General features: G+C 45.1%; 49 non-coding genes and 8 pseudogenes across 49 annotated transcripts; 34 read left to right on the top strand and 23 right to left on the bottom strand.

Moving 5' to 3' along the window:
* Positions 1–6,397: 6,397 nt before the first annotated feature.
* Positions 6,398–6,471, bottom strand: TRNAN-AUU (transfer RNA asparagine (anticodon AUU)). The gene has a single exon. It is a non-coding gene; the product is annotated as a tRNA-Asn (tRNA).
* Positions 6,472–29,019: 22,548 nt separating this feature from the next.
* Positions 29,020–29,182, bottom strand: LOC135014752 (U1 spliceosomal RNA). The gene has a single exon (XR_010213153.1). It is a non-coding gene; the product is annotated as a U1 spliceosomal RNA (small nuclear RNA).
* Positions 29,183–29,333: 151 nt separating this feature from the next.
* LOC135014780 (U1 spliceosomal RNA) lies at positions 29,334–29,497 on the bottom strand. Its single transcript, XR_010213177.1, has one exon. It is a non-coding gene; the product is annotated as a U1 spliceosomal RNA (small nuclear RNA).
* A 671-nt stretch (positions 29,498–30,168) lies between these two features.
* On the bottom strand, positions 30,169–30,331 carry LOC135014722 (U1 spliceosomal RNA). The gene has a single exon (XR_010213131.1). It is a non-coding gene; the product is annotated as a U1 spliceosomal RNA (small nuclear RNA).
* A 152-nt stretch (positions 30,332–30,483) lies between these two features.
* On the bottom strand, positions 30,484–30,647 carry LOC135014789 (U1 spliceosomal RNA). The gene has a single exon (XR_010213184.1). It is a non-coding gene; the product is annotated as a U1 spliceosomal RNA (small nuclear RNA).
* A 671-nt stretch (positions 30,648–31,318) lies between these two features.
* Positions 31,319–31,481, bottom strand: LOC135014727 (U1 spliceosomal RNA). The gene has a single exon (XR_010213136.1). It is a non-coding gene; the product is annotated as a U1 spliceosomal RNA (small nuclear RNA).
* A 152-nt stretch (positions 31,482–31,633) lies between these two features.
* Positions 31,634–31,797, bottom strand: LOC135014791 (U1 spliceosomal RNA). The gene has a single exon (XR_010213186.1). It is a non-coding gene; the product is annotated as a U1 spliceosomal RNA (small nuclear RNA).
* Positions 31,798–32,468: 671 nt separating this feature from the next.
* Positions 32,469–32,631, bottom strand: LOC135014746 (U1 spliceosomal RNA). Its single transcript, XR_010213150.1, has one exon. It is a non-coding gene; the product is annotated as a U1 spliceosomal RNA (small nuclear RNA).
* A 152-nt stretch (positions 32,632–32,783) lies between these two features.
* Positions 32,784–32,947, bottom strand: LOC135014773 (U1 spliceosomal RNA). The gene has a single exon (XR_010213170.1). It is a non-coding gene; the product is annotated as a U1 spliceosomal RNA (small nuclear RNA).
* Positions 32,948–33,618: 671 nt separating this feature from the next.
* On the bottom strand, positions 33,619–33,781 carry LOC135014733 (U1 spliceosomal RNA). Its single transcript, XR_010213142.1, has one exon. It is a non-coding gene; the product is annotated as a U1 spliceosomal RNA (small nuclear RNA).
* A 152-nt stretch (positions 33,782–33,933) lies between these two features.
* LOC135014784 (U1 spliceosomal RNA) lies at positions 33,934–34,097 on the bottom strand. The gene has a single exon (XR_010213180.1). It is a non-coding gene; the product is annotated as a U1 spliceosomal RNA (small nuclear RNA).
* Positions 34,098–34,778: 681 nt separating this feature from the next.
* On the bottom strand, positions 34,779–34,930 carry LOC135014742 (U1 spliceosomal RNA; annotated as a pseudogene).
* Positions 34,931–35,082: 152 nt separating this feature from the next.
* LOC135014779 (U1 spliceosomal RNA) lies at positions 35,083–35,246 on the bottom strand. Its single transcript, XR_010213176.1, has one exon. It is a non-coding gene; the product is annotated as a U1 spliceosomal RNA (small nuclear RNA).
* A 639-nt stretch (positions 35,247–35,885) lies between these two features.
* On the bottom strand, positions 35,886–36,048 carry LOC135014723 (U1 spliceosomal RNA). The gene has a single exon (XR_010213132.1). It is a non-coding gene; the product is annotated as a U1 spliceosomal RNA (small nuclear RNA).
* Positions 36,049–36,200: 152 nt separating this feature from the next.
* On the bottom strand, positions 36,201–36,364 carry LOC135014720 (U1 spliceosomal RNA). Its single transcript, XR_010213129.1, has one exon. It is a non-coding gene; the product is annotated as a U1 spliceosomal RNA (small nuclear RNA).
* Positions 36,365–37,056: 692 nt separating this feature from the next.
* On the bottom strand, positions 37,057–37,198 carry LOC135014735 (U1 spliceosomal RNA; annotated as a pseudogene).
* A 152-nt stretch (positions 37,199–37,350) lies between these two features.
* LOC135014790 (U1 spliceosomal RNA) lies at positions 37,351–37,514 on the bottom strand. The gene has a single exon (XR_010213185.1). It is a non-coding gene; the product is annotated as a U1 spliceosomal RNA (small nuclear RNA).
* Positions 37,515–38,185: 671 nt separating this feature from the next.
* On the bottom strand, positions 38,186–38,349 carry LOC135014758 (U1 spliceosomal RNA). The gene has a single exon (XR_010213156.1). It is a non-coding gene; the product is annotated as a U1 spliceosomal RNA (small nuclear RNA).
* A 152-nt stretch (positions 38,350–38,501) lies between these two features.
* LOC135014775 (U1 spliceosomal RNA) lies at positions 38,502–38,665 on the bottom strand. Its single transcript, XR_010213172.1, has one exon. It is a non-coding gene; the product is annotated as a U1 spliceosomal RNA (small nuclear RNA).
* Positions 38,666–45,831: 7,166 nt separating this feature from the next.
* Positions 45,832–45,996, bottom strand: LOC135014760 (U1 spliceosomal RNA). The gene has a single exon (XR_010213158.1). It is a non-coding gene; the product is annotated as a U1 spliceosomal RNA (small nuclear RNA).
* A 2,887-nt stretch (positions 45,997–48,883) lies between these two features.
* On the top strand, positions 48,884–49,047 carry LOC135014766 (U1 spliceosomal RNA). Its single transcript, XR_010213163.1, has one exon. It is a non-coding gene; the product is annotated as a U1 spliceosomal RNA (small nuclear RNA).
* Positions 49,048–49,199: 152 nt separating this feature from the next.
* LOC135014753 (U1 spliceosomal RNA) lies at positions 49,200–49,341 on the top strand (annotated as a pseudogene).
* Positions 49,342–50,033: 692 nt separating this feature from the next.
* LOC135014787 (U1 spliceosomal RNA) lies at positions 50,034–50,197 on the top strand. The gene has a single exon (XR_010213183.1). It is a non-coding gene; the product is annotated as a U1 spliceosomal RNA (small nuclear RNA).
* Positions 50,198–50,349: 152 nt separating this feature from the next.
* Positions 50,350–50,512, top strand: LOC135014724 (U1 spliceosomal RNA). Its single transcript, XR_010213133.1, has one exon. It is a non-coding gene; the product is annotated as a U1 spliceosomal RNA (small nuclear RNA).
* Positions 50,513–51,184: 672 nt separating this feature from the next.
* LOC135014801 (U1 spliceosomal RNA) lies at positions 51,185–51,348 on the top strand. The gene has a single exon (XR_010213196.1). It is a non-coding gene; the product is annotated as a U1 spliceosomal RNA (small nuclear RNA).
* Positions 51,349–51,500: 152 nt separating this feature from the next.
* Positions 51,501–51,663, top strand: LOC135014738 (U1 spliceosomal RNA). Its single transcript, XR_010213145.1, has one exon. It is a non-coding gene; the product is annotated as a U1 spliceosomal RNA (small nuclear RNA).
* A 671-nt stretch (positions 51,664–52,334) lies between these two features.
* On the top strand, positions 52,335–52,498 carry LOC135014798 (U1 spliceosomal RNA). Its single transcript, XR_010213193.1, has one exon. It is a non-coding gene; the product is annotated as a U1 spliceosomal RNA (small nuclear RNA).
* Positions 52,499–52,650: 152 nt separating this feature from the next.
* LOC135014725 (U1 spliceosomal RNA) lies at positions 52,651–52,813 on the top strand. Its single transcript, XR_010213134.1, has one exon. It is a non-coding gene; the product is annotated as a U1 spliceosomal RNA (small nuclear RNA).
* Positions 52,814–53,486: 673 nt separating this feature from the next.
* LOC135014799 (U1 spliceosomal RNA) lies at positions 53,487–53,650 on the top strand. The gene has a single exon (XR_010213194.1). It is a non-coding gene; the product is annotated as a U1 spliceosomal RNA (small nuclear RNA).
* Positions 53,651–53,803: 153 nt separating this feature from the next.
* LOC135014739 (U1 spliceosomal RNA) lies at positions 53,804–53,966 on the top strand. The gene has a single exon (XR_010213147.1). It is a non-coding gene; the product is annotated as a U1 spliceosomal RNA (small nuclear RNA).
* A 671-nt stretch (positions 53,967–54,637) lies between these two features.
* Positions 54,638–54,801, top strand: LOC135014793 (U1 spliceosomal RNA). Its single transcript, XR_010213188.1, has one exon. It is a non-coding gene; the product is annotated as a U1 spliceosomal RNA (small nuclear RNA).
* Positions 54,802–54,953: 152 nt separating this feature from the next.
* On the top strand, positions 54,954–55,116 carry LOC135014756 (U1 spliceosomal RNA). Its single transcript, XR_010213154.1, has one exon. It is a non-coding gene; the product is annotated as a U1 spliceosomal RNA (small nuclear RNA).
* Positions 55,117–55,790: 674 nt separating this feature from the next.
* LOC135014794 (U1 spliceosomal RNA) lies at positions 55,791–55,954 on the top strand. The gene has a single exon (XR_010213189.1). It is a non-coding gene; the product is annotated as a U1 spliceosomal RNA (small nuclear RNA).
* Positions 55,955–56,106: 152 nt separating this feature from the next.
* LOC135014734 (U1 spliceosomal RNA) lies at positions 56,107–56,241 on the top strand (annotated as a pseudogene).
* A 702-nt stretch (positions 56,242–56,943) lies between these two features.
* Positions 56,944–57,107, top strand: LOC135014796 (U1 spliceosomal RNA). Its single transcript, XR_010213191.1, has one exon. It is a non-coding gene; the product is annotated as a U1 spliceosomal RNA (small nuclear RNA).
* A 152-nt stretch (positions 57,108–57,259) lies between these two features.
* Positions 57,260–57,422, top strand: LOC135014740 (U1 spliceosomal RNA). Its single transcript, XR_010213148.1, has one exon. It is a non-coding gene; the product is annotated as a U1 spliceosomal RNA (small nuclear RNA).
* Positions 57,423–58,093: 671 nt separating this feature from the next.
* Positions 58,094–58,257, top strand: LOC135014785 (U1 spliceosomal RNA). The gene has a single exon (XR_010213181.1). It is a non-coding gene; the product is annotated as a U1 spliceosomal RNA (small nuclear RNA).
* A 152-nt stretch (positions 58,258–58,409) lies between these two features.
* LOC135014750 (U1 spliceosomal RNA) lies at positions 58,410–58,572 on the top strand. The gene has a single exon (XR_010213152.1). It is a non-coding gene; the product is annotated as a U1 spliceosomal RNA (small nuclear RNA).
* Positions 58,573–59,241: 669 nt separating this feature from the next.
* LOC135014786 (U1 spliceosomal RNA) lies at positions 59,242–59,405 on the top strand. Its single transcript, XR_010213182.1, has one exon. It is a non-coding gene; the product is annotated as a U1 spliceosomal RNA (small nuclear RNA).
* A 152-nt stretch (positions 59,406–59,557) lies between these two features.
* On the top strand, positions 59,558–59,699 carry LOC135014741 (U1 spliceosomal RNA; annotated as a pseudogene).
* Positions 59,700–67,179: 7,480 nt separating this feature from the next.
* LOC135014748 (U1 spliceosomal RNA) lies at positions 67,180–67,342 on the top strand. The gene has a single exon (XR_010213151.1). It is a non-coding gene; the product is annotated as a U1 spliceosomal RNA (small nuclear RNA).
* A 671-nt stretch (positions 67,343–68,013) lies between these two features.
* LOC135014767 (U1 spliceosomal RNA) lies at positions 68,014–68,177 on the top strand. Its single transcript, XR_010213164.1, has one exon. It is a non-coding gene; the product is annotated as a U1 spliceosomal RNA (small nuclear RNA).
* Positions 68,178–68,329: 152 nt separating this feature from the next.
* Positions 68,330–68,492, top strand: LOC135014728 (U1 spliceosomal RNA). The gene has a single exon (XR_010213137.1). It is a non-coding gene; the product is annotated as a U1 spliceosomal RNA (small nuclear RNA).
* Positions 68,493–69,164: 672 nt separating this feature from the next.
* LOC135014774 (U1 spliceosomal RNA) lies at positions 69,165–69,328 on the top strand. The gene has a single exon (XR_010213171.1). It is a non-coding gene; the product is annotated as a U1 spliceosomal RNA (small nuclear RNA).
* A 152-nt stretch (positions 69,329–69,480) lies between these two features.
* Positions 69,481–69,622, top strand: LOC135014754 (U1 spliceosomal RNA; annotated as a pseudogene).
* Positions 69,623–70,314: 692 nt separating this feature from the next.
* LOC135014768 (U1 spliceosomal RNA) lies at positions 70,315–70,478 on the top strand. The gene has a single exon (XR_010213165.1). It is a non-coding gene; the product is annotated as a U1 spliceosomal RNA (small nuclear RNA).
* Positions 70,479–70,630: 152 nt separating this feature from the next.
* Positions 70,631–70,793, top strand: LOC135014743 (U1 spliceosomal RNA). The gene has a single exon (XR_010213149.1). It is a non-coding gene; the product is annotated as a U1 spliceosomal RNA (small nuclear RNA).
* A 6,912-nt stretch (positions 70,794–77,705) lies between these two features.
* On the top strand, positions 77,706–77,869 carry LOC135014763 (U1 spliceosomal RNA). Its single transcript, XR_010213160.1, has one exon. It is a non-coding gene; the product is annotated as a U1 spliceosomal RNA (small nuclear RNA).
* A 152-nt stretch (positions 77,870–78,021) lies between these two features.
* On the top strand, positions 78,022–78,163 carry LOC135014755 (U1 spliceosomal RNA; annotated as a pseudogene).
* A 692-nt stretch (positions 78,164–78,855) lies between these two features.
* LOC135014781 (U1 spliceosomal RNA) lies at positions 78,856–79,019 on the top strand. The gene has a single exon (XR_010213178.1). It is a non-coding gene; the product is annotated as a U1 spliceosomal RNA (small nuclear RNA).
* A 1,782-nt stretch (positions 79,020–80,801) lies between these two features.
* On the top strand, positions 80,802–80,875 carry TRNAS-ACU (transfer RNA serine (anticodon ACU)). Its single transcript has one exon. It is a non-coding gene; the product is annotated as a tRNA-Ser (tRNA).
* A 2,267-nt stretch (positions 80,876–83,142) lies between these two features.
* TRNAN-AUU (transfer RNA asparagine (anticodon AUU)) lies at positions 83,143–83,216 on the top strand. The gene has a single exon. It is a non-coding gene; the product is annotated as a tRNA-Asn (tRNA).
* A 2,288-nt stretch (positions 83,217–85,504) lies between these two features.
* TRNAS-ACU (transfer RNA serine (anticodon ACU)) lies at positions 85,505–85,578 on the top strand. Its single transcript has one exon. It is a non-coding gene; the product is annotated as a tRNA-Ser (tRNA).
* A 2,265-nt stretch (positions 85,579–87,843) lies between these two features.
* Positions 87,844–87,917, top strand: TRNAN-AUU (transfer RNA asparagine (anticodon AUU)). Its single transcript has one exon. It is a non-coding gene; the product is annotated as a tRNA-Asn (tRNA).
* A 31,819-nt stretch (positions 87,918–119,736) lies between these two features.
* On the bottom strand, positions 119,737–119,901 carry LOC135014762 (U1 spliceosomal RNA). The gene has a single exon (XR_010213159.1). It is a non-coding gene; the product is annotated as a U1 spliceosomal RNA (small nuclear RNA).
* Positions 119,902–124,698: 4,797 nt separating this feature from the next.
* On the bottom strand, positions 124,699–124,852 carry LOC135014749 (U1 spliceosomal RNA; annotated as a pseudogene).
* Positions 124,853–129,595: 4,743 nt separating this feature from the next.
* LOC135014777 (U1 spliceosomal RNA) lies at positions 129,596–129,759 on the bottom strand. Its single transcript, XR_010213174.1, has one exon. It is a non-coding gene; the product is annotated as a U1 spliceosomal RNA (small nuclear RNA).
* Between the last annotated feature and the right edge of the window lie 9,316 nt (positions 129,760–139,075).

Raw genomic sequence — 139,075 nt, forward strand, 5'->3', positions numbered from 1 at the left:
AACGATTTTGTGAGAAACATCTTCACCCTTAAATAAAGATTTTCTTAATTCCTTACCTGTGTGCTAATTAGATATCACCTTGTTTTCACATTAAACAGACTTCCACATGAGAAAGCAGCAAGGATGCAGTGGCGTTAATGTTTCCTGGTGTCAACCTGTATTATTTCAGTAGACATTGAAATGAGGATGCATCTTGCTGCCTTTCCAATGAAGCAAGTTTAATTTAGTAATAGGTGAAAAACCATCCCTACAAAGGTGTTAATCAGAGACTTGGCTTTGTGGACACTTTTCAGAGAACAAATTTGTTAGCATAAAAATAAAGCCAGAAAATGAAGAGCTGTTTAATCACTCAATTGGATTTTTCTGCCAGCATATTTTTTTTCTCTGCAAACCACTGCTAAATTGTGCTTCCTAGCTGTTTTTATAAAATCAATGAATCAAATCTAACTCTGATTACATCAGAGAAGGCCAGGTACCCTACACCATAAGAGGGGATTTGAAATTTTGACTTGTCTACTTAAAGATCACCAAAATCTGATAACAAGATCAATTACATCCCTGGGTGGGATTGAACCACCAACCTTTTAATTAATAGCCGTACACACTAACTGATTGCGCCACAGAGACACTTTGCGAAAGTGCATACTGACAAAGGCTAATAAGCATTCATCTAAAACGTTTCCTAGAAAAACTTTAAAAAGTCAATAATCTGGAGAGTTTTTGTAAGATGTTTCTTCCATCAACCAACGAAGAAACACATTGGTACTTTCCCATGATGAGTGAGTGCTTCAGGATCTCTTGCACTTACATGTGCAGCAGAGTACTGCAATGGAAGCATGCTGGACCCATAACCCAGAGGTTGCAGATTGAAACTATCCTCTGCTGTATGCTTTTTTTTTTAATTAAAGTAATCCAAAACTGGGATTGATATTTTGGCTCTTTTATTTTTACTTAAAGTACAATAACTTTTACCATTTTAATTTGTTTTAATAGTATATTGACAGTATTGTTTTCTTTCAAAAATCCACTTAATTTTCTTTACCCTATTATTAAAATGGTAATTGACAAAAACAAACTACATTGTCACCAGAAGAGCAATACAAAATGTACAAGTGATATATTAAAATCATCTTTCCAGCTTGAATTTCAATGATGCATTGGGGCAACGATTTTGTGAGAAACATCTTCACCCTTAAATAAAGATTTTCTTAATTCCTTACCTGTGTGCTAATTAGATATCACCTTGTTTTCGCATTAAACAGACTTCCACATGAGAAAGCAGCAAGGATGCAGTGGCGTTAATGTTTCCTGGTGTCAACTTGTATTATTTCAGTAGACATTGAAATGAGGATGCATCTTGCTGCCTTTCCAATGAAGCAAGTTTAATTTAGTAATAGGTGAAAAACCATCCCTACAAAGGTGTTAATCAGAGACTTGGCTTTGTGGACACTTTTCAGAGAACAAATTTGTTAGCATAAAAATAAAGCCAGAAAATGAAGAGCTGTTTAATCACTCAATTGGATTTTTTTTGCCAGCATATTTTTTTTCTCTGCAACCCACTGCTAAATTGTGCTTCCTAGCTGTTTTTTATAAAATCACTGAATCAAATCTGACTCTGATTACATCAGAGAAGGCCAGGTACCCTACACAATAAGAGGGGGTTTGAAATTTTGACTTGTCTACTTAAATATCACCAAAATCTGATCACAAGGTCAATTACGCTCCTGGGTGGGATTGAACCACCAACCTTTTGGTTAATAGCCTTACACACTAACCAATTGCACCACAGAGACACTTTGCAAAAAGTGCATACTGACAAAGGCTAATAAGCATTCATCAAGAACGTTTCCTAGAAAAACTTTAAAAAGTCAATAATCTGGAGAGTTTTTGTAAGATGTTTCTTCCATCAACCAATGAAGAAACACATTGGTACTTTCCCATGATGAGTGAGTGCTTCAGGATCTCTTGCACTTACATGTGCAGCAGAGTACTGCAATGGAAGCATGCTGGGCCCATAACCCAGAGATAGGCAGATTGAAACTATCCTTTGCTATATGCATTTTTTTTGTTAATTAAAGTAATCCAAAACTGGGATTGATATTTTTGCTCTTTTATTTTTACTTAAAGTACAATAACTTTTACCATTTTAATTTGTTTTAATAGTATATTGACAGTATTGTTTTCTTTCAAAAATCCACTTAATTTTCTTTACCCTATTATTAAAATGGTAATTGACAAAAACAAACTACATTGTCACCAGAAGAGCAATACAAAATGTACAAGTGATATATTAAAATCATCTTTCCAGCTTGAATTTCAATGATGCATTGGGGCAACGATTTTGTGAGAAAACATCTTCACCCTTAAATAAAGATTTTCTTAATTCCTTACCTGTGTGCTAATTAGATATCACCTTGTTTTCACATTAAACAGACTTCCACATGAGAAAGCAGCAAGGATGCAGTGGCGTTAATGTTTCCTGGTGTCAACCTGTATTATTTCAGTAGACATTGAAATGAGGATACATCTTGCTGCCTTTCCAATGAAGCAAGTTTAATTTAGTAATAGGTGAAAAACCATCCCTACAAAGGTGTTAATCAGAGACTTGACTTTGTGGACACTTTTCAGAGAACAAATTTGTTAGCATAAAAATAAAGCCAGAAAATGAAGAGCTGTTTAATCACGCAATTTGATTTTTTTGCCAGCATATTTCTTTTTCTCTGCAACCCACTGCTAAATTGTGCTTCCTAGATGTTTTTATAAAATCACTGAATCAAATCTAACTCTGATTACATCAGAGAAGGCCAGGTACCCTACACCATAACAGGGGGTATGAAATTTGACTTGTCTACTTAAAGATCACCAAAATCTGATAACAAGGTCAATTACGTCCCTGGGTGGGATTGAACCACCAACCTTTTGGTTAATAGACGTACACACTAACTGATTGCGCCACAGAGACACTTTGCAAAAATACATACTGACAAATGCTAATAAGCATTCATCTAAAACGTTTCCTAGAAAAACTTAAAAAAGTCAATAATCTGGAGAGTTTTTGTAAGATGTTTCTTCTATCAACCAACGAAGAAACACATTGGTACTTTCCCATGATGAGTGAGTGCTTCAGGATCTCTTGCACTTACATGTGCAGCAGAGTACAGCAATGGAAGCATGCTGGGCCCATAACCCAGAGGTAGGCAGATTGAAACTATCCTCTGCTATATGCATTTTTTTGTTTGTTAATTAAAGTAATCCAAAACTGGGATTGATATTTTGGCTCTTTTATTTTTACTTAAAGTACAATAACTTTTACCATTTTAATTTGTTTTAATAGTATATTGACAGTATTGTTTTCTTTCAAAAATCCACTTAATTTTCTTTACCCTATTATTAAAATGGTAATTGACAAAAACAAACTACATTGTCACCAGAAGAGCAATACAAAATGTACAAGTGATATATTAAAATCATCTTTCCAGCTTGAATTTCAATGATGCATTGGGGCAACGATTTTGTGAGAAACATCTTCACCCTTAAATAAAGATTTTCTTAATTCCTTACCTGTGTGCTAATTAGATATCACCTTGTTTTCATATTAAACAGACTTCCACATGAGAAAGCAGCAAGGATGCAGTGGCGTTAATGTTTCCTGGTGTCAACTTGTATTATTTCAGTAGACATTGAAATGAGGATGCATCTTGCTGCCTTTCCAATGAAGCAAGTTTAATTTAGTAATAGGTGAAAAACCATCCTTACAAAGGTGTTAATCAGAGACTTGGCTTTGTGGACACTTTTCAGAGAACAAATTTGTTAGCATAAAAATAAAGCCAGAAAATGAAGAGCTGTTTAATCACTCAATTGGATTTTTCTGCCAGCATATTTTTTTTCTCTGCAACCCACTGCTAAATTGTGCTTCCTAGCTGTTTTTATAAAATCACTGAATCAAATCTAACTCTGATTACATCAGAGAAGGCCAGTTACCCTACACCGTAACAGGGGGTTTGAAATTTTGACTTGTCTACTTAAAGATCACCAAAATCTGATAACAAGGGAAATTAGGTCCCTGGGTGGGATTGAACCACCAACCTTATGGTTAATAGCCATACATACTAACTGATTGCGCCACAGAGACACTTTGCAAAAGTCCATACTGACAAAGGCTAATAAGCATTCATCTAAAACGTTTCCTAGAAAAACTTTAAAAAGTCAATAATCTGGAGAGTTTTTGTAAGATGTTTCTTCCATCAACCAATGAAGAAACACATTGGTACTTTCCCATGATGAGTGAGTGCTTCAGGATCTCTTGCACTTACATGTGCAGCAGAGTACTGCAATGGAGGCATGCTGGGCCCATAACCCAGAGGTAGGCAGATTGAAACTATCCTCTGCTATATGCATTTTTTTTTGTTAATTAAAGTAATCCAAAACTGGGATTGATATTTTGTCTCTTTTATTTTTACTTAAAGTACAATAACTTTTACCATTTTAATTTGTTTTAATAGTATATTGACAGTATTGTTTTCTTTCAAAAATCCACTTCATTTTCTTTACCCTATTATTAAAATGGTAATTGACAAAAACAAACTACATTGTCACCAGAAGAGCAATACAAAATGTACAAGTGATATATTAAAATCATCTTTCCAGCTTGAATTTCAATGATGCATTGGGGCAACGATTTTGTGAGAAAACATCTTCACCCTTAAATAAAGATTTTCTTAATTCCTTACCTGTGTGCTAATTAGATATCACCTTGTTTTCACATTAAACAGACTTCCACATGAGAAAGCAGCAAGGATGCAGTGGCGTTAATGTTTCCTGGTGTCAACCTGTATTATTTCAGTAGACATTGAAATGAGGATACATCTTGCTGCCTTTCCAATGAAGCAAGTTTAATTTAGTAATAGGTGAAAAACCATCCCTACAAAGGTGTTAATCAGAGACTTGGCTTTGTGGACACTTTTCAGAGAACAAATTTGTTAGCATAAAAATAAAGCCAGAAAATGAAGAGCTGTTTAATCACGCAATTTGATTTTTTTGCCAGCATATTTCTTTTTCTCTGCAACCCACTGCTAAATTGTGCTTCCTAGATGTTTTTATAAAATCACTGAATCAAATCTAACTCTGATTACATCAGAGAAGGCCAGGTACCCTACACCATAACAGGGGGTATGAAATTTGACTTGTCTACTTAAAGATCACCAAAATCTGATAACAAGGTCAATTGCGTCCCTGGGTGGGATTGAACCACCAACCTTTTGGTTAATAGACGTACACACTAACTGATTGCGCCACAGAGACACTTTGCAAAAATACTTACTGACAAATGCTAATAAGCATTCATCTAAAACGTTTCCTAGAAAAACTTAAAAAAGTCAATAATCTGGAGCGTTTTTGTAAGATGTTTCTTCTATCAACCAACGAAGAAACACATTGGTACTTTCCCATGATGAGTGAGTGCTTCAGGATCTCTTGCACTTACATGTGCAGCAGAGTACAGCAATGGAAGCATGCTGGGCCCATAACCCAGAGGTAGGCAGATTGAAACTATCCTCTGCTATATGCATTTTTTTTTGTTAATTAAAGTAATCCAAAACTGGGATTGATATTTTGGCTCTTTTATTTTTACTTAAAGTACAATAACTTTTACCATTTTAATTTGTTTTAATAGTATATTGACAGTATTGTTTTCTTTCAAAAATCCACTTCATTTTCTTTACCCTATTATTAAAATGGTAATTGACAAAAACAAACTACATTGTCACCAGAAGAGCAATACAAAATGTACAAGTGATATATTAAAATCATCTTTCCAGCTTGAATTTCAATGATGCATTGGGTCAACAAATTTGTGAGAAACATCTTCACCCTTAAATAAAGATTTTCTTAATTCCTTACCTGTGTGCTAATTAGATATCACCTTGTTTTCACATTAAACAGACTTCCACATGAGAAAGCAGCAAGGAAGCAGTGGCGTTAATGTTTCCTGGTGTCAACTTGTATTATTTCAGTAGACATTGAAATGAGGATGCATCTTGCTGCCTTTCCAATGAAGCAAGTTTAATTTAGTAATAGGTGAAAAACCATCCTTACAAAGGTGTTAATCAGAGACTTGGCTTTGTGGACACTTTTCAGAGAACAAATTTGTTAGCATAAAAATAAAGCCAGAAAATGAAGAGCTGTTTAATCACTCGATTGGATTTTTCTGCCAGCATATTTTTTTTCTCTGCAACCCACTGCTAAATTGTGCTTCCTAGCTGTTTTTTTATAAAATCACTGAATCAAATCTAACTCTGATTACATCAGAGAAGGCCATGTACCCTACACCATAAGAGGGGGTTTGAAATTTTGACTTGTCTACTTAAATATCACCAAAATCTGATCACAAGTTTAATTACGTCCCTGGGTGGGATTGAACCACCAACCTTTCGGTTAATAGCCGAACACACTAACCGATTGCGCCACAGAGACACTTTGCAAAAAGTGCATACTGACAAAGGCTAATAAGCATACATCTAGAACGTTTCCTAGAAAAACATTAAAAAATCAATAATCTGGAGAGTTTTTGTAAGATGTTTCTTCCATCAACCAACGAATAAACACATTGGTACTTTCCCATGATGAGTGAGTGCTTCAGGATCTCTTGCACTTACATGTGCAGCAGAGTACTGCAATGGAAGCATGCTGGACCCATAACCCAGAGGTAGGCAGATTGAAACTATACTTTGCTATATGCATTTTTTTTGTTAATTTAAGTAATCAAAACTGGGATTGATATTTTTGCTCTTTTATTTTTACTTAAAGTACAATAACTTTTACCATTTTAATTTGTTTTAATAGTATATTGACAGTATAGTTTTCTTTCAAAAATCCACTTAATTTTCTTTACCCTGTTATTAAAATGGTAATTGACAAAAAAAACTACATTGTCACCAGAAGAGCAATACAAAATGTACAAGTGATATATTAAAATCATCTTTCCAGCTTGAATTTCAATGATGCATTGGGGCAACAATTTTGTGAGAAACATCTTCACCCTTAAATAAAGATTTTCGTAATTCCTTACCTGTGTGCTAATTAGATATCACCTTGTTTTCACATTAAACAGACTTCCACATGAGAAAGCAGCAAGGATGCAGTGGCGTTAATGTTTCCTGGTGTCAACCTGTATTATTTCAGTATACATTGAAATGAGGATGCATCTTGCTGCCTTTCCAATGAAGCAAGTTTAATTTAGTAATAGGTGAAAAACCATCCCTACAAAGGTGTTAATCAGAGACTTGGCTTTGTGGACACTTTTCAGAGAACAAATTTGTTAGCATAAAAATAAAGCAAGAAAATTAAGAGCTGTTAAATCAAGCAATTTGATTTTTTTGCAAACATATTTCTTTTTCTCTGCAACCCACTGCTAAATTGTGCTTCCTAGATGTTTTTATAAAATCACTGAATCAAATCTAACTCTGATTACATCAGAGAAGGCCAGGTACCCTACACAATAAGAGGGGGTTTGAAATTTTGACTTGTCTACTTAAATATCACCAAAATCTGATGACAAGGTCAATTACGTCCCTGGGTGGGATTGAACCACCAACCTTTTGGTTAATAGCCGTACACACTAACTGATTGCGCCACAGAGACACTTTGCAAAAGTACATACTGACAAAGGCTAATAAGCATTCATCTAAAACGTTTCCTAGAAAAACTTAATAAAGTCAATAATCTGGAGAGTTTTTGTAAGATGTTTCTTCTATCAACCAACGAAGAAACACATTGGTACTTTCCCATGATGAGTGAGTGCTTCAGGATCTCTTGCACTTACATGTGCAGCAGAGTACAGCAATGGAAGCATGCTGGGCCCATAACCCAGAGGTAGGCAGATTGAAACTATCCTCTGCTATATGCATTTTTTTGTTTGTTAATTAAAGTAATCCAAAACTGGGATTGATATTTTGGCTCTTTTATTTTTACTTAAAGTACAATAACTTTTACCGTTTTAATAGTATATTGACAGTATTGTTTTCTTTCAAAAATCCACTTCATTTTCTTTACCCTATTATTAAAATGGTAATTGACAAAAACAAACTACATTGTCACCAGAAGAGCAATACAAAATGTACAAGTGATATATTAAAATCATCTTTCCAGCTTGAATTTCAATGATGCATTGGGGCAACGATTTTGTGAGAAACATCTTCACCCTTAAATAAAGATTTTCTTAATTCCTTACCTGTGTGCTAATTAGATATCACCTTGTTTTCACATTAAACAGACTTCCACATGAGAAAGCAGCAAGGATGCAGTGGCGTTAATGTTTCCTGGTGTCAACCTGTATTATTTCAGTAGACATTGAAATGAGGATGCATCTTGCTGCCTTTCCAATGAAGCAAGTTTAATTTAGTAATAGGTGAAAAACCATCCCTACAAAGGTGTTAATCAGAGACTTTGCTTTGTGGACACTTTTCAGAGAACAAATTTGTTAGCATAAAAATAAAGCCAGAAAATGAAGAGCTGTTTAATCACTCAATTGGATTTTTCTGCCAGCATATTTCTTTTTCTCTGCAACCCACTGCTAAATTGTGCTTCCTAGCTGTTTTTATAAATTCACTGAATCAAATCTAACTCTGATTACATCAGAGAAGGCCAGGTACCCTACACCATAACAGGGGGTTTGAAATTTTGACTTGTCTACTTAAAGATTACCAAAATCTGATAACAAGGTCAATTATGTACCTGGGTGGGATTTAACCACCAACCTTTTGGTTAATAGCCGTACACACTAACTGATTGCGCCACAGAGACACATTGCAAAAGTATATACTGACAAGCGCTAATAAGCATTCATCTAAAACGTTTCCTAGAAAAACTTTAAAAAGTCAATAATCTGGAGAGTTTTTGTAAGATGTTTCTTCCATCAACCAACGAAGAAACACATTGGTACTTTCCCATGATGAGTGAGTGCTTCAGGATCTCTTGCACTTACATGTGCAGCAGAGTACAGCAATGGAAGCATGCTGGGCCCATAACCCAGAGGTAGGCAGATTGAATCTATCCTCTGCTATATGCTTTTTTTTTGTTAATTAAAGTAATCCAAAACTGGGATTGATATTTTGGCTCTTTTATTTTTACTTAAAGTACAATAACTTTTACCATTTTAATTTGTTTTAATAGTATATTGACAGTATTGTTTTCTTTCAAAAATCCACTTAATTTTCTTTACCCTATTATTAAAATGGTAATTGACAAAAACAAACTACATTGTCACCAGAAGAGCAATACAAAATGTACAAGTGATATATTAAAATCATCTTTCCAGCTTGAATTTCAATGATGCATTGGGGCAACGATTTTGTGAGAAACATCTTCACCCTTAAATAAAGATTTTCTTAATTCCTTAACTGTGTGATAATTAGATATCACCTTGTTTTCGCATAAAACAGACTTCCACATGAGAAAGCAGCAAGGATGCAGTGGCGTTAATGTTTCCTGGTGTCAACTTGTATTATTTCAGTAGACATTGAAATGAGGATGCATCTTGCTGCCTTTCCAATGAAGCAAGTTTAATTTAGTAATAGGTGAAAAACCATCCTTACAAAGGTGTTAATCAGAGACTTGGCTTTGTGGACACTTTTCAGAGAACAAATTTGTTAGCATAAAAATAAAGCCAGAAAATGAAGAGCTGTTTAATCACTCAATTGGATTTTTCTGCCAGCATATTTTTTTTCTCTGCAAACCACTGCTAAATTGTGCTTCCTAGATGTTTTTATAAAATCAATGAATCAAATCTAACTCTGATTACATCAGAGAAGGCCAGGTACCCTACACCATAAGAGGGGGTTTGAAATTTTGACTTGTCAACTTAAAGATCACCAAAATCTGATAACAAGATCAATTACATCCCTGGGTGGGATTGAACCACCAACCTTTTAGTTAATAGCCGTACACACTAACTGATTGCGCCACAGAGACACTTTGCAAAAGTGCATACTGACAAAGGCTAATAAGCATTCATCTAAAACGTTTCCTAGAAAAACTTTAAAAAGTCAATAATCTGGAGAGTTTTTGTAAGATGTTTCTTCCATCAACCAACGAAGAAACACATTGGTACTTTCCCATGATGAGTGAGTGCTTCAGGATCTCTTGCACTTACATGTGCAGCAGAGTACAGCAATGGAAGCATGCTGGGCTCATAACCCAGAGGTAGGCAGATTGAAACTATCCTCTGCTGTATGCTTTTTTTTTAATTAAAGTAATCCAAAACTGGGATTGATATTTTGGCTCTTTTATTTTTACTTAAAGTACAATAACTTTTACCATTTTAATTTGTTTTAATAGTATATTGACAGTATTGTTTTCTTTCAAAAATCCACTTAATTTTCTTTACCCTATTATTAAAATGGTAATTGACAAAAACAAACTACATTGTCACCAGAAGAGCAATACAAAATGTACAAGTGATATATTAAAATCATCTTTCCAGCTTGAATTTCAATGATGCATTGGGGCAACGATTTTGTGAGAAACATCTTCACCCTTAAATAAAGATTTTCTTAATTCCTTACCTGTGTGCTAATTAGATATCACCTTGTTTTCGCATTAAACAGACTTCCACATGAGAAAGCAGCAAGGATGCAGTGGCGTTAATGTTTCCTGGTGTCAACTTGTATTATTTCAGTAGACATTGAAATGAGGATGCATCTTGCTGCCTTTCCAATGAAGCAAGTTTAATTTAGTAATAGGTGAAAAACCATCCCTACAAAGGTGTTAATCAGAGACTTGGCTTTGTGGACACTTTTCAGAGAACAAATTTGTTAGCATAAAAATAAAGCCAGAAAATGAAGAGCTGTTTAATCACTCAATTGGATTTTTTTTGCCAGCATATTTTTTTTCTCTGCAACCCACTGCTAAATTGTGCTTCCTAGCTGTTTTTTATAAAATCACTGAATCAAATCTAACTCTGATTACATCAGAGAAGGCCAGGTACCCTACACAATAAGAGGAGGTTTGAAATTTTGACTTGTCTACTTAAATATCACCAAAATCTGATCACAAGGTCAATTACATTCCTGGGCGGGATTGAACCACCAACCTTTTGGTTAATAGCCTTACACACTAACCAATTGCACCACAGAGACACATTGCAAAAAGTACATACTGACAAAGGCTAATAAGCATTCATCAAGAACGTTTCCTAGAAAAACTTTAAAAAGTCAATAATTTGGAGAGTTTTTGTAAGATGTTTCTTCCATCAACCAATGAAGAAACACATTGGTACTTTCCCATGATGAGTGAGTGCTTCAGGATCTCTTGCACTTACATGTGCAGCAGAGTACTGCAATGGAAGCATGCTGGGCCCATAACCCAGAGATAGGCAGATTGAAACTATCCTTTGCTATATGCATTTTTTTTGTTAATTAAAGTAATCCAAAACTGGGATTGTTATTTTTGCTCTTTTATTTTTACTTAAAGTACAATAACTTTTACCATTTTAATTTGTTTTAATAGTATATTGACAGTATTGTTTTCTTTCAAAAATCCACTTAATTTTCTTTACCCTATTATTAAAATGGTAATTGACAAAAACAAACTACATTGTCACCAGAAGAGCAATACAAAATGTACAAGTGATATATTAAAATCATCTTTCCAGCTTGAATTTCAATGATGCATTGGGGCAACGATTTTGTGAGAAACATCTTCACCCTTAAATAAAGATTTTCTTAATTCCTTACCTGTGTGCTAATTAGATATCACCTTGTTTTCACATTAAACAGACTTCCACATGAGAAAGCAGCAAGGATGCAGTGGCGTTAATGTTTACTGGTGTCAACCTGTATTATTTCAGTAGACATTGAAATGAGGATGCATCTTGCTGCCTTTCCAATGAAGCAAGTTTAATTTAGTAATAGGTGAAAAACCATCCCTACAAAGGTGTTAATCAGAGACTTGGCTTTGTGGACACTTTTCAGAGAACAAATTTGTTAGCATAAAAATAAACCAGAAAATGAAGAGCTGTTTAATCACTCAATTGGATTTTTTTGCCAGCATATTTTTTTTCTCTGCAACCAACTGCTAAATTGTGCTTCCTAGCTGTTTTTTATAAAATCACTGAATCAAATCTAACTCTGATAACATCAGAGAAGGCCAGGTACCCTACACAATAAGAGGGGGTTTGAAATTTTGACTTGTCTACTTAAAGATCACCAAAATCTGAACACAAGGTCAATTACGTCCCTGGGTGGGATTGAACCACCAACCTTTTGGTTAATAGCCTTACACACTAACCAATTGCGCCACAGAGACACTTTGCAAAAGTACATACTGACAAAATCTAATAAGCATTCATCTAGAACGTTTCCTAGAAAAACTTTAAAAAGTCAATAATCTGGAGAGTTTTTGTAAGATGTTTCTTCCATCAACCAATAAAGAAACACATTGGTACTTTCCCATGATGAGTGAGTGCTTCAGGATCTTTTGCACTTACATGTGCAGCAGAGTACTGCAATGGAAGCATGCTGGGCCCATAACCCAGAGGTAGGCAGATTGAAACTATCCTTTGCTATATGCATTTTTTTTGTTAATTAAAGTAATCCAAAACTGGGATTGATATTTTGGCTCTTTTATTTTTACTTAAAGTACAATAACTTTTACCATTTTAATTTGTTTTGATAGTATATTGACAGTATTGTTTTCTTTCAAAAATCCACTTAATTTTCTTTACCCTATTATTAAAATGGTAATTGACAAAAACAAACTACATTGTCACCAGAAGAGCAATACAAAATGTACAAGTGATATATTAAAATCATCTTTCCAGCTTGAATTTCAATGATGCATTGGGGCAACGATTTTGTGAGAAACATCTTCACCCTTAAATAAAGATTTTCTTAATTCCTTACCTGTGTGCTAATTAGATATCACCTTGTTTTCACATTAAACAGACTTCCACATGAGAAAGCAGCAAGGATGCAGTGGCGTTAATGTTTCCTGGTGTCAACCTGTATTATTTCAGTAGACATTGAAATGAGGATGCATCTTGCTGCCTTTCCAATGAAGCAAGTTTAATTTAGTAATAGGTGAAAAACCATCCCTACAAAGGTGTTAATCAGAGACTTGGCTTTGTGGACACTTTTCAGAGAACAAATTTGTTAGCATAAAAATAAAGCCAGAAAATGAAGAGCTGTTTAATCACTCAATTGGATTTTTCTGCCAGCATATTTTTTTTCTCTGCAAACCACTGCTAAATTGTGCTTCCTAGCTGTTTTTATAAAATCAATGAATCAAATCTAACTCTGATTACATCAGAGAAGGCCAGGTACCCTACACCATAAGAGGGGATTTGAAATTTTGACTTGTCTACTTAAAGATCACCAAAATCTGATAACAAGATCAATTACATCCCTGGGTGGGATTGAACCACCAACCTTTTAATTAATAGCCGTACACACTAACTGATTGCGCCACAGAGACACTTTGCGAAAGTGCATACTGACAAAGGCTAATAAGCATTCATCTAAAACGTTTCCTAGAAAAACTTTAAAAAGTCAATAATCTGGAGAGTTTTTGTAAGATGTTTCTTCCATCAACCAACGAAGAAACACATTGGTACTTTCCCATGATGAGTGAGTGCTTCAGGATCTCTTGCACTTACATGTGCAGCAGAGTACTGCAATGGAAGCATGCTGGACCCATAACCCAGAGGTTGCAGATTGAAACTATCCTCTGCTGTATGCTTTTTTTTTTAATTAAAGTAATCCAAAACTGGGATTGATATTTTGGCTCTTTTATTTTTACTTAAAGTACAATAACTTTTACCATTTTAATTTGTTTTAATAGTATATTGACAGTATTGTTTTCTTTCAAAAATCCACTTAATTTTCTTTACCCTATTATTAAAATGGTAATTGACAAAAACAAACTACATTGTCACCAGAAGAGCAATACAAAATGTACAAGTGATATATTAAAATCATCTTTCCAGCTTGAATTTCAATGATGCATTGGGGCAACGATTTTGTGAGAAACATCTTCACCCTTAAATAAAGATTTTCTTAATTCCTTACCTGTGTGCTAATTAGATATCACCTTGTTTTCGCATTAAACAGACTTCCACATGAGAAAGCAGCAAGGATGCAGTGGCGTTAATGTTTCCTGGTGTCAACTTGTATTATTTCAGTAGACATTGAAATGAGGATGCATCTTGCTGCCTTTCCAATGAAGCAAGTTTAATTTAGTAATAGGTGAAAAACCATCCCTACAAAGGTGTTAATCAGAGACTTGGCTTTGTGGACACTTTTCAGAGAACAAATTTGTTAGCATAAAAATAAAGCCAGAAAATGAAGAGCTGTTTAATCACTCAATTGGATTTTTTTTGCCAGCATATTTTTTTTCTCTGCAACCCACTGCTAAATTGTGCTTCCTAGCTGTTTTTTATAAAATCACTGAATCAAATCTGACTCTGATTACATCAGAGAAGGCCAGGTACCCTACACAATAAGAGGGGGTTTGAAATTTTGACTTGTCTACTTAAATATCACCAAAATCTGATCACAAGGTCAATTACGCTCCTGGGTGGGATTGAACCACCAACCTTTTGGTTAATAGCCTTACACACTAACCAATTGCACCACAGAGACACTTTGCAAAAAGTGCATACTGACAAAGGCTAATAAGCATTCATCAAGAACGTTTCCTAGAAAAACTTTAAAAAGTCAATAATCTGGAGAGTTTTTGTAAGATGTTTCTTCCATCAACCAATGAAGAAACACATTGGTACTTTCCCATGATGAGTGAGTGCTTCAGGATCTCTTGCACTTACATGTGCAGCAGAGTACTGCAATGGAAGCATGCTGGGCCCATAACCCAGAGATAGGCAGATTGAAACTATCCTTTGCTATATGCATTTTTTTTGTTAATTAAAGTAATCCAAAACTGGGATTGATATTTTTGCTCTTTTATTTTTACTTAAAGTACAATAACTTTTACCATTTTAATTTGTTTTAATAGTATATTGACAGTATTGTTTTCTTTCAAAAATCCACTTAATTTTCTTTACCCTATTATTAAAATGGTAATTGACAAAAACAAACTACATTGTCACCAGAAGAGCAATACAAAATGTACAAGTGATATATTAAAATCATCTTTCCAGCTTGAATTTCAATGATGCATTGGGGCAACGATTTTGTGAGAAACATCTTCACCCTTAAATAAAGATTGTCTTAATTCCTTACCTGTGTGCTAATTAGATATCACCTTGTTTTCACATTAAACAGACTTCCACATGAGAAAGCAGCAAGGATGCAGTGGTGTTAATGTTTCCTGGTGTCAACCTGTATTATTTCAGTAGACATTGAAATGAGGATGCATCTTGCTGCCTTTCCAATGAAGCAAGTTTAATTTAGTAATAGGTGAAAAACCATCCCTACAAAGGTGTTAATCAGAGACTTGGCTTTGTGGACACTTTTCAGAGAACAAATTTGTTAGCATAAAAATAAACCAGAAAATGAAGAGCTGTTTAATCACTCAATTGGATTTTTTTGCCAGCATATTTTTTTTCTCTGCAACCCACTGCTAAATTGTGCTTCCTAGCTGTTTTTTATAAAACCACTGAATCAAATCTAACTCTGATAACATCAGAGAAGGCCAGGTACCCTACACAATAAAATGGGGTTTGAAATTTTGACTTGTCTACTTAAATATCACCAAAATCTGATCACAAGGTCAATTACGTCCCTGGGTGGGATTGAACCACCAACCTTATAGTTAATAGCCTTACACACTAACCAATTGCGCCACAGAGACACTTTGCAAAAGTACATACTGACAAAGGCTAATAAGCATTCATCTAGAACGTTTCCTAGAAAAACTTTAAAAAGTCAATAATCTGGAGAGTTTTTGTAAGATGTTTCTTCCATCAACCAATTAAGAAACACATTGGTACTTTCCCATGATGAGTGAGTGCTTCAGGATCTCTTGCACTTACATGTGCAGCAGAGTACTGCAATGGAAGCATGCTGGGCCCATAACCCAGAGGTAGGCAGATTGAAACTATCCTTTGCTATATGCATTTTTTTTGTTAATTAAAGTAATCCAAAACTGGGATTGATATTTTGGCTCTTTTATTTTTACTTAAAGTACAATAACTTTTACCATTTTAATTTGTTTTGATAGTATATTGACAGTATTGTTTTCTTTCAAAAATCCACTTAATTTTCTTTACCCTATTATTAAAATGGTAATTGACAAAAACAAACTACATTGTCACCAGAAGAGCAATACAAAATGTACAAGTGATATATTAAAATCATCTTTCCAGCTTGAATTTCAATGATGCATTGGGGCAACGATTTTGTGAGAAACATCTTCACCCTTAAATAAAGATTTTCTTAATTCCTTACCTGTGTGCTAATTAGATATCACCTTGTTTTCACATTAAACAGACTTCCACATGAGAAAGCAGCAAGGATGCAGTGGCGTTAATGTTTCCTGGTGTCAACCTGTATTATTTCAGTAGACATTGAAATGAGGATGCATCTTGCTGCCTTTCCAATGAAGCAAGTTTAATTTAGTAATAGGTGAAAAACCATCCCTACAAAGGTGTTAATCAGAGACTTGGCTTTGTGGACACTTTTCAGAGAACAAATTTGTTAGCATAAAAATAAAGCCAGAAAATGAAGAGCTGTTTAATCACTCAATTGTGTTTTTTTGCCAGCATATTTTTTTTCTCTGCAACCCACTGCTAAATTGTGCTTCCTAGCTGTTTTTTATAAAATCACTGAATCAAATCTAACTCTGATTACATCAGAGAAGGCCAGGTACCCTACACAATAAGAGGGGGTTTGAAATTTTGAATTGTCTACTTAAATATCACCAAAATCTGATCACAAGGTCAATTACATTCCTGGGTGGGATTGAACCACCAACCTTTTGTTAATAGCTTTACACACTAACCAATTGCGCCACAGAGACACTTTGCAAAAGTACATACTGACAAAGGCTAATAAGCATTCATCAAGAACGTTTCCTAGAAAAACTTTAAAAAGTCAATAATCTGGAGAGTTTTTGTAAGATGTTTCTTCCATCAACCAACGAAGAAACACATTGGTACTTTCCCATGATGAGTGAGTGCTTCAGGATCTCTTGCACTTACATGTGCAGCAGAGTACTGCAATGGAAGCATGCTGGGCCCATAACCCAGAGGTAGGCAGATTGAAATTATCCTTTGCTATATGCATTTTTTTTTGTTAATTAAAGTAATCCAAAACTGGGATTGATATTTTTGCTCTTTTATTTTTACTTAAAGTACAATAACTTTTACCATTTTAATTTGTTTTAATAGTATATTGACAGTATTGTTTTCTTTCAAAAATCCACTTAATTTTCTTTACCCTATTATTAAAATGGTAATTGACAAAAACAAACTACATTGTCACCAGAAGAGCAATACAAAATGTACAAGTGATATATTAAAATCATCTTTCCAGCTTGAATTTCAATGATGCATTGGGGCAACGATTTTGTGAGAAACATCTTCACCCTTAAATAAAGATTTTCTTAATTCCTTACCTGTGTGCTAATTAGATATCACCTTGTTTTCACATTAAACAGACTTCCACATGAGAAAGCAGCAAGGATGCAGTGGCGTTAATGTTTCCTGGTGTCAACCTGTATTATTTCAGTAGACATTGAAATGAGGATGCATCTTGCTGCCTTTCCAATGAAGCAAGTTTAATTTAGTAATAGGTGAAAAACCATCCCTACAAAGGTGTTAATCAGAGACTTGGCTTTGTGGACACTTTTCAGAGAACAAATTTGTTAGCATAAAAATAAAGCCAGAAAATGAAGAGCTGTTTAATCACTCAATTGGATTTTTTTTGCCAGCATATTTTTTTTCTCTGCAACCCACTGCTAAATTGTGCTTCCTAGCTGTTTTTTATAAAATCACTGAATCAAATCTAACTCTGATTACATCAGAGAAGGCCAGGTACCCTACACAATAAGAGGGGGTTTGAAATTTTGACTTGTCTACTTAAATATCACCAAAATCTGATCACAAAGTCAATTACGCTCCTGGGTGGGATTGAACCACCAACCTTTTGGTTAATAGCCTTACACACTAACCAATTGCACCATAGACACACTTTGCAAAAAGTACATACTGACAAAGGCTAATAAGCATTCATCAAGAACGTTTCCTAGAAAAACTTTAAAAAGTCAATAATCTGGAGAGTTTTTGTAAGATGTTTCTTCCATCAACCAACGAAGAAACACATTGGTACTTTCCCATGATGAGTGAGTGCTTCAGGATCTCTTGCACTTACATGTGCAGCAGAGTACTGCAATGGAAGCATGCTGGGCCCATAACCCAGAGGTAGGCAGATTGAAATTATCCTTTGCTATATGCATTTTTTTTGTTAATTAAAGTAATCCAAAACTGGGATTGATATTTTTGCTCTTTTATTTTTACTTAAAGTACAATAACTTTTACCATTTTAATTTGTTTTAATAGTATATTGACAGTATTGTTTTCTTTCAAAAATCCACTTAATTTTCTTTACCCTATTATTAAAATGGTAATTGACAAAAACAAACTACATTGTCACCAGAAGAGCAATACAAAATGTACAAGTGATATATTAAAATCATCTTTCCAGCTTGAATTTCAATGATGCATTGGGGCAACGATTTTGTGAGAAACATCTTCACCCTTAAATAAAGATTTTCTTAATTCCTTACCTGTGTGCTAATTAGATATCACCTTGTTTTCACATTAAACAGACTTCCACATGAGAAAGCAGCAAGGATGCAGTGGCGTTAATGTTTCCTGGTGTCAACCTGTATTATTTCAGTAGACATTGAAATGAGGATGCATCTTGCTGCCTTTCCAATGAAGCAAGTTTAATTTAGTAATAGGTGAAAAACCATCCCTACAAAGGTGTTAATCAGAGACTTGGCTTTGTGGACACTTTTCAGAGAACAAATTTGTTAGCATAAAAATAAAGCCAGAAAATGAAGAGCTGTTTAATCACTCAATTGGATTTTTTTTGCCAGCATATTTTTTTTCTCTGCAACCCACTGCTAAATTGTGCTTCCTAGCTGTTTTTTATAAAATCACTGAATCAAATCTAACTCTGATTACATCAGAGAAGGCCAGGTACCCTACACAATAAGAGGGGGTTTGAAATTTTGACTTGTCTACTTAAATATCACCAAAATCTGATCACAAGGTCAATTACGCTCCTGGGTGGGATTGAACCACCAACCTTTTGGTTAATAGCCTTACACACTAACCAATTGCACCACAGAGACACTTTGCAAAAAGTACATACTGACAAAGGCTAATAAGCATTCATCAAGAACGTTTCCTAGAAAAACTTTAAAAAGTCAATAATCTGGAGAGTTTTTGTAAGATGTTTCTTCCATCAACCAATGAAGAAACACATTGGTACTTTCCCATGATGAGTGAGTGCTTCAGGATCTCTTGCACTTACATGTGCAGCAGAGTACTGCAATGGAAGCATGCTGGGCCCATAACCCAGAGATAGGCAGATTGAAACTATCCTTTGCTATATGCATTTTTTTTGTTAATTAAAGTAATCCAAAACTGGGATTGATATTTTTGCTCTTTTATTTTTACTTAAAGTACAATAACTTTTACCATTTTAATTTGTTTTAATAGTATATTGACAGTATTGTTTTCTTTCAAAAATCCACTTAATTTTCTTTACCCTATTATTAAAATGGTAATTGACAAAAACAAACTACATTGTCACCAGAAGAGCAATACAAAATGTACAAGTGATATATTAAAATCATCTTTCCAGCTTGAATTTCAATGATGCATTGGGGCAACGATTTTGTGAGAAACATCTTCACCCTTAAATAAAGATTTTCTTAATTCCTTACCTGTGTGCTAATTAGATATCACCTTGTTTTCACATTAAACAGACTTCCACATGAGAAAGCAGCAAGGATGCAGTGGCGTTAATGTTTCCTGGTGTCAACCTGTATTATTTCAGTAGACATTGAAATGAGGATGCATCTTGCTGCCTTTCCAATGAAGCAATTTTAATTTAGTAATAGGTGAAAAACCATCCCTACAAAGGTGTTAATCAGAGACTTGGCTTTGTGGACACTTTTCAGAGAACAAATTTGTTAGCATAAAAATAAACCAGAAAATGAAGAGCTGTTTAATCACTCAATTGGATTTTTTTGCCAGCATATTTTTTTTCTCTGCAACCCACTGCTAAATTGTGCTTCCTAGCTGTTTTTTATAAAACCACTGAATCAAATCTAACTCTGATAACATCAGAGAAGGCCAGGTACCCTACACAATAAAATGGGGTTTGAAATTTTGACTTGTCTACTTAAATATCACCAAAATCTGATCACAAGGTCAATTACGTCCCTGGGTGGGATTGAACCACCAACCTTTTGGTTAATAGCCTTACACACTAACCAATTGCGTCACAGAGACACTTTGCAAAAGTACATACTGACAAAGGCTAATAAGCATTCATCTAGAACGTTTCCTAGAAAAACTTTAAAAAGTCAATAATCTGGAGAGTTTTTGTAAGATGTTTCTTCCATCAACCAATAAAGAAACACATTGGTACTTTCCCATGATGAGTGAGTGCTTCAGGATCTCTTGCACTTACATGTGCAGCAGAGTACTGCAATGGAAGCATGCTGGGCCCATAACCCAGAGGTAGGCAGATTGAAACTATCCTTTGCTATATGCATTTTTTTTGTTAATTAAAGTAATCCAAAACTGGGATTGATATTTTGGCTCTTTTATTTTTACTTAAAGTACAATAACTTTTACCATTTTAATTTGTTTTGATAGTATATTGACAGTATTGTTTTCTTTCAAAAATCCACTTAATTTTCTTTACCCTATTATTAAAATGGTAATTGACAAAAACAAACTACATTGTCACCAGAAGAGCAATACAAAATGTACAAGTGATATATTAAAATCATCTTTCCAGCTTGAATTTCAATGATGCATTGGGGCAACGATTTTGTGAGAAACATCTTCACCCTTAAATAAAGATTTTCTTAATTCCTTACCTGTGTGCTAATTAGATATCACCTTGTTTTCACATTAAACAGACTTCCACATGAGAAAGCAGCAAGGATGCAGTGGCGTTAATGTTTCCTGGTGTCAACCTGTATTATTTCAGTAGACATTGAAATGAGGATGCATCTTGCTGCCTTTCCAATGAAGCAAGTTTAATTTAGTAATAGGTGAAAAACCATCCCTACAAAGGTGTTAATCAGAGACTTGGCTTTGTGGACACTTTTCAGAGAACAAATTTGTTAGCATAAAAATAAAGCCAGAAAATGAAGAGCTGTTTAATCACTCAATTGTGTTTTTTTGCCAGCATATTTTTTTTATCTGCAACCCACTGCTAAATTGTGCTTCCTAGCTGTTTTTTATAAAATCACTGAATCAAATCTAACTCTGATTACATCAGAGAAGGCCAGGTACCCTACACAATAAGAGGGGGTTTGAAATTTTGACTTGTCTACTTAAATATCACCAAAATCTGATCACAGGGTCAATTACATTCCTGGGTGGGATTGAACCACCAACCTTTTGTTAATAGCTTTACACACTAACCAATTGCGCCACAGAGACACTTTGCAAAAGGGCATACTGACAAAGGCTAATAAGCATTCATCAAGAACGTTTCCTAGAAAAACTTTAAAAAGTCAATAATCTGGAGAGTTTTTGTAAGATGTTTCTTCCATCAACCAACGAAGAAACACATTGGTACTTTCCCATGATGAGTGAGTGCTTCAGGATCTCTTGCACTTACATGTGCAGCAGAGTACTGCAATGGAAGCATGCTGGGCCCATAACCCAGAGGTAGGCAGATTGAAATTATCCTTTGCTATATGCATTTTTTTTTGTTAATTAAAGTAATCCAAAACTGGGATTGATATTTTTGCTCTTTTATTTTTACTTAAAGTACAATAACTTTTACCATTTTAATTTGTTTTAATAGTATATTGACAGTATTGTTTTCTTTCAAAAATCCACTTAATTTTCTTTACCCTATTATTAAAATGGTAATTGACAAAAACAAACTACATTGTCACCAGAAGAGCAATACAAAATGTACAAGTGATTTATTAAAATCATCTTTCCAGCTTGAATTTCAATGATGCATTGGGGCAACGATTTTGTGAGAAACATCTTCACCCTTAAATAAAGATTTTCTTAATTCCTTACCTGTGTGCTAATTAGATATCACCTTGTTTTCACATTAAACAGACTTCCACATGAGAAAGCAGCAAGGATGCAGTGGCGTTAATGTTTCCTGGTGTCAACCTGTATTATTTCAGTAGACATTGAAATGAGGATGCATCTTGCTGCCTTTCCAATGAAGCAAGTTTAATTTAGTAATAGGTGAAAAACCATCCCTACAAAGGTGTTAATCAGAGACTTGGCTTTGTGGACACTTTTCAGAGAACAAATTTGTTAGCATAAAAATAAAGCCAGAAAATGAAGAGCTGTTTAATCACTCAATTGGATTTTTTTTGCCAGCATATTTTTTTTCTCTGCAACCCACTGCTAAATTGTGCTTCCTAGCTGTTTTTTATAAAATCACTGAATCAAATCTAACTCTGATTACATCAGAGAAGGCCAGGTACCCTACACAATAAGAGGGGGTTTGAAATTTTGACTTGTCTACTTAAAGATCACCAAAATCTGATCACAAGGTCAATTACGCTCCTGGGTGGGATTGAACCACCAACCTTTTGGTTAATAGCCTTACACACTAACCAATTGCACCACAGAGACACTTTGCGAAAAGTACATACTGACAAAGGCTAATAAGCATTCATCAAGAACGTTTCCTAGAAAAACTTTAAAAAGTCAATAATCTGGAGAGTTTTTGTAAGATGTTTCTTCCATCAACCAATGAAGAAACACATTGGTACTTTCCCATGATGAGTGAGTGCTTCAGGATCTCTTGCACTTACATGTGCAGCAGAGTACTGCAATGGAAGCATGCTGGGCCCATAACCCAGAGATAGGCAGATTGAAACTATCCTTTGCTATATGCATTTTTTTTGTTAATTAAAGTAATCCAAAACTGGGATTGATATTTTTGCTCTTTTATTTTTACTTAAAGTACAATAACTTTTACCATTTTAATTTGTTTTAATAGTATATTGACAGTATTGTTTTCTTTCAAAAATCCACTTAATTTTCTTTACCCTATTATTAAAATGGTAATTGACAAAAACAAACTACATTGTCACCAGAAGAGCAATACAAAATGTACAAGTGATATATTAAAATCATCTTTCCAGCTTGAATTTCAATGATGCATTGGGGCAACGATTTTGTGAGAAACATCTTCACCCTTAAATAAAGATTTTCTTAATTCCTTACCTGTGTGCTAATTAGATATCACCTTGTTTTCACATTAAACAGACTTCCACATGAGAAAGCAGCAAGGATGCAGTGGCGTTAATGTTTCCTGGTGTCAACCTGTATTATTTCAGTAGACATTGAAATGAGGATGCATCTTGCTGCCTTTCCAATGAAGCAAGTTTAATTTAGTAATAGGTGAAAAACCATCCCTACAAAGGTGTTAATCAGAGACTTGGCTTTGTGGACACTTTTCAGAGAACAAATTTGTTAGCATAAAAATAAACCAGAAAATGAAGAGCTGTTTAATCACTCAATTGGATTTTTTTGCCAGCATATTTTTTTTCTCTGCAACCCACTGCTAAATTGTGCTTCCTAGCTGTTTTTTATAAAACCACTGAATCAAATCTAACTCTGATTACATCAGAGAAGGCCAGGTACCCTACACAATAAAATGGGGTTTGAAATTTTGACTTGTCTACTTAAATATCACCAAAATCTGATCACAAGGTCAATTACGTCCCTGGGTGGGATTGAACCACCAACCTTTTGGTTAATAGCCTTACACACTAACCAATTGCGTCACAGAGACACTTTGCAAAAGTACATACTGACAAAGGCTAATAAGCATTCATCTAGAACGTTTCCTAGAAAAACTTTAAAAAGTCAATAATCTGGAGAGTTTTTGTAAGATGTTTCTTCCATCAACCAATGAAGAAACACATTGGTACTTTCCCATGATGAGTGAGTGCTTCAGGATCTCTTGCACTTACATGTGCAGCAGAGTACTGCAATGGAAGCATGCTGGGCCCATAACCCAGAGGTAGGCAGATTGAAACTATCCTTTGCTATATGCATTTTTTTTGTTAATTAAAGTAATCCAAAACTGGGATTGATATTTTGGCTCTTTTATTTTTACTTAAAGTACAATAACTTTTACCATTTTAATTTGTTTTGATAGTATATTGACAGTATTGTTTTCTTTCAAAAATCCACTTAATTTTCTTTACCCTATTATTAAAATGGTAATTGACAAAAACAAACTACATTGTCACCAGAAGAGCAATACAAAATGTACAAGTGATATATTAAAATCATCTTTCCAGCTTGAATTTCAATGATGCATTGGGGCAACGATTTTGTGAGAAACATCTTCACCCTTAAATAAAGATTTTCTTAATTCCTTACCTGTGTGCTAATTAGATATCACCTTGTTTTCACATTAAACAGACTTCCACATGAGAAAGCAGCAAGGATGCAGTGGCGTTAATGTTTCCTGGTGTCAACCTGTATTATTTCAGTAGACATTGAAATGAGGATGCATCTTGCTGCCTTTCCAATGAAGCAAGTTTAATTTAGTAATAGGTGAAAAACCATCCCTACAAAGGTGTTAATCAGAGACTTGGCTTTGTGGACACTTTTCAGAGAACAAATTTGTTAGCATAAAAATAAAGCCAGAAAATGAAGAGCTGTTTAATCACTCAATTGTGTTTTTTTGCCAGCATATTTTTTTATCTGCAACCCACTGCTAAATTGTGCTTCCTAGCTGTTTTTTATAAAATCACTGAATCAAATCTAACTCTGATTACATCAGAGAAGGCCAGGTACCCTACACAATAAGAGGGGGTTTGAAATTTTGACTTGTCTACTTAAATATCACCAAAATCTGATCACAAGGTCAATTATATTCCTGGGTGGGATTGAACCACCAACCTTTTGTTAATAGCTTTACACACTAACCAATTGCGCCACAGAGACACTTTGCAAAAGTACATACTGACAAAGGCTAATAAGCATTCATCAAGAAGGTTTCCTAGAAAAACTTTAAAAAGTCAATAATCTGGAGAGTTTTTGTAAGATGTTTCTTCCATCAACCAACGAAGAAACACATTGGTACTTTCCCATGATGAGTGAGTGCTTCAGGATCTCTTGCACTTACATGTGCAGCAGAGTACTGCAATGGAAGCATGCTGGGCCCATAACCCAGAGGTAGGCAGATTGAAATTATCCTTTGCTATATGCATTTTTTTTTGTTAATTAAAGTAATCCAAAACTGGGATTGATATTTTTGCTCTTTTATTTTTACTTAAAGTACAATAACTTTTACCATTTTAATTTGTTTTAATAGTATATTGACAGTATTGTTTTCTTTCAAAAATCCACTTAATTTTCTTTACCCTATTATTAAAATGGTAATTGACAAAAACAAACTACATTGTCACCAGAAGAGCAATACAAAATGTACAAGTGATATATTAAAATCATCTTTCCAGCTTGAATTTCAATGATGCATTGGGGCAACGATTTTGTGAGAAACATCTTCACCCTTAAATAAAGATTTTCTTAATTCCTTACCTGTGTGCTAATTAGATATCACCTTGTTTTCACATTAAACAGACTTCCACATGAGAAAGCAGCAAGGATGCAGTGGCGTTAATGTTTCCTGGTGTCAACCTGTATTATTTCAGTAGACATTGAAATGAGGATGCATCTTGCTGCCTTTCCAATGAAGCAAGTTTAATTTAGTAATAGGTGAAAAACCATCCCTACAAAGGTGTTAATCAGAGACTTGGCTTTGTGGACACTTTTCAGAGAACAAATTTGTTAGCATAAAAATAAACCAGAAAATGAAGAGCTGTTTAATCACTCAATTGGATTTTTTTGCCAGCATATTTTTTTTCTCTGCAACCCACTGCTAAATTGTGCTTCCTAGCTGTTTTTTATAAAACCACTGAATCAAATCTAACTCTGATAACATCAGAGAAGGCCAGGTACCCTACACAATAAGATGGGGTTTGAAATTTTGACTTGTCTACTTAAACATCACCAAAATCTGATCACAAGGTCAATTACATCCCTGGGTGGGATTGAACCACCAACCTTTTGGTTAATAGCCTTACACACTAACCAATTGCACCACAGAGACACTTTGCAAAAGTACATACTGACAAAGGCTAATAAGCATTCATCTAGAACGTTTCCTAGAAAAACTTTAAAAAGTCAATAATCTGGAGAGTTTTTGTAAGATGTTTCTTCCATCAACCAACAAAGAAACACATTGGTACTTTCCCATGATGAGTGAGTGCTTCAGGATCTCTTGCACTTACATGTGCAGCAGAGTACTGCAATGGAAGCATGCTGGGCCCATAACCCAGAGGTAGGCAGATTGAAACTATCCTTTGCTATATGCATTTTTTTTGTTAATTAAAGTAATCCAAAACTGGGATGGATATTTTTGCTCTTTTATTTTTACTTAAAGTACAATAACTTTTACCATTTTAATTTGTTTTAATAGTATATTGACAGTATTGTTTTCTTTCAAAAATCCACTTAATTTTCTTTACCCTATTATTAAAATGGTAATTGACAAAAACAAACTACATTGTCACCAGAAGAGCAATACAAAATGTACAAGTGATATATTAAAATCATCTTTCCAGCTTGAATTTCAATGATGCATTGGGGCAACGATTTTGTGAGAAACATCTTCACCCTTAAATAAAGATTTTCTTAATTCCTTACCTGTGTGCTAATTAGATATCACCTTGTTTTCACATTAAACAGACTTCCACATGAGAAAGCAGCAAGGATGCAGTGGCGTTAATGTTTCCTGGTGTCAACCTGTATTATTTCAGTAGACATTGAAATGAGGATGCATCTTGCTGCCTTTCCAATGAAGCAAGTTTAATTTAGTAATAGGTGATAAACCATCCTTACAAAGGTGTTAATCAGAGACTTGGCTTTGTGGACACTTTTCAGAGAACAAATTTGTTAGCATAAAAATAAAGCCAGAAAATGAAGAGCTGTTTATTCACTCAATTGGATTTTTCTGCCAGCATATTTTTTTTCTCTGCAACCTACTGCTAAATTGTGCTTCCTAGCTGTTTTTATAAAATCACTGAATCAAATCAAACTCTGATTACATCAGGGAAGGCCAGGTACCCACACCATAACAGGGGGTTTGAAATTTTGACTTGTCTACTTAAATATCACCAAAATCTGATCACAAGGTCAATTACATCCCTGGGTGGGATTGAACCACCAACCTTTTGGTTAATAGCCGAACACACTAACCGATTGCACCACAGAGACACTTTGCAAAAAGTACATACTGACAAAGGCTAATAAGCATTCATCTAGAACGTTTCCTAGAAAAAATTTAAAAAGTCAATAATCTGGAGAGTTTTTGTAAGATGTTTCTTCCATCAACCAACGAAGAAACACATTGGTACTTTCCCATGATGAGTGAGTGCTTCAGGATCTCTTGCACTTACATGTGCAGCAGAGTACTGCAATGGAAGCATGCTGGGCCGATAACCCAGAGGCAGGCAGATTGAAACTATCCTCTGCTATATGCATTTTTTTTTAATTAAAGTAATCCAAAATTGGGATTGATATTTTGGCTTTTTTATTTTTACTTAAAGTACAATAACTTTTACCATTTTAATTTGTTTAATAGTATATTGACAGTATTGTTTTCTTTCAAAAATCCACTTAATTTTCTTTACCCTATTATTAAAATGGTAATTGACAAAAACAAACTACATTGTCACCAGAAGAGCAATACAAAATGTACAAGTGATATATTAAAATCATCTTTCCAGCTTGAATTTCAATGATGCATTGGGGCAACGATTTTGTGAGAAACATCTTCACCCTTAAATAAAGATTTTCTTAATTCCTTACCTGTGTGCTAATTAGATATCACCTTGTTTTCACATTAAACAGACTTCCACATGAGAAAGCAGCAAGGATGCAGTGGCGTTAATGTTTCCTGGTGTCAACCTGTATTATTTCAGTAGATATTTAAATGACGATGCATCTTGCTGCCTTTCCAATGAAGCAAGTTTAATTTAGTAATAGGTGAAAAACCATCCCTACAAAGGTGTTAATCAGATACTTGGCTTTGTGGACACTTTTCAGAGAACAAATTTGTTAGCATAAAAATAAAGCCAGAAAATGAAGAGCTGTTTAATCACTCAATTGGATTTTTTTGCCAGCATATTTCTTTTTCTCTGCAACCCACTGCTAAATTGTGCTTCCTAGCTGTTTTTTTTATAAAATCACTTAATCAAATCTAACTCTGATTACATCAGAGAAGGCCTGGTACCCTACACCACAAGAGGGGGTTTGAAATTTTGACTTGTCTACTTAAAGATCACCAAAATCTGATAACAAGGTAAATTACGTCCCTGGGTGGGATTGAACCACCAACCATTTGGATAATAACCGAACACGCTAACTGATTGCGCCACAGAGACACTTTGCAAACGTACATTCTGACAAACGCTAATAAGCATTCATCTAGAACGTTTCCTAGAAAAACTTTAAAAAGTCAATAATCTGGAGAGTTTTTGTAAGATGTTTCTTCCATCAATCAACGAAGAACATTCAAGCTGATTTCTTGCAGCAGCTGGGCACTGTAACAGCTCCAGAGCTGCTCTGTAAGGCAACTAAAAGGGTGTGGGCCCTGCAGCACTACCTGTAGTTCGCATTGTGCGTTGGAAGGCACAAAGTAAGCAGACGGGAGAAGTCAGGATAGTGCGCAAGGGCATAGAAGGGAGCGGCTCAAGAAAAGAGAAGTGGAAACAGACAGCAAACTAGGCTGGAGAGAGACCTGAGACAAAGAGATCTGAATTATACGAGAGCCGACCAGGGGAAACACAAATTATGCAGTCAAGTTTCCCACATTTGGGGAAATAGCTGGAGCAGCACACACAGAGTGCAATGGGTGAGCCTTGCCCTGGGAGAAGCACCTTCATGATCATAGTATCTCACCTGGCAGGTAAGTAGGAGTTGGGCAAGAGCTGAGGAGGGTCGCTGCTCGGGCACCCCCTGTCAAGTGAAGGAGATCCAACTGAGGCAGCACAAGAGAACTCTCGAAAGAAGAACAAGGCTAGAGGAAGATCTGAGACACAGAAATCTGGCTTTTACCAGAGCTGACCAGAGGAAAGCACAAACACAGTCCCCCACTACCACAAATAATGCAGTCGAGTTTCCCACATTTGGGGAAATCACAGGGGTCAGCATACCCAGAATGCAATGAATGAACCTCACCCTGGGAGAACAATCTACATGACCATGGTATCTCCTATGCAAAATAAGTATGATTTGGGATAGGGCTGGGGAGGGCCGCTGCTCAGGCACATCTCTGTCAAGTAAAGGAGATTCAACTGAGGCAGCACAAGGGAACTCTCATCTGGGGACAACAACTGCAGGGAGAACACATATTTTCAGATGAACATGGGAGGGCAGAAGGCTGCCTAATACTGAAGCACCCCCAAACAACAAACCAAATGCAACAACTAGTACAAGCATTCCTGGGGGAAGTCCTGCAGCAGATGGATTTGCATATGGTGATGTCATCCAAGCAGTGGGTCAAAGTTGGCTTCAACCCTCGTCTGCATATGAAAAGAGAAAAGGGGCGTGCAGGGCATGGCGGCCTTTTGCGGCGCTTGGATGACCCCTAGTTCGCATTAAACACCTCCACCCTACTTCGGTGTGGGGCTCATGTTGGCTATGCCCCAGCCCCTGAAGCATTCAAGCTGATTACTTGCAGCAGCTGGGCACTGTAATAGCTCCAGAGCTGCTCTGTAAGGCAAGTAAAAGGGTGTGGGCCCTGCAGCACTACCTGTAGTTTGCATTGTGCGTTGGAAGGCACAAAGTAAGCAGATGGGAGAAGTCAAGATAGTGCGCAAGGGCATAGAAGGGAGCGGCTCAAGAAAAGAGAAGTTGAAACAGACAGCAAACTAGGCTGGAGAGAGACCTGAGACAAAGAGATCTGAATTATACGAGAACTGACCAGGGGAAACACAAATTATGCAGTCAAGTTTCCCACATTTGGGGAAATCGCAGGAGCAGCACACCCAGAGTGCAATGGGTGAGCCTTGCCCTGGGAGAAGCACCTTCATGATCATAGTATCTCACCTGGCAGGTAAGTAGGAGTTGGGCTTGAGCTGGGGAGGGTCGATGCTCGGGCACCCCCCTGTCAAGTGAAGGAGATCCAACTGAGGCAGCACAAGGGAACTCTCGAAAGAAGAACAAGGCTAGAGGAAGATCTGAGACAAATAAATCTGACTTTTACCAGAGCTGACCAGAGGAAAGCACAAACACAGTCCCCCACTACCACAAATAATGCAGTCGAGTTTCCCACATTTGGGGAAATCATAGGAGTCAGCATACCCAGAATGCAATGAATGAACCTCACCCTGGGAGAACAATCTTCATGACCATGGTATCTCCTATGCAAAATAAGTATGATTTGGGATAGAGCTGGGGAGGGCCGCTGCTCAGGCACATCTCTGTCAAGTAAAGGAGATTCAACTGAGGCAGCACAAGGGAACTCTCATCTGGGGACAACAACTGCTGGGAGAACACATATTTTCAGATGAACATGGGAGGGCAGAAGGCTGCCTAATACTGAAGCACCCCCAAACAACAAACCAAATGCAACAACTAGTGCAAGCATTCCTGGGGGAAGGCCTACAGCAGATGGATTTGCATATGGTGATGTCATCCAAGCAGTGGGTCAAAGTTGGCTTCAACCCTCGTCTGCATATGAAAAGAAAAAAGGGATGTGCAGGGCATGGCGTCCTTTTGTGGCGCTTGGATGACCCCTAATTCACATTAAACATCTCCACCCTCCTTCGGTGTGGGGCTCATGTTGGCTATGCCCCAGCCCCTGAAGCATTCAAGATGATTTCTTGCAGCAGCTGGGCACTGTAACAGCTCCAGAGCTGTTCTGTAAAGCATGTAAAAGGGTGTGGGCCCTGCAGCACTACCTGTAGTATGCATTGTGCGTTGGAAGGCACAAAGTAAGCAGACGGGAGAGGTCAGGATAGTGCGCAAGGGCATAGAAGGGAGCGGCTCAAGAAAAGAGAAGTGGAAACAGACAGCAAACTAGGCTGGAGAAAGACCTGAGACAAAGAGATCTGAATTATACGAGAGCCGACCAGAGGAAACACAAATTATGCAGTCAAGTTTCCCACATTTGGGGAAATCGCAGGAGCAGCACACCCAGAGTGCAATGGGTGAGCCTTGCCCTGGGAGCAGCACCTTCCTGATCATAGTATCTCACCTGGCAGGTAAGTAGGAGTTGGGCTAGAGCTGGGGAGGGTTGCTGCTCGGGCACCCCCCTGTCAAGTGAAGGAGATCCAACTGAGGCAGCACAAGGGAACTCTCGAAAGAAGAACAAGGCTAGAGGAAGATCTGAGACAAAGAAATCTGACTTTTACCAGAGCTGAGCAGAGGAAAGCACAAACACAGTCCCCCACTACCACAAATAATGCAGTCGAGTTTCCCACATTTGGGGAAATCACAGGGGTCAGCATACCCAGAATGCAATGAATGAACCTCAACCTGGGAGAACAATCTTCATGACCATGGTATCTCCTATGCAAAATAAGTATGATTTGGGATAGGGCTGGGGAGGGCCGCTGCTCAGGCACATCTCTGTCAAGTAAAGGAGATTCAACTGAGGCAGCACAAGGGAACTCTCATCTGGGGACAACAACTGCAGGGAGAACACATATTTTCAGATGAACATGGGAGGGCAGAATTCTGCCTAATACTGAAGCACCCCCAAACAACAAACCAAATGCAACAACTAGTGCAAGCATTCCTGGGGGAAGGCCTGCAGCAGATTGATTTGCATATGGTAATGCCATCCAAGCAGTGGGTCAAAGTTGGCTTCAACCCTCGTCTGCATATGAAAAGAGAAAAGGGGCGTGCAGGGCATGGCGGCCTTTTGCGGCGCTTGGGTGACCCTTAGTTCGCATTAAACACCCCCACCCTCCTTCGGTGTGGGGCTCATGTTGGCAATGCCCCAGCCCCTGAAGCATTCAAGCTGATTTCTTGCAGCAGCTGGGCACTGTAACAGCTCCAGAGCTGCTCTGTGAGGCAAGTAAAAGGGTGTGGGCCCTGCAGCACTACCTGTAGTTTGCATTGTGTGTTGGAAGGCACAAAGTAAGCAGACGGGAGAAGTCAGGATAGTGCGCAAGGGCATAGAAGGGAGCGGCTCAAGAAAAGAGAAGTGGAAACAGACAGCAAACTAGGCTGGAGAGAGACCTGAGACAAAGAGATCTGAATTATACGAGAGCCGACCAGGGGAAACACAAATTATGCAGTCAAGTTTCCCAAATTTGGGGAAATCACAGGGGCAGCACACCCAGAGTGCAATGGGTGAGCCTTGCCCTGGGAGAAGCACCTACATGATCATAGTATCTCACCTGGCAGGTAAGTAGGAGTTGGGCTAGAGCTGCGAAGGGTCGCTGCTCGGGTACCCCCCTGTCAAGTGAAGGAGATCCAACTGAGGCAGCACAAGGGAACTCTCGAAAGAGGAACAAGGCTAGAGGAAGATCTGAGACAAAGAAATCTGATTTTTACCAGAGTTGACCAGAAGAAAGCACAAACACAGTCCCCCACTACCACAAATAATGCAGTTGAGTTTCCCACATTTGGGGAAATCACAGGGGTCAGCATACCCAGAATGCAATGAATGAACCTCACCCTGGGAGAACAATCTTCATGACCATGGTATCTCCTATGCAAAATAAGTATGATTTGGGATAGGGCTGGGGAGGGCCGCTGCTCAGGCACATCTCTGTCAAGTAAAGGAGATTCAACTGAGGCAGCACAAGGGAACTCTCATCTGGGGACAACAACTGCAGGGAGAACACATATTTTCAGATGAACATGGGAGGGCAGAAGGCTGCCTAATACTGAAGCACCCCCAAACAACAAACCAAATGCAACAACTAGTGCAAGCATTCCTGGGGGAAGGCCTGCAGCAGATGGATTTGCATATGGTGATGTCATCCAAGCAGTGGGTCAAAGTTGGCTTCAACCCTCGTCTGCATATGAAAAGAAAAAAGGGATGTGCAGGGCATGGCGTCCTTTTGTGGCGCTTGGATGACCCCTAATTCACATTAAACATCTCCACCCTCCTTCGGTGTGGGGCTCATGTTGGCTATGCCCCAGCCCCTGAAGCATTCAAGATGATTTCTTGCAGCAGCTGGGCACTGTAACAGCTCCAGAGCTGCTCTGTAAAGCATGTAAAAGGGTGTGGGCCCTGCAGCACTACCTGTAGTATGCATTGTGCGTTGGAAGGCACAAAGTAAGCAGACGGGAGAGGTCAGGATAGTGCGCAAGGGCATAGAAGGGAGCGGCTCAAGAAAAGAGAAGTGGAAACAGACAGCAAACTAGGCTGGAGAAAGACCTGAGACAAAGAGATCTGAATTATACGAGAGCCGACCAGAGGAAACACAAATTATGCAGTCAAGTGTCCCACATTTGGGGAAATCGCAGGAGCAGCACACCCAGAGTGCAATGGGTGAGCCTTGCCCTGGGAGAAGCACCTTCCTGATCATAGTATCTCACCTGGCAGGAAAGTAGGAGTTGGGCTAGAGCTGGGGGGGGTCGCTGCTCGGGCACCCCCCTGTCAAGTGAAGGAGATCCAACTGAGGCAGCACAAGGGAACTCTCGAAAGAGGAACAAGGCTAGAGGAAGATCTGAGACAAAGAAATCTGATTTTTACAAGAGTTGACCAAAAGAAAGCACAAACACAGTCCCCCACTACCACAAATAATGCAGTCGAGTTTTCCACATTTGGGGAAATCACAGGGGTCAGCATACCCAGAATGCAATGAATAAACCTCACCCTGGGAGAACAATCTTCATGACCATGGAATCTCCTATGCAAAATAAGTATGATTTGGGATAGGGCTGGGGAGGGCCGCTGCTCAGGCACATCTCTGTCAAGTAAAGGAGATTCAACTGAGGCAGCACAAGGGAACTCTCATCTGGGGACAACAACTGCAGGAGAACACATATTTTCAGATGAACATGGGAGGGCAGAAGGCTGCCTAATACTGAAGCACCCCCAAACAACAAACCAAATGCAACAACTAGTGCAAGCATTACTGGGGGAAGGCCTGCAGCAGATTGATTTGCATATGTTAATGCCATCCAAGCAGTGGGTCAAAGTTGGCTTCAACCCTCGTCTGCATATGAAAAGAGAAAAGGGGCGTGCAGGGCATGGCGGCCTTTTGCGGCGCTTGGATGATCCCTAGTTCGCATTAAACACCTCCACCCTCCTTCAGTGTGGGGCTCATGTTGGCTATGCCCCAGCCCCTGAAGCATTCAAGCTGATTTCTTGCAGCAGCTGGGCACTGTAACAGCTCCAGAGCTGCTCTGTAAGGCAAGTAAAAGGGTGTGGGCCCTGCAGCACTACCTGTAGTTCGCATTGTGCGTTGGAAGGCACAAAGTAAGCAGACGGGAGAAGTCAGGACAGTGCGCAAGGGCATAGAAGGGAGCGGCTCAAGAAAAGAGAAGTGGAAACAGACAGCAAACTAGGCTGGAGAGAGACCTGAGACAAAGAGATCTGAATTATACGAGAGCCGACCACTGGAAACACAAATTATGCAGTCAAGTTTCCCACATTTGGGGAAATCACAGGGGCAGCACACCCAGAGTGCAATGGGTGAGCCTTGCCCTGGGAGAAGCACCTACATGATCATAGTATCTCACCTGGCAGGTAAGTAGGAGTTGGGCTAGAGCTGGGGAGGGTCGCTGCTCGGGCACCCCCCTGTCAAGTGAAGGAGATCCAACTGAGGCAGCACAATGGAACTCTCGAAAGAGGAACAAGGCTAGAGGAAGATCTGAGACAAAGAAATCTGACTTTTACCAGAGCTGACCAGAGAAAAGCACAAACACAGTCCCCCACTACCACAAATAATGCAGTCGAGTTTCCCACATTTGGGGAAATCACAGGGGTCAGCATACCCAGAATGCAATGAATGAACCTCACCCTGGGAGAACAATCTTCATGACCATGGTATCTCCTATGCAAAATAAGTATGATTTGGGATAGGGCTGGGGAGGGCCGCTGCTCAGGCACATCTCTGTCAAGTAAAGGAGATTCAACTGAGGCAGCACAAGGGAACTCTCATCTGGGGACAACAACTGCAGGGAGAACACATATTTTCAGATGAACATGGGAGGGCAGAAGGCTGCCTAATACTGAAGCACCCCCAAACAACAAACCAAATGCAACAACTAGTGCAAGCATTCCTGGGGGAAGGCCTACAGCAGATGGATTTGCATATGGTGATGTCATCCAAGCAGTGGGTCAAAGTTGGCTTCAACCCTCGTCTGCATATGAAAAGAAAAAAGGGATGTGCAGGGCATGGCGTCCTTTTGTGGCGCTTGGATGACCCCTAATTCGCATTAAACATCTCCACCCTCCTTCGGTGTGGGGCTCATGTTGATTTCTTGCAGCAGCTGGGCACTGTAACAGCTCCAGAGCTGCTCTGTGAGGCAAGTAAAAGGGTGTGGGCCCTGCAGCACTACCTGTAGTTCGCATTGTGCGTTGGAAGGCACAAAGTAAGCAGACGGGAGAAGTCAGGATAGTGCGCAAGGGCATAGAAGGGAGCAGCTCAAGAAAAGAGAAGTGGAAACAGACAGCAAACTAGGCTGGAGAAAGACCTGAGACAAAGAGATCTGAATTATACGAGTTCCGACCAGAGGAAACACAAATTATGCAGTCAAGTGTCCCACATTTGGGGAAATCGCAGGAGCAGCACACCCAGAGTGCAATGGGTGAGCCTTGCCCTGGGAGAAGCACCTTCCTGATCATAGTATCTCACCTGGCAGGTAAGTAGGAGTGGGGCTAGAGCTGGGGAGGGTCGCTGCTCGGGCACCCCCCTGTCAAGTGAAGGAGATCCAACTGAGGAAGCACAAGGGAACTCTCGAAAGAAGCACAATGCTAGAGGAAGATCTGAGACAAAGAAATCTGACTTATACCAGAGCTGACCAGAAGAAATCACAAACACAGTCCCCCACTACCACAAATAATGCAGTCGAGTTTCCCACATTTGGGGAAATCACAGGCATCAGCATACCCAGAATGCAATGAATGAACCTCACCCTGGGAGAACAATCTTCATGACCATGGTATCTCCTATGCAAAATAAGTATGATTTGGGATAGGGCTGGGGAGGGCCGCTGCTCAGGCACATCTCTGTCAAGTAAAGGAGATTCAACTGAGGCAGCACAAGGGAACTCTCATCTGGGGACAACAACTGCAGGGAGAACACATATTTTCAGATGAACATGGGAGGGCAGAAGGCTGCCTAATACTGAAGCACCCCCAAACAACAAACCAAATGCAACAACTAGTGCAAGCATTCCTGGGGGAAGGCCTGCAGCAGATGGATTTGCATATGATAATGCCATCCAAGCAGTGGGTCAAAGTTGGCTTCAACCCTCGTCTGCATATGAAAAGAGAAAAGGGGCGTGCAGGGCATGGCGGCCTTTTCCGGCGCTTGGATGACCCCTAGTTCGCATTAAACACCTCCACCCTCCTTCGGTGTGGGGCTCGTGTTGGCTATGCCCCAGCCCCTGAAGCATTCAAGCTGATTTCTTGCAGCAGCTGGGCACTGTAACAGCTCCAGAGCTGCTCTGTAAGGCAAGTAAAAGGGTGTGGGCCCTGCAGCACTACCTGTAGTTTGCATTGTGCATTGGAAGGCACAAAGTAAGCAGACGGGAGAAGTCAGGATAGTGCGCAAGGGCATTGAAGGGAGGGGCTCAAGAAAAGAGAAGTGGAAACAGACAGCAAACTAGGCTGGAGAGAGACCTGAGACAAAGAGATCTGAATTATATGAGAGCCGACCAGGGGAAACACAAATTATGCAGTCAAGTGTCCCACATTTGGGGAAATCGCAGGAGCAGCACACCCAGAGTGCAATGGGTGAGCCTTGCCCTGGGAGAAGCACCTTCCTGATCATAGTGTCTCACCTGGCAGGTAAGTAGGAGTTGGGCTAGAGCTGGGGAGGGTCGCTGCTCGGGTACCCCCCTGTCAAGTGAAGGAGATCCAACTGAGGCAGCGCAAGGGAACTCTCAAAAGAAGAACAAGGCTAGAGGAATATCTGAGACAAAGAAATCTGACTTTTACCAGATCTGACCAGAGGAAAGCACAAACACAGTCCCCCACTACCACAAATAATGCAGTCGAGTTTCCCACATTTGGGGAAATCACAGGGGTCAGCATACCCAGAATACAATGAATGAACCTCACCCTGGGAGAACAATCTTCAAGACCATGGTATCTCCTATGCAAAATAAGTATGATTTGGGATAGGGCTGGGGAGGGCCGCTGCTCAGGCACATCTCTGTCAAGTAAAGGAGATTCTACTGAGGCAGCACAAGGGAACTCTCATCTGGGGACAACAACTGCAGGGAGAACACATATTTTCAGATGAACATGGGAGGGCAGAAGGCTGCCTAATACTGAAGCACCCCCAAACAACAAACCAAATGCAACAACTAGTGCAAGCATTCCTGGGGGAAGGCCTGCAGCAGATGGATTTGCATATGGTTATGTCATCCAAGCAGTGGGTCAAAGTTGGCTTCAACCCTCGTATGCATATGAAAAAAGAAAAGGGGCGTGCAGGGCATGGCGGCCTTTTGCGGCATTTGGATGACCCCTAGTTCGCATTAAACACCTCCACCCTCCTTCGGTGTGGGGCTCATGTTGGCTATGCCCCAACCCCTTAAGCATTCAAGCTGTTTTCTTTCAGCAGCTGGGCACTGTAACAGCTCCAGAGCTGCTCTGTAAGGCAAGTAAAAGGGTGTGGGCCCTGCAGCACTACCTGTAGTTCGCATTGTGCGTTGGAAGGCACAAAGTAAGCAGACGGGAGAAGTCAGAATAGTGCGCAAGGGCATAGAAGGGAGCGGTTCAAGAAAAGAGAAGTGGAAACAGACAGCAAACTAGGCTGGAGAGAGACCTGAGACAAAGAGATCTGAATTATACGAGAGCCGACCAGGGGAAACACAAATTATGCAGTCAAGTGTCCCACATTTTGGGGAAAGCGCAGGAGCAGCACACCCAGAGTGCAATGGGTGAGCCTTGCCCTGGGAGAAGCACCTTCATAATCATAGTATCTCACCTGGCAGGTAAGTAGGAGTTGGGCTAGAGCTGGGGAGGGTCGCTGCTCAAGCACCCCCCTGTCAAGTGAATGAGATCCAACTGAGGCAGCACCAGGGAACTCTCGAAAGAAGAATAAAGCTAGAGGAAGAAATGAGACAAAGAAATCTGACTTTTACCAGAGCTGACCAGAGGAAAGCACAAACACAGCCCCCCACTACCACAAATAATGCAGTCGAGTTTCCCACATTTGGGGAAATCACAGGGGTCAGCATACCCAGAATGCAATGAATGAACCTCACCCTGGGAGAACAATCTTCATGACCATGGTATCTCCTATGCAAAATAAGTATGATTTGGGATAGGGCTGGGGAGGGCCGCTGCTCAGGCATATCTCTGTCAAGTAAAGGAGATTCAACTGAGGCAGCACAAGGGAACTCTCATCTGGGGACAACAACTGCAGGGAGAACACATATTTTCAAATGAACATGGGAGGGCAGAAGGCTGCCTAATACTGAAGCACCCCCAAACAACAAACCAAATGCAATAACTAGTACAAGCATTCCTGGGGGAAGTTCTGAGGAAGACGGATTTGCATACAATGATGTCATCCAAGCAGTGGGCCAAAGTTGGCTGGAACCCTCATCTGCATATGAAAAGAGAAAAGGGGTATGCAGGTCATGGCGGCCTTTTGCGGCGCTGAATATGCAGCACTCCTTTTACAAAAGTCTGAACTTCTGGAAGAGAAACCAATTCTTTTTGAAAGAAAATGGATAAGGCCGAAATCTGGACCTTAATAGAGCCTAATTTTAGGCCCAAATTCACTCCAGTTTGTAGGAAGTGAAGGAAACGGCCCAGATGGAATTCTTCCATAGGAGCATTCCTTGCCTCACACCAAGAAACATAATTTCGCCATATACGGTGTAATGTTTTGACGTTACATCCTTCCTAGCCTTTATCAGCGTAGGGATGACCTCAACCGGAATGCCTTTCACTGCTAGGATCCGGCATTCAACCGCCATGCCGTCAAACGCAGCCGCGGTAAGTCTTGGAACAGACAGGGCCCCTGATGCAACAGGTCCTGTCTTAGAGGAAGAGGCCACGGATCTTCTGTGAGCATTTCCTGCAGATCCGGATACCAGGTCCTCCGTGGCCAATCTGGAACAATGAGGATTGTTCTCACTCCTCTTTGTCTTATTATCCTCAACACCTTGGGTATGAGAGGAAGAGGAGGAAATACATAGACCGTCCGGAACACCCACGGTGTCACTAGGGCGTCTACAGCTACTGCCTGAGGGTCTCTTGACCTTGCGCAATACCTCTGTAGCTTTTTGTTGAGCCGGGACGCCATCATGTCTATCTGTGGCAGTTCCCACCAACTTGTAATCTGTGCAAAGACTTCCTGATGAAGTCCCCACTCTCCCGGATGTAGGTTGTGTCTGCTGAGGAAGTCTGCTTCCCAGTTGTCCACTCCCGGAATGAACACTGCTGACAGTGCGCTTGCGTGATTCTCCACCCAGCGAAGAATTCTGGTGGCTTGTGCCATCGCCACTCTGCTCCTTGTGCCGCCTTGGCGGTTTACATGAGCCACTGCGGTGTTGTTGTCTGACTGGATCAGAACCGGTTGGTCGCAAAGTAAGGTCTCCGCTTGACGTAGGGCATTGTATATGGCCCCTAGTTTCAGGATGTTGATGTGAAGACAAGTCTCTTGACTTGACCAAAGACCTTGGAAATTTCTTCCCTGTGTGACTGCTCCCCAACCTTGGAGGCTTGCATCTGTGGTCACCAGGATCCAGTCCTGAATGCCGAATCTGCGTCACTCGAGACGGTGAGCACTCTGCAGCCACCACAGGAGTGATACCCTGACCCTGGGGGACAGGGTGATCAACCAATGCATCTGTAAATGTGACCCAGACCACTTGTCTAGTAGGTCCCATTGGAAAGTCCTCGCATGGAACCTGCCGAATGGAATGGCTTCGTATGATGCCACCATCTTTCCCAGGACTCGAGTGCAGTGATGCACTGACACAAGTTTTGGTTTCAATAGGTTCCTGACAAGAGTCATGAGTTCCTGGGCCTTTTCTATCGGGAGATAAACCCTCTTCTGGTCTGTGTCCAGAATCATGCCCAAGAAAGACAGACGAGTCGTAGGAACCAACTGCGACTTTGGGATATTGAAAATCCAGCCGAAAATCCAGTGAAAGTGATACGCTGTTCAGCAACTGCTCTCTTGATCTCGCTTTTATGAGATCGCTCAAGTACGGGATAACTGTGACACCTTGCTTGCGCAGGAGAACCATCATTTCCGCCATTACCTTGGTGAAAATTCTCTGGGCCGTGGAGAGACCAAACAGCAACGTCTGAAATTGGCAATGACAGTCCTGTACCGCAAATCTGAGGTACGCCTGATGAGATGGATAAATGGGAACATGAAGGTATGCATCCTGTACACAAATGCAGACAACAGGTGTCAAGCCGTGTGTTGCCTTTGTCAAGCTGTAATAAGTAGGGGTAAGGACGTTAACCACCTCAGAACATCCTCCCTTATACATCACCTGCAGCGCATTAATCATAAGTCAGTGACAAGTTCAAAAACTTTGGATGACAGCGGAAGCAGTCCACTGACCTCTAAATCCCTTCCTCTTGTAACCAAGCTCCTGCAAACCACACCACCAACTCCCTCAGTGTCAATTTCCTCCTTAGACAGGAAAGCCAATAGTCCTGCAGGCCATGTCACTGGCACGTCTGACGAGTCCTCTCCTGCCTGGGATTCCTCCGATGCATCCTTGAGTGTAACGCATACTGCTGCTGGCGCTGCTGTTGTTGCTGCTGGGAGTCGATCGTCATCCCAGAGGGGAAGTCGGAAGACCACTTGTACTACTTCCAGTAGGCAATTGACAGTCCAACAGTCCTTTGCGAGGAAGATGAAATATCACAGCAGTCATCCTGCTGCAAAGCGGATAACTCAGGTCTTGTCAGCCTGGGTGGTGAGAAACGTGGTTCCGGTATCCATCGTTAATTCAGAGGCAACTAGAGACTTGATTGAGGTACTGTGTCCCCGGTACCAAATGCCATCTAGGTTCCATTTCTCTAGGCAGGCGATACCGAAAATGTACACAGACCTCAAAAAAGAGTCACCAGTGTCCTAAAAAATGCAGTTGTACCCAATGTCCACTAGTCCACATGTCCGTGGTTAAGTGGAGCAGGGCAGACTCAGGGCTATATGACTGTGACAGCCCACTGGGTAGATGTATTGCCTCCCGCAGCAAGAACAGCAGCGGCGGCACCAGTAGCAGCATCTCGCAAATGCCAACTCGTTCCTAGGCAGGCTACGCTTTGTATCACCGCTTTCCATAAGAGGCACACAGCTGACAACCTCTTACGGAAACTGAGGAACATCATCACAGAATGGCTTACCCCAATTGGACTCTCCTGGGGATTCGTGACATCGGACAACGCCACCAATATTGTGCGTACATTACATCTGGGCAAATTCCAGCACGTCCCATGTTTTGCACATACATTGAATTTGGTGGTGCAGAATTATTTAAAAAATGACAGGGGCGTGCAAGAGATGCTGTCGGTGGCCCGAAGAATTGCGGGCCACTTTCTGCATTCAGCCACCGCGTGCCGAAGACTGGAGCACCACCAAACATTCCTGAACCTGCCCTGCCATCCTCTGAAGCAAGAGGTGGTAACGAGGTGGAATTCAACCCTCTATATGCTTCAGAGGATGGAGGAGCAGCAAAAGGCCATTCAAGCCTATACATCTACTCACGATATAGGCAAAGTAGGGGGAATGCACCTGACTCAAGCGCAGTGGAGAATGATTTCAACGTTGTGCAAGGTTCTGCAACCCTTTGAACTTGCCACACGTGAAGTCAGTTCAGACACTGCCAGCCTGAGTCAGGTCATTCCCCTCATCAGGCTTTTGCAGAAGAAGCTGGAGACATTGAAGGAGGAGCTAAAACAGAGCGATTCCGCTAGGCATGTGGGACTTGTGGATGGAGCCCTTAATTCGCTTAACCAGGATTCAATCTGTTGAAATCAGAGCAATACATTTTGGCCACCGTACTCGATCCTAGATTTAAAACCTACATTGTATCTCTCTTTCCGGCAGACACAAGTCTGCAGAGGTTCAAAGACCTGCTGGTGAGAAAATTGTCAAGTCAAGCGGAACGTGACCCGTCAACAGCTCCTCCTTCACATTCTCCCGCAACTGGGGGTGCGAGGAAAAGGCTAAGAATTCCGAGCCCACCCGCTGGCGGTGATGCAGGGCAGTCTGGAGTGAGTGCTGACATCTGGTCCGGACTGAAGGACCTGGCAACGATTACTGACATGTCGTCTACTGTCACTGCATATGATTCTGTCACCTTTGAAAGAATGGTGGAGGATTATATGAGTGACCGCATCCAGGTAGGCACGTCAGACAGTCCGTATGTATACTGGCAGGAAAAAGAGGCAATTTGGAGGCCCTTGCACAAACTGGCTTTATTCTACCTAAGTTGCCCTCCCTCCAGTGTGTACTCCAAAAGAGTGTTTAGTGCAGCCGCTCACTTTGTCAGCAATCGGTGTACGAGGTTACTTCCAGAAAATGTGGAGAAGATGATGATCATCAAAATGAATTATAATCAATTCCTCCGTGGAGACATTCACCAGCAATTGCCTCCAGAAAGTACACAGGGATCTGAGATGGTGGATTCCAGTGGGGACGAATTAATAATCTGTGAGGAGGGCGATGTACACAGTGAAAGGGGTGAGGAATCGGAGGATGATGAGGTGGACATCTTGCCTCTGTAGAGCCAGTTTGTGCAAGGAGAGATTGATTGCTTCTTTTTTGGTGGGGGCCCAAACCAACCAGTCATTTCAGTCAGCCGTGTGGCAGACCCTGTTGCTGAAATGATGGGTTCGTCAATGTTTTTCTTTTCAATCTAAGCCCCTGCAGTTTTCTGTAAGAATCTGCTTCGCTATGATGATCAACAAGTCACAAGGGCAAACACTCAGGGCTGGAGGCGTAGATCTTAGGACCAGCTGCTACAAGCATGGCAAAGGTGTCACTATCATTGGTGACACCCAGAGAGGCAGCGAGGGAGATTGTAATGCAGTGCGCGCAGATAAGCAGCGCAATGGTAAAAAGGAGTCATGGTCTCATAGGTAGGGGTGTGGCCTGTTGGCCTGAATCTCCATTTTGTTGCTCCGGGTATCCCGGGGGTTGGGGGCTGCACCCGGGGACTAGTGTGTGAGTGGTGCTGGCTCCTGCACAGTGACAGAAACCGGGTGTTGCACGTAATGTCACAGTGAAACACCCATATTCTGTCATTGAAGAGGAGCCGGCACTTTGGTGTCACCCCCCTTGGCGGGTGACACTCGGGTGTGGGCCGCAACCCCATTGTGATGCCACTGACCCATGGGAAGCTTTACGTGGCTTACCCATGTGTTAGTAGCCCCAAGCATCTTTTGTGTTAGTCCCTGAAGAAAAACTTCAAATATTTACAAATACATTTTGTAATCAATGGGCCTAATTCAGTAAGGATTGCAAATTCCGCTAAGTAACAGAATTTGCAATCCTTTGGTTCACATGCTGGGGCCACCCAGCATGCCGCCTCCCTTCTTGACCACGCTGAAATTGCAGTCGCAGTGCAGTTCAGCGTGATCATAAAAAATGGGTTAGCCTCCAGTTGGTGCAGACTGTATGTGTGCGCAGGAAGCCGCCACCATTCTTGTGATCGCAGCTGCTGCATGTGATGTCATGCAGCCGCTCTGACCACGCCTCCTGTTTCTCCGTTGCCGACCCCATTTTGAAGCCCTGCCCATGCACCGCTCCATCTCCGACTTAGAAATGGAGTGTTGCTGACCCCCCCCCCCCCAGCACCGATTGACAGTCAGAGGCGATCGCATTATCTGCGGGGTGCCGCAGAAAATGCAGGTGCATGCGTATGCTCTTAGCAATTTTTGCAGTTGGATTGCTTATTGCGATTGCAATCCAACCTGAATCAGGCTCTATTACCTATCACAATGCACTGCGGGTAGTACAAAATGGGGTTAATATAAGAGAAAACCCCCCAGATCTGTGCTCCTTAACTGTCCCTGGTGGCTAGTGTAGCGGCTGCCCAGTAATCAGTGTCCACGCCAGTGCGCACATGGCCCGCCCCCTACAGCCACGCTGGATCACGGTATAGTGCGGGCACAGAAGTACCTTACCTCCCTTTCATCAGCGGCCTCGTGATCCCGGAGGGCGGTGTGTGTGTGACTGACCTTAGGAAGAAACCGGAGCCTCCGCTGCAGTGACCCAGCAACCAGGGCACGGGAGTATACTGTGCCGCTGGGAGTGATGGAGCTGCAGTAAAGATGTCTATCAGACCTAGCCTGCTGCAGCCCTTGTAGATTCTTATAAAAAAAAGTTCTTCTTTTCTTGTCAAAATTAATAGCTAAGAATAGGCTGCCTGAGGCAGCCCCCTGTTAAGTGGCCTGCTACTGAAGGCACCAACTACAAACTAGGCTCATGGAAGCGAGGTTATAGAGGAGGGGGCGCTGAGCATCTTGGGAACAGTCAAAAGCTTTGAGCCTGTTGGTGCCTCAGATCAAGATCCTACTCTACACCCCAATGTGAATCCTTGTGGAGTCCAGTGTACCCCACAGAAGAAATGAATGTGTCACACCCATTAGCAGCAACATTAGAATAGCTGCTGATGGGCACAATTGAGAAAGGAAGGGGGGAAAACATTTGAATCCAGCACATATATGTAATTTGAATATGTAATTTGTACCTTCCTACTTTAAAATGTAATGGATGAACCTCACCCTATGAGAACTATCTTCATGATCAAGAGATCTCATACGCAAGAAAAGCATGTGTTGAGATAGGGCTGTGGAGGGCGGCTGCTCGGGCACACCCCCGTCAAGTTAAGGAGATTCAACTGAGGAAGCACAAGAAAACTCTTGTCTGGGGACAACAACTGCAGGGAGACCACATATTTTCAGATAAACATGAGAGGGCGGAAGGCTGCCTAATACTGAAGCACCCACAAACATCAAACCATATGCAACAACTAGTGCAAGCATTCCTGGGGAAAGGTCTGCAGCAGACGGATTTGCATACGGTGATGTCATCCAAGCAGTGGGCCAAAGTTGGCTGGAACCCTCATCTGCATATGAAAAGAGAAAAGGGGCGCTTGGATGACCCCTAGTTCGCATTGAACACCCCCACCCTCCTTCGGTGTGGGGCTCATGTTGGCCATGCCCCTGCCCCTGAAGCATTCAAGCTGATTTCTTGCAGCAGCTGGGCACTGTAACAGCTCCAGAGCTGCTCTGTAAGGCAAGTAAAAGGGCGTGGGCCCTGCAGCACTACCTGTAGTTCGCATTGTGCGTTGGAAGGCACAAAGTAAGCAGACGGGAGAAGTCAGGATAGTGCGCAAGGGCATAGAAGGGAGGGGCTCAAGAAAAGAGAAGTGGAAACAGACAGCAAACTAGGCTGGAGAGAGACCTGAGACAAAGAGATCTGAATTATACCAGAGCCAACCAGGGGAAAGCACAAATGCAGTCCCCCCCCTACCACAAATTATGCAGTCGAGTTTCCCACATTTGGGGAAATCACAGAGGTCAGCATACCCAGAATGCAATGAATGAACCTCACCCTGGGAAAACAATCTTCATGACCATGGTATCACCTATGCAAAATAAGTATGATTTGAGATAGGGCTGGGGAGGGCCGCTGCTCAGGCACACCTCCGTCAAGTAAAGGAGATTCAACTGAGGCAGCACAAGGGAACTCTCATCTGGGGACAACAACTGCAGGGAGAACACATTTTCAGACGAATGTGGGAGGGCAGAAGGCTGCCTAATACTGAAGCACCCCCCAAACAACAAACCAAATGCAACAACTAGTGCAAGCATTCCTGGGGGAAGGCCTGCAGCAGATGGATTCGCATATGGTGATGTCATCCAAGCAATGGGCATAGTTGGCTGCAACCCTCGTCTGCATATGAAAAGAGAAAATGGTCACGCAGGGCATGGCGGCCTTTGTGGGGTTGCGCTTGGATGACCCCTAGATCGCTTTATACACCCCCATCAGTGTGGGGCTCATGTTGGCCATGCCCAAGCCCCTGAAGCATTCAAGCTGATTTCTTGCAGCAGCTGGACCCAGTAACAGCTCCAGAGTTGCTCTACAAGACAAGTAAAAGGGTGTGAGCCCTGCAGCACCACCTGTAGTTTGCATACACACATATATAGGACAGCATCTCTTATATGCCCCAGGGGCAATAAAATAGTAGCCTTATCTAGGGTATCCGTCCATGCCGCTACAGCACTACACACCCAGGCCGACGCAATTGCCGGTCTGAGTAAGGTACCTGAATGTGTATAAATGGACTTCAGGGTAATCTCCTGTTTGCGGTCAGCAGACTCTTTGAGGGAAGCCGTATCCTGGGACGGGAGGGCTACCTTCTTGGATAAGCGTGTTAATGCTTTGTCCACCCAAGGGGAGGATTCCCATCGTAACCTATCCGTTGATGGGAAAGGATACGCCATAAGAATCCTTTTGGAAATCTGCAGGGGATTCCCAAGCTTTTTCACATAACTCGTTCAGCTCGTGTGAGGGTAGAAAGGTTACCTCAGGCTTCTTTACCTTGTACATATGTACCCTCTTGTCAGGGATAGGGGGCTCCTCTGTGATGTGCAAAACATTTTTTATTGCCATAATCATATATCAAATGTATTTTGCCAATTTTGGCTGTAACTTTGCATCATCGTAATCGACACTGGAGTCAGAATCCGTGTCGGTATTTGTGTCAACAATCTGGATAGTGGGCGCTTATGAGACCCTGACAGTCCCTGCGACATAGGATCAGGCATGGGTTGAGACCCTGACTGTCGCAAAGCTTCAGCCTTGTCTAATCTTTTGTGCAATGAGTTTACACTAGCATTTAAAACATTCCACATATCCATCAAATCAGGTGTCGGCGGAGACACCACATTCATTTGCTCCCGCTCCTCTCTAATATAGCCTTCTTCCTCAGACATGTCGACACACGCGTACCGACACACCACACACACAGGGAATACTTTTACTGAAGACATTTCCCCCCCAAGGCCCTTTGGAGAGACAGAGAGAGAGTATGCCAGCACATACCCCAGCGCTATATAACCCAGGAATAGCACAGTAACTTAATGTTTGTACAGTAGCGCTGCTGTATGTAATTTGCGCCAAATTATGTGCCCCCCCCCTCTCTTTTCAACCCTCTTGTCTACCGTGGTATAAGCAGGGGAGAGTCCGGGGAGCTTCCTCTCAGCGGTGCTGTGGAGAAAAAATGGCGCTGGTGAGTGCTGAGGGAGAAGCCCCGCCCCCTCGGCGGCGGGCTTCTGTCCCGTTTAAACTGTACAATTGGCGGGGGCTCATACATATATACAGTGCCCAGCTGTATATATGTTATATTTTTGCCAAAAAGACGTTTATATTGCAGCCCAGGGCGCCCCCCCTGCGCCCTGCACCCTTACAGTGACCGGAGTATGTGAGGTGTATGGGAGCAATGGCGCACAGCTGCAGTGCTGTGCGTTACCTCAATGAAGATCATGAAGTCCTCTGCCGCCTCTGAAGTCTTCTTTTCTTCCTATACTCACCCGGCTTCTATCTTCCGGCTCTGCGAGGGGGACGGACGGCGATGGTGAGATCCTGCGTACCAATCCCTTTGGAGCTAATCCCTTTGGAGCTAATGGTGTCCAGTAGCTTAAGAAGCAGGACCTTGCAACTCGGAGAGTAGGGCTGCTTCTCCCCCCTCAGTCCCTCGATGCAGGGAGTCTGTTGCCAGCAGTGCTCCCTGAAAATTAAAAACCTAACAAAATACTTTCTGTCAGAAAGCTCAGGAGAGCTCCTGAAAAGCACCCAGTCTCCACTGGGCACAGTATCAAACTGAGGTATGGAGGAGGGGCATAGAGGGAGGAGACAGTGCACACCCAGAACTAAAGTCTTTCTTAAAGTGCCCATGTCTCCTGCGGAGCCTGTCTATCCCCATGGTCCTTACGGAGTCCCCAGCTTCCTCTAGGACGTTAGAGAAAATAGGATTTTAATACCTACCGGTAAATCCTTTTCTCTTAGTCCGTAGAGGATGCTGGGCACCCGTCCCAGTGCGTACTGTGTCTGCAGTTATTAAATGGCCCTTAACTCCAGAACATTTATGTGGAGACAACTTTCCCGACTTGACCATCTTCCTTGGACGTTTTCCCCCTGTGTGACTGCTCCCCAGCCTCGGAGGGTTGCATCCATGGTCCCTAGGATCCAGTCCTGGATCCCGAACCTTCGCCCCTCTAGGAGGTGAGAACTGTGCAGCCACCAATGGAGTGAGATTCTGGTCTTGGAAGACAGGATTATCCTCCGGTGCGTGTGTAGGTGGGATCCGGACCACTTGTCCAACAGGTCCCACTGGAACAGTAAAGACACGCCCATCCCGACGAAGCCACACCCCCTATTTTGCGGCGCGCGCACATTTATCCCTTTAATAGTGCCAATTGTGGGGAGCGCCAACGAATTTTTTGGCTTGGGGGAGAAAAATTTCTAGTTACGCCACTGATCCCAAATCATACTTATTTTGCATAGGAGATACCATGGTCATGAAGATTGTTCTCCCAGGGTGAGGTTCATTCATTGCATTCTGGGTATGCTGACCCCTGTGATTTCCCCAAATGTGGGAAACTCGACTGCATTATTTGTGGTAGTGGGGGACTGTGTTTGTGCTTTCCTCTGGTCAGCTCTGGTAAAAGTCAGATTTCTTTGTCTCAGATCTTCCTCTAGCCTTGTTCTTCTTTCGAGAGTTCCCTTGTGCTGCCTCAGTTGGATCTCCTTCACTTGACAGGGGGGTGCCCGAGCAGCGACCCTCCCCAGCTCTAGCCCAACTCCTACTTACCTGCCAGGTGAGATACTATGATCATGAAGTTGCTTCTCCCAGGGCAAGGCTCACCCATTGCACTCTGGGTGTGCTGCCCCTGCGATTTCCGCAAATGTGGGAAACTTGACTGCATAATTTGTGTTTCCCCTGGTCGGCTCTCATATGATTCAGATCTCTTTGTCTCAGGTCTCTCTCCAGCCTAGTTTGCTGTCTGTTTCCACTTCTTTTTTCTTGAGCCCCTCCCTTCTATACCCTTGTGCACTATCCTGACTTCTCCCATCTGCTTACTTTGTGCCTTCCAATGCACAATGCAAACTACAGGTAGTGCTGCAGGGCCCACACCTTTTTACTTGCCTTACAGAGCAGCTCTGGAGCTGTTACAGTGCCCAGCTGCTGCAAGAAATCAGCTTGAATGCTTCAGGGGCTGGGGCATGGCCAACATGAGCCCCACACCGAAGGAGGGTGGGGGTGTTTAATGCGAACTAGGGGTCATCCAAGCGCCGCAAAAGGCCGCCATGCCCTGCATACCCCTTTTCTCTTTTCATATGTAGATGAGGGTTCCAGCCAACTTTGGCCCACTGCTTGGATGACATCACCGTATGCAAATCCGTCTTCTGCAGACCTTCCCCCAGGAATGCTTGTACTAGTTGTTGCATTTGGTTTGTTGTTTGGGGGTGCTTCAGTATTAGGCAGCCTTCTGCCCTCCCATGTTCATCTGAAAATATGTGTTCTCCCTGCAGTTGTTGTCCCCAGATGAGAGTTCCCTTGTGCTGCCTCAGTTGAATCTCCTTTACTTGACAGAGATGTGCCTGAGCAGCGGCCCTCCCCAGCCCTATCCCAAATCATACTTATTTTGCATAGGAGATACCATGGTCATGAAGATTGATCTCCCAGGGTGAGGTTCATTCATTGCATTCTGGGTATGCTGACCCCTATGATTTCCCCAAATGTGGGAAACTCGACTGCATTATTTGTGGTAGTGGAGGACTGTGTTTGTGCTTTCCTCTGGTCAGCTCTGGTAAAAGTCAGATTTCTTTGTCTCAGATCTTCCTCTAGCCTTGTTCTTCTTTCGAGAGTTCCCTTGTGCTGCCTCAGTTGGATCTCCTTCACTTGACAGGGGGGTGCCCGAGCAGCGACCCTCCCCAGCTCTAGCCCATCTCATACTTACCTGCCAGGTGAGATACTATGATCAGGAAGGTGCTTCTCCCAGGGCAAGGCTCACCCATTGCACTCTGGGTGTGCTGCTCCTGTGATTTCCCCAAATGTGGGACACTTGACTGCATAATTTGTGTTTCCTCTGGTCGGCTCTCGTATAATTCAGATCTCTTTGTCTCAGGTCTATCTCCAGCCTAGTTTGCTGTCTGTTTCCACTTCTTTTTTCTTGAGCCCCTCCCTTCTATACCCTTGTGCACTATCCTGACTTCTCCTCCCGTCTGCTTACTTTGTGCCTTACAATGCACAATACGAACTACAGGTAGTGCTGCAGGGCCCACACCCTTTTACTTGCCTTACAGAGCAGCTCTGGAGCTGTTACAGTGCCCAGCTGCTGCAAGAAATCAGCTTGAATGCTTCAGGGGCTGGGGCATAGCCAACATGAGCCCCACACCGAAGGAGGGTGGGGGTGTTTAATGCGAACTAGGGGTCATCCAAGCGCCGCAAAAGGCCGCCATGCCCTGCATACCCCTTTTCTCTTTTCATATGCAGATGAGGGTTCCAGACAACTTTGGCCCACTGCTTGGATGACATCACCGTATGCAAATCCGTCTTCTGCAGACCTTCCCCAAGGAATGCTTGTACTAGTTGTTGCATTTGGTTTGTTGTTTGGGGGTGCTTCAATATGGCAGCCTTCTGCCCTCCCATGTTCATCTGAAAATATGTGTTCTCCCTGCAGTTGTTGTCCCCAGATGAGAGTTCCCTTGTGCTGCCTCAGTTGAATCTCCTTTACTTGACAGAGATGTGCCTGAGCAGCGGCCCTCCCCAGCCCTATCCCAAATCATACTTATTTTGCATAGGAGATGTCATGGTCATGAAGATTGTTCTCCCAGGGTGAGTTTCATTCATAGCATTCTGGGTATGCTGACCCCTGTGATTTCCCCAATTGTGGGAAACTCGACTGCATTATTTGTGGTAGTGGGGGACTGTGTTTGTGCTTTCCTCTGGTCAGCTCTGGTAAAAGTCATATTTCTTTGTCTCAGATCTTCCTCTAGCCTTGTTCTTCTTTCGCGAGTTCCCTTGTGCTGCCTCAGTTGGATCTCCTTCACTTGTCAGGGGGGTGCCCGAGCAGCGACCCTCCCCAGCTCTAGCCCAACTCCTACTTACCTGCCAGGTGAGATACTATGATCAGGAAGGTGCTTCTCCCAGGGCAAGGCTCACCCATTGCACTCTGGGTGTGCTGCTCCTGTGATTTCCCAAAATGTGGGACACTTGACTGCATAATTTGTGTTTCCTCTGGTCGGCTCTCGTATAATTCAGATCTCTTTGCATCAGGTCTCTCTCCAGCATAGTTTGCTGTCTGTTTCCACTTCTCTTTTCTTGAGCCGTTCCCTTTTATGCCCTTGCGCACTATCCTGACTTCTCCCGTCTGCTTACTTTGTGCCTTCCAACGCACAATGCGAACTACAGGTAGTGCTGCAGGTCCCACAACCTTTTATTTGCCTTACAGAGCAGCTCTGGAGCTGTTACAGAGCCCAGCTTCTGCAAGAAATCAGCTTGAATGCTTCAGGGGCTGGGGCATAGCCAACATGAGCCCTACACCGAAGGAGGGTGGAGGTGTTTAATGTGAACTAGGGGTCATCCAAGCGCCGCAAAAGGCCGCCATGCCCTGCACGCCCCTTTTCTCTTTTCATATGCAGACGAGGGTTTAAGCCAACTTTGACCCACTGCTTGGATGACATCACCATATGCAAATCCATCTGCTGCAGGCCTTCCCCCAGGAATGCTTGCACTAGTTGTTGCATTTGGTTTGTTGTTTGGGGGTGCTTCAGTATTAGGCAGCCTTCTGCCCTCCCATGTTCATCTGAAAATATGTGTTCTCCCTGCAGTTGTTGTCCCCAGATGAGAGTTCCCTTGTGCTGCCTCAGTTGAATCTCCTTTACTTGACAGAGATGTGCCTGAGCAGCGGCCCTCCCCAGCCCTATCCCAAATCATACTTATTTTGCATAGGAGATGCCATGGTCATGAAGATTGTTCTCCCAGGGTGAGTTTCATTCATTGCATTCTGGGTATGCTGACCCCTGTGATTTCCCCAATTGTGGGAAACTCGACTGCATTATTTGTGGTAGTGGGGGACTGTGTTTGTGCTTTCCTCTGGTCAGCTCTGGTAAAAGTCAGATTTCTTTGTCTCAGATCTTCCTCTAGCCTTGTTCTTCTTTCGAGAGTTCCCTTGTGCTGCCTCAGTTGGATCTCCTTCACTTGACAGGGGGGTGCCCGAGCAGCGACCCTCCCCAGCTCTAGCCCATCTCATACTTACCTGCCAGGTGAGATACTATGATCAGGAAGGTGCTTCTCCCAGGGCAAGGCTCACCCATTGCACTCTGGGTGTGCTGCTCCTGTGATTTCCCCAAATGTGGGACACTTGACTGCATAATTTGTGTTTCCTCTGGTCGGCTCTCGTATAATTCAGATCTCTTTGTCTCAGGTCTATCTCCAGCCTAGTTTGCTGTCTGTTTCCACTACTTTTTTCTTGAGCCCCTCCCTTCTATACCCTTGTGCACTATCCTGACTTCTCCTCCCGTCTGCTTACTTTGTGCCTTACAATGCACAATACGAACTACAGGTAGTGCTGCAGGGCCCACACCCTTTTACTTGCCTTACAGAGCAGCTCTGGAGCTGTTACAGTGCCCAGCTGCTGCAGAAATCAGCTTGAATGCTTCAGGGGCTGGGGCATAGCCAACATGAGCCCCACACCGAAGGAGGGTGGGGGTGTTTAATGCGAACTAGGGGTCATCCAAGCGCCGCAAAAGGCCGCCATGCCCTGCATACCCCTTTTCTCTTTTCATATGCAGATGAGGGTTCCAGACAACTTTGGCCCACTGCTTGGATGACATCACCGTATGCAAATCCGTCTTCTGCAGACCTTCCCCCAGGAATGCTTGTACTAGTTGTTGCATTTGGTTTGTTGTTTGGGGGTGCTTCAATATTAGGCAGCCTTCTGCCCTCCCATGTTCATCTGAAAATATGTGTTCTCCCTGCAGTTGTTGTCCCCAGATGAGAGTTCCCTTGTGCTGCCTCAGTTGAATCTCCTTTACTTGACAGAGATGTGCCTGAGCAGCGGCCCTCCCCAGCCCTATCCCAAATCATACTTATTTTGCATAGGAGATGCCATGGTCATGAAGATTGTTCTCCCAGGGTGAGTTTCATTCATTGCATTCTGGGTATGCTGACCCCTGTGATTTCCCCAATTGTGGGAAACTCGACTGCATTATTTGTGGTAGTGGGGGACTGTGTTTGTGCTTTCCTCTGGTCAGCTCTGGTAAAAAGTCAGATTTCTTTGTCTCAGATCTTCCTCTAGCCTTGTTCTTCTTTCGAGAGTTCCCTTGTGCTGCCTCAGTTGGATCTCCTTCACTTGACAGGGGGGTGCCCGAGCAGCGACCCTCCCCAGCTCTAGCCCAACTCCTACTTACCTGCCAGGTGAGATACTATGATCAGGAAGGTGCTTCTCCCAGGGCAAGGCTCACCCATTGCACTCTGGGTGTGCTGCTCCTGTGATTTCCCAAAATGTGGGACACTTGACTGCATAATTTGTGTTTCCTCTGGTCGGCTCTCGTATAATTCAGATCTCTTTGCATCAGGTCTCTCTCCAGCCTAGTTTGCTGTCTGTTTCCACTTCTCTTTTCTTGAGCCGTTCCCTTTTATGCCCTTGCGCACTATCCTGACTTCTCCCGTCTGCTTACTTTGTGCCTTCCAACGCACAATGCGAACTACAGGTAGTGCTGCAGGTCCCACAACCTTTTATTTGCCTTACAGAGCAGCTCTGGAGCTGTTACAGAGCCCAGCTTCTGCAAGAAATCAGCTTGAATGCTTCAGGGGCTGGGGCATAGCCAACATGAGCCCCACACCGAAGGAGGGTGGAGGTGTTCAATGTGAACTAGGGGTCATCCAAGCGCCGCAAAAGGCCGCCATGCCCTGCACGCCCCTTTTCTCTTTTCATATGCAGACGAGGGTTTAAGCCAACTTTGACCCACTGCTTGGATGACATCACCATATGCAAATCCATCTGCTGCAGGCCTTCACCCAGGAATGCTTGCACTAGTTGTTGCATTTGGTTTGTTGTTTGGGGGTGCTTCAGTATTAGGCAGCCTTCTGCCCTCCCATGTTCATCTGAAAATATGTGTTCTCCCTGCAGTTGTTGTCCCCAGATGAGAGTTCCCTTGTGCTGCCTCAGTTGAATCTCCTTTACTTGACAGAGATGTGCCTGAGCAGCGGCCCTCCCCAGCCCTATCCCAAATCATATTTATTTTGCATAGGAGATACCATGGTCATGAAGATTGTTCTCCCAGGGTGAGGTTCATTCATTGCATTCTGGGTATGCTGACCCCTATGATTTCCCCAAATGTGGGAAACTCGACTGCATTATTTGTGGTAGTGGGGGACTGTGTTTGTTCTTTCCTCTGGTCAGCTCTGGTAAAAGTCAGATTTATTTGTCTCAGATCTTCCTCTAGCCTTGTTCTTCTTTCGAGAGTTTCCTTGTGCTGCCTCTGTTGTATCTCCTTCACTTGACAGGGGGGTGCCCGAGCAGCGACCCTCCCCAGCTCTAGCCCAACTCCTACTTACCTGCTAGGTGAGATACTATGATCATGAAGGTGCTTCTCCCAGGGCAAGGCTCACCCATTTCACTCTGGGTGTGCTGCTCCTGCGATTTCTCCAAATGTGGGAAACTTGACTGCATAATTTGTGTTTCCCCTGGTCGGCTCTCGTATAATTCAGATCTCTTTGTCTCAGGTCTCTCTCCAGCCTAGTTTGCTGTCTGTTTCCACTTCTCTTTTCTTGAGCTGCTCCCTTCTATGCCCTTGCGCACTATCCTGACTTCTCCTCCCGTCTGCTTACTTTGTGCCTTCCAATGCACAATGCAAACTACAGGTAGTGCTGCAGGGCCCACACCTTTTTACTTGCCTTACAGAGCAGCTCTGGAGCTGTTACAGTGCCCAGCTGCTGCAAGAAATCAGCTTGAATGCTTCAGGGGCTGGGGCATGGCCAACATGAGCCCCACACCGAAGGAGGGTGGGGGTGTTTAATGCAAACTAGGGGTCATCCAAGCGCCGCAAAAGGCCGCCATGCCCTGCATACCCCTTTTCTCTTTTCATATGTAGATGAGGGTTCCAGCCAACTTTGGCCCACTGCTTGGATGACATCACCATATGCAAATCCGTCTTCTGCAGACCTTCCCCCAGGAATGCTTGTACTAGTTGTTGCATTTGGTTTGTTGTTTGGGGGTGCTTCAGTATTAGGCAGCCTTCTGCCCTCCCATGTTCATCTGAAAATATGTGTTCTCCCTGGAGTTGTTGTCCTCAGATGAGAGTTCCCTTGTGCTGCCTCAGTTGAATCTCCTTTACTTGACAGAGATGTGCCTGAGCAGCGGCCCTCCCCAGCCCTATCCCAAATCATACTTATTTTGCATAGGAGATACCATGGTCATGAAGATTGATCTCCCAGGGTGAGGTTCATTCATTGCATTCTGGGTATGCTGACCCCAATGATTTCCCCAAATGTGGGAAACTCGACTGCATTATTTGTGGTAGTGGAGGACTGTGTTTGTGCTTTCCTCTGGTCTGCTCTGGTAAAAGTCAGATTTCTTTGTCTCAGATCTTCCTCTAGCCTTGTTCTTCTTTCGAGAGTTCCCTTGTGCTGCCTCAGTTGGATCTCCTTCACTTGACAGGGGGGTGCCCGAGCAGCGACCCTCCCCAGCTCTAGCCCATCTCATACTTACCTGCCAGGTGAGATACTATGATCAGGAAGGTGCTTCTCCCAGGGCAAGGCTCACCCATTGCACTCTGGGTGTGCTGCTCCTGTGATTTCCCCAAATGTGGGACACTTGACTGCATAATTTGTGTTTCCTCTAGTCGGCTCTCGTATAATTCAGATCTCTTTGTCTCAGGTCTATCTCCAGCCTAGTTTGCTGTCTGTTTCCACTTCTTTTTTCTTGAGCCCCTCCCTTCTATACCCTTGCGCACTATCCTGACTTCTCCTCCCGTCTGCTTACTTTGTGCCTTACAATGCACAATGCGAACTACAGGTAGTGCTGCAGGGCCCACACCCTTTTACTTGCCTTACAGAGCAGCTCTGGAGCTGTTACAGTGCCCAGCTGCTGCAAGAAATCAGCTTGAATGCTTCAGGGGCTGGGGCATAGCCAACATGAGCCCCACACCGAAGGAGGGTGGGGGTGTTTAATGCGAACTAGGGGTCATCCAAGCGCCTCAAAAGGCCGCCATGCCCTGCATACCCCTTTTCTCTTTTCATATGCAGATGAGGGTTCCAGACAACTTTGGCCCACTGCTTGGATGACATCACCGTATGCAAATCCGTCTTCTGCAGACCTTCCCCCAGGAATGCTTGCACTAGTTGTTGAATTTGGTTTGTTGTTTGGGGGTGCTTCAATATTAGGCAGCCTTCTGCCCTCCCATGTTCATCTGAAAATATGTGTTCTCCCTGCAGTTGTTGTCCCCAGATGAGAGTTCCCTTGTGCTGCCTCAGTTGAATCTCCTTTACTTGACAGAGATGTGCCTGAGCAGCGGCCCTCCCCAGCCCTATCCCAAATCATACTTATTTTGCATAGGAGATGCCATGGTCATGAAGATTGTTCTCCCAGGGTGAGGTTCATTCATTGCATTCTGGGTATGCTGACCCCTGTGATTTCCCCAATTGTGGGAAACTTGACTGCATTATTTGTGGTAGTGGGGGACTGTGTTTGTGCTTTCCTCTGGTCAGCTCTGGTAAAAGTCAGATTTCTTTGTCTCAGATCTTCCTCTAGCCTTGTTCTTCTTTCGAGAGTTCCCTTGTGCTGCCTCAGTTGGATCTCCTTCACTTGACAGGGGGGTGCCCGAGCAGCGACCCTCCCCAGCTCTAGCCCAACTTCTACTTACCTGCCAGGTGAGATACTATGATCAGGAAGGTGCTTCTCCCAGGGCAAGGCTCACCCATTGCACTCTGGGTGTGCTGCTCCTGTGATTTCCCAAAATGTGGGACACTTGACTGCATAATTTGTGTTTCCTCTGGTCGGCTCTCGTATAATTCAGATCTCTTTGCATCAGGTCTCTCTCCAGCCTAGTTTGCTGTCTGTTTCCACTTCTCTTTTCTTGAGCCGTTCCCTTTTATGCCCTTGCGCACTATACTGACTTCTCCCGTCTGCTTACTTTGTGCCTTGCAACGCACAATGCGAACTACAGGTAGTGCTGCAGGTCCCACAACCTTTTATTTGCCTTACAGAGCAGCTCTGGAGCTGTTATAGAGCCCAGCTTCTGCAAGAAATCAGCTTGAATGCTTCAGGGGCTGGGGCATAGCCAACATGAGCCCTACACCGAAGGAGGGTGGAGGTGTTTAATGTGAACTAGGGGTCATCCAAGCGCCGCAAAAGGCCGCCATGCCCTGCACGCCCCTTTTCTCTTTTCATATGCAGACGAGGGTTTAAGCCAACTTTGACCCACTGCTTGGATGACATCACCATATGCAAATCCATCTGCTGCAGGCCTTCCCCCAGGAATGCTTGCACTAGTTGTTGCATTTGGTTTGTTGTTTGGGGGTGCTTCAGTATTAGGCAGCCTTCTGCCCTCCCATGTTCATCTGAAAATATGTGTTCTCCCTGCAGTTGTTGTCCCCAGATGAGAGTTCCCTTGTGCTGCCTCAGTTGAATCTCCTTTACTTGACAGAGATGTGCCTGAGCAGCGGCCCTCCCTAGCCCTATCCCAAATCATACTTATTTTGCATAGGAGATACCATGGTCATGAAGATTGTTCTCCCAGGGTGAGGTTCATTCATTGCATTCTGGGTATGCTGACCCCTATGATTTCCCCAAATGTGGGAAACTCGACTGCATTATTTGTGGTAGTGGGGGACTGTGTTTGTTCTTTCCTCTGGTCAGCTCTGGTAAAAGTCAGATTTATTTGTCTCAGATCTTCCTCTAGCCTTGTTCTTCTTTCGAGAGTTTCCTTGTGCTGCCTCAGTTGTATCTCCTTCACTTGACAGGGATGTGCCCGAGCAGCGACCCTCCCCAGCTCTAGCCCAACTCCTACTTACCTGCTAGGTGAGATACTATGATCATGAAGGTGCTTCTCCCAGGGCAAGGCTCACCCATTTCACTCTGGGTGTGCTGCTCCTGCGATTTCCCCAAATGTGGGAAACTTGACTGCATAATTTGTGTTTCCCCTGGTCGGCTCTCGTATAATTCAGATCTCTTTGTCTCAGGTCTCTCTCCAGCCTAGTTTGCTGTCTGTTTCCACTTCTCTTTTCTTGAGCCGCTCCCTTCTATGCCCTTGCGCACTATCCTGACTTCTCCCGTCTGCTTAATTTGTGCCTTCCAACGCACAATGCAAACTACAGGTAGTGCTGCAGGGCCCACACCCTTTTACTTGCCTTACAGAGCAGCTCTGGAGCTGTTACAGTGCCCAGCTGCTGCAAGAAATCAGCTTGAATGCTTCAGGGGCTGGGGCATAGCCAACATGAGCCCCACACCGAAGGAGGGTGGAGGTGTTTAATGCGAACTAGGGGTCATCCAAGCGCCGCAAAAGGCCGCCATGCCCTGCATGCCCCTTTTCTCTTTTCATATGCAGACGAGGGTTGAAGCCAACTTTGACTCACTGCTTGGATGACATCACCATATGCAAATCCATCTGCTGCAGGCCTTCCCCCAGGAATGCTTGCACTAGTTGTTGCATTTGGTTTGTTGTTTGGGGGTGCTTCAGTATTAGGCAGCCTTCTGCCCTCCCATGTTCATCTGAAAATGTGTTCTCCCTGCAGTTGTTGTCCCCAGATGAGAGTTCCCTTGTGCTGCCTCAGTTGAATCTCCTTTACTTGACAGAGATGTGCCTGAGCAGCGGCCCTCCCCAGCCCTATCCCAAATCATACTTATTTTGCATAGGAGATACCATGGTCATGAAGATTGTTCTCCCAGGGTGAGGTTCATTCATTGCATTCTGGGTATGCTGACCCCTGTGATTTCCCCAAATGTGGGAAACTCTACTGCATTATTTGTGGTAGTGGGGGACTGTGCTTGTGCTTTCCTCTGGTCAGCTCTGGTAAAAGTCAGATTTCTTTGTCTCAGATTTTCCTCTAGACTTGTTCTTCTTTCGAGAGTTACCTTGTGCTGTCTCAGTTGGATCTCCTTCACTTGACAGGGGGGTGCCCGAGCAGCGACCCTCCCCAGCTCTAGGCCAACTCCTACTTACCTGCCAGGTGAGATACTATGATCATGAAGTTGCTTCTCCCAGGGCAAGGCTCACCCATTGCACTCTGGGTGTGCTGCCCCTACGATTTCCCCAAATGTGGAAAACTTGACTGCATAATTTGTGTTTCCCCTGGTCGGCTCTCATATAATTCAGATCTCTTTGTCTCAGGTCTCTCTCCAGCCTAGTTTGCTGTCTGTTTCCACTTCTTTTTTCTTGAGCCCCTCCCTTCAATACCCTTGTGCACTATCCTGACTTCTCCTCCCGTCTGCTTACTTTGTGCCTTACAATGCACAATGCAAACTACAGGTAGTGCTGCAGGGCCCACACCCTTTTACTTGCCTTACAGAGCAGCTCTGGAGCTGTTACAGTGCCCAGCTGCTGCAAGAAATCAGCTTGAATGCTTCAGGGGCTGGGGCATGGCCAACATGAGCCCCACACCGAAGGAGGGTGGGGGTGTTTAATGCGAACTAGGGATCATCCAAGCGCCGCAAAAGGCCGCCATGCCCTGCATACCCCTTTTCTCTTTTCATATGCAGATGAGGGTTCCAGCCAATTTAGGCCCACTGCTTGGATGACATCACCGTATGCAAATCCGTCTTCTGCAGACCTTCCCCCAGGAATGCTTGTACTAGTTGTTGCTTTTGGTTTGTTGTTTGGGGGTGCTTCAGTATTAGGCAGCCTTCTGCCCTCCCATGTTCATCTGAAAATATGTGTTCTCCCTGCAGTTGTTGTCCCCAGATGAGAGTTCCCTTGTGCTGCCTCAATTGAATCTCCTTTACTTGACTGAGATGTGCCTGAGCAGCGGCCCTCCCCAGCCCTATCCAAAAACATACTTATTTTGCATAGGAGATACCATGGTCATGAAGATTGCTCTCCCAGGGTGAGGTTCATTCATTGCTGTCAGGTCCGGGTGTTTTTGTGAATCCGTTAACCTGGAACCAACCACAGGTGTAGGTGCTGGGGTATGAAGAAAACAGGGAGGACGAAGGAAGTTCCGTTTCATATATTTATTAAAGTAACAATTCAGTAAGGAGTTAAATGACTAGTTGTTAATCATCATTATACTGAAGTATTGCAGGAATGGCAGAAATAATATGCAAGAGAAAACTCAGAAATAAATAAAAGAAATGTTCATGGAAACATATGCAAAAACAAGCTGAAGAATAAATGTTGAATTGTCCAAATATAAACAAGCTTTGATGCTGAGCTGCAGATTGAGTTTAACTGGTTAATGCAGACATGGAGAATTAACTGTAAGAATTTGCAATGGAGTTTTAAGAGTTAACTGAGAGACTGTGAAGAATTATCCTTGTAATGACAACATAGAAAATAAAAGTACTGAATTGGGTTACTTGCGGGTTCCGGAGATCACTGTGAAACTGTAGTAGATGGCAGGGTGATGAATGGGTTAAATGCAGAGTTGAACAAACGAACAGCTGAGGGGATTGGAATCCTCCAGACTTTGTATGAAAGGCAGACAGACAAGGTAACCTCATGCAGGACACTGGGAATCCAAGTATTTCCAATAGGTGTGCAATTGACTGATAGCACAATGGAGAGCCGGTGAATCTTTGGCAGTGAAGGCTGCAAACGGACCTCTGGGAACGGAGGCGATATCTGAACCACGGGAATCACACAGGAATGCACGGAGAGAGTTCAGAGCTAGAGCACAGCTTTGATACAACAAAGCACTGGCCCAGAGTGACATAATCCCAGCCTACTTAAAGGCAGCACAAGCACGGGATTGGCTTACACCTGCTCACAGGTGTTTTCACAAGTGCTCAGTATTAGCTATTTGGTCTCCAACATGGCCACCTCCTATACAGCAGACACACCGCAGTGCCTAAGGCCATTTGGTCCCCGCACTCACAGTTCCCAGACTCTGCATTACCTGTGCCATTGATCACGCCGTGTCCCCACACGGGCACACAGCACCGCGAGCAACCGCACTGGCAACGGATGAACCCCAGAACCCGCAAAGGTGAGAGACCGGTTCGTGACAGTACCCCCTCTTCTACGGGTGGTCTCCGAACACCTTTGAACCTTGTCAGGATTTTTGGAGAAGTATTTCTGTACCAGTCTTGGAGCATGAACATCTTCAGAGAAAACCCAGGATCTCTCCTCCGGACCGTAACCCTTCCAGTCGACCAGAAACTGTAAACGTCCATATCGGGAACGTGAGTCCACAATCTCTTTAACTTCAAATTCCTCATTCTGCAAAGAGTGAACTTTAGGAGATTTGGACTGGGTAGTACGGAACTTATTGAGAATCAAAGGCTTCAGTAAAGATGTATGAAAGGCGTTAGGAATTCTCAAAGACGGTGGCAGCTTGACTTTGTATGACACAGGGTTGAGTACCTTTACAATGGAAAATGGACCAATAAACCTGGGAGCAAATTTCTTAGAAGGAACTTTGAACTTGAGATTGCGCGTAGAAATCCAAACTTGGTCTCCCACTTTGTAATTCGGTACAGCTTTACGTTTTCTATCTGCAAAAGATTTATAACGAGCGGAAGTTTTGACCAAGGACTTACGTACACAACTCCAGATGCTAGATAGACGTTGAAGCTCTTGATCTGCCGCTGGGACCTCTAGGGCTGGCAATGGATGAAACTCTGGCACACGAGGATGAAAGCCGAAGTTAATATAAAAGGGCGTAGATTCTGAAGATGAATGGAAGAGATTATTATGAGCAAATTCTGCCAATGGAAGGTAGTCAAGCCAGTCATCCTGTGAGGACGATATATATAGCCGGAGAAATGTTTCAAGGTCTTGGTTGACTCTCTCAGTTTGTCCATCTGTCTGAGGATGATATGCAGAAGAAAAGTTCAACTTGACATTTAAAGATGAACAAAGCGACCTCCAAAACTTGGCCACAAACTGTGTTCCCCGATCAGAGATAAATTCTCGAGGAAGGCCATGCAACTTGAAGATTTCAGAGATGAACAATCTGGCTAGTAAAGGGGCTGATGGTAACCCAGTTAATGAAATGAAATGTGCCATTTTCGAAAATCGATCCACTATCACCCAAATGGTATTTCGCCCTTTTGATGGAGGTAGATCGGTCACGAAATCCATTGAGATATGAGTCCATGGTTGTTTGGGTATGGATAGTGGATGTAGTAGACCTGGTGGAGAACTTCTTAGACTCTTATGTTGGGCACATTTAGGACATGCTGCTATAAACTCTTGAACATCGGCTTTGAGACGTGGCCACCAATAAGATTGTTAAATAAATTTGAGAGTCTTTAGAACCCCAGGATGACCCATGAAGGAAAAGGAGTGAGCCCAGGTAAGCAGCCGTTTTCGAAGACTTGTGGCGACAAAGGTCTTGCCAAGCGGAGGAACTGGAGAGGTTCGAGTCATTAAAAAGGACGTAGGATTCACAATGGCTTGATTCGTGGTAGCATCATTTAATTCAGAAGAAGCAAAGGACCGGGAAAGGGCATCTGCCTTTTTGTTCTGAGACCCTGGACGATAGGTGAGTTTGAAATCAAATCGTGAGAAGAAAAGCGCCCATCGAGCTTGTCGTGGATTCAGACACTGAGCTGACTGCAGATACAGAAGATTCTTATGATCAGTATAAACTGTAATGCGATGTTGAGCTCCTTCTAGAAGGTATCTCCACTCCTCAAATGCCAACTTGATGGCAAGTAACTCTTGCTCACCGATTGCATAATTACGTTCTGCCGGGAGGAACTTACGGGAGAAATATCCACAGGGATGGACCTTTTTATCTTCAAAGACTTGTGACAACACAGCTCCTACTGCTTCTGTAGATGCATCCACCTCTAGTAGAAAGGGACGATTCAAATCAGGCTGTCGAAGAATGGGGGCTGACACAAAGGCTTGCTTTAAATCAGAGAAGGCTTTGATTGCTTCAGAAGACCAGTTCGTAGGATTTGCTCCCTTGCGAGTTAGGGCTGTGATGGGAGCAGCTAACGTAGAATAATTCTTGATGAATCTCCTATAGAAATTCGCAAAGCCAAGAAATCGCTGAATCCCCTTGAGAGTTGAAGGAGTGGACCAATCTCGGATAGCTTGTACCTTACCTGGATCCATACATAGCTCTGATCCAGAAATGATGTAACCAAGGAACGGTATGGAAGATACTTCAAAAGTGCACTTCTCTAACTTACAATAAAGTTGATTTTTCCTCAGACGTGTCAGTACCTCTTTAACTTGGTGACGGTGAGACTTTAGATCCTTAGAGAATATTAGGATATCATCCAGGTACACTACTAGACACTTGTAGAGAAGATCACGAAAAAGTTCATTCACATAGCTTTGAAAAACTGCAGGTGCATTACAAAGACCAAAGGGCATTACGAGGTATTCGTAATGCCCATCCCGGGTATTAAAAGCAGTTTTCCACTCGTCCCCTGCACGGATGCGGATTAAATTGTAGGCCCCTCGGAGATCCAGTTTTGTAAACACAGTAGCTCCCTTTACCCGGTCAAATAATTCTGGAATTAAGGGTAATGGATACTTGTTTTTCACAGTGATCTCATTGAGTCCACGGTAATCTATGCATGGTCGTAACCCACCGTCCTTCTTCTTAACGAAAAAGAATCCGGCTCCTGCAGGTGAAGAAGATGGTCTGATAAATCCTTTGATTAGATTTTCCTGTATATAGTCAGACATAGCTTGCGTCTCTGGGATGGATAGCGGATAAATTCGTCCCCTAGGAGGGGTTTTGCCTGGAACCAGGACGATTGGGCAGTCCCATTCGCGGTGAGGAGGTAGAGAGTCTGCTGCTTGTTTACTGAAAACATCTGCAAAAGATTGATACACCGGAGGTAGGTCGGGAAGGCTAATTGACCGGAGAGGTACAATTGAGGCTAAACAGTCCTTGGTACAAGATTTACCCCACGAAAGGACTTCCATGGTTTGCCAATTGAGTTGAGGATTATGTTTCTGCAGCCAAGGTAAACCAAGTATCACATCTTGAGAGGCTTTGGGAATCACGTAGAAGGAGAGGTATTCGGAATGGAGCACACCAACTTTCATCTTGAGACATACGGTTCGATGAGTAATTATACCATCTGGAATTCGACTTCCATCCACTGCTGTAACCGCAACTGCTGCTTCCAGAGGCATGGTTTGAACTTTGGACCGTAAGACAAAGGCTGAGGAGATGAAGTTCTCGGCTGCCCCGGAATCTAGGAGGGCTGAAACTTTCACTGTAGAACTTGAAACTTCTAATTGAATAGACAAGGTCGGCTCTTTCCCAGAACGTGGTTCTAAAGTAACTCCTAGCTTAAGCTCCCTTGAATAAGCTAGGAGCGAAAGTTTTCCTGGCCGGAGTTTGCAGGATTTAACTAAATGTTCGGAGGACCCACAGTACATGCAGAGGTTACCCTGTCGACGATGAAGTCGTTCCTCCTCTGTGAGGCGAGAGCGCCTAATCTGCATAGGTTCTTCTGTTGTTACCGGCGACTGTGATGAAGAATGTTGTCGAGGCCTAGGATGATAACGTGGACTAGATCGCTCTGTCCTGGATTTCTCTAAACATCGCTCTCTGTAGCGTAGGTCAAGTTTGTTACAGAGAGAAATCAATTCATCCAGTGTAGTAGGCACATCCCGGATGGTTAAATCATCCTTGATTTTCTCTGAAAGTCCATTCCAAAACGCGGCGATCAGGGCCTCCTCATTCCAATTTAACTCTGAAGACAACGTACGAAACTGAATAATATATTGACTGACAGGACGTAAACCTTGACGCAGACGGAGAATCTCTAAAGATGCTGAGGTGGTTCTGCCTGGTTCGTCAAAGATTCTCCGGAAGGATGATACGAACTCCTTGTAATTAGAGAGGATAGGATCACCTCTTTCCCATAATGGAGATGCCCACTCCAGAGCCTGACCGGAGAGGAGGGCAATAATATATGCAACCTTAGAACGAGCTGATGGGAAACTGGCGGACAACAGTTCAAACTGGATCTCGCATTGATTCAGGAATCCTCTGCAAAGTTTTGGGGTTCCATCAAACTTACTTGGAGAGGGTAACTGCAAACAGGACGTAGGTAGCGTCTCAGGAGAAACTGTAGTGGTAACTGGGACAACTGGAGTTGGAATCTGGACTAGAGACGTTTTAATTGCTGTTTGAAGAATCTCTAAACGGTCTGCCATAGTTTGCATAAACTGCACTATTTGTGTCTGTATAGACTCCTGGTTTTCCAGACGGGAAAGGATATCTGATGTAGCACCGCCTCCTGCGAATTGGTCACTTGACGGATCCATGGGGCCAGTGCTTACTGTCAGGTCCGGGTGTTTTTGTGAATCCGTTAACCTGGAACCAACCACAGGTGTAGGTGCTGGGGTATGAAGAAAACAGGGAGGACGAAGGAAGTTCCGTTTCATATATTTATTAAAGTAACAATTCAGTAAGGAGTTAAATGACTAGTTGTTAATCATCATTATACTGAAGTATTGCAGGAATGGCAGAAATAATATGCAAGAGAAAACTCAGAAATAAATAAAAGAAATGTTCATGGAAACATATGCAAAAACAAGCTGAAGAATAAATGTTGAATTGTCCAAATATAAACAAGCTTTGATGCTGAGCTGCAGATTGAATTTAACTGGTTAATGCAGACATGGAGAATTAACTGTAAGAATTTGCAATGGAGTTTTAAGAGTTAACTGAGAGACTGTGAAGAATTATCCTTGTAATGACAACATAGAAAATAAAAGTACTGAATTGGGTTACTTGCGGGTTCCGGAGATCACTGTGAAACTGTAGTAGATGGCAGGGTGATGAATGGGTTAAATGCAGAGTTGAACAAACGAACAGCTGAGGGGATTGGAATCCTCCAGACTTTGTATGAAAGGCAGACAGACAAGGTAACCTCATGCAGGACACTGGGAATCCAAGTATTTCCAATAGGTGTGCAATTGACTGATAGCACAATGGAGAGCCGGTGAATCTTTGGCAGTGAAGGCTGCAAACGGACCTCTGGGAACGGAGGCGATATCTGAACCACGGGAATCACACAGGAATGCACTGAGAGAGTTCAGAGCTAGAGCACAGCTTTGATACAACAAAGCACTGGCCCAGAGTGACATAATCCCAGCCTACTTAAAGGCAGCACAAGCACGGGATTGGCTTACACCTGCTCACAGGTGTTTTCACAAGTGCTCAGTATTAGCTATTTGGTCTCCAACATGGCCACCTCCTATACAGCAGACACACCGCAGTGCCTAAGGCCATTTGGTCCCCGCACTCACAGTTCCCAGACTCTGCATTACCTGTGCCATTGATCACGCCGTGTCCCCACACGGGCACACAGCACCGCGAGCAACCGCACTGGCAACGGATGAACCCCAGAACCCGCAAAGGTGAGAGACCGGTTCGTGACAATTGCATTCTGGGAATGCTGACCCCTGTGATTTCCCCAATTGTGGGAAACTCGACTGCATTATTTGTGGTAGTGGGGGACTGTGTTTGTTCTATCCTCTGGTCAGCTCTGGTAAAAGTCAGATTTCTTTGTCTCAGATCTTCCTCTAGCCTTGTTCTTCATTCGAGAGTTCCCTTGTGCTGCCTCAGTTGGATCTCCTTCACTTGACAGGGGGGTGCCCGAGCAGCGACCCTCCCCAGCTCTAGCCCATCTCCTACTTACCTGCCAGGTGAGATACTATGATCAGGAAGGTGCTTCTCCCAGGGCAAGGCTCACCCATTGCACTCTGGGTGTGCTGCTCCTGCGATTTCCCCAAATGTGGGACACTTGACTGCATAATGTGTGTTTCCCCTGGTCGGCTCTCGTATAATTCAGACCTCTTTGTCTCAGGTCTCTCTCCAGACTAGTTTGCTGTCTGTTTCCACTTCTCTTTTCTTGAGCCGCTCCCTTCTATGCCCTTGCGCACTATCCTGACTTCTCCCGTCTGCTTAATTTGTGCCTTCCAACGCACAATGCGAACTACAGGTAGTGCTGCAGGGCCCACACCCTTTTACTCGCCTTACAGAGCAGCTCTGGAGCTGTTACAGTGCCCAGCTGCTGCAAGAAATCAGCTTGAATGCTTCAGGGGCTGGGGCATAGCCAACATGAGCCCCACACCGAAGGAGGGTGGAGATGTTTAATGCAAACTAGGGGTCATCCAAGCGCCGCAAAAGGCCGCCATGCCCTGCATGCCCCTTTTCTCTTTTCATATGCAGACGAGGGTTGAAGCCAACTTTGACCCACTGCTTGGATGACATCACCATATGCAAATCCATCTGCTGCAGGCCTTCCCCCAGGAATGCTTGCACTAGTTGTTGCATTTGGTTTGTTGTTTGGGGGTGCTTCAGTATTAGGCAGCCTTCTGCCCTCCCATGTTCATCTGAAAATATGTGTTCTCCCTGCAGTTGTTGTCCCCAGATGAGAGTTCCCTTGTGCTGCCTCAGTTGAATCTCCTTTACTTGACAGAGATGTGCCTGAGCAGCGGCCCTCCCCAGCCCTATCCCAAATCATACTTATTTTGCATAGGAGATACCATGGTCATGAAGATTGTTCTCCCAGGGTGAGGTTCATTCATTGCATTCTGGGTATGCTGACCCCTGTGATTTCCCCAAATGTGGGAAACTCGACTGCATTATTTGTGGTAGTGGGGGACTGTGTTTGTGCTTTCCTCTGGTCAGCTCTGGTAAAAGCCAGATTTCTTTGTCTCAGATCTTCCTCTAGCCTTGTTCTTCTTTCGAGAGTTCTCTTGTGCTGCCTCAGTTGGATCTCCTTCACTTGACAGGGGGGTGCCCGAGCAGCGACCCTCCCCAGCTCTAGCCCAACTCCTACTTACTTGCCAGGTGAGATACTATGATCATGAAGGTGCTTCTCCCAGGGCAAGGCTCACCCATTGCACTCTGGGTGTGCTGCTCCTGCGATTTCCCCAAATGTGGGAAACTTGACTGCATAATTTGTGTTTCCCCTGGTCGGCTCTCGTATAATTCAGATCTCTTTGTCTCAGGTCTCTCTCCAGACTAGTTTGCTGTCTGTTTCCACTTCTCTTTTCTTGAGCCGCTCCCTTCTATGCCCTTGCGCACTATCCTGACTTCTCCCGTCTGCTTAATTTGTGCCTTCCAACGCACAATGCGAACTACAGGTAGTGCTGCAGGGCCCACACCCTTTTACTCGCCTTACAGAGCAGCTCTGGAGCTGTTACAGTGCCCAGCTACTGCAATAAATCAGCTTGAATGCTTCAGGGGCTGTGGCATAGCCAACATGAGCCCCACACCGAAGGAGGGTGGAGGTGTTTAATGCAAACTAGGGGTCATCCAAGCGCCGCAAAAGGCCGCCATGCCCTGCACGCCCCTTTACTCTTTTCATATGCAGACGAGGGTTGAAGCCAACTTTGACCCACTGCTTGGATGACATCACAATATGCAAATCCATCTGTTGCAGGCCTTCCCCCAGGAATGCTTGCACTAGTTGTTGCATTTTGGTTTGTTGTTTGGGGGTGCTTCAGTATTAGGCAGCCTTCTGCCCTCCCATGTTCATCTGAAAATATGTGTTCTCCCTGGAGTTGTTGTCCCCAGATGAGAGTTCCCTTGTGTTGCCTCAGTTGAATCTCCTTTACTTGACAGAGATGTGCCTGAGCAGCGGCCCTCCCCAGCCCTATCCCAAATCATACTTATTTTGCATAGGAGATACCATGGTCATAAAGATTGTTCTCCCAGGGTGAGGTTCATTCATTGCATTCTGGGTATGCTGACCCCTGTGATTTCCCCAAATGTGGGAAACTCGACTGCATTATTTGTGGTAGTGGGGGACTGTGTTTGTGCTTTCCTCTGGTCAGCTCTGGTAAAAGTCAGATTTCTTTGTCTCAGATTTTCCTCTAGCCTTGTTCTTCTTTCGAGAGTTCCCTTGTGCTGCCTCAGTTGGATCTCCTTCACTTGACAGGGGGGTGCCCGAGCAGCGACCCTCCCCAGCTCTAGCCCAACTCCTACTTAAATGCCAGGTGAGATACTATGATCATGAAGTTGCTTCTCCCAGGGCAAGGCTCACCCATTGCACTCTGGGTGTGCTGCTCCTGCGATTTCCCCAAATGTGGGAAACTTGACTGCATAATTTGTGTTTCCCCTGGTCGGCTCTCGTATAATTGAGATCTCTTTGTCTCAGGTCTCTCTCCAGCCTAGTTTGCTGTCTGTTTCCACTTCTCTTTTCTTGAGCCGCACCCTTCTATGCCCTTGCGCACTATCCTGACTTCTCCCGTATGCTTAATTTGTGCCTTCCAACGCACAATGCGAACTACAGGTAGTGCTGCAGGGCCCACACCCTTTTACTTGCCTTACAGAGCAGCTCTGGAGCTGTTACAGTGCCCAGCTGCTGCAAGAAATCAGCTTGAATGCTTCAGGGGCTGGGGCATAGCCAACATGAGCCCCACACCGAAGGAGGGTGGAGGTGTTTAATGCGAACTAGGGGTCATCCAAGCGCCGCAAAAGGCCGCCATGCCCTGCACGCCCCTTTTCTCTTTTCATATGCAGACGAGGGTTGAAGCCAACTTTGACCCACTGCTTGGATGACATCACCATATGCAAATCCATCTGCTGCAGGCCTTCCCCCAGGAATGCTTGCACTAGTTGTTGCATTTGGTTTGTTGTTTGGGGGTGCTTCAGTATTAGGCAGCCTTCTGCCCTCCCATGTTCATCTGAAAATATGTGTTCTCCCTGCAGTTGTTGTCCCCAGATGAGAGTTCCCTTGTGCTGCCTCAGTTGAATCTCCTTTACTTGACAGAGATGTGCCTGAGCAGCGGCCCTCCCCAGCCCTATCCCAAATCATACTTATTTTGCATAGGAGATACCATGGTCATGAAGATTGTTCTCCCAGGGTGAGGTTCATTCATTGCATTCTGGGTATGCTGACCCCTGTGATTTCCCCAAATGTGGGAAACTCGACTGCATTATTTGTGGTAGTGGGGGACTGTGTTTGTGCTTTCCTCTGGTCAGCTCTGGTAAAAGCCAGATTTCTTTGTCTCAGATCTTCCTCTAGCTTTGTTCTTCTTTCGAGAGTTCTCTTGTGCTGCCTCAGTTGGATCTCCTTCACTTGACAGGGGGGTGCCCGAGCAGCGACCCTCCCCAGCTCTAGCCCAACTCCTACTTACTTGCCAGGTGAGATACTATGATCATGAAGGTGCTTCTCCCAGGGCAAGGCTCACCCATAGCACTCTGGGTGTGCTGCTCCTGCGATTTCCCCAAATGTGGGAAACTTGACTGCATAATTTGTGTTTCCCCTGGTCGGCTCTCGTATAATTCAGATCTCTTTGTCTCAGGTCTCTCTCCAGACTAGTTTGCTGTCTGTTTCCACTTCTCTTTTCTTGAGCCGCTCCCTTCTATGCCCTTGCGCACTATCCTGACTTCTCCCGTCTGCTTAATTTGTGCCTTCCAACGCACAATGCGAACTACAGGTAGTGCTGCAGGGCCCACACTGTCAGGAATCGACTCACCAAGTTGACATCTGTCCGCCGCTGCGGACTCTGTCCTGGGTCCCTGTGTTCATCTGTCATCCGCGTCTCTGCCATCAGACGCCATCCTGGGCCTGGGAGCGCTTCTGTGATAGCGGGCGTGTAGCACGCCGCGTTCCCGCTAGGCCGCGGCATGGGCGCCGCCATGACAGCCTCCAGCAGTCAGCATACGGCGGCCAATCCGGTGCTTGGCCGCACCCACTTTTCCTCACTCCACCAATGACTGTTTAACAAGGGGTATATATGAAGCTGCAGGATCAGTCTGCAGGCATCCTGAACTTTGTGTCACTCCTGCGACTCATGTGTAAGGATCTGGTTCCTGTTTCCTCCGTGTACCTGGATACCTACCTGCTGTTCCGTGTTCCTGGCTTTCTACCTGAGACTTTGTACTCCTGGTTACTTTTCACAGCTCCGTGGAACTTCAAGCCCCAGCAATACCTGCTTCCATCTACAGGCTTCACACTCATCACCATCTCTGTGTGCTTCAGCCTAGCAGTAGAGACTGACTCCAGGTGTGTTCCATCTCTCCACCTGTGATACAGCTTGCTTGCTGCCAGTGCCTCATCACCTGCACTGTGAGTCAGACTCCTGCCTCTGCTACCAGGTTTGCTATACAACACCATCTCTGCTGGTTCCATGTTTTAATCTGCTCTGGTTCCCATACCAGAATATTCTCTGCCAAATTATCACTCATCTGTTATCATCACTACCGGTTATTATTTCATCAGTCACCATTCATTCTGTTACCATAGACTTTCAGCTGCCACGCTGTACAATTGACATTTGCATTTCCTACTGTTATTTTCTGCTGCCGTTTTGTGAACCATCTGTTTAATAAATATCATTGCGCTCATGCGCAGAAACATAATTCAGCCTCCTCGTTTTCTCCCATCCACCTCCACTGACCCACTAGCGCCCCCTCCGGGGACACAGACAAAACCAAGTCTGACAGTAAGTTCAGGATGCCTGGACTCGGATGGTGGACGGAGTGTGGGGTCAGAGGCCTTGCAAAATCTGGTCTCCCGTCTGGATGGTCAAGAGGCTGCGCAGCAGCAGATGTTCCAGTTCCTGCAAGGGATGTCCTCCCGGATAGATACACTACAGCAATCCCTGCCTAGTGTACACACTTCTACAGTTCCTGTTACTCCAGCACCTGCCAGTACTGTGAGTTCCTCTATGCCGGCTGCATCAGCTCCAGTGTCACGTCTGCACCTGCCCGTGCCAAGCAAGTATGATGGCAGCCCAAAGTTATGTCGCGGGTTTCTCAACCAATGTGAAATCCAGTTTGAATTGTTGTCACATAATTTCCCCACGTCAAGATCCAAGGTTGCCTACATCATCTCTCTACTTTCTGGATCTGCTTTGAGTTGGGTGTCTCCTCTGTGGGAACGTGCCGACCCTCTGATTAACAACTATACAGAATTCGTGTCAACCTTCAGACGGATCTTTGACGAGCCTGGTCGTGCAACATCAGCTTCTGCAGACCTAATCCAACTTCGTCAAGGTACCCGTAGTATGGGACAATATGTCATCCAGTTCCAGACGTTGGCCGCAGAGATTCAGTGGAACAATCAAGCCCTGGTAGCAGCTTTCTGGCATGGACTCTCTGATCGGATCAAGGACGAACTGGCAACCCGCGATCTTCCTGTACAATTGTCTGATTTAATTTCCCTGTGCATCAAGTTGGACTCTCGCATCCGCGAACGCAACAATGAACGTGCTCGGAGTGAGCCACGCAGATCAAGGATGATACCTTCCGTACAGTTCCAGTCTCCACCTTCTGATGAGCCTATGCAAATAAATAGGTCCCGCCTAACTCCTGAGGAGCGGTCAAGAAGACTTCGTGAGAGACTTTGTCTTTATTGTGCGGCTGCAGGTCACCAGATTAATTCCTGCACAGTGCGTTCGGGAAACGCCAGATCCTGACTTGTAAAGGAGGAGTCAAGTTGGGATCTTCTAGACAAGCTCCTTCTAATCAAGACCTTATCCTTCCTGTGACTTTAGAGACTTCAGTTGGGCTTCAGTCTGCATCAGCATTAGTGGACTGTGGAGCCGCAGGAAATTTCATCACCCAAGCTGCGGTAAATAAATTTTGCTTGCCTGTATGTGAACTTTCTTACCCAGTCTACATTACCGCCGTGGATGGTAGCCGAATCTCCAAGGGGAATATTTCTCACCAAACTGCACCAGTGGTTTTGGGAGTTGGGTTCCTACACTCAGAATTAATAAAGTTCTTAGTCATTCCTCAAGCCACCCAGGAGATCGTTTTGGGCATGCCCTGGCTCCAGCTACACAATCCACAGTTTGACTGGTCAACGTTACAACTTACTTCATGGGGTTCACATTGCCATCAGTCCTGTTTAGCCCAAGTTTGTCCAATCAAGTCTACTGAAGTAAAAACCCAGTCAAGTCTTCCTGCGGCTTATCAAGATTTCTCTGATGTCTTCAGTGAAAAGGCCGCGGATGTCCTGCCGCCCCATAGAGAATGGGATTGTCCCATCGATCTCCTTCCTGGCAAGAAGCCACCTAGGGGGCGTACCTACCCGTTATCTGTTCCTGAAACTGAAGCGATGAGCGACTACATCCGGGAAAATTTACAGATGGGATTCATCCGTCCTTCATCATCACCCGCTGGTGCAGGCTTCTTCTTTGTTAAAAAGAAGGATGGAGGACTGCGTCCATGCATTGACTACCGGGGTCTCAATGACATTACCATTAAAAATAGTTATCCATTACCACTCATTACCGAATTATTTGACAGAGTTAAAGGAGCCCGCATCTTCACCAAGCTAGATCTCCGCGGTGCCTACAACCTCATCAGAATCCGGAGTGGTGACGAATGGAAGACAGCTTTTAACACTCGAGATGGTCATTACGAGTACCTGGTAATGCCATTCGGGTTGAGTAATGCCCCAGCAGTGTTCCAACACTTTGTGAACGAAATCTTCCGTGACGTTCTGTATAAATACCTCGTTGTTTATCTGGATGATATCCTCATCTTCTCCCAAGATCTTCCCTCTCATCGTCTACAAGTCCGTGAAGTCCTCCGACGTCTTCGTGAGAACCGGCTCTACGGTAAACTATCCAAGTGTACCTTTGAAGTTTCCTCTATACCCTTCCTGGGTTATATAATTTCCGGATCGGATCTCCAGATGGACCCGACAAAGTTGGAAGCCATTGCCAATTGGTCCATTCCAAATTCTCTCAAGTCTATTCAGCGGTTCCTGGGATTTGCCAACTACTATAGGAAATTTATTCGGGGATTCTCCACTATCATCGCTCCTATTACCAACTTAACTCGGAAAGGGGCAGACCATTCCAACTGGTCAGAAGAGGCTTTAGCGGCCTTCCAGAAGATCAAGCTGGCCTTTATGTCTGCTCCAGTTCTGTCCCAGCCAGATGTAAACAGACCGTTCGAGTTGGAGGTGGATGCCTCTACAGTTGGAGTTGGAGCTGTTCTCTCTCAGAAGGGAACCGATGGGAAAATCCACCCCTGTGGATTTTATTCTCGTAAATTCCTCCCTGCAGAAGCTAACTACTCCATTGGAGATCAAGAACTACTGGCGATTAAGCTGGCCCTCGAGGAATGGAGGTATCTCCTGGAAGGGGCCAAACATCCGTTCAACATCTACACGGATCATAAAAATCTGCTATATTTAAAGGCAGCCCAGTGCCTTAATCCTCGCCAGTCCAGGTGGGCTATGTTTTTCTCACGTTTTAACTTTAAGCTTCATTTCCGCCCAGGTTCGCAGAATGTTAAAGCTGACGCCTTATCCCGATCTATGGAATCCGAAGAGGAAACGCCTGACTCAGTTCCACATTCCATCCTGAGTCCAGTGGTATTTGCTGCATCTCAAGTCTCCCCAGCTCCTCCTCCTGGTAAGACTTTTGTTTCCCCAGAACTCCGTCCCAAGTTGCTGTCTTGGGCCCATCAATCCAAGTTCACTGGTCATCCCGGTGTCCTGAAAACCTTCAAGTTCCTCTCTGAGACATACTGGTGGCCAAAGATGAAAGCTGACATCAAGGATTTCGTAGCATCCTGTCCTAAGTGTGTGCAGCACAAGACTCCTCGTCAGTCTCCAGCAGGTCAGTTACAACCATTGTCTATTCCTAGTCGCCCTTGGTCACACCTGTCCATGGACTTTATCTCCGACCTTCCTCCTTCTCAAGGATACAATACCATCTGGGTTGTAGTGGATAGATTTACCAAGATGGCCCATTTTGTTCCTCTCCAGGGTCTCCCTTCTGCCCCAAAACTCGCCCAAATCTTCCTACGGGAGATTTTCCGCTTACATGGTCTACCCTCAGAAATAATATCCGACCGAGGTGTACAGTTTGTAGCGAGGTTTTGGAGGGCTCTCTGTTCTGCCATGCAGGTTAAACTGAAGTTCTCGTCATCTTACCACCCTCAGACGAATGGGCAGACAGAGAGGGTAAATCAAGAACTAGAGACATTTTTAAGATTGTATGTTTCATCTTCTCAGGATGACTGGTTTGATCTGCTCCCATGGGCCGAGTTTGCCCACAACTTCCGCTACCACACTGCTACTGAGACAACTCCATTCTTTGCAGTATATGGGCAACATCCTCGTGTTCCAGACTTCCAAGAACTCCCTCACATGGATGTTCCTGCTGCCACTACTGCCCTGAGTCAGTTTTCTTCAATCTGGAGGAAGATTCACATTTCTCTCAAAAAGGCCTCCAGCCGGTATAAATACTTTGCTGATCGCAAAAGACGCGCAGTTCCTAGCCTGAAACCTGGGGACAAGGTTTGGCTGTCTACCCGGAACCTCCGTCTTAGGGTCCCGTCTATGAAATTTGCACCACGTTTCATTGGCCCCTTCCCTGTCGAAAGAGTCATCAACCCTGTGGCCTACAAGCTGAAGTTACCACCTTCTCTGCGAATACCTAATGCTTTTCATGTTTCTCTCCTCAGACCTTTAGTCCTGAATCATTTCCAAAGAGCTCTTCCAGTTGGCCCCAAAGTTCGAACTCAGCGGGGCGTGGAGTTCGAGATTGGCAAGATTCTGGATTCCCGTTGCCGGTATGGACGTCTTCAATACCTTGTCGATTGGTCCGGTTATGGCCCAGAGGAGAGAAGTTGGGTGAATTCATTGGATGTCCATGCTCCAAGGTTGGTCCGTGTCTTCCATAACACTCATCCTTCCAAGCCACGTGGGTGTTTGGTGCCCACCCTTAAAGGGGGGGGTACTGTCAGGAATCGACTCACCAAGCTGACATCTGTCCGCCGCTGCGGACTCTGTCCTGGGTCCCTGTGTTCATCTGTCATCCGCGTCTCTGCCATCAGACGCCATCCTGGGCCTGGGAGCGCTTCTGTGATAGCGGGCGTGTAGCACGCCGCGTTCCCGCTAGGCCGCGGCATGGGCGCCGCCATGACAGCCTCCAGCAGTCAGCATACGGCGGCCAATCCGGTGCTTGGCCGCACCCACTTTTCCTCACTCCACCAATGACTGTTTAACAAGGGGTATATATGAAGCTGCAGGATCAGTCTGCAGGCATCCTGAACTTTGTGTCACTCCTGCGACTCATGTGTAAGGATCTGGTTCCTGTTTCCTCCGTGTACCTGGATACCTACCTGCTGTTCCGTGTTCCTGGCTTTCTACCTGAGACTTTGTACTCCTGGTTACTTTTCACAGCTCCGTGGAACTTCAAGCCCCAGCAATACCTGCTGCCATCTACAGGCTTCACACTCATCACCATCTCTGTGTGCTTCAGCCTAGCAGTAGAGACTGACTCCAGGTGTGTTCCATCTCTCCACCTGTGATACAGCTTGCTTGCTGCCAGTGCCTCATCACCTGCACTGTGAGTCAGACTCCTGCCTCTGCTACCAGGTTTGCTATACAACACCATCTCTGCTGGTTCCATGTTTTAATCTGCTCTGGTTCCCATACCAGAATATTCTCTGCCAAATTATCACTCATCTGTTATCATCACTACCGGTTATTATTTCATCAGTCACCATTCATTCTGTTACCATAGACTTTCAGCTGCCACGCTGTACAATTGACATTTGCATTTCCTACTGTTATTTTCTGCTGCCGTTTTGTGAACCATCTGTTTAATAAATATCATTGCGCTCTTGCGCAGAAACATAATTCAGCCTCCTCGTTTTCTCCCATCCACCTCCACTGACCCACTAGCGCCCCCTCCGGGGACACAGACAAAACCAAGTCTGACACACCCCCTTTTACTCGCCTTACAGAGCAGCTCTGGAGCTGTTACAGTGCCCAGCTACTGCAATAAATCAGCTTGAATGCTTCAGGGGCTGGGGCATAGCCAACATGAGCCCCACACCGAAGGAGGGTGGAGGTGTTTAATGCAAACTAGGGGTCATCCAAGCGCCGCAAAAGGCCGCCATGCCCTGCACGCCCCTTTACTCTTTTCATATGCAGACGAGGGTTGAAGCCAACTTTGACCCACTGCTTGGATGACATCACAATATGCAAATCCATCTGTTGCAGGCCTTCCCCCAGGAATGCTTGCACTAGTTGTTGCATTTTGGTTTGTTGTTTGGGGGTGCTTCAGTATTAGGCAGCCTTCTGCCCTCCCATGTTCATCTGAAAATATGTGTTCTCCCTGGAGTTGTTGTCCCCAGATGAGAGTTCCCTTGTGTTGCCTTAGTTGAATCTCCTTTACTTGACAGAGATGTGCCTGAGCAGCGGCCCTCCCCAGCCCTATCCCAAATCATACTTATTTTGCATAGGAGATACCATGGTCATGAAGATTGTTCTCCCAGGGTGAGGTTCATTCATTGCATTCTGGGTATGCTGACCCCTGTGATTTCCCCAAATGTGGGAAACTCAACTGCATTATTTGTGGTAGTGGGGGACTGTGTTTGTGCTTTCCTCTGGTCAGCTCTGGTAAAAGTCAGATTTCTTTGTCTCAGATTTTCCTCTAGCCTTGTTCTTCTTTCGAGAGTTCCCTTGTGCTGCCTCAGTTGGATCTCCTTCACTTGACAGGGGGGTGCCCGAGCAGCGACCCTCCCCAGCTCTAGCCCAACTCCTACTTAAATGCCAGGTGAGATACTATGATCATGAAGTTGCTTCTCCCAGGGCAAGGCTCACCCATTGCACTCTGGGTGTGCTGCTCCTGCGATTTCCCCAAATGTGGGAAACTTGACTGCATAATTTGTGTTTCCCCTGGTCGGCTCTCGTATAATTGAGATCTCTTTGTCTCAGGTCTCTCTCCAGCCTAGTTTGCTGTCTGTTTCCACTTCTCTTTTCTTGAGCCGCACCCTTCTATGCCCTTGCGCACTATCCTGACTTCTCCCGTATGCTTAATTTGTGCCTTCCAACGCACAATGCGAACTACAGGTAGTGCTGCAGGGCCCACACCCTTTTACTTGCCTTACAGAGCAGCTCTGGAGCTGTTACAGTGCCCAGCTGCTGCAAGAAATCAGCTTGAATGCTTCAGGGGCTGGGGCATAGCCAACATGAGCCCCACACCGAAGGAGGGTGGAGGTGTTTAATGCGAACTAGGGGTCATCCAAGCGCCGCAAAAGGCCGCCATGCCCTGCATGCCCCTTTTCTCTTTTCATATGCAGACGAGGGTTGAAGCCAACTTTGACCCACTGCTTGGATGACATCACCATATGCAAATCCATCTGCTGCAGGCCTTCCCCCAGGAATGCTTGCACTAGTTGTTGCATTTGGTTTGTTGTTTGGGGGTGCTTCAGTATTAGGCAGCCTTCTGCCCTCCCATGTTCATCTGAAAATATGTGTTCTCCCTGCAGTTGTTGTCCCCAGATGAGAGTTCCCTTGTGCTGCCTCAGTTGAATCTCCTTTACTTGACAGAGATGTGCCTGAGCAGCGGCCCTCCCCAGCCCTATCCCAAATCATACTTATTTTGCACAGGAGATACCATGGTCATGAAGATTGTTCTCTCAGGGTGAGGTTCATTCATTGCATTCTGGGTATGCTGACCCCTGTGATTTCCCCAAATGTGGGAAACTCGACTGCATTATTTGTGGTAGTGGGGGACTGTGTTTGTGCTTTCCTCTGGTCAGCTCTGGTAAAAGTCAGATTTCTTTGTCTCATATCTTCCTCTAGCCTTGTTCTTCTTTCAAGAGTTCCTTTGTGCTGTCTCAGTTGGATCTCCTTCACTTGACAGGGGGGTGCCCGAGCAGCGACCCTCCCCAGCTCTAGCCCAACTCCTACTTACCTGCCAGGTGAGATACTATTAAGTGGATTTTTGAAAGAAAACAATACTGTCAATATACTATTAAAACAAATTAAAATGGTAAAAGTTATTGTACTTTAAGTAAAAATAAAAGAGCAAGTAAGTACTTGAGTACTTAAAATTAAGTAAAAATATCAATCCCAGTTTTGGATTACTTTAATTAACAAAAAAAATGCATATAGCAGAGGATAGTTTCAATCTGCCTACCTCTGGGTTATAGGCCCAGCATGCTTCCATTGCAGTACTCTGCTGCACATGTAAGTGCAAGAGATCCTGAAGCACTCACTCATCATGGGAAAGTACCAATGTGTTTCTTCATTGGTTGATTTAAGAAAATTCTTACAAATACTCTCCAGATTATTGACTTTTTAAAGTTTTTCTAGGAAACGTTCTAGATGAATGCTTATTAGCCTTTGTCAGTATGTACATTTTGCAAAGTGTCTCTGTGGCGCAATCGGTTAGTGTGTTCGGCTATTAACCAAAAGGTTGGTGGTTCAATCCCAAGCAGGGACGTAATTGTCCTTGTTATCAGATTTTGGTGATCTTTAAGTAGACAAGTCAAAATTTCAAACCCCCTCTTATGGTGTAGGGTACCTGGCCTTCTCTGATGTAATCAGAGTTAGATTTGATTAAGTGATTTTATAAAAAAACAGATAGGAAGTACAATTTAGCAGTGGGTTGCAGAGAAAAAGAAAAATGCTGGCAGAAAAATCCAATTGAGTGAATAAACAGCTCTTCATTTTCTGGCTTTATTTTTATGCTAACAAATTTGTTCTCTGAAAAGGGTCCACAAAGCCAAGTCTCTGATTAACACCTTTGTAGGGATGGTTTTTCACCTATTACTAAATTAAACTTGCTTCATTGGAAAGGCAGCAAGATGCATCCTCATTTCAATGTCTACTGAAATAATACAGGTTGACACCAGGAAACATTAACGCCACTGCATCCTTGCTGCTTTCTCATGTGGAAGTCTGTTTAATGTGAAAACAAGGTGATATCTAATTAGCACACAGGTAAGGAATTAAGAAAATATTTAAGGGTGAAGATGTTTCTCACAAAATCGTTGCCCCAATGCATCATTGAAATTCAAGCTGGAAAGATGATTTTAATATATCACTTGTACATGTTGTATTGCTCTTCTGGTGACAATGTAGTTTGTTTTTGTCAATTACCATTTTAATAATAGGGTAAAGAAAATTAAGTGGATTTTTGAAAGAAAACAATACTGTCAATATACTATTAAAACAAATTAAAATGGTAAAAGTTATTGTACTTTAAGTAAAAATAAAAGAGCTAAAATATCAATCCCAGTTTTGGATTACTTTAATTAAAAAAAAAATGCATATAGCAGAGGATAGTTGCAATCTGCCTACCTCTGGGTTATGGGCCCAGCATGCTTCCATTGCAGTACTCTGCTGCACATGTAAGTGCAAGAGATCCTGAAGCACTCACTCATCATGGGAAAGTACCAAGGTGTTTCTTCGTTGGTTGATCTAAGAAACATCTTACAAAAACTCTCCAGATTATTGACTTTTTAAAGTTTTTCTAGGAAACGTTCTAGATGAATGCTTATTAGCCTTTGTCAGTATGCACTTTTGCAAAGTGTCTCTGTGGTGCAATCAGTTAGTGTGTTTGGCTACTAACCAAAAGGTTGGTGGTTCAATCCCACCCAGGGACGTAATTCACCTTGTGATCAGGTTTTGGTGATCTTTAAGTAGACAAGTCAAAATTTCAACCTTCCTCTTATGATGTAGGTTACCTGGCCTTCTCTGATGTAATCAGAGTTAGATTTGATTAAGTGATTTTATAAAAAACAGCTAGGAAGCACAATTTAGCAGTGGGTTGCAGAGAAAAAAAAATATGCTGGCAGAAAAATCCAATTGAGTGATTAAACAGCTCTTCATTTTCTGGCTTTATTTTTATGCTAACAAATTTGTTCTCTGAAAAGTGTCCACAAAGCCAAGTCTCTGATTAACACCTTTGTAGGGATGGTTTTTCACCTATTACTAAATTAAACTTGCTTCATTGGAAAGGCAGCAAGATGCATCCTCATTTCAATGTCTACTGAAATAATACGGGTTGACACCAGGAAACATTAACGCCAATGCATCCTTGCTGCTTTCTCATGTGGAAGTCTGTTTAATGTGAAAACAAGGTGATATCTAATTAGCACACAGGTAAGGAATTAAGAAAATCTTTATTTAAGGGTGAAGATGTTTCTCACAAAATCGTTGCCCCAATGCATCATTGAAATTCAAGCTGGAAAGATGATTTTAATATATCACTTGTACATTTTGTATTGCTCTTCTGGTGACAATGTAGTTTGTTTTTGTCAATTACCATTTTAATAATAGGGTAAAGAAAATTAAGTGGATTTTTGAAAGAAAACAATACTGTCAATATACTATTAAAACAAATTAAAATGGTAAAAGTTATTGTACTTTAAGTAAAAATAAAAGAGCTAAAATATCAATCCCAGTTTTGGATTACTTTAATTAACAAAAAAAATGCATATAGCAGAGGATAGTTTCAATCTGCCTACCTCTGGGTTATGGGCCCAGCATGCTTCCATTGCAGTACTCTGCTGCACATGTAAGTGCAAGAGATCCTGAAGCACTCACTCATCATGGGAAAGTACCAATGTGTTTCTTCGTTGGTTGATTTAAGAAAATTCTTACAAAAACTTTCCAGATTATTGACTTTTTAAAGTTTTTCTTGGAAACGTTTTAGATGAATGCTAATTAGCCTTTGTCAGTATGTACTTTTTGCAAAGTGTCTCTGTGGCGCAATCGGTTAGTGTGTTCGGCTATTAACCAAAAGGTTGGTGGTTTAATCCCACCCAGGGACGTAATTGACCTTGTTATCAGATTTTGGTGATCTTTAAGTAGACAAGTCAAAATTTCAAACCCCCTCTTATGGTGTAGGGTACCTGGCCTTCTCTGATGTAATCAGAGTTAGATTTGATTAAGTGATTTTATAAAAAAACAGATAGGAAGTACAATTTAGCAGTGGGTTGCAGAGAAAAAGAAAAATGCTGGCAGAAAAATCCTATTGAGTGATTAAACAGCTCTTCATTTTCTGGCTTTATTTTTATGCTAACAAATTTGTTCTCTGAAAAGTGTCCACAAAGCCAAGTCTCTGATTAACACCTTTGTAGGGATGGTTTTTCACCTGTTACTAAATTAAACTTGCTTCATTGGAAAGGCAGCAAGATGCATCCTCATTTCAATGTCTACTGAAATAATACAGGTTGACACCAGGAAACATTAATGCCACTGCATCCTTGCTGCTTTCTCATGTGGAAGTCTGTTTAATGTGAAAACAAGGTGATATCTAATTAGCACACAGGTAAGGAATTAAGAAAATCTTTATTTAAGGGTGAAGATGTTTCTCACAAAATCGTTGCCCCAATGCATCATTGAAATTCAAGCTGGAAAGATGATTTTAATATATCACTTGTACATTTTGTATTGCTCTTCTGGTGACAATGTAGTTTGTTTTTGTCAATTACCATTTTAATAATAGGGTAAAGAAAATTAAGTGGGTTTTTGAAAGAAAACAATACTGTCAATATACTATTAAAACAAATTAAAATGGTAAAAGTTATTGTACTTTAAGTAAAAATAAAAGAGCTAAAATATCAATCCCAGTTTTGGATTACTTTAATTAACAAAAAAAATGCATATAGCAGAGGATAGTTTCAATCTGCCTACCTCTGGGTTATAGGCCCAGCATGCTTCCATTGCAGTACTCTGCTGCACATGTAAGTGCAAGAGATCCTGAAGCACTCACTCATCATGGGAAAGTACCAATATGTTTCTTCGTTGGTTGATTTAAGAAACATCTTACAAAAACTCTCCAGATTATTGACTTTTTAAAGTTTTTCTAGGAAACGTTCTAGATGAATGCTTATTAGCCTTTGTCAGTATGTGCTTTTTGCAAAGTGTCTCTGTGGCGCAATCGGTTAGTGTGTTTGGCTATTAACCAAAAGGTTGGTGGTTCAATCCCACCCAGGGACGTAATTGACCTTGTTATCAGATTTTGGTGATCTTTAAGTAGACAAGTCAAAGTTTCAAACCCCCTCTTATGGTGTAGGGTACCTGGCCTTCTCTGATGTAATCAGAGTTAGATTTGATTAAGTGATTTTATAAAAAAACAGATAGGAAGTACAATTTAGCAGTGGGTTGCAGAGAAAAAGAAAAATGCTGGCAGAAAAATCCAATTGAGTGATTAAACAGCTCTTCATTTTCTGGCTTTATTTTTATGCTAACAAATTTGTTCTCTGAAAAGTGTCCACAAAGCCAAGTCTCTGATTAACACCTTTGTAGGGATGGTTTTTCACCTATTACTAAATTAAACTTGCTTAATTGGAAAGGCAGCAAGATGCATCCTCATTTCAATGTCTACTGAAATAATACAGGTTGACACCAGGAAACATTAACGCCACTGCATCCTTGCTGCTTTCTCATGTGGAAGTCTGTTTAATGTGAAAACAAGGTGATATCTAATTAGCACACAGGTAAGGAATTAAGAAAATATTTAAGGGTGAAGATGTTTCTCACAAAATCGTTGCCCCAATGCATCATTGAAATTCAAGCTGGAAAGATGATTTTAATACATCACTTGTACATTTTGTATTGCTCTTCTGGTGACAATGTAGTTTGTTTTTGTCAATTACCATTTTAATAATAGGGTAAAGAAAATTAAGTGGATTTTTGAAAGAAAACAATACTGTCAATATACTATTAAAACAAATTAAAATGGTAAAAGTTATTGTACTTTAAGTAAAAATAAAAGAGCAAGTAAGTACTTGAGTACTTAAAATTAAGTAAAAATATCAATCCCAGTTTTGGATTACTTTAATTAACAAAAAAAATGCATATAGCAGAGGATAGTTTCAATCTGCCTACCTCTGGGTTATAGGCCCAGCATGCTTCCATTGCAGTACTCTGCTGCACATGTAAGTGCAAGAGATCCTGAAGCACTCACTCATCATGGGAAAGTACCAATGTGTTTCTTCATTGGTTGATTTAAGAAAATTCTTACAAATACTCTCCAGATTATTGACTTTTTAAAGTTTTTCTAGGAAACGTTCTAGATGAATGCTTATTAGCCTTTGTCAGTATGTACATTTTGCAAAGTGTCTCTGTGGCGCAATCGGTTAGTGTGTTCGGCTATTAACCAAAAGGTTGGTGGTTCAATCCCAAGCAGGGACGTAATTGTCCTTGTTATCAGATTTTGGTGATCTTTAAGTAGACAAGTCAAAATTTCAAACCCCCTCTTATGGTGTAGGGTACCTGGCCTTCTCTGATGTAATCAGAGTTAGATTTGATTAAGTGATTTTATAAAAAAACAGATAGGAAGTACAATTTAGCAGTGGGTTGCAGAGAAAAAGAAAAATGCTGGCAGAAAAATCCAATTGAGTGAATAAACAGCTCTTCATTTTCTGGCTTTATTTTTATGCTAACAAATTTGTTCTCTGAAAAGGGTCCACAAAGCCAAGTCTCTGATTAACACCTTTGTAGGGATGGTTTTTCACCTATTACTAAATTAAACTTGCTTCATTGGAAAGGCAGCAAGATGCATCCTCATTTCAATGTCTACTGAAATAATACAGGTTGACACCAGGAAACATTAACGCCACTGCATCCTTGCTGCTTTCTCATGTGGAAGTCTGTTTAATGTGAAAACAAGGTGATATCTAATTAGCACACAGGTAAGGAATTAAGAAAATATTTAAGGGTGAAGATGTTTCTCACAAAATCGTTGCCCCAATGCATCATTGAAATTCAAGCTGGAAAGATGATTTTAATATATCACTTGTACATGTTGTATTGCTCTTCTGGTGACAATGTAGTTTGTTTTTGTCAATTACCATTTTAATAATAGGGTAAAGAAAATTAAGTGGATTTTTGAAAGAAAACAATACTGTCAATATACTATTAAAACAAATTAAAATGGTAAAAGTTATTGTACTTTAAGTAAAAATAAAAGAGCTAAAATATCAATCCCAGTTTTGGATTACTTTAATTAAAAAAAAAATGCATATAGCAGAGGATAGTTGCAATCTGCCTACCTCTGGGTTATGGGCCCAGCATGCTTCCATTGCAGTACTCTGCTGCACATGTAAGTGCAAGAGATCCTGAAGCACTCACTCATCATGGGAAAGTACCAAGGTGTTTCTTCGTTGGTTGATCTAAGAAACATCTTACAAAAACTCTCCAGATTATTGACTTTTTAAAGTTTTTCTAGGAAACGTTCTAGATGAATGCTTATTAGCCTTTGTCAGTATGCACTTTTGCAAAGTGTCTCTGTGGTGCAATCAGTTAGTGTGTTTGGCTACTAACCAAAAGGTTGGTGGTTCAATCCCACCCAGGGACGTAATTCACCTTGTGATCAGGTTTTGGTGATCTTTAAGTAGACAAGTCAAAATTTCAACCTTCCTCTTATGATGTAGGTTACCTGGCCTTCTCTGATGTAATCAGAGTTAGATTTGATTAAGTGATTTTATAAAAAACAGCTAGGAAGCACAATTTAGCAGTGGGTTGCAGAGAAAAAAAAATATGCTGGCAGAAAAATCCAATTGAGTGATTAAACAGCTCTTCATTTTCTGGCTTTATTTTTATGCTAACAAATTTGTTCTCTGAAAAGTGTCCACAAAGCCAAGTCTCTGATTAACACCTTTGTAGGGATGGTTTTTCACCTATTACTAAATTAAACTTGCTTCATTGGAAAGGCAGCAAGATGCATCCTCATTTCAATGTCTACTGACATAATACGGGTTGACACCAGGAAACATTAACGCCAATGCATCCTTGCTGCTTTCTCATGTGGAAGTCTGTTTAATGTGAAAACAAGGTGATATCTAATTAGCACACAGGTAAGGAATTAAGAAAATCTTTATTTAAGGGTGAAGATGTTTCTCACAAAATCGTTGCCCCAATGCATCATTGAAATTCAAGCTGGACAGATGATTTTAATATATCACTTGTACATTTTGTATTGCTCTTCTGGTGACAATGTAGTTTGTTTTTGTCAATTACCATTTTAATAATAGGGTAAAGAAAATTAAGTGGATTTTTGAAAGAAAACAATACTGTCAATATACTATTAAAACAAATTAAAATGGTAAAAGTTATTGTACTTTAAGTAAAAATAAAAGAGCTAAAATATCAATCCCAGTTTTGGATTACTTTAATTAACAAAAAAAATGCATATAGCAGAGGATAGTTTCAATCTGCCTACCTCTGGGTTATGGGCCCAGCATGCTTCCATTGCAGTACTCTGCTGCACATGTAAGTGCAAGAGATCCTGAAGCACTCACTCATCATGGGAAAGTACCAATGTGTTTCTTCGTTGGTTGATTTAAGAAAATTCTTACAAAAACTTTCCAGATTATTGACTTTTTAAAGTTTTTCTAGGAAACGTTTTAGATGAATGCTAATTAGCCTTTGTCAGTATGTACTTTTTGCAAAGTGTCTCTGTGGCGCAATCGGTTAGTGTGTTCGGCTATTAACCAAAAGGTTGGTGGTTTAATCCCACCCAGGGACGTAATTGACCTTGTTATCAGATTTTGGTGATCTTTAAGTAGACAAGTCAAAATTTCAAACCCCCTCTTATGGTGTAGGGTACCTGGCCTTCTCTGATGTAATCAGAGTTAGATTTGATTAAGTGATTTTATAAAAAAACAGATAGGAAGTACAATTTAGCAGTGGGTTGCAGAGAAAAAGAAAAATGCTGGCAGAAAAATCCTATTGAGTGATTAAACAGCTCTTCATTTTCTGGCTTTATTTTTATGCTAACAAATTTGTTCTCTGAAAAGTGTCCACAAAGCCAAGTCTCTGATTAACACCTTTGTAGGGATGGTTTTTCACCTATTACTAAATTAAACTTGCTTCATTGGAAAGGCAGCAAGATGCATCCTCATTTCAATGTCTACTGAAATAATACAGGTTGACACCAGGAAACATTAATGCCACTGCATCCTTGCTGCTTTCTCATGTGGAAGTCTGTTTAATGTGAAAACAAGGTGATATCTAATTAGCACACAGGTAAGGAATTAAGAAAATATTTAAGGGTGAAGATGTTTCTCACAAAATCGTTGCCCCAATGCATCATTGAAATTCAAGCTGGAAAGATGATTTTAATATATCACTTGTACATTTTGTATTGCTCTTCTGGTGACAATGTAGTTTGTTTTTGTCAATTACCATTTTAATAATAGGGTAAAGAAAATTAAGTGGGTTTTTGAAAGAAAACAATACTGTCAATATACTATTAAAACAAATTAAAATGGTAAAAGTTATTGTACTTTAAGTAAAAATAAAAGAGCTAAAATATCAATCCCAGTTTTGGATTACTTTAATTAACAAAAAAAAAATGCATATAGCAGAGGATAGTTTCAATCTGCCTACCTCTGGGTTATGGGCCCAGCATGCTTCCATTGCAGTACTCTGCTGCACATGTAAGTGCAAGAGATCCTGAAGCACTCACTAATCATGGGAAAGTACCAATGTGTTTCTTCGTTGGTTGATTTAAGAAACATCTTACAAAAACTCTCCAGATTATTGACTTTTTAAAGTTTTTCTAGGAAACGTTCTAGATGAATGCTTATTAGCCTTTGTCAGTATGTGCTTTTTGCAAAGTGTCTCTGTGGCGCAATCGGTTAGTGTGTTTGGCTATTAACCAAAAGGTTGGTGGTTCAATCCCACCCAGGGACGTAATTGACATTGTTATCAGATTTTGGTGATCTTTAAGTAGACAAGTCAAAGTTTCAAACCCCCTCTTATGGTGTAGGGTACCTGGCCTTCTCTGATGTAATCAGAGTTAGATTTGATTAAGTGATTTTATAAAAAAACAGATAGGAAGTACAATTTAGCAGTGGGTTGCAGAGAAAAAGAAAAATGCTGGCAGAAAAATCCAATTGAGTGATTAAACAGCTCTTCATTTTCTGGCTTTATTTTTATGCTAACAAATTTGTTCTCTGAAAAGTGTCCACAAAGCCAAGTCTCTGATTAACACCTTTGTAGGGATGGTTTTTCACCTATTACTAAATTAAACTTGCTTAATTGGAAAGGCAGCAAGATGCATCCTCATTTCAATGTCTACTGAAATAATACAGGTTGACACCAGGAAACATTAACGCCACTGCATCCTTGCTGCTTTCTCATGTGGAAGTCTGTTTAATGTGAAAACAAGGTGATATCTAATTAGCACACAGGTAAGGAATTAAGAAAATATTTAAGGGTGAAGATGTTTCTCACAAAATCGTTGCCCCAATGCATCATTGAAATTCAAGCTGGAAAGATGATTTTAATACATAACTTGTACATTTTGTATTGCTCTTCTGGTGACAATGTAGTTTGTTTTTGTCAATTACCATTTTAATAATAGGGTAAAGAAAATTAAGTGGATTTTTGAAAGAAAACAATACTGTCAATATACTATTAAAACAAATTAAAATGGTAAAAGTTATTGTACTTTAAGTAAAAATAAAAGAGCTAAAATATCAATCCCAGTTTTGGATTACTTTAATTAACAAAAAAAAAATGCATATAGCAGAGGATAGTTTCAATCTGCCTACCTCTGGGTTATGGGCCCAGCATGCTTCCATTGCAGTACTCTGCTGCACATGTAAGTGCAAGAGATCCTGAAGCACTCACTAATCATGGGAAAGTACCAATGTGTTTCTTCGTTGGTTGATTTAAGAAACATCTTACAAAAACTCTCCAGATTATTGACTTTTTAAAGTTTTTCTAGGAAACGTTCTAGATGAATGCTTATTAGCCTTTGTCAGTATGTACTTTTTGCAAAGTGTCTCTGTGGCGCAATCGGTTAGTGTGTTCGGCTATTAACCAAAAGGTTAATCAGAGACTTGCAGATAATTGCATTCTGGGTATGCTGACCCCTGTGCTTCACAATTTTTATGCAGGATCAAGTAGCTCAATGGGTAGGGTGTTTGATTAGAATTCAACAGGTTATAGGTTTGAATCCTGGGTATGGTAGTTTGAGGTGTTATTTAATAAAGTGTGTTTATATATTAGTCACACATGGCTTACTTGTACAAATGGCATGTCACCAGTTAGTGCTGACTGCTGATATGCCATTTGCACAAGCAAGCCATGTGTGACTGTATATGCATTTAAGGAGGGCACCCCGGCAATACCACAAACCATTGAGTGTCAAGTATACTAGATATATCTTCATATCTCATGTGCTTTCTCTGAGACCAATCTTTTTATGCCCCTTCCCCACGAGGCATGCGCCTTTTGTCCATATTGCAAAAATAGTGGGGGGGGGCATATAATTCTCTGTCACAGGGCACTAAAAAGTCTAGTTATGGCTCTGGTATGCATTATGTAATCTGGCAGACCATCTCTCCAACACTGGCTGGTTGGCATAGAAATCCGGTTATCTATGTGAGCAAATGACCATCAACGATTTACTCTCAAACACTAGAAAATGGACAAAAATGGTCCCCTAAACAAATTGGTTAAATTTGGGGTTTAACCAATTTGTGTAATGACCATTTTTGACCACTGTTCTAGTGTTTGGGAGCAAATGGTTAATTGACATTTGCTCCTATACATTACCAGATTTTTATTCCATCCATCCAGACTGGATAGATAGCCTGACAGATAATTGTGTAGTGTACGCCCAGGATAACTGTCAGTTATGCTTTCTTTTATGATGGCACACAAATGGGTGGGCAGATCCAGGGCAAGCACTGCCCACTCATGCATAGTTGTCAACTGATGTGAAGTTCCAGGGGCAATCTCAGTTATAAAGAAAAGTATCTGGAAATTGTCACTAGTTTAATAAAAAATAAAAAAAATTGATCAACTCCATTTATTTAGTATGATATCCCAGGTGATAGGATGCCGGCAGTCAGAATAACATGCTTTATTAAATAACACATCTCAAACTACAATACCCAGGATTCAAACCTATAACCTGTTGAATTTTAATCAAACACCCTACCCATTGAGCTATTTGATCCTGCATAAAAATTGTGAACATTATATGAAGCTATTGGTACTTTGAAAAAAAAAAGTATCAGCATTGCAACGCAGCAGATCCATGCAGTTTGCAGCCACACACTACATGAATCTGCTCAGCCACAATGCTGATTATTTCTTCACAAAGTACAAGGTGAGCTCCAAATAGAATTCTCTATCTTAGAATTATACCTTTCTATGCCAAACCTAGAAGTCGGGCCCCCCACCCTGGGATCCCCCAGAGGGAGGCCCGCCCCGTCATGCGGCAGGCTTGTCCATTTTGGAAGCAGGCTGACGGGCAGCCCAGGCTTGCTTCAGTCTGGGCTTGGCAGGTCTGGAAGCATGAGCTTGCTTTGGGTATGCCTGACCATGGGTACGCTTTACCTGGAGGATGAAAGGGCCAAGGGAAAGTACTTTTAGCCTTCTGCGTGGTAGGAGTCATACTAGGTAGGCAAGTTGTTTTAGCAGTAGCCAGATCAGCTACAATCTTATTGAGGTCTTCTCCAAAGAGAGTGTCTCCCTTGAAAGGAAGCACCTCCAGGGTTTTCTTGGAATCCATATCCACCGACCAGGATCTCAACCAGCTGTATAAAGTATTACCTTGGAACTGGCTCTCCACTCCCCATTATCTGGTTATCATGACTTCCTCCGCCAGTTTCCAGACTCGCTTGCTGAAGCTCGGCCACTTCTTCCTAGCAGCAGGCTCCTGGATCACTGGGCAGCAGAGGTGCTTGGGAGCCGGATGGGGGAGGAGCAATCAGGCAGGCAGCCTTTGGCACCCACACACACACACACACACACACACACCAAAAAAGAACATATCCCAGTTTAACATAACGCTATGTGGTGCAAGGTATGGAGCTGGTCACTTGTATCAGACCTCTGACATTTGCCTTTTCACCCATATTGCATACTTTTTCTTGCAGGTTGTGTCTTAATTCAAGAAGTGTTCTAAGTACTTCAGCTTAGTATCTTTACTGACCCCTCTTTACCCCACACTACATAACTGACCCCTCTATACCCTACACTACATCACTGACCTTTCTATAACCATCACTGCATTACTGACCCCTCTTTACAGTACACTGACCTCTATATACCTGCTAGTACATCCCTGATGCCTATATTCCCTACGCTACATCCCTGACACCTCTATTCCCTACGCCACATCCCTTATGCCTCTATTCCCTATGCCACATCCCTGACGCCTCTATTCCCTACGCCACATCCCTGACGCCTCTATTTCCTATGCCACATCCCTGACGTCACTATTCCCTACGCCACATCCCTGACGCCTCTATTCCCTACGCCACATCCCTGACGCCTCTATTCCCTACGCCACATCCCTGATGCCTCTATTCCCTACGCCACATCCCTGACACCTCTATTCCCTACGCTACATCCCTGACGCCTCTATTCCCTACGCTACATCCCTGACGCCTCTATACAGTATAATGCATTACTGATCCCTCTAGACCATACATCCTCATTACATCAGAGAGATAGTGAAACACTGGAAAAAATAAGGGTATAAGTGGACTACAGAAACTGATGCTCTAAACAAAGGAGAGAGAGAGAGAGTAAAGCACAAGGGAAAGTGGGCAATTGGAACACCATAGAGAGAGGAGAGATAGAAATGCCTGAAAAAGTAAAGGGGGTTGGGTATGGCATCCGGCGCTCGGGATTCCAGCGGTCACATGATCCCCAATCCTAATACTAACCATCTGGGGGGGTGGCGGATAGGGCTAACCCTCAGGGGGTGGCAGCTAGGGCTACCCCCCCTCCTAGTGCCTTCCCTTACACCACCTCACCTGGTCCGACTCCTAACCCTCCCTCCAATACTCGCCTTCGGGATGTTGGCTGTCTGTGTGCCGGCACCAGTCTCCCAAGTGGTGTCAGGATTCCATCATCGGTCAAATGACCGCCGGTATACCGTCTGCCGGGATGGTAAATGTATCCTGAGGACAGGTAGTGAGTGTGGAGGGATAGGTGGTTCAGTAAAATGTAACGGCTCAAACTGCGATCATTCACTGATAAATTGATTTATAGCTCTCCCTTTTTAACCATTGCAATTATAAAAGCAATGTTATTTAAACTTTTAAATAAAGCTTGTTAGCATCCCCAGCACACTGTAAATGCTGGGAGATGTAGTTCTCAATATGAAAACATTTAATTACTGTATGAACTCTAATCCCCAAACTGAAACCTGGATGGTGCCCCTGGCAAGTGACATCCTGGCAAAGGGGTAGATACGCCCCTGAGGGTCAGGGCCAGCAACAGAAATCTTGGGCCCCAGTACACTGATATCTCTGGGGCCCCCTTAACCCCCCCTTAACTTGGCAGAGGGATCTTTAAAAAAAAAATGGAGCCTTTGACTCGGACCGTCAGTGAGGCCGGCAGGTGGTTTTCATACTGGGCAATCCAGCTCTTCGGTGGCGGTGGCAGGGACATTCAGAAAAGGGCCAGCACAGCAACATGCATAATAATGGCAATACAGTATGGACCACAGGTACTGGACAAAGTGATGGGTTAAAAGGAGGGGGGAGGGTTTAGTTGGCCTGTTGACACTGCAGCATACTTACGACTGCAACGGATATAGGACTCTTGAGTTCACGGGCCAATTTCATGGCAGTCTCGGATAGGAGGGCATTGTGGATTCACCAAGGGAATGCTGATGCTGACTCCAAGAAGAAAGGGAGTCTCTTCCCTATGAAGGTGAAGCCTTGTTTGGCGACGGCCTAGTTAATTTGATCTCGGCAGCTCTCGCAGGTAAGTCAACCTTCTTGCCCTATGTTCCCTCTCAACGGATGAAGACGCATCATTATCTACCGCAGTCATTTTGGCCCAATAGATATGCAAGAAGTTAAGATTCCCCTTTCTTTGCAGGTAGAGGAAGGAGAAGGAAGAGGTCTGTAGCCTCTTCAAGATCGCAGGAGCAGAGATTGTCCTCTGCTTCTGCCAAATCCACTGCATGACGCTGGGGCTTTCTTGCAGGAGCCCACACCAGTGGGGGCACGTCTAAAACTCTTCAGTCAGTTCTGGATTCATTCGGACCTGGACTCGTGGGTTTTACAAATAGTGTCCCAAGGGTACAAACTGGGGTTTCAAGACGTTCCCCCTCACCGATTGTTCAAATTGGCCTTAGTCAGCAGGGAGAAGGTTTTTATTCAATCCTCTTCGTGGTCCCGAAGCCGGACGGCTCAGTCAGACCAATCTTAAATCTGAAATCCCTCAATTTCTTCCTAAAGAAATTCAATTTCAAGATGGAATCTCTCAGGGCAGTGATCTCCAGTCCGGAGGACGGAGATTTCATGGTTTTGGTAGACATAAAGGATGCCTACTTACATGTTCCCATTTAGCCACTGCATCAAGCTACCTAAGGTTTGCAATTCAGGATTGTCATTACCAATTTCAGACATTGCCGTTCGGTCTGTCCACGGCTCCGAGGATTTTCACCAGGGTGATGGCGGAAATTATGGTTCTCCTTCGCAAGCAAGGAGTCACAATTATCCCGTACTTGGATGATCTCCTGATAAAGGCGAGATCCAGGGACCAGTTGGTGCAAAACATTGCACTCTCCCTGACAGTTCTTCAACAACATGGTTGGCTCCTAAACTTGCCAAAATCGCAGTTGGTCCCAATGACGCGGTTGTTGTTTTTGGGAGTCATACTGTTAGGCGCCGGGGTCCGCTTGATGGTCTGCGCGGCCCGGCGCCTAGCAACTAGAGACGCCGTGCACGTACAGCCGCCGGCTCCCTAGCAATGCTAGACGCCGGGCGCGCTGAGCCGCACGGACCCTAGCAACGGGGACGCCACTGGCGGACCGCGTTCCCCGTTGCTAGGCTTTAGGAAATTAAGATATTCACCTGCTCTCTGGCCGTGCAGCAAGGCAGCTGCACGGCATTTATTCTAATCAGCCTTTAGCAGCTGATTGGAGGACTCCTTGTTAAATACACTCCCAGGGCTTCTCACAGACGCCGGTAATAGCTTCCTGCATGCTGCCTTTGTTTGCTGAGAGTCTGTTTCCAGTCCTGCTGTATCCGGTCATTCCAGTCCGCAGAAGTCCGGTATTCGGGAGTTGTCATCTCATCCCAAGAGGTCGTTTGGTTCCCTGGAGTCCTGACTGATCACCGTTTTATATACAGTGGTGTTCGTGAGTTGCGGCTCTGCCGTGTGTTGCGGCTCAGCCGCTTTACCTTTTATATTTTGTGTTTGGAGCATTTGTGGAGGGTTACGCTTCCACAAGTCCTCTCTGGTACTCGGCGGTGCCGGGTAGGAGAATTGGACAAGTGGATATTTTGGTTGTCCTTTTTCCTGGCGGTTTCTCCGCACATATTATAGTTTTGAGTTTGCTTAGCCACTGGCCTGGTTGTTTAGTTAGAGGGCCCCTTGTTATCACCCTGTCTCGGGTTTCCCTTTGTCTCTCATTAAGACCGGGGGGCATCGAAGTTGGGCAGACATAATCTGCCCTTCAAACGCGGCTGCCAAGGGCTCAAGAAACCATAGTCTCGCAGGGGATTTCTGACAACACGGGTAAGACAACAGAGTTAGGGCGCAAGGGGCTATTTTCCTGTCCTGCTCCCTTCCCCAGCATTCCGTTCCAGTGCTCCGGTCCTTGCCATAAGATCTTCTCTGACCAGAGTGCTGGAATCATAACATTATTACCGGCCATACCAAAACTTAAAATTAAACGGGGTTTAATTTTTTCTCATTCAGTTTTGTGAGAGTTTATCGGCCTCATGAATCCAACAGGTTTAGGGCCAAATCCTGGTCAGCTCTTAGTCAGCCAGATTCAAGAACTTAATCAGATGGTTCAGGATCTTTCTCTTCGGGTGAAGTCGCAGGAAGATCTTTTGCGAGCTTCCCCAAGGGTAGTCCCTGAACCAAAGATGCATTTGCCTGACCGTTTTTCTGGTGATAGAAAAGAGTTTTTTAATTTTAAAGAATCCTGTAAACTTTATTTTCGTTTAAGACCGACTTCCTCGGGTACTGAATCTCAGCGGGTCGGGTTTATTATTTCTTTGCTCCAGGGGGATCCTCAGACCTGGGCATTTGGTTTAAGAGCAGAGGATCCGGCATTGTTGTCAGTTGACGCTTTTTTTGAGTCTTTAGGGCTCTTGTATGATGACCCTGATAGAGAGGCGTCCGCTGAAAGTCAGTTGCGCGCTCTCAGACAGGGTAGAAATCCTGCAGAGGTTTATTGTACGGAGTTTCGCCGTTGGTCGAACGACTGTGGCTGGAATGACCCAGCCCTGCGCAGTCAGTTTCGCCTCGGCTTATCAGAGTCTATAAAAGACAGTCTCCTTCAGTACCCCGCTCCTGAGACTCTCGATAAACTCATGGAGCTTTCTATTAAGATTGATCGTCGTCTCAGAGAGTGGAGGGCTGAAAAAGGAGCACCTGTAAGGTCAAGTCCGTGTGTATATTCCATTCCTGAAGACGTAGAGGAGACCATGCAGATGGGTCTCTCCCGGCTGTCTCCTGAAGAAAGAGCCAGAAGGCAAAATTCTGGTCTTTGTCTGTACTGTGGGGGTAAGGGACATTTTGCTCGTAATTGTCCGAACAAGTCGGGAAACGCTTTGACCAGGTGAATTGTGAGGGGGTTCACCTAGGTCTGCAGCTTATCTCCTCGAATAACTCCCTTTTAGTCCCAGTTAAAGTTTCCTTTGGCAGCCTCAGTTCTTCGGTGTCGGCTTTTGTTGACAGTGGAGCTGCAGGAAACTTTATGGATTTAACTTGGGCTAAGGCCTTAGGCATTCCTCAGTTACCTTTGGGTAGGTGTGTCACCATGCATGGCTTAGATGGGAGTCCGCTGTCTAATGGGATTATTTCTCTCCGTACACCCCCTGTACTACTTACAGTAGGAGCTCTACATTCCGAGAAAATCGAGTTCTTTCTTACACATTGCCCAGCAGTTCCAGTTGTTCTGGGTCACCCTTGGCTGGCCTTTCATAATCCTACCATTGATTGGCGGTCGGGGGAGATTTCACATTGGGGTACTTTTTGTGATAAGGAATGTATCACGTTTCCAGTCAGAGTAGCAGCTATCATTCCAGAACTCATTCCGGTGGAATACCAGGAGTTTGCTGATGTTTTCTCCAAAGGCAATGCGGACATTCTGCCTCCCCATCGGCCTTATGATTGTGCTATTGAGTTAATTCCTGGTGCCGCATTGCCAAAGGGAAGATTATATGCATTATCCGGGCCAGAAACTGCGGCTATGAATGATTATGTAAAGGAGAGCCTTGAGAAAGGATTTATTAGACCATCAAAATCTCCTTTAAGTGCAGGCTTCTTCTTTGTGGAGAAAAAGGATGGCTCGCTTAGACCTTGCATTGATTTTAGAGCCCTGAATAAGATCTCAGTTAAAAACACCTATCCTTTGCCGTTGATTTCTGTACTCTTTGATCAGTTACGTTCTGCTGTGATTTTTTCTAAAATTGACCTTAGAGGAGCGTACAACCTCATCCGAATTAAATCTGGAGATGAGTGGAAAACGGCCTTCAGTACTCAGTCGGGTCACTACGAATACCTGGTGATGCCGTTCGGCCTGTCCAATGCTCCGGCAGTTTTTCAAGACCTCATTAACGATGTGCTCCGTGACTTCCTAGGGAAATTCGTGGTCGTTTACTTAGACGACATCCTGATTTTTTCTAAATCAATGGAACAACATGTTACCCAGGTGCGTCTGGTTCTTCAAAAGTTATGTGAGAATCATTTATATGCCAAGCTGGAGAAGTGTGAGTTTCATGTCACGGAAGTATCTTTTTTAGGGTACATAATTTCCCCTCAGGGATTTTCCATGGAACCAAAGAAACTCCAGGCCATCCTTAGTTGGGCGCAACCCACCAATTTAAAAGCAATTAAGCGTTTTTTAGGGTTTGCGAATTATTATAGGAGGTTCATTCATTCTTTTTCTGACCTGGTTGCTCCCATTGTAGCTCTGACAAAGAAAGGAGCGGATCCTACCAACTGGTCGCGTGAAGCTGAGTTGTCCTTCCGGGCCTTGAAACAAGCCTTTGTCTCGGCTCCAGTCCTCAGACATCCTAATCCGGAATTGCCCTTTGTGGTGGAGGTTGATGCCTCGGAGGTTGGAGTGGGGGCTATCCTTTCTCAAAAGGATCCGGAGTCTCTGGAGTTACATCCTTGTGCCTTTATGTCCAGGAAATTCTCCTCCGCTGAATCCAACTATGACGTTGGTAATCGGGAGTTACTGGCGGTAAAATGGGCTTTCGAGGAGTGGAGGCATTTGCTGGAGGGAGCAAAACATACTATTTCGGTATTGACTGACCATAAGAACCTGCAATACATTGAATCGGCTAAGCGGCTTAATGCCCGGCAGGCACGTTGGGCATTATTTTTTACGCATTTCAAATTTATAATCACTTTCAGGCCTGGTTCCAAGAATACTAAGGCTGATGCCCTGTCACATAGCTTTCTTCCGGTTCACAATAACAATCCTGTTACCCCCATACTTCCATCTTCAGTCATCTGGGCGGGCCTCACACAAGATTTATTTACCCAGTTAAAACAGCTTCAACACCAAGCTCCTAGAATTACTCCTGCTGGTCGTCTTTACGTCCCTGAGTTTTTGAGAGTTACTGTTTTAACGGAATTCCATGATAACAAAGTTTCAGGGCATCCAGGAGTCTCTAAGACATTGGAGTTAGTCTCTCGCTCAGTATGGTGGCCTGGTCTTTCTAAAGACGTCAAGGAATTTGTTTATTCATGTCAGGTTTGTGCACAGCATAAGGTTCCCCGTTCCTTGCCCATCGGGCAACTTATGCCCTTAAATGTTCCTCTCAGGCCGTGGTCTCATATTTCCATGGATTTTGTGGTTGACCTTCCCCTTTCAGCCGGATTCCGAGTCATATGGGTGGTAGTGGACCGTTTTAGTAAAATGGCTCATTTTATTGCTCTTCCCCGATTGCCTTCTGCCCAAGGGTTGGCAGTTTTGTTTCTCCGCCATGTATTCAGGCTTCATGGGTTGCCTACTGATATTGTTTCTGATCGGGGTCCACAATTCATCGCACAATTCTGGAAATGTTTTTGTGCCTCATTGAAGATGAAATTGTCGTTAACATCCGGTTACCACCCACAATCCAACGGGCAAACCGAACTAGTTAACCAATCATTGAAACAATATTTGCGCTTGTATTCAGCCAAACTCCAGAATGATTGGTCCGAGTTTCTTCCGTTGGCTGAATTTGCTTACAATAATTCTTGTCATTCCTCCACTAAAGAGTCTCCATTCTTTTCAGTTTTTGGTTTTCATCCCAGAGCTAATTCTTTTTTTCATCATTCCTCAGTCTCCTCGCTTACCTTAACCTCCCATCTCAGAGCCATTTGGAAAAAGGTGCACCTTGCTCTCAGAAAAGCGGCCTTTCGAGAGAAGAAATTTTCTGACAGGCTCCGACGTCCTTGCACTTTTAAGGTGGGAGATAGGGTGTGGTTGTCGACTCGCAACATCAGGCTTCGACAATCCTCGGCTAGACTGGGACCCAAATTTATTGGGCCATTTCTTATTATTAAAAGAGTCAACCCAGTTGCCTTTCGGTTACGTTTACCAAGATCTCTCAGGATTGGAAATACGTTTCATTGTTCCCTGTTGAAACAATACGTTTCTTCCAGTAGATTTCCTCGGAAGATCTCTCAGGGTAGATCTCCAGTGGATGTACAGGGACAACAGGAGTTCTTGGTAGAGAAGGTTCTCGATTCCAAATTGTCCCGGGATCGGCTGTATTTTCTGGTTCACTGGAAAGGCTATGGTCCGGAGGAAAGGTCTTGGGTCCTGGATAAGGATCTTCATGCCCCGAGGCTCAAGAGGGCATTTTTTCGGGAATTTCCTCAGAAACCTGGCTTTAGGGGTTCCTTGACCCCTCCTCAAGGGGGGGGTACTGTTAGGCGCCGGGGTCCGCTTGATGGTCTGCGCGGCCCGGCGCCTAGCAACTAGAGATGCCGTGCACGTACAGCCGCCGGCTCCCTAGCAACGCTAGACGCCGGGCGCGCTGAGCCGCACGGACCCTAGCAACGGGGACGCCACTGGCGGACCGCGTTCCCCGTTGCTAGGCTTTAGGAAATTAAGATATTCACCTGCTCTCTGGCCGTGCAGCAAGGCAGCTGCACGGCATTTATTCTAATCAGCCATTAGCAGCTGATTGGAGGACTCCTTGTTAAATACACTCCCAGGGCTTCTCACAGACGCCGGTAATAGCTTCCTGCATGCTGCCTTTGTTTGCTGAGAGTCTGTTTCCAGTCCTGCTGTATCCGGTCATTCCAGTCCGCAGAAGTCCGGTATTCGGGAGTTGTCATCTCATCCCAAGAGGTCGTTTGGTTCCCTGGAGTCCTGACTGATCACCGTTTTATATCCAGTGGTGTTCACTGGCTCAGCCGCTTTACCTTTTATATTTTGTGTTTGGAGCATTTGCGGAGGGTTCCGCTTCCAAAAGTCCTCTCCGGTACTCGGCGGTGCCGGGTAGGAGAATTGGACAAGTGGATATTTTGGTTGTCCTTTTTCCTGGCGGTTTCTCCGCACATATTATAGTTTTGAGTTTGCTTAGCCCCTGGCCTGGTTGTTTAGTTAGAGGGCCTCTTGTTATCACCCTGTCTCGGGTTTCCCTTTGTCTCTCATTAAGACCGGGGGGCATCGAAGTTGGGCAGACATAATCCACCCTTCAAACGCGGCTGCCAAGGGCTCAAGAAACCATAGTCTCGCAGGGGATTTCTGACAACACGGGTGAGACAACAGAGTTAGGGCGCCAGGGGCTATTTTCCTGTCCTGCTCCCTTCCCCAGCATTCCGTTCCAGTGCTCCGGTCCTTGCCATAAGATCTTCTCTGACCAGAGTGCTGGAATCATAACACATACTGGACACAGAAGAGGTTTTCTTCCAGTGGAAAGGCTATGGAGATCCAGAGTCTGGTCAAACAAATTCTGAAATTAGCAAGAGTGTTAATCCATCAATGCATTCAGTTGCTGGGGAAGATGGTTGCGGCCTACGAGGCCATTCAGTTTGGCAGGTTCCATGCCAGAGTGTTCCAGTGGGACCTGTTGGACAAGTGGTCCGGATCCCACCTACACATGCACCTGTCTTCCAAGACCAGAATCTCACTCCACTGGTGGCTGCACAGTTCTCACCTCCTAGAGGGGCGATGGTTCGGGATCCAGGACTGGATCCTAGGGACCACAGATGCAACCCTCCGAGGCTGGGGAGCAGTCACACAGGGGGAAAACGTCCAAGGAAGATGGTCAAGTCAGGAAAGTTGTCTCCACATAAATGTTCTGGAGTTAAGGGCCATTTAATAACTGCAGACACAGTACACACTGGGACGGGTGCCCAGCATCCTCAACAGACTAAGAGAAAAGGATTTATCGGTAGGTATTAAAATCCTAGTTTCTCTAACGTCCTAGAGGATGCTGGGGACTCCGTAAGGACAATGGGGATAGACAGGCTCCACAGAGTTCATGATCTTCACTGACGTAGCGCACAGCACAGCAGCTGTGCGCCATTGCTCCCATACACCTCACATACTCCGGTCACTGTAAGGGTGCAGGGCGCAGGGGGGGCGCCCTGGGCAGCAATATAAACCTCTTTTTGGCAAAAATATAACATATATACAGCTGGGCACTGTATATATGTATGAGCCCCCGCCAATTTTACAGTTTAAGCGGGACAGAAGCCCGCCGCCGAGGGGGCGGGGCTTCTCCCTCAGCACTCACCAGCGCCATTTTTTCTCCACAGCACCGCTGAGACGAAGCTTCCCGGACTCTCCCCTGCTTATACCACGGTAGAGAAGAGGGTTGAAAAGAGAGGGGGGGGGCACATAATTCGGCGCAAATTACATACAGCAGCGCTACTGGACAAACATTAAGTTACTGTGTTATTCCTGGGTTATATAGCGCTGGGGAGTGTGCTGGCATACTCTCTCTCTGTCTCTCCAAAGGGCCTTGTGGGGAAACTGTCTTCAGAAAAAGTATTCCCTGTGTGTGTGGTGTGTCGGTACACATGTGTCGACATGTCTGAGGAAGAAGGCTATATTAGAGAGGAGTGGGAGCAAATGAATGTGGTGTCTCCGCTGACACCTGATTGGATGGATATATGGAATGTTTTAAATGCTAGTGTAAACTCATTGTACAAAAGATTAGACAAGGCTGAAGCTTTGGGACAGTCAGGGACTCAACCCATGCCTGATCCTATGTTGCAGGGACTGTCAGGGTCTCATAAGCGCCCACTATCCCAGATTGTTGACACAGATACCGACACGGATTCTGACTCCAGTGTCGATTACGATGATGCAAAGTTACAGCCAAAATTGGCAAAATCCATTCGATATATGATTATGGCAATAAAAGATGTTTTGCACATCACAGAGGAACCCCCTGTCCCTGACAAGAGGGTACATATGTACAAGGGAAAGAAGCCTGAGGTAACCTTTGAGGGGGTCACACGAGCTGAACGAGTTATGTGAAAAAGCTTGTGAATCTCCAGATAAAAGACTGCAGATTTCCAAAAGGATTCTTATGGCGTATCCTTTTCCATCAACGGATAGGTTACGATGGAAATCCTCCCGTAGGATGGACAAAGCATTAACACGCACAGCTACAGTTGGAAAATCAAATTTTTTACCTTATGTTCCCTCACAGCATAAGAAAGCTCCGCATTATCAAATGCAGTCCTTTCGGTCACAAAGAAACAAGAAAGTGCGAGGTGCGTCCTTTCTTGCCAGAGGTAGGGGCAGAGGAATAAAGCTGCACAACACAGCTAGTTCCCAGGAACAGAAGTCCTACCCGGCCTCTACAAAATCTACCTCATGACGCTGGGGCTCCACTGGCAGAGTCCGGCCCATGTGATGTTATGCAGCTGCTCTGACCACGCCTCCTGTTTCTCCGTTGCCGACCCCATTTTGAAACCGTGCCCCCGCACCGCTCCATCTCCGACTTGGAAATGGAGTGTTGTTGACCCCCCTCCCCCCCTTCACCGATTCACAGGCAGAGGTGATCGCATTATCTGCGGGGTGCCGCAGAACATGCAGGCGGATGCGTATGCTCTTAGCAGTTTTTGCAGTTGGATTGCGATCCAACCTGAATCAGGCCCCATTACCTATCACAATGCACTGCGGGTAGTACAAAATGGGGTTAATATAGGAGAAAAAACCCCAGAGCTGTGCTCCTTAACTGTCCCTGGTGGCTAGTGGAGCGGCTGCCCAGTAATCAGTGTCCACGCCAGTGCGCACACGGCCTGCCCCCATCAGCGGCCTCGTGATCCCGGAGGGCGGTGTGTGTGTGACTGACCTTAGGAAGAAACCGGAGCCTCCGCTGCAGTGACCCAGCAACCGGGGCACGGGAGTATACTGCCACTGGGAGTGATGGAGCTGCAGTAAAGAGGTCTATTAGACCTAGCCTGCTGCAGCCCTTGTAGATTCTTATAAAAAAAGTTCTTCTTTTCTTGCCAAAATTAATAGCTAAGAATAGGCTGCCTGAGGCAGCCCCCTGTTAAGTGGCCTGCTACTGAAGGCACCAACTACAAACTGAGCTCTCTGTTCATGGAAGCGAGGTTATAGAGGAGGGGGCGCTGAGCATCTTGGGAACAGTCAAAAGCTTTGAGCCTGTTGGTGCCTCAGATCAAGATCCTACTCTGGTGTACATATACAATGTGAATCCTTGTGGAGTCCAGTGTACCCCACAGAAGAAATGAATGCGTCACACCCATTGGCAGCAACATTAGAATAGCTGCTGATGGGCACAATTGAGAAAGGAAGGGGGGAAAACATTTGAATCCAGCACATATATGTAATTTGAATATGTAATTTGTACCTTCCTACTTTAAAATGTAATGGATGAACCTCACCCTGTGAGAACTATCTTCATGATCAAGAGATCTCATACGCAAGATAAGTATGTGTTGGGATAGGGCTGTGGAGGGCGGCTGCTCGGGCACACTCCTGTCAAGTTAAGGAGATTCAACTGAGGAAGCACAAGGGAACTCTCATCTGGGAACAACAACTGCAGGGAGAACACATTTTCAGACGAATGTGGGAGGGTAGAAGGCTGCCTAATACTGAAGCACCCCCAAACAACAAACCAAATGCAACAACTACTGCAAGCATTCCTGGGGGAAGGCCTGCAGCAGATGGATTTGCATATAGTGATGTCATACAAGCAGTGGGCATAGTTGGCTGCAACCCTCGTCTGCATATGAAAAGAGAAAAGGGTCACGCAGGGCATGGCGGCCTTTGTGGGGTTGCGCTTGGATGACCCCTAAATCGCTTTATACACCCCCACCCCTCATCAGTGTGGGCTCATGTTGGCCATGCACCAGCCCCTGAAGCATTCAAGCTGATTTCTTGCAGCAGCTGGACCCAGAAACAGCTCCAGAGTTGCTCTACAAGACAAGTAAAAGGGTGTGAGCCCTGCAGCACCACCTGTAGTTTGCATACACACATATATAGGACAGCATCTCTTATATGCCCCAGGGTCAATAAAATAGTATCCTTATCTAGGGTATCCATCCCCTCAGATAAGGTATCCGTCCATGCCGCTACAGCACTACACACCCAGGCCGACGCAATTGCCGGTCTGAGTAAGGTACCTGAATGTGTATAAATGGACTTCAGGGTAATCTCCTGTTTGCTGTCAGCAGACTCTTTGAGGGTAGCCGTATACTGGGACGGGAGGGCTACCTTCTTGGATAAGCGTGTTAATGCTTTGTCCACCCTAGGGGAGGATTCCCATCGTAACCTATCCATTGATGGGAAAGGATACGCCATAAGAATCCTTTTGGAAATCTGCAGTCTTTTATCTGGAGATTCCCAAGCTTTTTCACATAACTCGTTCAGCTCGTGTGACCCCCTCAAAGGTTACCTCAGGCTTTTTCACCTTGTACATATGTACCCTCTTGTCAGGGACAGGGGGTTCCTCTCTGATGTGCAAAACATCTTTTATTGCCATAATCATATATCGAATGGATTTTGCCAATTTTGGCTGTAACTTTGCATCATCGTAATCGACACTGGAGTCAGAATCCGTGTCTGTATCTGTGTCAACAATCTGGGATAGTGGGCGCTTATGAGACCCTGACAGTCCCTGCAACATAGGATCAGGCATGGGTTGAGACCCTGACTGTCCCAAAGCTTCAGCCTTGTCTAATCTTTTGTGCAATGAGTTTACACTAGCATTTAAAACATTCCACATATCCATCCAATCAGCTGTCGGCGGAGACACCACATTCATTTGCTCCTGCTCCTCTCTAATATAGCCTTCTTCCTCAGACATGTCGACACACGTGTACCGACACACCACACACACAGGGAATGCTTTTTCTGAAGACAGTTTCCCCACAAGGCCCTTTGGAGAGACAGAGAGAGAGTATGCCAGCACACACCCCAGCGCTATATAACCCAGGAATACACAGTAACTTAATGTTTGCCCAGTAGTACTGCTGTATGTAATTTGCGCCAAATTATGTGCCCCCCCCCTCTTTTCAACTCTCTTGTCTACCGTGGTATAAGCAGGGGAGAGTCCGGGGAGCTTCCTCTCAGCGGTGCTGTGAAGAAAAAATGGCGCTGGTGAGTGCTGAGGGAGAAGCCCCGCACCCTCGGCGGCAGGCTTCTGTCCCGCTTAAACTGTAAAATTGGCAGGGGCTCATACATATATACAGTGCCCCGCTGTATATGTGTTATATTTTTGCCAAAAAGAGGTTTATATTGCTGCCCAGGGTGCCCCCCCCCCCTGCGCCCTGCACCCTTACAGTGACCGGAGTGTGTGAGGTGTATGGGAGCAATGGCGCACAGCTGCAGTGCTGTGCGTTGCTTCAGTGAAGATCATGAAGTCTTCTGCCGCCTCTGAAGTCTTCTTTTCTTCTCATACTCACCCGGCTTCTATCTTCCGGCTCTGCAAGGGGGACGGAGGCGCGGCTCTGGGACGGACGGCGAGGGTGAGATCCTGCGTACCAATCCCTCTGGAGCTAATGGTGTCCAGTAGCCTAAGAAGCAGGACCTTGCAACTCAGAGAGTAGGGCTGCTTCTCTCCCCTCAGTCCCTCGATGAGGGAGTCTGTTGCCAGCAGTGCTCCCTGAAAATTAAAAACCTAACAAAATACTTTCTGTCAGAAAGCTCAGGAGAGCTCCTGAAAAGCACCCAGTCTCCACTGGGCACAGTATCAAACTGAGGTCTGGAGGAGGGGCATAGAGGGAGGAGCCAGTGCACACCCAGAACTAAAGTCTTTATTAAAGTACCCATGTCTCCTGCGGAGCCTATCTATCCCCATGGTCCTTACGGAGTCCCCAGCATCCTCTAGGACGTTAGAGAAAATAGGATTTTAATACCTACCGGTAAATCCTTTTCTCTTAGTCCGTAGAGGATGCTGGGCACCCGCCCCAGTGCGTACTGTGTCTGCAGTTATTAAATGGCCCTTAACTCCAGAACATTTATGTGGAGAAAACTTTCCTGACTTGACCATCTTCCTTGGATGTTTTCCCCCTGTGTGACTGCTCCCCAGCCTCGGAGGGTTGCATCCATGGTCCCTAGGATCCAGTCCTGGATCCCGAACCATCGCCCCTCTAGGAGGTGAGAACTGTGCAGCCACCAATGGAGTGAGATTCTGGTCTTGGAAGACAGGATTATCCTCCGGTGCATGTGTAGGTGGGATCCGGACCACTTGTCCAACAGGTCCCACTGGAACACTCTGGCATGGAACCTGCCAAACTGAATGTCCTCGTAGGCCGCAACCATCTTCCCCAGCAACAGAATGCATTGATGGATTAACACTCTTGCTGGTTTCAGAATTTGTTTGACCAGACTCTGGAACTCCATAGCCTTTCCACTGGAAGAAAGTCTCTTCTGTGTCCAGTATGACTCCCAGAAACAACAACCGCGTCATTGGGACCAACTGCGATTTTGGCAAGTTTAGGAGCCAACCATGTTGTTGAAGAACTGTCAGGGAGAGTAGATGTTTTGCACCAACTGGTCCCTGGATCTCGCCTTTATCAGGAGATCATCCAAGTACGGGATAATTGTGACTCCTTGCTTGCGAAGGAGAACCATCATTTCCACCATCACCCTGGTGAAAATCCTCGGAGCCGTGGACAGACCAAACGGCAACGTCTGAAATTGGTAATGACAATCCTGAATTGCAAACCTCAGGTAGCTTGATGCAGTGGCTAAACGGGAACATGTAATTAGGCATCCTTATGTCTACCAAAACCATGAAATCTCCTTCCTCCGGACTGGAGATCCCTACCCTGAGAGATTCCATCTTGAAATTGAATTTCTTTAGGTAGAAATTGAGGGATTTCAGGTTTAAGATTGGTCTGACTGAGCCGTCCGGCTTCGGGAGCACGAAGAGGCTTGAATAAAAACCTTCTCCCTGCTGACTAAGGCCGATTTGAACAATCGGTGAGGGGGAACGTCTTGAAACCCCAGTTTGTACCCTTGTGACACTATTTGTAAAACCCACGAGTCCAGGTCCAAATTAATCCAGAACTGACTGAAGTGTTTTAGACGTGCCCCCACTGGTGTGGGCTCCTGCAAGAGAGCCCCAGCGTCATGCAGTGGATTTGGCAGAAGCAGAGGACGATCTCTGCTCCTGCGATCTTGAAGAGGCTACAGACCTCTTCCCTCTTCTCCTTCCTCTACCTGCAAAGAAAGGGGAATCTTAACTTCTTGCATATCTATTGGGACAAAATGACTGCGTTAAACAATGATGCGTCTTCATCCGTTGAGAGGAAACATAGGGCAAGAAGGTTGACTTACCTGCGGGAGCTGCCGAGATCAAATTAACTAGGCCGTCACCAAACAAGGCTTCACCTTCATAGGGAAGAGACTCCCTTTCTTCTTGGAGTCAGCATCAGCATTCCCTTGGTGAATCCACAATGCCCTCCTATCCGAGACTGCCATGAAATTGGCCCGTGAACTCAAGAGTCCTATATCCCTTGCAGTCGTAAGTATGCTGCAGTGTCCTTGATATGATCCAACGTAAGGAGTATCCCATCTCTCCAAGATATCTATATCGGATGACAAGGTATTCGACCAATTCTTGAATACTACTACTCACCCATGCGCATGTAATGGCAGGTCTAAGTAATGTACCCGTGGTTACATAACTAGAAATAATGTAGCTTCCTGCATACGATCCGCTGGATTTGTGACAGGGCCCCGTGCAGAACAGGGGGTGACTCCCACTTTATTCTGTCCGCAGCAGGAAATTAATAAACAACCGGAAACCTTTTGGGGATTTGAAACCATCTTGTCGAGCTGGCCCAGACTTTCTCAAACAGAGATGGAGGAACGTTACATCAGCTTTCATTATATATCTATATATACATACATATAGACCCCTTTGTCAGGAACAGCAGGGTCCTCAGTGATGTTAATATGTCCTTAATATCCACAATCATGTACTGAATGCTCCTTGCCAATATTGGATCTAATCAGGAAATATTATGGTCGACATAGGAATCAGTATCCGAGTCAGTATCAGTGTGTAGTAACATTTTTGCGGGCCTGAGGGAAAAGAAGCATAGCCATGAACATCACATCTATTCTCTACGTCTGTGTCTGGGACACAGATTTATCCAACCTCACTCTGATATTATTGAAACTTTCACCCAGTCAGTTATTGGTGGTGCCAACAGGGCCACCATCATATGTCTGCATTCCTAATATAGTTTCCTCTTGGGAAAAACATTCAGCCACCGACATGTTGACACACATGTACCAAGTACCCACAGACACATCGGCTTATGGGGGATAGACCTACAGTAAATCTGTCAGAGGGACAGAGAGGATTTTTCAGCTCACAACCCAGCGCCAAAAGTACACAGTCTGGGAAATAATAAACTCTATAGTGATAGACTTGTAACGCTCTATAGATGTGCTGGTGAGGTGAGGAAGAAGCCCCGCCGCTGTAATGGCACGCTTCTGTCCCGCTCAGAAACAAATAATTAATTACGCTGGCGGGGTATATACAGTGCCCAGGCACTAATGTCCACTTTTGCCAGCCTTTTGTGAGGAATTTATGCTGCCCAAGGTGCCCCCCCCACCCACCCACATGCCCTGCACCCTGCAGTGCCTGTGTTTGTGTGGAAGCATGGCGCACAGCATTCCGCTCGCTGCGTGGTACCTCAGAATGCCGTCACTGGAGAAGAAGTGCCCATGTCTCCTGCGGATCCCGTCTATACCCCATGGTTCTTAATGTGATCCCAGCATCCTCTAGGACGTATGAGAAAACAAATAACGCACACACGAGGAGGAGAGAACAAAGGAAGCTATAAGGAGGGGAGGGGAGGGGGGGGGGGAGGTAAGGTAGTAAAGGGATATTGGATAAACTACAACCTTATACATATTCATTAATGTACCAGTAGTTAGAAGTAGAAGAGCTCTAACAGAAACCACAAAGCTTATCTAAAGCCACACCACACTGGATATGCCCAATCTCATTTGATCTTTGAAGCAAAGCAGTATTGGACTTTGTTACTACCAAGCAGTCTCCCATCCATGTATTATCAGATTCTTTAGGTGTTTTTAAACTACCAACACCCTTTTCTTGGTACTGTACATTTAATTTTTACACATATTCTTTTATGTACCAGAAGTTAGAAGTAGAAGAGCTCTAACAGAAACCACGAGCTCATCTACAACCACAGCACACTGGATTTGCCCAATCTCTCCTGATCATGGAAGCTGAGCAGTGTTGGTCCTGGTTTTAGTACTTGGATGGGAGACCACCAGGAAATACCAGGAGCTGTGTGTATTTTTACAATACCAACACCGTTCTCTTGATGCATTCCATTTTGAAACATTGGGGCAGATCTATTAAGCCTGGTGAACTGATAAAGTGCAAGGTGATAAAGTACCAGCCAGTCAGCTCCTAACTGTCATTTTTCAAACCCAGCCTGTGACATGGCAATTAGGAGCTGATTGGCTGGTACTTTATCACCATGCAAATTATCATTTCACCAGGTTTAATAAATCGTCCGCTTATTCATTTATGTACGAGTAGTTAGAAGTAGAAGAACTCTAACAGAAACCACTAAGCTCATCTACAGCCACACCACACTGTATATGCCCAATATCACCTGATCTTAGGCCTGGTTTGTTCTTGGATGTGAGACCACCTGGGAATACCAGGTGCTGTAGGTAGTTTTATACTACCAACACCGTTCTCTTGATGCATTCTATTTTGAAACTTATTCATTGATGTAGAAGTTAGAAACAGCAAAAATCATCTACAGCCGCATCCCACTGGATATGTCCAATCCAGTGGCGTAACTAGAAATTTTTTTCCCCCAAGCCAAAAAATTCTTCGGTGCCCCCCCCCCCCCCCTTCATGCTCCATAATTGGGAGCAAGAAAGGGATAAATATGCGCGCGCCTAAGGCGCGCGCGTCAAAAAAAGGGGCGTGGTTTTGTTGGAGTGGGCGTGGTTTCACATAAAGGGGCGTGACATTGCAGGAAAAGACTACCTTATACCCCAGTTTTGCAACCTGCACGCCCATACGTTGGCCACCACAGGAAAGAAAAATAATCCTGATTCATGCCCCTTACATTATTTGTCATTTTTCCTCCTTATAGTAATGTCCAGTATACATTATGCCACATACTGCAATGGCCCTTAGACATTATGCCGCACACAATAATGCACGACACAATATGCACACACTGTAATGCCCCCGACACATTATGCCACACACCGTAATGTCTGTGACACATTATGCCACACACCGTAATGCCTGTGACACATTATGACAGGAATCGCAATGCCCGTTATACATTATGCTACACACTGCAATGCCCCTGATACATTATAGCACATACAATGTCTGTGACACATTATGACACACACCGCAATGTCCGTGATACATTATGCCACACACTGCAATGCCCGATACATTATAGCACATACAATGCCTGTGACACATTATGCCACACACTGCAATGACCTTGAGACATTATACCACAATGCCCGTGATATAGTATACCATACACCGTAATGCCTGACACATTATGACACACACCGCAATGTCCGTGATACATTATGCCACACACTGCAATGACCCTGAGACATTATACCACATATCACAATGCCCGCTGCGGGGGCAGTAGTTACGCCACTGGTCCAATCTCATCTGATGATGGAAGCTAAGCAGTGTTGTGCCTGGTTTGTTTTTGGATTTCAAGTCCTGCCTTCTGGTTTGGCCACGGCACCTCGGATATTCACCAAGGTCATGGCCGTGATGACGACCCTTCACCATCAGAGAATCAGGATCCTGCCAAATCTGGACGACTTGCTGATCCTGGTGAACTCCCAAGAGGTTCTCCACAGTTATCTGGAACTGGCGGTCCAATTCCTAAAAGTCCACGGGTGGCTCATCAACTGAAAAAAGTCCTCGCTGGTCCCTGCTCGAAACATGGTGCACCTAGGGGCACTGCTGGACACACACAGCCAACAATTGTTTCTGTCTCCAGAGAAAGTCCTGAAAATTCAGGACAGTATCGTCCTCTCTCGCCCAAGAGTGTTGATACACACGGCGATGCAAGTACTAGACCTCATGGTGTCGGCTTTCGATATGGTAGAGTACGCTCAATTTCATTACCGCCCTCTGCAGAGGTTAATCCTCTCCAAGTGGGACGGCCTGCCTCATCGGATGATGTCTCAAATGATCTCCTTGACTCCGGAGGTTCGTCTGACACTGAGCTGGTGGCTACAGGACCAACAGTTGAGCAGGGGCCATCCCTTCTGGATCTCCAACTGTGTCCTCCTGACAATGGATGCCAGTCTTTTGGGCTGGGCCATGGTGTTGGAGCAACACTTTCTCCAGGGTCGGTGGACCAGGGAGGAATCTCTCCCTGATTGACAGGCAGAGGCGGTCACTGGGCAGGAGGAGTCGGGCCAGCGGCGTTGTGCCGCCATTTTGGGGGCACAGTCAGGACAACGCAGACATGACCGGACCGTATGGGGGCGGGCCGTGACGGCTGCGTGACCCGGACAGCAACGGGCCTTATTTACTAAAATATCAGATAAATTTTATGGCATTTATGTGCAGTCTAGTTTGCACAGTTGATAGAGTGTTGATCTTGCACTATCAATGTAAGCCTCACATAGGTTTGATACACATGTAAGTTTGTTTTTATTTTACTACATTGTGGTTTGTGGCTCTATACCATGTAATGCATGTCTTTTAACAGTAGTCAAGTCTTCCAATGTGCTTGTTAGTGAAACCCAATAGATAGCTTTATTTTATTTTGTTTCTTCAAATATTGAATGCATATGTCTTATAACTTTTTTTTTTCAATATACAGGTTGAGTATCTGTATATACATTTTTATTATAAGATTTTCAATGACACAAGTACATCCAAGTTGCAGATTATGGATTGTGAAGGACAAATCAACCATATAAACAATTTAAGCAATTTAAATTGCATGCAGGTAGTAGAATATCAAACTCCTTGGATGAGAGTTGGTCGTAATAAACTAGGATAGAAAAGAATAAAGTAGAAAATAAGATTTTAAACCTACCGGTAAATCTTTTTCTCGTAGTCCGTAGAGGATGCTGGGGACTCCGTAAGGACCATGGGGATAGACGGGCTCCACAGGAGACATGGGCACTTTAAGAAAGACTTTAGTTCTGGGTGTGCACTGGCTCCTCCCTCTATGCCACAGTTAGAGAAACTGTGCCCAGAGGAGACGGACAGTATGAGGAAAGGATTTTGTTAATCCAGGGCAAGATTCATACCAGCCACACCAATCACACCGTATAACTTGTGATAAACTACCCAGTTATCAGTATGAAAAAACAACATAGCATCAGTGCAGGACCGATGCAACTATAACATAACCCTTATTGAAGCAATAACTATATACAAGTATTGCAGAAGTAGTCCGCACTTGGGACGGGCGCCCAGCATCCTCTACGGACTACGAGAAAAAGATTTACCAGTAGGTTTAAAATCTTATTTTCTCTAACGTCCTAGAGGATGCTGGGGACTCCGTAAGGACCATGGGGATTATACCAATGCTCCAAAACGGGCGGGAGAGTGCGGATGACTCTGCAGCACCGATTGAGCAAACATGAGTTCCTCCTCAGCCAGGGTATCAAACTTATAGTATTTTGCAAAGGTGTGTGAACCCGACCAAGTAGCAGCTTGACACAGCTGTAGTGCCGAGACCCCTCGGGCAGCCGCCCAAGAAGAGCCCACTTTCCTCGTGGAATGGGCCTTGACCGTTTTCAGTAACTGCAATCCAGCCATAGAATGCGCTTGCTGAATCGTGTTACAAATCCGGCGAGCAATAGCCTGCTTTGAAGCAGGGGCACCAATCTTGTTGGTTGCATACAGGACAAACAGCGCTTCAGTTTTCCTGACTCTAGCCGTCCTGGCCACGTAAATTTTCAAAGCCCTAACCACATCAAGTAACTCGGAATCCTCCAAGTCACGCGTAGCCACAGGCACCACAATAGGTTGGTTCATATGAAAAGATGAGACCACTTTTGGTAGGAATTGAGGACGGGTCTGCAATTCCGCTCTATCCACATGGAATACCAAATATGGGCTTTTATGTGACAAAGCCGCTAATTCCGACACTCGCCTAGCCGAAGCCAAGGCTAATAACATGACCACCTTCCATGTGAGATATTTTAACTCCACTGTTTTAAGTGGTTCAAACCAGTGTAATTTTAGAAAACTTAACACCACGTTAAGGTCCCAAGGTGCCACCGGAGGCACAAAAGGAGGCTGAATATGCAGCACTCCTTTTACAAAAATCTAAACTTCTGGAAGAGAAGCCAATTCTTTTTGAAAGAAAATGGATAAGGCCGAAATCTGGACCTTAATAGAGCCTAATTTTAGGCCCAAATTCACTCCAGTTTGTAGGAAGTGAAGGAAACGGCCCAGATGGAATTCTTCCGTAGGAGCATTCCTGGCCTCACACCAAGAAACATAATTTCGCCATATACGGTGTAATGTTTTAACGTTACATCCTTCCTAGCCTTTATCAGCGTAGGGATGACCTCAACCGGAATGCTAGGATCCGGCATTCAACCGCCATGCCGTCAAACGCAGCCGCGGTAAGTCTTGGAACAGACAGGGCCCCTGATGCAACAGGTCCTGTCTTAGAGGGAGAGGCCACAGATCTTCTGTGAGCATTTCCTGCAGATCCGGATACCAGGTCCTCCGTGGCCAATCTGGAACAATGAGGATTGTTCTCACTCCTCTTTGTCTTATTATCCTCAACACCTTGGGTATGAGAGGAAGAGGAGGAAATACATAGACCGACCGGAACACCCACGGTGTCACTAGGGCGTCTACAGCTACTGCCTGAGGGTCTGTTGACCTTGCGCAATACCTCTGTAGCTTTTTGTTGAGCCGGGACGGAATCATGTCTATCTGTGGCAGTTCCCACCGACTTGTAATCTGTGCAAAGACTTCCTGATGAAGTCCCCACTCTCCCGGATGTAGGTCGTGTCTGCTGAGGAAGTCTGCTTCCCAGTTGTCCACTCCCGGAATGAACACTGCTGACAGTGCGCTTGCGTGATTCTCCACCCAGCGAAGAATTCTGGTGGCTTGTGCCATCGCCACTCTGCTCCTTGTGCCGCCTTGGCGGTTTACATGAGCCACTGCGGTGACGTTTTCTGACTGGATCAGAACCGGTTGGTCGCAAAGTAAGGTCTCCGCTTGACGTAGGGCATTGTATATGGCCCTCAGTTCCAGGATGTTGATGTGAAGACAAGTCTCTTGACTTGACCAAAGACCTTGGAAATTTCTTCCCTGTGTGACTGCTCCCCAACCTTGGAGGCTTGCGTCTGTGGTCACCAGGATCCAGCCCTGAATGCTGAATCTGCGTCCCTCGAGAAGGTGAGCACTCTGCAGCCACCACAAGAGTGATACCCTGACCCTGGGGGACAGGGTGATCAACCAATGCATCTGTAAATGTGACCCGGACCACTTGTCCAGTAGGTCCCATTGGAAAGTCCTCGCATGGAACCTGCCGAATGGAATGGCCTCGTATGATGCCACCATCTTTCCCAGGACTCGAGTGCAGTGATGCACTGACACCTGTTTTGGTTTCAATAGGTTCCTGACAAGAGTCATGAGTTCCTGGGCCTTTTCTATCAGGAGATAAACCCTCTTCTGGTCTGTGTCCAGAATCATGCAGAAGAAAGACAGACGAGTAGTAGGAATCAACTGCGACTTCGGGATATTGAGAATCCAGCCGTGTTGCTGTAACACTTTCAGTGAAAGTGATACGCTGTTCAGCAACTGCTCTCTTGATCTCGCTTTTATGAGATCGCCCAAGTACGGGATAATTGTGACACCTTGCTTGCACAGGAGCACCATCATTTCCGCCATTACCTTGGTGAAAATTCTCAGGGCCATGGAGAGACCAAACAGCAACGTCTAAAATTGGCAATGACAGTCCTGTACCGCAAATCTGAGTTACGCCTGATGAGGTGGATAAATGGGGACATGAAGGTATGCATCCTGTACACAAATGCGGACAACAGGTGTCAAGCCGTGTGTTGCCTTTGTCAAGCTGTAATAAGTAGGGATAAGGACGTTAACCACCTCGGAACATCCTCCCTTATACGTCACCTGCAGCGCATTCATCATAAGTCAGTGACAAGTTCAAAAACTTTGGATGACAGCGGAAGCAGTCCACTGACCACTAAATCCCTTCCTCTTGTAACCAAGCTCCTGCAAACCACACCACCAACTCCCTCAGTGTCAATTTCCTCCTTAGACAGGAGAGCCAATAGTCCTGCAGGCCATGTCACTGGCAAGTCTGACGAGTCCTCTCCTGCCTGGGATTCCTCCGATGCATCCTTGAGTGTAATGCCTACTGCTGCTGGCGCTGCTGTTGTTGCTGCTGGGAGTCGATCATCATCCCAGAGGGGAAGTCGGAAGACCACTTGTACTTCTTCCAGTAAGCAATTGACTGTCCAACAGTCCTTTGCGAGGAAGATGAAATATCACAGCAGTCATCCTGCTGCAAAGCGGATAACTCAGGTCTGGGTGGTGAGAAACGTGGTTCCGGTATCCATCGTTAATTTAGAGGCAACTAGAGACTTGATTGAGGTACTGTGTCCCCGGTACCAAATACCCTCTAGGTTCCATTTCTCTAGGCAGGCGATACCGAAAATGTACACAGACCTCAGAAAAAGAGTCACCAGTGTCCTAAAAAATGCAGTTGTACCCAATGTCCACTTGTCTGTGGTTAAGTGGAGCAGGGCAGACTCAGGACTATATGACTGTGACAGCCCACTGGGTAGATGTATTGCCTCCCGCAGCAAGAACAGCAGCGGCGGCACCAGTAGCAGCATCTCACAATTGCCAACTCGTTCCTAGGCAGGCTACGCTTTGTATCACCGCTTTCCATAAGAGGCACACAGCTGACAACCTCTTACGGAAACTGAGGAACATCATCGCAGAATGGCTTACCCCAATTGAACTCTCCTGGGGATTTGTGACATCGGACAACGCCACCAATATTGTGCGTGCATTACATCTGGGCAAATTCCAGCACGTCCCATGTTTTGCACATACATTGAACTTGGTGGTGCAGAATTATTTAAAAAACGACAGGGGCATGCAAGAGATGCTGTCGGTGGCCCGAAGAATTGCGGGCCACTTTCTGCCTTCAGCCACCGCATGCCGAAGACTGTAGCACCACCAAACATTCCTGAACCTGCCCTGCCATCATCTGAAGCAAGAGGTGGTAACGAGGTGGAATTCAACCCTCTATATGCTTCAGAGGATGGAGGAGCAGCAAAAGGCCATTCAAGCCTATACATCTGCCCACGATATAGGCAAAGGAGGGGGAATGCACCTGACTCAAGCGCAGTGGAGAATGATTTCAACGTTGTGCAAGGTTCTGCAACCCTTTGAACTTTCCACACGTGAAGTCAGTTCAGACACTGCCAGCCTGAGTCATGTCATTCCCCTCATCAGGCTTTTGCAGAAGAAGCTGGAGACATTGAAGGAGGAGCTAAAACAGAGCGATTCCACTAGGCATGTGGGACTTGTGGATGGAGCCCTTAATTCGCTTAACCAGGATTCAATCTGTTGAAATCAGAGCACTACATTTTGGCCACCGTGCTCGATCCTAGATTTAAAACCTACATTGTATCTCTCTTTCCGGCAGACACAAGTCTGCAGAGGTTCAAAGACCTGCTGGTGAGAAAATTGTCAAGTCAAGCGGAACGTGACCCGTCAACAGCTCCTCCTTCACATTCTCCCGCAACTGGGGGTGCGAGGAAAAGGCTAAGAATTCCGAGCCCACCCGCTGGCGGTGATGCAGGGCAGTCTGGAGTGAGTGCTGACATCTGGTCCGGACTGAAGGACCTGGCAACGATTACTGACATGTCGTCTACTGTCACTGCATATGATTCTGTCACCTTTGAAAGAATGGTGGAGGATTATATGAGTGACCGCATCCAGGTAGGCACGTCAGACAGTCCGTATGTATACTGGCAGGAAAAAGAGGCAATTTGGAGGCCCTTGCACAAACTGGCTTTATTCTACCTAAGTTGCCCTCCCTCCAGTGTGTACTCCAGAAGAGTGTTTAGTGCAGCCGCTCACCTTGTCAGCAATCGGCGTACGAGGTTACTTCCAGAAAATGTGGAGAAGATGATGATCATCAAAATGAATTATAATCAATTCCTCCGTGGAGACATTCACCAGCAATTGCCTCCAGAAAGTACACAGGGATCTGAGATGGTGGATTCCAGTGGGGACGAATTAATAATCTGTGAGGAGGGCGATGTACACAGTGAAAGGGGTGAGGAATCGGAGGATGATGAGGTGGACATCTTGCCACTGTAGAGCCAGTTTGTGCAAGGAGAGATTGATTGCTTCTTTTTTGGTGGGGGTCCAAACCAACCAGTCATTTCAGTCAGCCGTGTGGCAGACCCTGTTGCTGAAATGATGGGTTCGTAAATGTTTTTCTTTTCAATCTAAGCCCCTGCAGTTTTCTGTAAGAATCTGCTTCGCTATGATGATCAACAAGTCACAAGGGCAAACACTCAGGGCTGGAGGCGTAGATCTTAGGACCAGCTGCTACAAGCATGGCAAAGGTGTCACTATCATTGGTGACACCCAGAGAGGCAGCGAGGGAGATTGTAATGCAGTGCGCGCAGATAAGCAGCGCAATGGTAAAATGGAGGCATGGTCTCATAGGTAGGGGTGTGGCCTGTTGGCCTGAATCTCCATTTTGTTGCTCCGGGTATCCCGGGGGTTGAGTGCTGCACCCGGGGACTAGTGTGTGAGTGGTGCTGGCTCCTGCACAGTGACAGAAACTGGGTGTTGCACGTAATGTCACAGTGAAACACCCATATTTTGTCACTGAAGAAGAGCCGGCACTTTGGTGTCACCCCCCTTGGCGGGTGACACTCGGGTGTGGGCCGCAACCCCGTTGTGATGCCACTGACCCATGGGAAGCTTTACGTGGCTTACCCATGTGTTAGTAGCCCCAAGCATCTTTTGTGTTAGTCCCTGAAGAAAAACTTCAAATATTTACAAATAAATTTTGTAATCAATGGGCCTAATTCAGTAAGGATTGCAAATTCCGCTAAGTAACAGAATTTGCAATCCATTGGTTCACATGCTGGGGCCACCCAGCATGCCGCCTCCCTTCTTGACCACGCTGAAATTGCAGTCGCAGTGCAGTTCAGCGTGATCATAAAAAATGGGTTAGCCTCCAGTTGGTGCAGACTGTATGTGTGCGCAGGAAGCCGCCACCATTTTTGTGATCGCAGCTGCTGCATGTGATGTCATGCAGCCGCTCTGACCACGCCTCCTGTTTCTCCGTTGCCGACCCCATTTTGAAGCCGTGCCCACGCACCGCTCCATCTCCGACTTAGAAATGGAGTGTTGCTGACCCCCCCCCCCCCCCCAGCACCGATTGACAGTCAGAGGCGATCGCATTATCTGCGGGGTGCCGCAGAAAATGCAGGCGCATGCGTATGCTCTTAGCAATTTTTGCAGTTGGATTGCTTATTGCGATTGCAATCCAACCTGAATCAGGCTCTATTACCTATCACAATGCACTGCGGGTAGTACAAAATGGGGTTAATATAAGAGAAAACCCCCCAGAGCTGTGCTCCTTCACTGTCCCTGGTGGCTAGTGGAGCGGCTGCCCAGTAATCAGTGTCCACGCCAGTGCGCACATGGCCCGCCCCCTACAGCCACGCTGGATCACGGTATAGTGCGGGCACAGAAGTACCTTACCTCCCTTTCATCAGCGGCCTCGTGATCCCGGAGGGCGGTGTGTGTGTGACTGACCTTAGGAAGAAACCGGAGCCTCCACTGCAGTGACCCAGCAACCAGGGCACGGGAGTATACTGCGCCGCTAGGAGTGATGGAGCTGCAGTAAAGATGTCTATTAGACCTAGCCTGCTGCAGCCCTTGTAGATTCTTATAAAAAAAAGTTCTTCTTTTCTTGTCAAAATTAATAGCTAAGAATAGGCTGCCTGAGGCAGCCCCCTGTTAAGTGGCCTGCTACTGAAGGCACCAACTACAAACTGAGCTCCCTGTTCATGGAAGCGAGGTTATAGAGGAAGGGGCGCTGAGCATCTTGGGAACAGTCAAAAGCTTTGAGCCTGTTGGTGCCTCAGATCAAGATCCTACTCTACACCCCAATGTGAATCCTTGTGGAGTCCAGTGTACCCCACAGAAGAAATGAATGTGTCACACCCATTGGCAGCAACATTAGAATAGCTGCTGATGGGCACAATTGAGAAAGGAATGGAGGAAAACATTTGAATCCAGCACATATATGTAATTTGAATATGTAATTTGTACCTTCCTACTTTAAAATGTAATGGATGAACCTCACCCTGTGAGAACTATCTTCATGATCAAGAGATCTCATACGCAAGAAAAGCATGTGTTGAGATAGGGCTGTGGAGGGCGGCTGCTCGGGCACACCCCCGTCAAGTTAAGGAGATTCAACTGAGGAAGCACAAGAAAACTCTTGTCTGGGGACAACAACTGCAGGGAGACCACATATTTTCAGATAAACATGAGAGGGCGGAAGGCTGCCTAATACTGAAGCACCCACAAACATCAAACCATATGCAACAACTAGTGCAAGCATTCCTGGGGAAAGGTCTGCAGCAGACGGATTTGCATACGGTGATGTCATCCAAGCAGTGGGCCAAAGTTGTCTGGAACCCTCATCTGCATATGAAAAGAGAAAAGGGGCGCTTGGATGACCCCTAGTTCGCATTGAACACCCCCACCCTCCTTCGGTGTGGGGCTCATGTTGGCCATGCCCCTGCCCCTGAAGCATTCAAGCTGATTTCTTGCAGCAGCTGGGCACTGTAACAGCTCCAGAGCTGCTCTGTAAAGCACATAAAAGGGTGTGGGCCCTGCAACACCACCTGTAGTTCGCATTGTGCGTTGGAAGGCACAAAGTAAGCAGACGGGAGAAGTCAGGATAGTGCGCAAGGGCATAGAAGGGAGGGGCTCAAGAAAAGAGAAGTGGAAACAGACAGCAAACTAGGCTGGAGAGAGACCTGAGACAAAGAGATCTGAATTATACCAGAGCCAACCAGGGGAAAGCACAAATGCAGTCCCCCCCCTACCACAAATTATGCAGTCGAGTTTCCCACATTTGGGGAAATCACAGAGGTCAGCATACCCAGAATGCAATGAATGAACCTCACCCTGGGAAAACAATCTTCATGACCATGGTATCACCTATGCAAAATAAGTATGATTTGAGATAGGGCTGGGGAGGGCCGCTGCTCAGGCACACCTCCGTCAAGTAAAGGAGATTCAACTGAGGCAGCACAAGGGAACTCTCATCTGGGGACAACAACTGCAGGGAGAACACATTTTCAGACGAATGTGGGAGGGCAGAAGGCTGCCTAATACTGAAGCACCCCCCAAACAACAAACCAAATGCAACAACTAGTGCAAGCATTCCTGGGGGAAGGCCTGCAGCAGATGGATTCGCATATGGTGATGTCATCCAAGCAATGGGCATAGTTGGCTGCAACCCTCGTCTGCATATGAAAAGAGAAAATGGTCACGCAGGGCATGGCGGCCTTTGTGGGGTTGCGCTTGGATGACCCCTAGATCGCTTTATACACCCCCATCAGTGTGGGGCTCATGTTGGCCATGCCCAAGCCCCTGAAGCATTCAAGCTGATTTCTTGCAGCAGCTGGACCCAGTAACAGCTCCAGAGTTGCTCTACAAGACAAGTAAAAGGGTGTGAGCCCTGCAGCACCACCTGTAGTTTGCATACACACATATATAAAAAAGTAGCCTTATCTAGGGTATCCGTCCATGCCGCTACAGCACTACACACCCAGGCCGACGCAATTGCCGGTCTGAGTAAGGTACCTGAATGTGTATAAATGGACTTCAGGGTAATCTCCTGTTTGCGGTCAGCAGACTCTTTGAGGGTAGCCGTATCCTGGGACGGGAGGGCTACCTTCTTGGATAAGCGTGTTAATGCTTTGTCCACCCAAGGGGAGGATTCCCATCGTAACCTATCCGTTGATGGGAGAGGATACGCCATAAGAATCCTTTTGGAAATCTGCAGGGGATTCCCAAGCTTTTTCACATAACATAAACATGGGACGTGCTGGAATTTGCCCAGATGTAATGCACGCACAATATTGGTGGCGTTGTCCGATGTCACAAATCCCCAGGAGAGTCAAATTGGGGTAAGCCATTCTGCGATGATGTTCCTCAGTTTCCGTAAGAGGTTGTCAGCTGTGTGCCTCTTATGGAAAGCGGTGATACAAAGCGTAGCCTGCCTAGGAACGAGTTGGCATTTGCGAGATGCTGCTACTGGTGCCGCCGCTGCTGTTCTTGCTGCGGGAGGCAATACATCTACCCAGTGGGCTGTCACAGTCATATAGTCCTGAGTCTGCCCTGCTCAACTTAACCACGGACATGTGGACTAGTGGACATTGGGTACAACTGCATTTTTTAGGACACTGGTGACTCTTTTTCTGAGGTATGTGTACATTTTCGGTATCGCCTGCCTAGAGAAATGGAACCTAGATGGCATTTGGTACCGGGGACACAGTACCTCAATCAAGTCTCTAGTTGCCTCTGAATTAACGATGGATACCGGAACCACGTTTCTCACCACCCAGGCTGACAAGACCTGAGTTATCCAAAGACCTGCTGGTAAGAAAATTGTCAAGTCAAGCGGAACGTGACTCGTCAACAGCTCCTCCTTCACATTCTCCCGCAACTGGGGGTGCGAGTAAAAGGCTAAGAATTCCGAGCCCACCCGCTGGCGGTGATGCAGGGCAGTCTGGAGTGAGTGCTGACATCTGGTCCGGACTGAAGGACCTGGCAACGATTACTGACATGTCGTCTACTGTCACTGCATATGATTCTGTCACCTTTGAAAGAATGGTGGAGGATTATATGAGTGACCGCATCCAGGTAGGCACGTCAGACAGTCCGTATGTATACTGGCAGGAAAAAGAGGCAATTTGGAGGCCCTTGCACAAACTGGCTTTATTCTACCTAAGTTGCCCTCCCTCCAGTGTGTACTCCAGAAGAGTGTTTAGTGCAGCCGCTCACCTTGTCAGCAATCGGCGTACGAGGTTACTTCCAGAAAATGTGGAGAAGATGATGATCATCAAAATTAATTATAATCAATTCCTCCGTGGAGACATTCACCAGCAATTGCCTCCAGAAAGTACACAGGGATCTGAGATGGTGGATTCCAGTGGGGGCGAATTAATAATCTGTGAGGAGGGCGATGTACACAGTGAAAGGGGTGAGGAATCGGAGGATGATGAGGTGGACATCTTGCCTCTGTAGAGCCAGTTTGTGCAAGGAGAGATTGATTGCTTCTTTTTTGGTGGGGGCCCAAACCAACCAGTCATTTCAGTCAGCCGTGTGGCAGACCCTGTTGCTGAAATGATGGGTTCGTCAATGTTTTTCATTTCAATCTAAGCCCCTGCAGTTTTCTGTAAGAATCTGCTTCGCTATGATGATCAACAAGTCACAAGGGCAAACACTCAGGGCTGGAGGCGTAGATCTTAGGACCAGCTGCTACAAGCATAGCAAAGGTGTCACTATCATTGGTGACACCCAGAGAGGCAGCGAGGGAGATTGTAATGCAGTGCGCGCAGATAAGCAGCGCAATGGTAAAAAGGAGGCATGGTCTCATAGGTAGGGGTGTGGCCTGTTGGCCTGAATCTCCATTTTGTTGCTCCGGGTATCCCGGGGGTTGGGGGCTGCACCCGGGGACTAGTGTGTGAGTGGTGCTGGCTCCTGCACAGTGACAGAAACTGGGTGTTGCACGTAATGTCACAGTGAAACACCCATATTCTGTCACTGAAGAGGAGCCGGCACTTTGGTGTCACCCCCCTTGGCGGGTGACACTCGGGTGTGGGCCGCAACCCCATTGTGATGCCACTGACCCATGGGAAGCTTTACGTGGCTTACCCATGTGTTAGTAGCCCCAAGCATCTTTTGTGTTAATCCCTGAAGAAAAACTTCAAATATTTACAAATAAATTTTGTAATCAATGGGCCTAATTCAGTAAGGATTGCAAATTCCGCTAAGTAACAGAATTTGCAATCCTTTGGTTCACATGCTGGGGCCACCCAGCATGCCGCCTCCCTTCTTGACCACGCTGAAATTGCAGTCGCAGTGCAGTTCAGCGTGATCATAAAAAATGGGTTAGCCTCCTGTTGGTGCAGACTGTATGTGTGCGCAGGAAGCCGCCACCATTTTTGTGATCGCAGCTGCTGCATGTGATGTCATGCAGCCGCTCTGACCACGCCTCCTGTTTCTCCGTTGCTGACCCCATTTTGAAGCACTGCCCACGCACCGCTCCATCTCCGACTTAGAAATGGAGTGTTGCTGCCCCCCCCCCCCCCCCCCCCAGCACCGATTGACAGTCAGAGGCGATCGAATTATCTGCGGGGTGCCGCAGAAAATGCAGGCGCATGCGTATGCTCTTAGCAATTTTTGCAGTTGGATTGCTTATTGCGATTGCAATCCAACCTGAATCAGGCTCTATTACCTATCACAATGCACTGCGGGTAGTACAAAATGGGGTTAATATAAGAGAAAACCCCCCAGAGCTGTGCTCCTTCACTGTCCCTGGTGGCTAGTGGAGCGGCTGCCCAGTAATCAGTGTCCACGCCAGTGCGCACATGGCCCGCCCCCTACAGCCACGCTGGATCACGGTATAGTGCGGGCACATAAGTACCTTACCTCCCTTTCATCAGCGGCCTCGTGATCCCGGAGGGCGGTGTGTGTGTGACTGACCTTAGGAAGAAACCGGAGCCTCCACTGCAGTGACCCAGCAACCAGGGCACGGGAGTATACTGCGCCGCTAGGAGTGATGGAGCTGCAGTAAAGATGTCTATTAGACCTAGCCTGCTGCAGCCCTTGTAGATTCTTATAAAAAAAAGTTCTTCTTTTCTTGTCAAAATTAATAGCTAAGAATAGGCTGCCTGAGGCAGCCCCCTGTTAAGTGGCCTGCTACTGAAGGCACCAACTACAAACTGAGCTCCCTGTTCATGGAAGCGAGGTTATAGAGGAGGGGGCGCTGAGCATCTTGGGAACAGTCAAAAGCTTTGAGCCTGTTGGTGCCTCAGATCAAGATCCTACTCTACACCCCAATGTGAATCCTTGTGGAGTCCAGTGTACCCCACAGAAGAAATGAATGTGTCACACCCATTGGCAGCAACATTAGAATAGCTGCTGATGGGCACAATTGAGAAAGGAATGGAGGAAAACATTTGAATCCAGCACATATATGTAATTTGAATATGTAATTTGTACCTTCCTACTTTAAAATGTAATGGATGAACCTCACCCTGTGAGAACTATCTTCATGATCAAGAGATCTCATACGCAAGAAAAGCATGTGTTGAGATAGGGCTGTGGAGGGCGGCTGCTCGGGCACACCCCCGTCAAGTTAAGGAGATTCAACTGAGGAAGCACAAGAAAACTCTTGTCTGGGGACAACAACTGCAGGGAGACCACATATTTTCAGATAAACATGAGAGGGCGGAAGGCTGCCTAATACTGAAGCACCCACAAACATTAAACCATATGCAACAACTAGTGCAAGCATTCCTGGGGAAAGGTCTGCAGCAGACGGATTTGCATACGGTGATGTCATCCAAGCAGTGGGCCAAAGTTGTCTGGAACCCTCATCTGCATATGAAAAGAGAAAAGGGGCGCTTGGATGACCCCTAGTTCGCATTGAACACCCCCACCCTCCTTCGGTGTGGGGCTCATGTTGGCCATGCCCCTGCCCCTGAAGCATTCAAGCTGATTTCTTGCAGCAGCTGGGCACTGTAACAGCTCCAGAGCTGCTCTGTAAAGCACATAAAAGGGTGTGGGCCCTGCAACACCACCTGTAGTTCGCATTGTGCGTTGGAAGGCACAAAGTAAGCAGACGGGAGAAGTCAGGATAGTGCGCAAGGGCATAGAAGGGAGGGGCTCAAGAAAAGAGAAGTGGAAACAGACAGCAAACTAGGCTGGAGAGAGACCTGAGACAAAGAGATCTGAATTATACCAGAGCCAACCAGGGGAAAGCACAAATTATGCAGTCGAGTTTCCCACATTTGGGGAAATCACAGAGGTCAGCATACCCAGAATGCAATGAATGAACCTCACCCTGGGAAAACAATCTTCATGACCATGGTATCACCTATGCAAAATAAGTATGATTTGAGATAGGGCTGGGGAGGGCCGCTGCTCAGGCACACCTCCGTCAAGTAAAGGAGATTCAACTGAGGCAGCACAAGGGAACTCTCATCTGGGGACAACAACTGCAGGGAGAACACATTTTCAGACGAATGTGGGAGGGCAGAAGGCTGCCTAATACTGAAGCACCCCCCAAACAACAAACCAATTGCAACAACTAGTGCAAGCATTCCTGGGGGAAGGCCGGCAGCAGATGGATTCGCATATGGTGATGTCATCCAAGCAATGGGCATAGTTGGCTGCAACCCTCTTCTGCATATGAAAAGAGAAAATGGTCACGCAGGGCATGGCGGCCTTTGTGGGGTTGCGCTTGGATGACCCCTAGATCGCTTTATACACCCCCATCAGTGTGGGGCTCATGTTGGCCATGCCCAAGCCCCTGAAGCATTCAAGCTGATTTCTTGCAGCAGCTGGACCCAGTAACAGCTCCAGAGTTGCTCTACAAGACAAGTAAAAGGGTGTGAGCCCTGCAGCACCACCTGTAGTTTGCATACACACATATATAAAATAGTAGCCTTATCTAGGGTATCCGTCCATGCCGCTACAGCACTACACACCCAGGCCGACGCAATTGCCGGTCTGAGTAAGGTACCTGAATGTGTATAAATGGACTTCAGGGTAATCTCCTGTTTGCGGTCAGCAGACTCTTTGAGGGTAGCCGTATCCTGGGACGGGAGGGCTACCTTCTTGGATAAGCGTGTTAATGCTTTGTCCACCCAAGGGGAGGATTCCCATCGTAACCTATCCGTTGATGGGAGAGGATACGCCATAAGAATCCTTTTGGAAATCTGCAGGGGATTCCCAAGCTTTTTCACATAACATAAACATGGGACGTGCTGGAATTTGCCCAGATGTAATGCACGCACAATATTGGTGGCGTTGTCCGATGTCACAAATCCCCAGGAGAGTCAAATTGGGGTAAGCCATTCTGCGATGATGTTCCTCAGTTTCCGTAAGAGGTTGTCAGCTGTGTGCCTCTTATGGAAAGCGGTGATACAAAGCGTAGCCTGCCTAGGAACGAGTTGGCATTTGCGAGATGCTGCTACTGGTGCCGCCGCTGCTGTTCTTGCTGCGGGAGGCAATACATCTACCCAGTGGGCTGTCACAGTCATATAGTCCTGAGTCTGCCCTGCTCCACTTAACCACGGACATGTGGACTAGTGGACATTGGGTACAACTGCATTTTTTAGGACACTGGTGACTCTTTTTCTGAGGTCTGTGTACATTTTCGGTATCGCCTGCCTAGAGAAATGGAACCTAGATGGCATTTGGTACCGGGGACACAGTACCTCAATCAAGTCTCTAGTTGCCTCTGAATTAACGATGGATACCGGAACCACGTTTCTCACCACCCAGGCTGACAAGACCTGAGTTATCCAAAGACCTGCTGGTAAGAAAATTGTCAAGTCAAGCGGAACGTGACTCGTCAACAGCTCCTCCTTCACATTCTCCCGCAACTGGGGGTGCGAGGAAAAGGCTAAGAATTCCGAGCCCACCCGCTGGCGGTGATGCAGGGCAGTCTGGAGTGAGTGCTGACATCTGGTCCGGACTGAAGGACCTGGCAACGATTACTGACATGTCGTCTACTGTCACTGCATATGATTCTGTCACCTTTGAAAGAATGGTGGAGGATTATATGAGTGACCGCATCCAGGTAGGCACGTCAGACAGTCCGTATGTATACTGGCAGGAAAAAGAGGCAATTTGGAGGCCCTTGCACAAACTGGCTTTATTCTACCTAAGTTGCCCTCCCTCCAGTGTGTACTCCAAAAGAGTGTTTAGTGCAGCCGCTCACCTTGTCAGCAATCGGCGTACGAGGTTACTTCCTGAAAATGTGGAGAAGATGATGATCATCAAAATGAATTATAATCAATTCCTCCGTGGAGACATTCACCAGCAATTGCCTCCAGAAAGTACACAGGGATCTGAGATGGTGGATTCCAGTGGGGACGAATTAATAACCTGTGAGGAGGGCGATGTACACAGTGAAAGGGGTGGGGAATCGGAGGATGATGAGGTGGACATCTTGCCTCTGTAGAGCCAGTTTGTGCAAGGAGAGATTGATTGCTTCTTTTTTGGTGGGGGCCCAAACCAACCAGTCATTTCAGTCAGCCGTGTGGCAGACCCTGTTGCTGAAATGATGGGTTCATCAATGTTTTTCATTTCAATCTAAGCCCCTGCAGTTTTCTGTAAGAATCTGCTTCGCTATGATGATCAACAAGTCACAAGGGCAAACACTCAGGGCAGGAGGCGTAGATCTTAGGACCAGCTGCTACAAGCATGGCAAAGGTGTCACTATCATTGGTGACACCCAGAGAGGCAGCGAGGGAGATTGTAATGCAGTGCGCGCAGATAAGCAGCGCAATGGTAAAAAGGAGGCATGGTCTCATAGGTAGGGGTGTGGCCTGTTGGCCTGAATCTCCATTTTGTTGCTCCGGGTATCCCGGGGGTTAGGGGCTGCACCCGGGGACTAGTGTGTGAGTGGTGCTGGCTCCTGCACAGTGACAGAAACTGGGTGTTGCACGTAATGTCACAGTGAAACACCCATATTCTGTCACTGAAGAGGAGCCGGCACTTTGGTGTCACCCCCCTTGGCGGGTGACACTCGGGTGTGGGCCGCAACCCCATTGTGATGCCACTGACCCATGGGAAGCTTTACGTGGCTTACCCATGTGTTAGTAGCCCCAAGCATCTTTTGTGTTAGTCCCTGAAGAAAAACTTCAAATATTTACAAATAAATTTTGTAATCAATGGGCCTAATTCAGTAAGGATTGCAAATTCCGCTAAGTAACAGAATTTGCAATCCTTTGGTTCACATGCTGGGGCCACCCAGCATGCCGCCTCCCTTCTTGACCACGCTGAAATTGCAGTCGCAGTGCAGTTCAGCGTGATCATAAAAAATGGGTTAGCCTCCTGTTGGTGCAGACTGTATGTGTGCGCAGGAAGCCGCCACCATTTTTGTGATCGCAGCTGCTGCATGTGATGTCATGCAGCCGCTCTGACCACGCCTCCTGTTTCTCTGTTGCCGACCCCATTTTGAAGCACTGCCCACGCACCGCTCCATCTCCGACTTAGAAATGGAGTGTTGCTGACCCCCCCACCCCCCAGCACCGATTGACAGTCAGAGGCGATCGCATTATCTGCGGGGTGCCGCAGAAAATGCAGGCGCATGCGTATGCTCTTAGCAATTTTTGCAGTTGGATTGCTTATTGCGATTGCAATCCAACCTGAATCAGGCTCTATTACCTATCACAATGCACTGCGGGTAGTACAAAATGGGGTTAATATAAGAGAAAACCCCCCAGAGCTGTGCTCCTTCACTGTCCCTGGTGGCTAGTGGAGCGGCTGCCCAGTAATCAGTGTCCACGCCAGTGCGCACATGGCCCGCCCCCTACAGCCACGCTGGATCACGGTATAGTGCGGGCACAGAAGTACCTTACCTCCCTTTCATCAGCGGCCTCGTGATCCCGGAGGGCGGTGTGTGTGTGACTGACCTTAGGAAGAAACCGGAGCCTCCACTGCAGTGACCCAGCAACCAGGGCACGGGAGTATACTGCGCCGCTAGGAGTGATGGAGCTGCAGTAAAGATGTCTATTAGACCTAGCCTGCTGCAGCCCTTGTAGATTCTTATAAAAAAAAGTTCTTCTTTTCTTGTCAAAATCAATAGCTAAGAATAGGCTGCCTGAGGCAGCCCCCTGTTAAGTGGCCTGCTACTGAAGGCACCAACTACAAACTGAGTTTCCTGTTCATGGAAGCGAGGTTATAGAGGAGGGGGCGCTGAGCATCTTGGGAACAGTCAAAAGCTTTGAGCCTGTTGGTGCCTCAGATCAAGATCCTAATCTACACCCCAATGTGAATCCTTGTGGAGTCCAGTGTACCCCACAGAAGAAATGAATGTGTCACACCCATTGGCAGCAACATTAGAATAGCTGCTGATGGGCACAATTGAGAAAGGAATGGAGGAAAACATTTGAATCCAGCACATATATGTAATTTGAATATGTAATTTGTACCTTCCTACTTTAAAAGAAAAGCATGTGTTGAGATAGGGCTGTGGAGGGCGGCTGCTCGGGCACACCCCCGTCAAGTTAAGGAGATTCAACTGAGGAAGCACAAGAGAACTCTTGTCTTGGGACAACAACTGCAGGGAGACCACATATTTTCAGATAAACATGAGAGGGCGGAAGGCTGCCTAATACTGAAGCACCCACAAACATCAAACCATATGCAACAACTAGTGCAAGCATTCCTGGGGAAAGGTCTGCAGCAGACGGATTTGCATACGGTGATGTCATCCAAGCAGTGGGCCAAAGTTGGCTGGAACCCTCATCTGCATATGAAAAGAGAAAAGGGGCGCTTGGATGACCCCTAGTTCGCATTGAACACCCCCACCCTCCTTCGGTGTGGGGCTCGTGTTGGCCATGCCCCTGCCCCTGAAGCATTCAAGCTGATTTCTTGCAGCAGCTGGGCACTGTAACAGCTCCAGAGCTGCTCCGTAAGGCACATAAAAGGGTGTGGGCCCTGCAACACCACCTGTAGTTCGCATTGTGCGTTGGAAGGCACAAAGTAAGCAGACGGGAGAAGTCAGGATAGTGCGCAAGGGCATAGAAGGGAGGGGCTCAAGAAAAGAGAAGTGGAAACAGATAGCAAACTAGGCTGGAGAGAGACCTGAGACAAAGAGATCTGAATTATACCAGAGCCAACCAGGGGAAAGCACAAATGCAGTCCCCCCCTACCACAAATTATGCAGTCGAGTTTCCCACATTTGGGGAAAACACAGAGGTCAGCATACCCAGAATGCAATGAATGAACCTCACCCTGGGAAAACAATCTTCATGACCATGGTATCACCTATGCAAAATAAGTATGATTTGAGATAGGGCTGGGGAGGGCCGCTGCTCAGGCACACCTCCGTCAAGTAAAGGAGATTCAACTGAGGCAGCACAAGGGAACTCTCATCTGGGGACAACAACTGCAGGGAGAACACATTTTCAGACGAATGTGGGAGGGCAGAAGGCTGCCTAATTCTGAAGCACCCCCCAAACAACAAACCAAATGCAACAACTAGTGCAAGCATTCCTGGGGGAAGGCCTGCAGCAGATGGATTCGCATATGGTGATGTCATCCAAGCAATGGGCATAGTTGGCTGCAACCCTCGTCTGCATATGAAAAGAGAAAATGGTCACGCAGGGCATGGTGGCCTTTGTGGGGTTGCGCTTGGATGACCCCTAGATCGCTTTATACACCCCCATCAGTGTGGGGCTCATGTTGGCCATGCCCAAGCCCCTAAAGCATTCAAGCTGATTTCTTGCAGCAGCTGGACCCAGTAACAGCTCCAGAGTTGCTCTACAAGACAAGTAAAAGGGTGTGAGCCCTGCAGCACCACCTGTAGTTTGCATACACACATATATAAAATAGTAGCCTTATCTAGGGTATCCGTCCATGCCGCTACAGCACTACACACCCAGGCCGACGCAATTGCCGGTCTGAGTAAGGTACCTGAATGTGTATAAATGGACTTCAGGGTAATCTCCTGTTTGCGGTCAGCAGACTCTTTGAGGGTAGCCGTATCCTGGGACGGGAGGGCTACCTTCTTGGATAAGCGTGTTAATGCTTTGTCCACCCAAGGGGAGGATTCCCATCGTAACCTATCCGTTGATGGGAGAGGATACGCCATAAGAATCCTTTTGGAAATCTGCAGGGGATTCCCAAGCTTTTTCACATAACTCGTTCAGCTCGTGTGAGGGGGGAAAGGTTACCTCAGGCTTCTTTCCCTTGTACATATGTACCCTCTTGTCAGGGATAGGGGGCTCCTCTGTGATGTGCAAAACATTTTTTATTGCCATAATCATATATCAAATGTATTTTGCCAATTTTGGCTGTAACTTTGCATCATCGTAATCGACACTGGAGTCAGAATCCGTGTCGGTATCTGTGTCAACAATCTGGATAGTGGGCGCTTATGAGACCCTGACAGTCCCTGCGACATAGGATCAGGCATGGGTTGAGACCCTGACTGTCCCAAAGCTTCAGCCTTGTCTAATCTTTTGTGCAATGAGTTTACACTAGCATTTAAAACATTCCACATATCCATCCAATCAGGTGTCGGCGGAGACACCACGTTCATTTGCTCCCGCTCCTCTCTAATATAGCCTTCTTCCTCAGACATGTCGACACACGCGTACCGACACACCACACACACAGGGAATACTTTTACTGAAGACATTTCCCCCACAAGGCCCTTTGGAGAGACAGAGAGAGAGTATGCCAGCACATACCCCAGCGCTATATAACCCAGGAATAGCACAGTAACTTAATGTTTGCACAGTAGCGCTGCTGTATGTAATTTGCGCCGAATTATGTGCCCCCCCCCTCTCTTTTCAACCCTCTTGTCTACCGTGGTATAAGCAGGGGAGAGTCCGGGGAGCTTCCTCTCAGCGGTGCTGTGGAGAAAAAATGGCGCTGGTGAGTGCTGAGGGAGAAGCCCCGCCCCCTCGGCGGCTGGCTTCTGTCCCGCTTAAACTGTACAATTGGCGGGGGCTCATACATATATATAGTGCCCAGCTGTATATATGTTATATTTTTGCCAAAAAGAGGTTTATATTGCAGCCCAGGGCGCCCCCCCCTGCGCCCTGCACCCTTACAGTGACCGGAGTATGTGAGGTGTATGGGAGCAATGGCGCACAGCTGCAGTGCTGTGCGTTACCTCAATGAAGATCATGAGGTCCTCTGCCGCCTCTGAAGTCTTCTTTTCTTCTCATACTCACCCGGCTTCTATCTTCCGGCTCTGCGAGGGGGACGGACGGCGAGGGTGAGATCCTGCGTACCAATCCCTTTGGAGCTAATCCATTTGGAGCTAATGGTGTCCAGTAGCTTAAGAAGCAGGACCTTGCAACTCGGAGAGTAGGGCTGCTTCTCTCCCCTCAGTCCCTCGATGCAGGGAGTCTGTTGCCAGCAGTGCTCCCTGAAAATTAAAAACCTAACAAAATACTTTCTGTCAGAAAGCTCAGGAGAGCTCCTGAAAAGCACCCAGTCTCCACTGGGCACAGTATCAAACTGAGGTATGGAGGAGGGGCATAGAGGGAGGAGCCAGTGCACACCAAGAACTAAAGTCTTTCTTAAAGTGCCCATGTCTCCTGTGGAGCCCGTCTATCCCCATGGTCCTTACGGAGTCCCCAGCATCCTCTAGGACGTTAGAGAAAATAGGATTTTAATACCTACCGGTAAATCCTTTTCTCTTAGTCCGTAGAGGATGCTGGGCACCCGTCCCAGTGCGTACTGTGTCTGCAGTTATTAAATGGCCCTTAACTCCAGAACATTTATGTGGAGACAACTTTCCCGACTTGACCATCTTCCTTGGACGTTTTCCCCCTGTGTGACTGCTCCCCAGCCTCGGAGGGTTGCATCCATGGTCCCTAGGATCCAGTCCTGGATCCCGAACCTTCGCCCCTCTAGGAGGTGAGAACTGTGCAGCCACCAATGGAGTGAGATTCTGGTCTTGGAAGACAGAATTATCCTCCGGTGCGTGTGTAGGTGGGATCCGGAACACTTGTCCAACAGGTCCCACTGGAACACTCTGGCATGGAACCTGCCAAACTGAATGGGCTCGTAGGCCGCAACCATCTTCCCCAGCAACCAAATGCATTGATGGATTAACACTCTTGCTGGTTTCAGAATTTGTTTGACCAGACTCTGGATCTCCAGAGCCTTTCCACTGGAAGAAAACCTCTTCTGTGTCCAGTATCACTCCCAAAAACAACAACCGCGTCATTGGGACCAACTGCGATTTTGGCAAGTTTAGGAGCCAACCATGTTGTTGAAGAACTGTCAGGGAGAGTGCAATGTTTTGCACTAACTGGTCCCTGGATCTCGCCTTTATCAAGAGATCATCCAAGTACGGGATAATTGTTACTCCTTGCTTGCGATCATCCTCAGAGCCGTGGACAGACCAAACGGCAATTTCTGAAATTGGTAATGACAATACTGAATTGCAAACCTCAGGTAGCTTGATGCAGAGGCTAAATGGGAACATGTAAGTAGGCATCCTTTATGTCTACTAAAACCATGAAATCTCCTTCCTCCGGACTGGAGATCACTGCACTGAGAGATTCCATCTTGAAATTGAATTTCCTTAGGTAGAAATTGAGGGATTTCAGATTTCAGATTGGTCTGACTGAGCCGTCCGGCTTAGGGACCACGAAGAGGCTTGAATAAAAACCTTTTCCCTGCTGACTAAGGCCGATTTGAACAATCGGTGAGGGGGAACATCTTGAAACCCCAGTTTGTACCCTTGGGACACTATTTGTAAAACACACGAGTCCATGTCCGAATGAATCCAGAACTGACTGAAGAGTTTTAGACGTGCCCCCACTGGTGCGGGCTCCTGCAAGAGAGCCCCAGCGTCATGCGGTGGATTTGGCAGAAGCAGAGGATGATCTCTGCTCCTGCGATCTTGAAGAGGATGCAGACCTCTTCTCTCTTCTCCTTCCTCTACCTGCAAAGAAAGGGGAATCTTAACTTCTTGCATATCTATTGGGCCGAAATGACTGCATCAGATAATGATGCGTCTTCATCCGTTGGGAGGGAACATAGGGCAAGAAGGTTGACTTACCTGCGGGAGCTGCCGAGATCAAATTAACTAGGCAGTCACCAAACAAGGCTTCCCCTTCATAGGGAAGAGACTCCCTTTCTTCTTGGAGTCAGCATCAGCATTCTCTTGGTGAATCCACAATGCCCTCCTATCCGAGACTGCCATGAAATTGGCCCGTGAGCTCAAGAGTCCTATATCCCTTGCAGTCTCACGTAAGTATGCTGCAGTGTCCTTGATATGATACAACGTAAGGAGTATCCCATCTCTCCAGGGTATCTATATCGGATGACAAGGTATTCGACCAATTCATGAATACTACTACTCACCCATGCACATGTAATGGCAGGTCTAAGTAATGTACCCGTGGTTACATAACTAGAAATAATGTAGCTTTCTGCATACGATCCGCTGGATTTGTGAGAGGGCCCCGTGCAGAACAGGGGGTGACTCCCACTTTATTCTGTCCGCGGCGGGAAATGAATATTTCAGTGATTTTAATATGTCCTTAATATCCACAATCATGTACTGAATGCTCCTTGCCAATATTGGATCTAATCAGGAAACATTATGGTCGACATAGGAATCAGTATCCGTGTCAGTATCAGTGTGTAGTAACTGGGCAAAATAACATTTTTGCGACCCCGCGGGGCCTGAGGGAAAAGAAACATAGCCATGAACATCACATCTATTCTCTAAGTCTGTGTCTGGGACACAGATTTATCCAACCTTACTCTGATATTACTGAAACATTTACCCAGTCAGTTATTGGTGGTGCCAACAGGGCCACCATCATATGTCTGCATTCCTAATATAGTTTCCTCTTGGGAAAAACATTCAGCCACTGACATGTTGACACACATGTACCAAGTACCCACAGACACACCGGCTTATGGGGGACAGACCGTCAGTAAATCTGTCAGAGGGACACAGCACGAGTGGAGAGGCCGCAGCAGAAATGTCTGCACTGGTGTCAGTAGGTGACTGAGGCAGGGATGACTGGGAGATAGTGGGTGACTGAAGCATGTATGAGTGGGAGATAGTGGATGACTGTGGCAGGGGTGACAGGGACAGTAAGAGACTGAGGCAGGGGTGACAGGGATAGTGGCTGACTGAGGCAGGGGTGACTGGGAGATAGTGGGTGACTGAGGCAGGGTTGACAGGGATAGTGGGTGACTGAAGCAGGGGTGATAGGGTGACAGTGGGTGACTAAAGCAGGGGTGACTGGTATAGTGGGTGACTGAGGCTGGGATCGCAGGTATAGTGGTTGACTGAGGCAGCGGTGACTGGGAGATAGTGGGTAACTGAGGCAGGGGTGACAGGGAAAGTGTGTGACCCAGGCAGGGGTGATAGGGAGATAGTGGGCAGCATATCTCTGCGTCACTGCAGCAGCACATTCCTGCTTCAATGACAGCAGCACATCCCTGCCTCACTTATAGCAGCACATCCCTGCCTCGCTGACAGCAGCACATCCCTGCCTCGCTGACAGCAGCACATCCCTGCCTCGCTGACAGCAGCACATCCCTGCTTCGCTGACAGCAGCACATCCCTGCTTCGCTGACAGCAGCACATCCCTGCTTCGCTGACAGCAGCACATCCCTGCTTCGCTGACAGCAGCACATCCCTGCCTCGCTGACAGCAGCACATCCCTGTCTCACTGACAGCAGCACAGCACTGCTTCGCTGACAGCAGCACATCACTGCTTCACTACCAGCAGCACATCCCTGCCTCACTGGCAGCAGCACATCCCTGCCTTACTGACAGCTGTATATTAGAGATGAGCGCCGGAAATTTTTCGGGTTTTGTGTTTTGGTTTTGGGTTCGGTTCCGTGGCCGTGTTTTGGGTTCGACCGCGTTTTGGCAAAACCTCACCGAATTTTTTTTGTCGGATTCGGGTGTGTTTTGGATTCGGGTGTTTTTTTCAAAAAACACTAAAAAACAGCTTAAATCATAGAATTTGGGGGTCATTTTGATCCCAAAGTATTATTAACCTCAAAAACCATAATTTACACTCATTTTCAGTCTATTCTGAATACCTCACACCTCACAATATTATTTTAGTCCTAAAATTTGCACCTAGGTCGCTGGATGACTAAGCTAAGCGACCCTAGTGGCCGACACAAACACCGGGCCCATCTAGGAGTGTCACTGCAGTGTCACGCAGGATGTCCCTTCCAAAAAACCCTCCCCAAACAGCACATGACGCAAAGAAAAAAAGAGGCGCAATGAGGTAGCTGTGTGAGTAAGATAAGCGACCCTAGTGGCCGACACAAACACCGGGCCCATCTAGGAGTGTCACTGCAGTGTCACGCAGGATGTCCCTTCCAAAAAACCCTCCCCAAACAGCACATGACGCAAAGAAAAAAAGAGGCGCAATGAGGTAGCTGTGTGAGTAAGATAAGCGACCCTAGTGGCCGACACAAACACCGGGCCCATCTAGGAGTGTCACTGCAGTGTCATGCAGGATGTCCCTTCCAAAAAACCCTCCCCAAACAGCACATGACGCAAAGAAAAAAAGAGGCGCAATGAGGTAGCTGTGTGAGTAAGATAAGCGACCCTAGTGGCCGACACAAACACCGGGCCCATCTAGGAGTGTCACTGCAGTGTCACGCAGGATGTCCCTTCCAAAAAACCCTCCCCAAACAGCACATGACGCAAAGAAAAAAAGAGGCGCAATGAGGTAGCTGTGTGAGTAAGATAAGCGACCCTAGTGGCCGACACAAACACCGGGCCCATCTAGGAGTGTCACTGCAGTGTCACGCAGGATGTCCCTTCCAAAAAACCCTCCCCAAACAGCACATGACGCAAAGAAAAAAAGAGGCGCAATGAGGTAGCTGTGTGAGTAAGATAAGCGACCCTAGTGGCCGACACAAACACCGGGCCCATCTAGGAGTGTCACTGCAGTGTCACGCAGGATGTCCCTTCCAAAAAACCCTCCCCAAACAGCACATGACGCAAAGAAAAAAAGAGGCGCAATGAGGTAGCTGTGTGAGTAAGATAAGCGACCCTAGTGGCCGACACAAACACCGGGCCCATCTAGGAGTGGCACTGCAGTGTCACGCAGGATGTCCCTTCCAAAAAACCCTCCCCAAACAGCACATGACGCAAAGAAAAATTAAAGAAAAAAGAGGTGCAAGATGGAATTGTCCTTGGGCCCTCCCACCCACCCTTATGTTGTATAAACAGGACATGCACACTTTAACCAACCCATCATTTCAGTGACAGGGTCTGCCACACGACTGTGACTGAAATGACGGGTTGGTTTGGACCCCCACCAAAAAAGAAGCAATTAATCTCTCCTTGCACAAACTGGCTCTACAGAGGCAAGATGTCCACCTCATCATCATCCTCCGATATATCACCGTGTACATCCCCCTCCTCACAGATTATCAATTCGTCCCCACTGGAATCCACCATCTCAGCTCCCTGTGTACTTTGTGGAGGCAATTGCTGCTGGTCAATGTCTCCATGGAGGAATTGATTATAATTCATTTTAATGAACATCATCTTCTCCACATTTTCTGGATGTAACCTCGTACGCCGATTGCTGACAAGGTGAGCGGCGGCACTAAACACTCTTTCGGAGTACACACTTGTGGGAGGGCAACTTAGGTAGAATAAAGCCAGTTTGTGCAAGGGCCTCCAAATTGCCTCTTTTTCCTGCCAGTATAAGTACGGACTGTGTGACGTGCCTACTTGGATGCGGTCACTCATATAATCCTCCACCATTCTTTCAATGGTGAGAGAATCATATGCAGTGACAGTAGACGACATGTCCGTAATCGTTGTCAGGTCCTTCAGTCCGGACCAGATGTCAGCATCAGCAGTCGCTCCAGACTGCCCTGCATCACCGCCAGCGGGTGGGCTCGGAATTCTGAGCCTTTTCCTCGCACCCCCAGTTGCGGGAGAATGTGAAGGAGGAGATGTTGACAGGTCGCGTTCCGCTTGACTTGACAATTTTCTCACCAGCAGGTCTTTCAACCCCAGCAGACTTGTGTCTGCCGGAAAGAGAGATCCAAGGTAGGCTTTAAATCTAGGATCGAGCACGGTGGCCAAAATGTAGTGCTCTGATTTCAACAGATTGACCACCCGTGAATCCTTGTTAAGCGAATTAAGGGCTCCATCCACAAGTCCCACATGCCTAGCGGAATCGCTCCGTGTTAGCTCCTCCTTCAATGTCTCCAGCTTCTTCTGCAAAAGCCTGATGAGGGGAATGACCTGACTCAGGCTGGCAGTGTCTGAACTGACTTCACGTGTGGCAAGTTCAAAGGGCATCAGAACCTTGCACAACGTTGAAATCATTCTCCACTGCGCTTGAGACAGGTGCATTCCACCTCCTATATCGTGCTCAATTGTATAGGCTTGAATGGCCTTTTGCTGCTCCTCCAACCTCTGAAGCATATAGAGGGTTGAATTCCACCTCGTTACCACTTCTTGCTTCAGATGATGGCAGGGCAGGTTCAGTAGTTTTTGGTGGTGCTCCAGTCTTCTGTACGTGGTGCCTGTACTCCGAAAGTGTCCCGCAATTCTTCTGGCCACCGACAGCATCTCTTGCACGCCCCTGTCGTTTTTTAAAAAATTCTGCACCACCAAATTCAAGGTATGTGCAAAACATGGGACGTGCTGGAATTTGCCCATATTTAATGCACACACAATATTGCTGGCGTTGTCCGATGCCACAAATCCACAGGAGAGTCCAATTGGGGTAAGCCATTCCGCGATGATCTTCCTCAGTTGCCGTAAGAGGTTTTCAGCTGTGTGCGTATTCTGGAAAGCGGTGATACAAAGCGTAGCCTGCCTAGGAAAGAGTTGGCGTTTGCGAGATGCTGCTACTGGTGCCGCCGCTGCTGTTCTTGCGGCGGGAGTCCATACATCAACCCAGTGGGCTGTCACAGTCCTATAGTCCTGACCCTGCCCTGCTCCACATGTCCGTGGTTAAGTGGACATTGGGTACAACTGCATTTTTTAGGACACTGGTGAGTCTTTTTCTGACGTCCGTGTACATTCTCGGTATCGCCTGCCTAGAGAAGTGGAACCTAGATGGTATTTGGTAACGGGGGCACACTGCCTCAATAAATTGTCTAGTTCCCTGTGAACTAACGGCGGATACCGGACGCACGTCTAACACCAACATAGTTGTCAAGGCCTCAGTTATCCGCTTTGCAGCAGGATGGCTGCTGTGATATTTCATCTTCCTCGCAAAGGACTGTTGGACAGTCAATTGCTTACTGGAAGTAGTACAAGTGGGCTTACGACTTCCCCTCTGGGATGACCATCGACTCCCAGCAGCAACAACAGCAGCGCCAGCAGCAGTAGGCGTTACACGCAAGGATGCATCGGAGGAATCCCAGGCAGGAGAGGACTCGTCAGAATTGCCAGTGACATGGCCTGCAGGACTATTGGCATTCCGGGGGAAGGAGGAAATTGACACTGAGGGAGTTGGTGGGGTGGTTTGCGTGAGCTTGGTTACAAGAGGAAGGGATTTACTGGTCAGTGGACTGCTTCCGCTGTCGCCCAAAGTTTTTGAACTTGTCACTGACTTATTATGAATGCGCTGCAGGTGACGTATAAGGGAGGATGTTCCGAGGTGGTTAACG

The sequence above is a fragment of the Pseudophryne corroboree genome, unplaced genomic scaffold (genome assembly GCF_028390025.1).
Source record: "Pseudophryne corroboree isolate aPseCor3 unplaced genomic scaffold, aPseCor3.hap2 scaffold_288, whole genome shotgun sequence".
In the NCBI taxonomy this organism is placed as follows: Eukaryota; Metazoa; Chordata; class Amphibia; order Anura; family Myobatrachidae; genus Pseudophryne; species Pseudophryne corroboree.